Raw genomic sequence first — 144,179 nt, forward strand, 5'->3', positions numbered from 1 at the left:
ACTTCACTATAACCAATACAGTATAGTGTATTCACTTCACTTCACTACAATACAGTATAGTGTATTCACTTTACTTCACTATAACCAATACAGTATAGTGTATTCACTTCACTTCACTACAATACAGTATAGTGTATTCACTTCACTTCACTACAATACAGTATAGTGTATTCAGTTCACTTCACTATAACCAATACAGTATAGTGTATTCACTTCACTTCACTACAATACAGTATAGTGTATTCACTTCACTTCACTATAACCAATACAGTATAGTGTATTCACTTCACTTCACTACAATACAGTATAGTGTATTCACTTCACTATAACCAATACAGTATAGTGTATTCACTTCACTACAATACAGTATAGTGTATTCACTTCACTATAACCAATACAGTATAGTGTATTCACTTCACTTCACTACAATACAGTATAGTGTATTCACTTTACTTCACTATAACCAATACAGTATAGTGTATTCACTTCACTTCACTACAATACAGTATAGTGTATTCACTTCACTTCACTACAATACAGTATAGTGTATTCACTTCACTTCACTATAACCAATACAGTATAGTGTATTCACTTCACTTCACTACAATACAGTATAGTGTATTCACTTCACTTCACTACAATACAGTATAGTGTATTCACTTCACTTCACTATAACCAATACAGTATAGTGTATTCACTTCACTTCACTACAATACAGTATAGTGTATTCACTTCACTTCACTATAACCAATACAGTATAGTGTATTCACTTCACTTCACTACAATACAGTATAGTGTATTCACTTCACTTCACTACAATACAGTATAGTGTATTCACTTCACTTCACTTCACTTCACTATAACCAATACAGTATAGTGTATTCACTTCACTTCACTACAATACAGTATAGTGTATTCACTTCACTTCACTATAACCAATACAGTATAGTGTATTCACTTCACTTCACTACAATACAGTATAGTGTATTCACTTCACTATAACCAATACAGTATAGTGTATTCACTTCACTTCACTACAATACAGTATAGTGTATTCACTTCACTTCACTATAACCAATACAGTATAGTGTATTCACTTCACTTCACTACAATACAGTATAGTGTATTCACTTCACTATAACCAATACAGTATAGTGTATTCACTTCACTTCACTATAACCAATACAGTATAGTGTATTCACTTCACTTCACTACAATACAGTATAGTGTATTCACTTCACTTCACTACAATACAGTATAGTGTATTCACTTCACTTCACTATAACCAATACAGTATAGTGTATTCACTTCACTTCACTACAATACAGTATAGTGTATTCACTTCACTTCACTATAACCAATACAGTATAGTGTATTCACTTCACTTCACTACAATACAGTATAGTGTATTCACTTCACTTCACTACAATACAGTATAGTGTATTCACTTCACTTCACTATAACCAATACAGTATAGTGTATTCACTTCACTTCACTACAATACAGTATAGTGTATTCACTTCACTTCACTACAATACAGTATAGTGTATTCACTTCACTTCACTATAACCAATACAGTATAGTGTATTCACTTCACTTCACTACAATACAGTATAGTGTATTCACTTCACTTCACTATAACCAATACAGTATAGTGTATTCACTTCACTTCACTACAATACAGTATAGTGTATTCACTTCACTTCACTTCACTTCACTATAACCAATACAGTATAGTGTATTCACTTCACTTCACTACAATACAGTATAGTGTATTCACTTCACTTCACTACAATACAGTATAGTGTATTCACTTCACTTCACTATAACCAATACAGTATAGTGTATTCACTTCACTTCACTACAATACAGTATAGTGTATTCACTTCACTATAACCAATACAGTATAGTGTATTCACTTCACTTCACTACAATACAGTATAGTGAATTCACTTCACTATAACCAATACAGTATAGTGTATTCACTTCACTTCACTACAATACAGTATAGTGTATTCACTTCACTTCACTATAACCAATACAGTATAGTGTATTCACTTCACTTCACTATAACCAATACAGTATAGTGTATTCACTTCACTATAACCAATATAGTATAGTGTATTCACTTCACTTCACTACAATACAGTATAGTGTATTCACTTCACTTCACTATAACCAATACAGTATAGTGTATTCACTTCACTTCACTACAATACAGTATAGTGTATTCACTTCACTTCACTATAACCAATACAGTATAGTGTATTCACTTCGCTTCACTATAACCAATACAGTATAGTGTATTCACTTCACTTCACTACAATACAGTATAGTGTATTCACTTCACTATAACCAATACAGTATAGTGTATTCACTTCACTTCACTACAATACAGTATAGTGTATTCACTTTACTTCACTATAACCAATACAGTATAGTGTATTCACTTCACTTCACTACAATACAGTATAGTGTATTCACTTCACTTCACTACAATACAGTATAGTGTATTCAGTTCACTTCACTATAACCAATACAGTATAGTGTATTCACTTCACTTCACTACAATACAGTATAGTGTATTCACTTCACTTCACTATAACCAATACAGTATAGTGTATTCACTTCACTTCACTACAATACAGTATAGTGTATTCACTTCACTATAACCAATACAGTATAGTGTATTCACTTCACTACAATACAGTATAGTGTATTCACTTCACTATAACCAATACAGTATAGTGTTTTCACTTCACTTCACTACAATACAGTATAGTGTATTCACTTTACTTCACTATAACCAATACAGTATACTGTATTCACTTCACTTCACTACAATACAGTATAGTGTATTCACTTCACTTCACTACAATACAGTATAGTGTATTCACCTCACTTCACTATAACCAATACAGTATAGTCTATTCACTTCACTTCACTAAAATACAGTATAGTGTATTCACTTCACTATAACCAATACAGTATAGTGTATTCACTTCACTTCACTACAATACAGTATAGTGTATTCACATCACTATAACCAATACAGTATAGTGTATTCACTTCACTTCACTACAATACAGTATAGTGTATTCACTTCACTTCACTATAACCAATACAGTATAGTGTATTCACTTCACTTCACTACAATACAGTATAGTGTATTCACTTCACTATAACCAATACAGTATAGTGTATTCACTTCACTTCACTACAATACAGTATAGTGTATTCACTTCACTATAACCAATACAGTATAGTGTATTCACTTCACTTCACTACAATACAGTATAGTGTATTCACTTCACTTCACTATAACCAATACAGTATAGTGTATTCACTTCACTTCACTATAACCAATACAGTATAGTGTATTCACTTCACTTCACTACAATACAGTATAGTGTATTCACTTCACTTCACTATAACCAATACAGTATAGTGTATTCACTTCACTTCACTACAATACAGTATAGTGTATTCACTTCACTTCACTATAACCAATACAGTATAGTGTATTCACTTCACTTCACTACAATACAGTATAGTGTATTCACTTCACTTCACTATAACCAATACAGTATAGTGTATTCACTTCACTATAACCAATACAGTATAGTGTATTCACTTCACTTCACTACAATACAGTATAGTGTATTCACTTCACTTCACTATAACCAATACAGTATAGTGTATTCACTTCACTTCACTACAATACAGTATAGTGTATTCACTTCACTTCACTACAAGACAGTATAGTGTATTCACTTCACTATAACCAATACAGTATAGTGTATTCACTTCACTTCACTACAATACAGTATAGTGTATTCACTTCACTTCACTACAAGACAGTATAGTGTATTCACTTCACTATAACCAATACAGTATAGTGTATTCACTTCACTTCATTACAATACAGTATAGTGTATTCACTTTACTTCACTATAACCAATACAGTATAGTGTATTCACTTCACTTCACTACAATACAGTATAGTGTATTCACTTCACTTCACTACAATACAGTATAGTGTATTCACTTCACTTCACTATAACCAATACAGTATAGTGTATTCACTTCACTTCACTACAATACAGTATAGTGTATTCACTTCACTTCACTACAATACAGTATAGTGTATTCACTTCACTTCACTTCACTATAACCAATACAGTATAGTGTATTCACTTCACTTCACTACAATACAGTATAGTGTATTCACTTCACTTCACTATAACCAATACAGTATAGTGTATTCACTTCACTTCACTACAATACAGTATAGTGTTTTCACTTCACTATAACCAATACAGTCTAGTGTATTCACTTCACTTCACTACAATACAGTATAGTGTATTCACTTCACTATAACCAATACAGTATAGTGTATTCACTTCACTTCACTACAATACAGTATAGTGTATTCACTTCACTTCACTATAACCAATACAGTATAGTGTATTCACTTCACTTCACTACAATACAGTATAGTGTATTCACTTCACTTCACTATAACCAATACAGTATAGTGTATTCACTTCACTTCACTACAATACAGTATAGTGTATTCACTTCACTTCACTATAACCAATACAGTATAGTGTATTCACTTCACTTCACTACAATACAGTATAGTGTATTCACTTCACTATAACCAATACAGTATAGTGTATTCACTTCACTTCACTACAATACAGTATAGTGTATTCACTTCACTTCACTACAATACAGTATAGTGTATTCACTTCACTTCACTATAACCAATACAGTATAGTGTATTCACTTCACTTCACTACAATACTGTATAGTGTATTCACTTCACTTCACTATAACCAATACAGTATAGTGTATTCACTTCACTTCACTACAATACAGTATAGTGTATTCACTTCACTTCACTTCACTATAACCAATACAGCATAGTGTATTCACTTCACTTCACTACAATACAGTATAGTGTATTCACTTCACTTCACTATAACCAATACAGTATAGTGTATTCACTTCACTTCACTACAATACAGTATAGTGTATTCACTTCACTATAACCAATACAGTATAGTGTATTCACTTCACTTCACTACAATACAGTATAGTGTATTCACTTTACTTCACTATAACCAATACAGTATAGTGTATTCACTTCACTTCACTACAATACAGTATAGTGTATTCACTTCACTTCACTACAATACAGTATAGTGTATTCACTTCACTTCACTATAACCAATACAGTATAGTGTATTCACTTCACTTCACTACAATACAGTATAGTGTATTCACTTCACTTCACTATAACCAATACAGTATAGTGTATTCACTTCACTTCACTACAATACAGTATAGTGTATTCACTTCACTTCACTATAACCAATACAGTATAGTGTATTCACTTCACTTCACTACAATACAGTATAGTGTATTCACTTCACTTCACTATAACCAATACAGTATAGTGTATTCACTTCACTTCACTACAATACAGTATAGTGTATTCACTTCACTTCACTACAATACAGTATAGTGTATTCACTTCACTTCACTTCACTTCACTATAACCAATACAGTATAGTGTATTCACTTCACTTCACTACAATACAGTATAGTGTATTCACTTCACTTCACTATAACCAATACAGTATAGTGTATTCACTTCACTTCACTACAATACAGTATAGTGTATTCACTTCACTATAACCAATACAGTATAGTGTATTCACTTCACTTCACTACAATACAGTATAGTGTATTCACTTCACTATAACCAATACAGTATAGTGTATTCACTTCACTTCACTACAATACAGTATAGTGTATTCACTTCACTTCACTATAACCAATACAGTATAGTGTATTCACTTCACTTCACTACAATACAGTATAGTGTATTCACTTCACTTCACTATAACCAATACAGTATAGTGTATTCACTTCACTTCACTATAACCAATACAGTATAGTGTATTCACTTCACTTCACTACACTACAATACAGTATAGTGTATTCACTTCACTTCACTATAACCAATACAGTATAGTGTATTCACTTCACTTCACTACATTACAGTATAGTGTATTCACTTCACTTCACTACAATACAGTATAGTGTATTCACTTCACTTCACTATAACCAATACAGTATAGTGTATTCACTTCACTTCACTACAATACAGTATAGTGTATTCACTTCACTATAACCAATACAGTATAGTGTATTCACTTCACTTCACTACAATACAGTATAGTGTATTCACTTCACTTCACTATAACCAATACAGTATAGTGTATTCACTTCACTTCACTACAATACTGTATAGTGTATTCACTTCACTTCACTATAACCAATACAGTATAGTGTATTCACTTCACTTCACTATAACCAATACAGTATAGTGTATTCACTTCACTTCACTACAATACAGTATAGTGTATTCACTTCACTTCACTTCACTATAACCAATACAGCATAGTGTATTCACTTCACTTCACTACAATACAGTATAGTGTATTCACTTCACTTCACTATAACCAATACAGTATAGTGTATTCACTTCACTTCACTACAATACAGTATAGTGTATTCACTTCACTATAACCAATACAGTATAGTGTATTCACTTCACTTAACTACAATACAGTATAGTGTATTCACTTCACTATAACCAATACAGTATAGTGTATTCACTTCACTTCACTACAATACAGTATAGTGTATTCACTTCACTTCACTATAACCAATACAGTATAGTGTATTCACTTCACTTCACTACAATACAGTATAGTGTATTCACTTCACTATAACCAATACAGTATAGTGTATTCACTTCACTTCACTACAATACAGTATAGTGTATTCACTTTACTTCACTATAACCAATACAGTATAGTGTATTCACTTCACTTCACTACAATACAGTATAGTGTATTCACTTCACTTCACTATAACCAATACAGTATAGTGTATTCACTTCACTTCACTACAATACAGTATAGTGTATTCACTTCACTATAACCAATACAGTATAGTGTATTCACTTCACTTCACTACAATACAGTATAGTGTATTCACTTCACTATAACCAATACAGTATAGTGTATTCACTTCACTTCACTACAATACAGTATAGTGTATTCACTTCACTTCACTATAACCAATACAGTATAGTGTATTCACTTCACTTCACTATAACCAATACAGTATAGTGTATTCACTTCACTTCACTACAGTACAGTATAGTGTATTCACTTCACTTCACTACAATACAGTATAGTGTATTCACTTCACTTCACTATAACCAATACAGTATAGTGTATTCACTTCACTTCACTACAATACAGTATAGTGTATTCACTTCACTATAACCAATACAGTATAGTGTATTCACTTCACTTCACTACAATACAGTATAGTGTATTCACTTCACTATAACCAATACAGTATAGTGTATTCACTTCACTTCACTACAATACAGTATAGTGTATTCACTTCACTTCACTATAACCAATACAGTATAGTGTATTCACTTCACTTCACTATAACCAATACAGTATAGTGTATTCACTTCACTTCACTACAATACAGTATAGTGTATTCACTTCACTTCACTATAACCAATACAGTATAGTGTATTCACTTCACTTCACTACAATACAGTATAGTGTATTCACTTCACTTCACTATAACCAATACAGTATAGTGTATTCACTTCACTTCACTACAATACAGTATAGTGTATTCACTTCACTTCACTATAACCAATACAGTATAGTGTATTCACTTCACTATAACCAATACAGTATAGTGTATTCACTTCACTTCACTACAATACAGTATAGTGTATTCACTTCACTTCACTATAACCAATACAGTATAGTGTATTCACTTCACTTCACTACAATACAGTATAGTGTATTCACTTCACTTCACTACAATACAGTATAGTGTATTCACTTCACTATAACCAATACAGTATAGTGTATTCACTTCACTTCACTACAATACAGTATAGTGTATTCACTTTACTTCACTATAACCAATACAGTATAGTGTATTCACTTCACTTCACTACAATACAGTATAGTGTATTCACTTCACTTCACTACAATACAGTATAGTGTATTCACTTCACTTCACTATAACCAATACAGTATAGTGTATTCACTTCACTTCACTACAATACAGTATAGTGTATTCACTTCACTTCACTACAATACAGTATAGTGTATTCACTTCACTTCACTTCACTATAACCAATACAGTATAGTGTATTCACTTCACTTCACTACAATACAGTATAGTGTATTCACTTCACTTCACTATAACCAATACAGTATAGTGTATTCACTTCACTTCACTACAATACAGTATAGTGTATTCACTTCACTATAACCAATACAGTATAGTGTATTCACTTCACTTCACTACAATACAGTATAGTGTATTCACTTCACTATAACCAATACAGTATAGTGTATTCACTTCACTTCACTACAATACAGTATAGTGTATTCACTTCACTTCACTATAACCAATACAGTATAGTGTATTCACTTCACTTCACTACAATACAGTATAGTGTATTCACTTCACTTCACTATAACCAATACAGTATAGTGTATTCACTTCACTTCACTACAATACAGTATAGTGTATTCACTTCACTTCACTATAACCAATACAGTATAGTGTATTCACTTCACTTCACTACAATACAGTATAGTGTATTCACTTCACTATAACCAATACAGTATAGTGTATTCACTTCACTTCACTACAATACAGTATAGTGTATTCACTTCACTTCACTACAATACAGTATAGTGTATTCACTTCACTTCACTATAACCAATACAGTATAGTGTATTCACTTCACTTCACTACAATACTGTATAGTGTATTCACTTCACTTCACTATAACCAATACAGTATAGTGTATTCACTTCACTTCACTATAACCAATACAGTATAGTGTATTCACTTCACTTCACTACAATACAGTATAGTGTATTCACTTCACTTCACTTCACTATAACCAATACAGCATAGTGTATTCACTTCACTTCACTACAATACAGTATAGTGTATTCACTTCACTTCACTATAACCAATACAGTATAGTGTATTCACTTCACTTCACTACAATACAGTATAGTGTATTCACTTCACTATAACCAATACAGTATAGTGTATTCACTTCACTTCACTACAATACAGTATAGTGTATTCACTTTACTTCACTATAACCAATACAGTATAGTGTATTCACTTCACTTCACTACAATACAGTATAGTGTATTCACTTCACTTCACTACAATACAGTATAGTGTATTCACTTCACTTCACTATAACCAATACAGTATAGTGTATTCACTTCACTTCACTACAATACAGTATAGTGTATTCACTTCACTTCACTATAACCAATACAGTATAGTGTATTCACTTCACTTCACTACAATACAGTATAGTGTATTCACTTCACTTCACTATAACCAATACAGTATAGTGTATTCACTTCACTTCACTACAATACAGTATAGTGTATTCACTTCACTTCACTACAATACAGTATAGTGTATTCACTTCACTTCACTTCACTTCACTATAACCAATACAGTATAGTGTATTCACTTCACTTCACTACAATACAGTATAGTGTATTCACTTCACTTCACTATAACCAATACAGTATAGTGTATTCACTTCACTTCACTACAATACAGTATAGTGTATTCACTTCACTATAACCAATACAGTATAGTGTATTCACTTCACTTCACTACAATACAGTATAGTGTATTCACTTCACTATAACCAATACAGTATAGTGTATTCACTTCACTTCACTACAATACAGTATAGTGTATTCACTTCACTTCACTATAACCAATACAGTATAGTGTATTCACTTCACTTCACTACAATACAGTATAGTGTATTCACTTCACTTCACTATAACCAATACAGTATAGTGTATTCACTTCACTTCACTATAACCAATACAGTATAGTGTATTCACTTCACTTCACTACACTACAATACAGTATAGTGTATTCACTTCACTTCACTATAACCAATACAGTATAGTGTATTCACTTCACTTCACTACAATACAGTATAGTGTATTCACTTCACTTCACTATAACCAATACAGTATAGTGTATTCACTTCACTTCACTACAATACTGTATAGTGTATTCACTTCACTTCACTATAACCAATACAGTATAGTGTATTCACTTCACTTCACTATAACCAATACAGTATAGTGTATTCACTTCACTTCACTACAATACAGTATAGTGTATTCACTTCACTTCACTTCACTATAACCAATACAGCATAGTGTATTCACTTCACTTCACTACAATACAGTATAGTGTATTCACTTCACTTCACTATAACCAATACAGTATAGTGTATTCACTTCACTTCACTACAATACAGTATAGTGTATTCACTTCACTATAACCAATACAGTATAGTGTATTCACTTCACTTCACTACAATACAGTATAGTGTATTCACTTCACTATAACCAATACAGTATAGTGTATTCACTTCACTTCACTACAATACAGTATAGTGTATTCACTTCACTTCACTATAACCAATACAGTATAGTGTATTCACTTCACTTCACTATAACCAATACAGTATAGTGTATTCACTTCACTTCACTACAATACAGTATAGTGTATTCACTTCACTTCACTATAACCAATACAGTATAGTGTATTCACTTCACTTCACTACAATACAGTATAGTGTATTCACTTCACTATAACCAATACAGTATAGTGTATTCACTTCACTTCACTACAATACAGTATAGTGTATTCACTTCACTATAACCAATACAGTATAGTGTATTCACTTCACTTCACTATAACCAATACAGTATAGTGTATTCACTTCACTTCACTATAACCAATACAGTATAATGTATTCACTTCACTTCACTACAATACAGTATAGTGTATTCACTTCACTTCACTACAATACAATACAGTATAGCGTGTATCAGTGCAGAACCGATGTTCCTCTATCCCACTCGCAGCTCCTGTCCTCTCTCACCAAGCGACTCACAACGTGCGGACCCCTTCTCTGCTGCCCATGGAGTGCGAGCGAAGGCCTTCGTCTCTTCCCGAGTCTCATTAGCCATGTTCTCTGCAACTAGCGGTCCAAGGGTCCCTAAAATGACAAGGGACTGGTCACGATGGGGGTGAGGGAGGGCACCACAGAGGAGGGAAACACTTGGACCATTTACGTTTTATATGTGGAGGGAGCTGAGGTGCGAATGATAGTGCACTGCCTTCACTAACGTTCATCCTGAGCCTGTGGTTGCCTACACCTTCATTTCAGGGACCTTTGTCAAGGAAACAGTGTGCCCACTGACACACACTGAGTAATCCACCCCCAAAAGCCAGACTTTCACCGTCCAGAGTGTGTGGTTTTTCGACCACACTACTGGTGGGGGGCAGCTGCAGTAGTGATTTTAGACTGCTCCGCTGGGATAGGAGGGCAGAGGAGGAGAGGATCACTGTGTGTGCTCCTGAATGTACAAAGTCCCTCGCCACACCTGCACCAGCTGCAAGTGTGCGTGACTAAGTGTGTGGCTGCCGTGGCCTGGCATCGGTTTATTGCTGCCTCTTGTACCGAGATTCAGCAGGAAGATGCATCCCGCGTCATACATCTTTACACTGAAGTGAGGAAAAAGGAAAACAGAACACAGAAGGGAGTGCCGCAGCTACAGAGGAAGTGCAGTACAGGTAGGAAAATATGGCGCAGGAGTCACAAGGGTGGTGATTTAGAGGTCAGGTTTCATCCTTCAGCATACGAGAGGTCCATTCAAGAGTTTATATCTTGTAGGTTGGCCATTGGTATAATGATTTACAGTGCCAGTGATCGAGGCTCAGCTCCCGCTGTTGTCGGTAGGGTGTTTCGAAGTTCTCCCAGTGACTGTGTATGTTTCCAGCGGAGGCTCCAGCTTCCTACCACGTTCCAAAGCAGAGCATGCCGATGCACACTATGGTTAGTGTTGGCATCGGAAGTGTGGAGACACCTACGATCTGCCCAGCACAGTCCTCACTGGTTTGATTTGATGCAAACAAGGCAGCCCTGCTGAAGGGCCTCGGCCCGATGCACGGACTGTTTACTCTTTTCCATAGATGCTGCCTGGCCTGCTGAGTTCTTCCAGATTTTGTGCGTGTTGCATTTCACTGTATGTTTTGATGTACTTGACAAGTAAAACTAATCCTTTTCTTTATCGTTTTCACCTTCATAACAGCATGGCAGAAGTTGCCTTGAGCCTGGAGGCTTATACTCTTAGGGTTGTGTATCCTCTGCCTGGGTCAGGTGGCAGGGTAACTGGGGTTGGAGGGGACCTCGATTGTGTTGGCTGCTTTCCTGAGGCACTGAGAAGTACAGGTGGAGTCAAAGGAGAGAAGATTGTTTTGTGTGATTGACTGGGCTGTGTCTACAGATCCCCGTGGTTTCTTATGGACTTTGGCAGAGCAGTTGCCATACAAAGCTGTGGAGGATCTGGCTAGGATAGGTTCTGTGGTGCATCTGGAAACAGCTTGGTGAGCATCAGTGGAGACAGACCAAGTTTCTTTAGCCTTGTGAGGAAGTAGAGCTGCTGGACCGCTCTTTCCTGTCTGCAGTGTCCGAGTGGCTGAGGATACCTACTCTGTGGAACTCAAAGCTCTCATGGTCAGAAGCTGGTTGCTTTATTGTTCCAGCCACTGAGACTGACTGCGTGACTGACAACAATGCACCCTGCACAATCGACCGGACTGCATCATCTCCTTCCACTGCCAGCTCATTGTACTCCTGACTGGCTTCTTAGAATCCCAATGGCCTAGGACTATGCAGCACCAGTAGGGATGTCCAGGTCAGTGTCTCAGGAGTGGGCTGCCCTTTCCTTTGCCTGTCCCTCCTCTTGATGCTCCCCGTGCAATGACTTCATGCTGTTGCTTCCCCCCCCCCCACCCCCGTGCTTCTCCGAGGATCATCACCTTGTCGTGGTGGGGAGGCTTGTGAGCTCCTGAGATCCCGACGTCAATAACAGTGGAGTTTAGCTCCTGGTAGGGTCACCCATGGTGGTAAAGTCAAGTGGGAGGTTCCAGACAAACAGCGATCCAACCAAGACCTCAACAGTGGAGCTGGTGGAAGATGACGACACATCACAATACCAGTGAAGGTGGAGGGAGGCTGCAGCAGTGAAGGGTGTCCAGTCATCTTGCATTTCATGCCACTGGACCCTGACCCTGATCTGTCCAGGATTGTGTGGTGGCTGCCTCCCCCGATAAACAAAGTCACACCCAGAATTTCTTCGTTGAGGGTATCTATCCTGACATAACCCCTCAGAAGAACATCATACCCAACTCGAGTGATTTCACTACTTGTAAGAGGGACAACCATGAGTGGGAATGGCATTAATGCGAGGAGGGCTGCAATTGATCACATTTAAACAATCCATTGCACACATGGTGTGCGTGAAATCTTTAGTGAGAGCATCACCAGGTCAATGTAGTGAAGATCACCCGTTCTTTATCTCTTTTGATCCATGTTTCTATACAGGATTGAATTACTACTGTAATAATCTAAACCTATCAGAATGAAAAATGTAATCTGCAGGTGTGGGTGATTCTGTTTGAGATTCATTGAACAATAAGATTTAGAAAGTGAAATACAGAAAAGGGCAGAGGACCATCTGAGGGAGGGAACTAATTTGTTCACTAAACAAGCAAAGTGTTTGGGACGTGTGCCTGTTTGTCCTGTTGACCTATGTGCTTAAATAGTTCCAATCACACCCTTGTCTGCGGAGGTCTGATGGTATCAGGCCAGTCCCTCCCAAAGGGAGAAGTTCACAGCCTTAATCCATTGTCAAGAAGGAAATATTGATGGCAAGGACAGATCGGTGGTGGGGAATGTGATGGGAAGTTTTCCCATTTATGGCTTACCAACCTGCACACTCTGGTTGAAGAAGTGGGCAACAGGAAAGAGGTCCTGGGGAAATCAAGAGTCCAGGAGAGAGGAGAAGAGGCAGCAATAGTGGGATGGGGCTTGGATTCTGACATGGAAATAAAAAAGGCAGGAAGAAAAACAAACGCTTTGTTTCCATTTTTAAAATTTCTTCTCAATACCCAAAACCTGAAGCATGACCCTTCTTGGTGATGAATGGTCTATACATTCAGTCGTGTTAATTTTTCATTTAAATCAGTGGTTCTCAACTGTTTTTCTGCTTGTGGCCTACTTGTCACTTTCATTTACCTCTGTGGCCCCCACCCTTCATAGTCCCTGTTAGATGCTAAAGCTTTTTTGATCAATTGTACTAACTCTTCTAATATGCAGTCAATATTTATGTTTTACATGGGTATTACATATTAAATATAATGTTACAGTTGAATTTGAAAAATAAAACTATTTCAAAGCTCTGAATAGGATACTTTATTTAAAATACATATAGACAATATTCTTTCAATCACCATTAAAAATCACTTAATCTTGTTATTTTAGGTGTTAGTGAGACCCTTGCGGCTGATGCAAACAAGTGAGTTTCTGAATATTTGGTTAAAGATGATTGAACACCACCTCTTTTCACAAAATCAAGACAGTTACGAGCTGGTGAAGAACTAAAACCACATTCAGCTGGATAACAGGCGGCAAAATCCAATTTAAAACAGGTTGTCTTTCTCCCAAAGCTGTGGAAACTTACTTTGAACAGCACGAGTTATCCAGAAATTTTGCCTACCGCGGTTGAATTTTGCTTGGGCTGTCGTATCACTCTGCAGCTCAATAAGACCTTCAGGTAATTTGGTGTCAATGTCATTCACCTTCACCCCAAATGGTTTGACCACCCAGTCTGGAATATACATTTCCAGCAGGTCTCTGAGCTGAAATTCCATATCAGTGCGTGGATCTTTCAAATGATCAAGATGTACAATCAGATCATCATCCTGCAATTCTATTTTAAGAGTGGCCTGTGAGGGAATTCCATAAATTCACAACGTCCAATATTGCTCCAAACTTTGAGTTTTCCAAGGAAAGCAGTAATAGCCTTTTTGCATGATATGAGATTTCAGGTTTTTTCCTTGTAACTGTTTGTCTAATAAATGCAAATACATCTGACGGGTGAGGTATGTCAGACTTAGCAGTGACAATTTGTTCTCCAAGCTGCTTATTTTCCTATGCATTTCATTCAGGGTTCCAATAATAAATTACATTTATTCATGTAATTTTTAGATTTATGTACTTTAGTAATATTTCATTAAAACAGAAAACTTATCATGGCCCTTTCAGAAACTCCTGTGACACACGCCCCCAGTTTCTTGTTTTTTGCTTGTGGTCCCTATGAAATTTGGCATGGTGCCCTGGGGAGGTCGTATGGCCCATGTTGAGAACTACTGGTTTAAACCATTGGACCATTGCCTCTCCTATGGCCCCTGGGGTAATGTTTGAGGAGTTCCCCAGGTAACTCAGCCCCTCTCTCTGCAATAGCAGAAGGAGGTTAGGCATCCCCTCAGAGCCTCTGCATTAGCCGCCCTGAGCTGAGCTTCAGTGCCCCTAATGGAACGTGCCCGTCTGCAGCATTCCCTCACAGACACCCAGCTGTGCTGGAAGGCCAATTATTTTCGGGCAGACCAAATAGTGTCTCTCACCGAGCTGATGATCATCCACTAGCACATCTATTTAAAAATAGACATTGTTCAGAACACCACTTTCTGGGTGAAATACCAAAAACATCCTAGCTTAAGGCGCAGTGAAGACCCCTTCATTATCTATATTTAACTATGAATGACTTGTTTGAAGGTAAGTAGTAATTGTCTCTCTGACACACGATCCCAGCCAGTAAGTCACTGAGGAATGTGGAATGTAATCAGATATCTGTATGTCCCACCGCTTACAGTACTTCCTTCCTCAACGACTTGCAAAGCATTCTTTGTACCAGATATGCATACAGTATTACATCCTCATACTTCTCCGTGTCACACAAGGAGGGGTTTGCCTTTCAGCAGAAGTTCACTCCCCTCACCTCCAAGCTGCTCCTGCATTGTTTATAACTTCCCAGACATATTGGTCTAACTTTCAGATTCATCTGAAGCCATTTTGCAATACAACGTCCCAAACATTGTGGAGCAGTACAGGCTGGTTAGTGGAGCATTGCGGCTAGTATAACGTTATTACAGTGCCTGGGGTCTCCCCTAGGATTTTGATTCCTGATACTGCCTGAGAGGAGTTTGGTAGTTCTCCTTGTGTTTCCTCCCGGCGCTCCAGATGTCTCCCACTTTCCAAAGATGTACCTGTTAGGGTTAGAGAGTTGCGGGCATGCTACGTCGGTGCTGGAAGTGTGGTGACACATGCAGGTGCTCTGCACAATCCTCGCTGATTTGATGCAAATGATGCACTTCACTGTAAGTTTTGCTACACTTGTGAAAAAAAAAGCTAATCTTAAAAATATCTCAACATCTTGTGTGCTATGAATGCCCAAGATTGCAATGAGCTGGAAGTTATGTAATGCTTCGTGTATCTGAGCTTGCTTGATATGGGATCTGCAGTGGAGACCACACCGTTATAACATGAGTATATAAGGATTAAGGCCACATATATTTAATAGTTTTGCTCCACTACAACTTACAAATCAAGTTTATCACAAGTGGAGATATGCAGAAGCAAAAAGAAATTAGCTGAACTTAAAATGCAGGATTTCAGATTCGAATACAGATTAGTTTCTTGTCATATACACAAGGGTGCAATGAAATTCCTTTCTTGCAAGAAGCTTGCAGAGCAAATAGCATGCATGGTAGTAATAAATACAGCGAACAATGCAAGAATACACAATGGGGCCAAGTTCAATAGTGCAGCCTGAGGTGGTGCAAAAAAATGAAGTGACAATAATGGAGAGAGGTAGAATTAAGAGTCCAGGAATGTCTCAGAACGGGGTGTGAAAGAGAGGAGCAGTCTGTTGGAGGTGAGGAAAAAGACTGATTAGCTGGGCTTTCAAGCTCTTGTTTTTTTCCCCAGAAGGTAGAGGAGAGGAAAGGGAATGATCAGGGTGACAGGCGTCCCTGACGACACTACTAGCCTTGTGAAGCAAGGCACCATGACGGCAGACAGGACGGAAGGAAGTGATGAGACAGTGAAGGAGTGGCCACATCACATCATCTACCGAAACAAAGTGTCACACAGCTCGGAAGTTGTCCTTCCCACCCACCACATCCATGCTGAACATATGTAAACAGATTAGTCCAATTTATCTGCAATCAGTTGTAGCTTTCTTTGCCTTGCAGTTCACAGTGCTTTTTACATGTCACAAGAGACCTTTCTCTGCCTCGGGAGGCTTATTCTACATTCCGATCAGTTTCTGAGTAAACAAAAACTCTCTCAGATCTCATCTTTTCCAGATGCCTCTTGTTTTAGATCCTCCCATCATAGGAAAAAAGTTTGTACCCTTTACCCTATCTATACCCCTCATAATTTTATCTTTGCTGTCATGATCCCCCTCATCCTCCTCTGCTTGAGGTATCCAAAAAACTGTAAATCCCTTCATTACTTTAGAGGATGAAAAGCTACTGTGAAAAGAATCTAACTGGACACTGGTTAATTTGACTGCGTGATTGAAGGGGATACTAATGCTTTATGTTCTGTATTTCTTTCATTTCCAAACTGGAGTAAGATAAATCTATCCTCTATGCTTAATAAAAAGACTGCCCCTTTCAGAGTTGCTTGGGGCAGGGAAGGAAGAGATAGGCAAAGACTGCAGACATCAACTACGCCAATAAACGACTGAAAGACTTGGCTCAATTACATTCAAATCCCAGACAGAAATTCATGCCCTCTAAAATTATAACTCAGAAAACAATCTTTACATAGTTAATCGGTACATTTAAGATTCATAGTAATAGCTCATGCCAATGTTTTAGATGTTTCCCCAGGTAAGACAAAACTACTTTCAGTCCCAGTAATTGTGCCTTTGCCCTTCCAGTATCTTGGCTACGGTGAAAGGTATTACTATTGTCCAGGCGACGTAAGGCTGGGTAGAGAGCTAGTGCATTGCATCTGCTGTAAACCTGTTGTGGCTTCGGCAGGAATTGGTTCTAGTCACTGCACTGTAAGTAGGAGGTGATGGTGCGGGAGAGGTTCAGAGGGGATTCACCAGGATGTTGTCTGGGATGGAGCAGTTCAGATCCGAGGAGAAACTGGGGAAGGTATGACTGTTCTCCCTGGAGTGATGGAGGTTAAAGGGGTCATGAGTTATGAGAGGTACGGATAGAGTATACCACAGAAAATTTTCCCACATAGATAAACCAAGGACAGCTATTCACTAAAATTGTCTTTTGTTCAAATTGCGTTTAATTACTGTTTACTTTGTTTTTTCCCTGTGAGTGCTGCTTCTTTGATGCTGTGTGCCTGCTATGCTGCTACAATAAAGTTTTTAATTGCATCTGCGCAAACATGTCGTTGTGCATATGACAATGACCTTGACTTTGACTTTAAAGGGTAAGAGATTTAGAGAGAGTCAAGGTAAATTTATTAGTGAGGAACCTTTGGTATATTGATGAACTGCTATAGGAAAGATGTCATTAAGTTGGAAAGAGTGCAGAGGAGATTTACAAGATTGGTGACAGATCCTGAGGGACTGAATTATGGAGAGAGGCTGGGCAGATTGGGGCATTTTCATTGAAGGAGGGATGATCTCATGGAGGTATATAAAATCATGAGGGGCATAGATACAGCCACTGCATACAGTCTTTTCCTTGGGGGTTGGAGAATCAAGAACTAGGCTAGAGGACATAAAAATTAAAAGTGAGTGGGGAGATATTTAATAGGAAACTGAGAGGCAACTCTTTCACCAGATGGTGAACTGCCAGAGGAAGTGGTTAAAGCGAGTAAATTAACACTTAAAAGGAAAAGGCTTTGGGACGAGTCCAGGTCATGGATAGGAAAGGGAGGTGGACCAAACACAGGAAGATTGGATGAGTTTAGATGGAAATCTTGGTCAGCATGGATGAGGTGGGTTGACAAGCCTGTTTCCAATCTGTCTCACTTTAATTAAGATTCAAGATCCTCTCATGTCATTTCTAGTACACGTGTAAAGAGAATTATATCATTGTTACTCTGGATCCAACGCAGCAAAAAAACCCCACAATAAACATAAATACATAGAACATAGAAATCTACAGCACATTACAGGCCCTTTGGCCCACAATGTTGTGCCGACCATGTAACCTACTCTAGAATTACCCTAGTGCATAGCTCTCTATTTTTCTAAGCTCCATGTACCTATCCAAGAGGCTCTTAAAAGACCCTATCGAATGAACTTCCACCGCCGCCACTGGCAGCCCATTCCACACACCCAGCACTCTCTGTGTGTAAAACTTACCCCTGACATCCCCTTGGTACCTATTTCCAAGCGTCTTAAAACTATGCCCCCTCATGTTAGCCATTTCAGCCCTGGGAAAAAGCATCAGACTATCCACATGATCAATGCCTCTCATCATCTTATACACCCCTATCAGATCACCTCTCATCCTCCGTCACTCCAAGGAGAAAAGACCGAGTTCACTCAACCTATTCTCATAACATAACTTACAAACGTAGATTGACTGTATGCCCATAAAGTGGCGCTAACAACATTAAGGTCTCTACACAACTGACTGACAGGAAATGATAAAGCAGTGATGGGTGGGGGTGTGGTGTAGTGGGTGGAGGCGTTAATCAGCCTTACTGCATGCGGAAAGTAATTGTTCTTGAGTCTGGTGGTCCTGTGTGGATGCCATGTAGTCTCCTCCCTGATGGGAGTGGGACAAACAGCCCATGAGCAGGGCGGGTGTGATTCTTCAAGAAGTTACTGCTGGTGATGCATTGGGAAGTCTTGTTTACCTGTTGTAGAGCCTTCCTGTCTGCCACATGGCAGCTGTGGCACCACACAGCGATGCAGTTGGTTACGATGCACTCTACTGCACATCTGTAGAATAATCTAAGTATAGGTGTGCATAGTTCAGCTCTCTTCAGCCTCCTCAGAAAGTAGAGGCAGTGGTGAGCTTTCCTGATTGTGAGGAATGTGTTCTGGGACAATGAGAGGTTGTGCAAGATGTGTATTCCTAGGAGTTTGAAACGTCTCGCAGTTTCCATTGCTGTGCTGTTGATGTGAAGAGGGGTGCGAGTGGTGTGAGCTCTCCTGAAGGCGATAGCCATCTTCTTTGTCTTCTTGACATTAAGGAAGAGACTATTTGCCTGGCACCAGTACTCAAGCTCTTCCACCTCCACTGCAGGCCCCATGTCGTCAGCGAAATTGACAATGTAATTACTCGGGTGTTTGGCTGTGTAGTCGTGTCTGAGCAGACTGTACAGCAATGGCTAATACTCTACGTTCAATAAAAGGTGTGACACAATCTCCATCCAGTCTCCATTTGAGCATGCTTCCCTTTATTACTGACCCATGCACGAGCAAATCAGCGCCTTCAGATTCAGAATCAGAATCAGGTTTATTATTATAGGATGTGAAATTTGTCAAATTGCAGCAGCAGTACAGCACAAAGACATAAAATTACTATCAATTTCAAAGAAAATAAATAGTGCCAAAATAAAGAAATGATGAGGGTTCATGGATTCATGGACCATTCATAAATCTGACAGCAGAGGGAAGAAGCTGTTTCTGAAACAACTGTGATTCTATGGCAGGGTTTCCCAACCCAGAGGCCACGGACCCCCCGGTTAATAGTAGGGGTCCATGGCGTAACGAAGGTTGGGAACCCCATTGAGCACATCTACATGAAACACTGTTGTAGGAAAGTAGCATCCATCATCAGAGATCCTCACCACCTAGGCCAGGCTCTTTTCTTGCTGCTGTCATCGGAAAGAAGGTTCAGGAGCCTCAGGACTCACAGCAGCAGGTTCAAGAACAGCTACTACCCCTCAACCGTTAGGCTCTTGCACAAAAGGGGATGACTACATTTATTTGTCTACCCATTGAAAAATTCCCACAACTAATGATCTCACTCTAAAGACTCTTGATCTTGTTATTTCAAGTTCTCGTTACTTATTGCTATTTATTTATATTTGCACTTGCAGAGTTTGTTGTCTTCTGCACTCTGGTTGATCTTTCACTGATCCTGTTATAGATACTATTCTATAGATTTGCTGAGTATGCCCGCAGAAAAATGAATCTCACGGTTGTATATGGTGGCATATATGTACTCTGAAACAATAATAAAACTTACTTTCAACTTTGAACTGTGCCTGCTCCCTGATGGTAGTAATGAGAAAAGGGTGAAGATGGTGAAGGCCAGGTGGGTGCCAGTTTCTTGAGGCATTGCTTCTTGGAGATAGGAAGGGTTGTGGTTGTGATGGAGTTGGTTGACACGACAACCTTCTGCAGCCTCTTGCGACCCTCCATACCAGGCAGTGAGGCAACCAATCAGCATGCTCTCCCCAATACACCTATACAGATCTGCAAGAAGTGCAGCAGTCAACGCATCACTTTGACAGTGCCAACTGTAAGATCGTGTGTCAATTCCCACCGCTGTCTGTAAGGAGTTTGTCTGTTCTCCCTGTTTCCTCCCACATTACAAAGACGTATGGTTAAGGTTAGTGAGTTGTGGGCATGCTACATTGCCACTGGAAGCAAGCGAACACTTGTGGACTGCTCAGTACTATCCTCACTAACTTGATTCGATGCAGACAATGCACTTCACTAATGTTTCAAATAAAGCTAATCCTTAATCTCGCTTTAAAATGTCTTTTGGTGACGCACCACATCTCCTCAAGCTCCTAACAAGTTGCTGGCCTGCCTTCTTCATCATTGCATCAATGTTTTGGGTCAAGGAGAGACCTGAATCAGAATCAGGTTTATTATCACCAGCATGTGAGGTGAAGTTTGTTAACTGATTCTGATTCTGAAGTGTTGGGTCTAGGAGAGATCTTTGAAGCTGTTTGTTTATTGAGATACAGTGTGGGATAGGCCCCTCCGGCCCTTTGAGCTGCGTTGCCCAGCAACCCCTAACTTTACTCTAGCCTATCATGGGACAGTTTATGATGAGCAATTAACCTATCAACTGGTATGTCTTTGGACTGTAGGAGGAAACCAGAGCACCTGGAGGAAACCAAATGAGGTGAAGGGGAGAACGCACTACTTCCTTACAGACAGCAGTGGGAACACCCAGGAACTTCTCATCTTCTGATCCATTCTAGGAAAATCCCACATCTCCCACAACTTTCCTTACTGTACGATAAACTCTGCTACACAATTTACTCCCCAGTAGGAAGTCCATTATTCCCATCACCCTTCCAGTAAGTTTGCACTTTTTTACAATTTATATCGGTGACTTGGATGAAGGCCCCAAAGTTATGTTTGCTAAATGTGCTGAATGCACAAAGGTGAGGATCTGAGAGGAACTGGTTCACCCAGAGGGTGATGGAGTCTAGAACACACTACCCTGAGAAGGTGGCGGAGGCAGGTGCTCTCACAACATTCAGATGCGCAGTTGAATTGCAAGGCCAATTGCTACTTGGCACCCAGCATTGACATGTAGGGCTGAAGGGCCTGTTTCTGTGCTGTATGAATCAGAATCATACTGCTTAATCACAAACAAAAGGAAATCTGCAGATGCTGGAAATCTGAGCAACACACAAAATGCTGGAGGAACTCAGCAGGTCAGGCAGCATCTATGGAAAAGAGTACAGTCAACGTTTTGGCCCGAAACATTGACTGTACACTTTCCCTAGATGCTGCCTGGCCTGCTGAGTTCCTCCAGCATTTTGTGTGCTTTGCTCAGACTGCTTAATGCTGACTTGGATGAAGCTGTGTTATTTTGCAGCAACGGCACAGCGGGAAGACATAAAATGACTACAAATTACAAAATAAGTAAATAGTGCCAAATAAAGGAATAAAAAGGTAGTTTGTGGATTATTCAGAAACTTGATGGCAGTGGGGAAGAAGCTGTTTCTAAAATATTGAGTGTGGGTCTTCAGACTCCTGTACCTTCCTCTGATGGTAGTAATGAGAAATGGGTGTTCCTGATGGCAAGGGGCCTGAGCGATGGATGCCGCCTTCTTGATGCATGTCCTCGGTAGGGAGGAAGGTCGTGTCCGTGATGGAGCTGGCTAAGTCTACAACCCTCTGCATTTAGTTTCCATGCGCCATTGATCAGCAACCCTTTATCGTGTTAGGGTGACACTCATGTTCAGTGCCAAATCAGAAGGAACTTTACACAAATTTGAGCTCAATGTGTGCTTTGCTCTGGCAGCCAGATATCCTATCAGAAGCTTGTTTGATCTGTCCATTCCCGGCTCCCGGAATTGTCTGTACTGTTCCTCTTGCAAAAATGGCAGAAAGATTGCCCGGGGGTGGGCATGGGGGTGCTCCCTGTCAATAATTCTCCAGACAATCAGAGCAAAATATGCAGATACGGCTCACTGGATGAATGGATCACTGGGAAATTACTCACTATCCATTGAAATTCCCAACAGCGTGGCTGAATACACAATGCTCAGATGCATTGCAATCCTGGATAATGACAAACAATTTTCTCTTTGTCATCGATGGTGAATGAAAGAGGCAATTTAGAACGTGTGAGAAAGTGTGATTGAACCTTGAAGATAGAGACTGCTCATTATCATTGAGAAAGGGAAGCTTTAAATTTCCACTCCATTCATCAACTGTAAATGGTTATTTGTGTCTGTAAGTAGTAATCAGAACTGAGGAAAGAAATTAGGCTGCACACTGTAGTGGAAAACCTACAAATCTGAACAGGCACTGATACATAGCTAGAATGTTTGTTGATGGTAAATAAAACTTTGTTAATCTGCCACCCAACCATTTGGAAATTATAATGATTCAGCAACTGGTTGGGGCCTAAATTCCTGCACACTCATCCACTAACCGGGGCCCCCCATACCCCAACCCTCCTGACTCAGGGCCCTGCTTTTGTGCCTCCTTTCACTTACTAGGGTCCCATTTTCTACATTCCCTTCCGATTCCCACACTCATTTCTGACCCAACGTGGGTCCAGTTTCCCACGCACCATTCCCGCTCACTTGGCTTACTTCCACACTTACTTTCAATTTACCAGATTCATTGGGAAATTCTACCATACTGCATCTAAAAAAAGAAAATTAATAGTGTGTTGGTGTATGTGTGGAAGCAATTATTCTGATCAACCATTGTAGCTAGTTCTCACCCACTCTCCCCCTCCCTGTCTATTATCTCAGTTACTGCTCTGCACTGTAAACACTTCGAACCACTTTTTATAATGCTGTTTATATTGTAAATACATGCTGGTATTTAAGTACTTAAGCGCATTTTATTCCATTCCATAATTTTAATTTTATTTTCATATAATACTTTATTCTTTATCAAATGTTGTTATGTTGCTTGCCGTGTCAACACACCACAGCAAATTCCTAACACATGTAAACATATATGGTGATTAAAGTTGATCCTTGATATTTGATCCTAATGGAATAAATTAAATAGTCTGGAAAATCTGCTTGTTAGCTACCACCGAAGTATCTGACATGTTGACTTAGAATTGTGTGGAACTGGCTCAAACAGTCCCAGAGAGCTGCCCCCTTGTACGGTGTTGAGGGAGTGTCACACTCTCAGGCTGAGGATATGGGAATAGAAACAAGAGTTAATGTTTCAGGTTGAAAACCATCTGTTGAAATTCAAGTGTAATGCCCTGGTTCATATTCTTTCCTGTTATGCTGTATGTATTGCATTTTTTGCTGTTCTGTGAGAGCTGCTTGTTTTCAGCTTGTTTGGGCTATTGTTGAAGATAAGAGAGGGGAGAAATGTGTGCCAAACAATTAGGATGGTCGGATTAAGGGGAGGTTTCTCTGGTGAGGGACACTAAGGTTGGGCTTGGCGCGGTTGTTCGACAGGAGATGAAGAGTGAAGACCAGTCGTAACATACGATCCGGTGGGGGGACCCGTTTGTTCGAGATGGTTTGCGAGCGACGTTCGGAAGGTGGTGTGTGCTTTCACGTCGACCGAGGACCCAGCGTGTCAGTGACAGAGAAGTTCAAGATGAGCTCCAACGCGTGCACATTTGACTGTTTAATTAGAATGGGCCCTTTTCTTTTTGTTATTCATTACTAACCCTTTAGTTAAGATTCATAAATATAATTCCTACAATCATACGCAGTGTACTGTCTGTTATTTTGCGGCATTAATTTGTAACAGGGTAGCAAATGACACAGCATCCACACAAACCCGGGTTTGGGGTGGGATCGAGTGCACCTCAACCTCATGACTTTGGTGGGACCAGAGATTGTCTTCCCTAGACTCACGCAGCCAAGGAAACCAGGGCGTTTCATTGTGGTGATTCATCTGGGATCGATTTCTTTGGATGCTGTGTGATTGCCCTGAGCATTGATCCAGTGGGTTGTGTGTTTAAGTCTGTGCTAAACTATTGTTCGGTAAAGTGATTACGATACATGGTTATGGATGATGCAGGGGTGGAACAGAGGTTTGGTAAAATAGCAGGCAAATACTTTGTTCTAGTCCAGACTAGCACTGATGTAACGGCAATGGAACTGCCTGGTACTATTGGAGGCCCCGGGAGACGGGGGGCAGTGGTCTGTCCATACTTCCCGGGAGGAGGGGAGCGAAGTCAAGTGTGTCGAATTGAAAGCCAAGTTTCCCATAGCTGGGGGCAGACTTTAAAGAAAGGTTGCTCTCGATTCTGCGGAGTGAGGGGAAGGAGTGGTCTGATGTGGAAGGTCTAATGAGTCCTCCAGCGAGGGCTGAGCATTCTGAGTTGGTAGAGGTCCTTATCTCCCTGGCAAATAAGTCCCAGCTATCGTAGACTCAGCTTGTTCTCAGGAACGAAGCCCACCCCTAGAGGGGAGGAGGGGTATGAGACTTGGGCAGAGCAGGCCTCTCAGTTGCTGGAAGAGTGGCAGTGCTCTGATGATGAAAAAAGACAATGATTGGTTGAAAGTTTGAAGGGGCCCGCTGCTGACATAGTGAGATCCGTAAAGACCCATTGCTACCTCTGTGGCCTACCTGCAAGCACTAGAAAAGCATGATGAGAAGCCCATTGGGGCTTATGACGGGGTTTCAGAACGTGTTTCAGGAGGAGGGGAACAAGCTTTCGGCCTACATTTTTCGGCTAGAGAGGCATCTAAGCTTGGGGCGTAGAGGGGCCATTCGAAAGGCTGAGATGAATTAGTTAAGAATGGACCAAGTGGCAAAAGGCACCCATTTGCCGAACCTGATCACTCGGGGTCTCTGAATGTCTCGTAAGGCACACCCCCTCCCTCATTTGTTGAGCTGATCGGAGAAATAAGAGAGGTGGAGAATGTGATGGAGATGTGGGAGGCCTCTGTTCACAGGGTACAGTCCTCGGTAGTGTTCCCCTTGGCTGAAGTGACCTCTGATAACTTACCACAGGGAGTGGTGAAGGAGCCTGTGGCAGAGTTTAGGACTGAGATGTCCTGGTGGTTATCAGTGGGTGTGCCCTCGCTGTACGATAGAGCTGATAGGGAGGTGGACCTCCTAAGGGGACGGATTACGCAGGGGGCTGCTAGTGGCTGGGGTCCCATGAGAAGTGGAGCGGCCGGTATTGTCTGTTATAACTGTGGTGAAGAGGGACACTTCAGGCGGGAGTGTGAACGACAGGAAACCCCTCGGAGAGTGAGCCCCCAGGTACCTAGACAGAGAGACCCAGTGAGGGAACAGCCTGGCATCTCAGGAGGAACGCGGTCCCAGCTATATATCAAGGAACACCCTAACGCAAAAAAACCTAATCCTGAAGACACAGTGAGGCCAAGCTCCAGTGTATCGCTACGGATTGAGGGTATTTGTTCTAGAGCCATACTTGACACAGGCTGTCAAGTTACTCTGCAGTATTGTTCGTTTTACAACCGTAGCTGGCGCATTTACCATTGACGACACTCAGTGCACTAGAGATCTGGGGTCTTAGTACGGATGGTTTGTTTGGACCTGGTCGAGAGGGACGAAGCTTCAATTCTCATGGGGATGAATACTCCTATAGTGAGGAGGCTAGTGGGAGCCTGCAAGGAGAGAGTTGGAGAGAGCTTTCTGAAAACAGTGTCCATTCACCCTGTGTTCCGAGCTGCTTTTGAGGAGGTGTGTGGCCTCACTGGGCTGGATGATGAGCGTAAACGAGGGACTGTGTGGTTCAGCCATTCAAAACCAGTCATGTTACAGCCTGGGGAAGTAGCAAGAGTGATGGGAAACCCCAAAATTCCTGGAATACCTGAGGCTGAGGACCTCTTGGTGGATGCTCTGGAAGACTACAAAAAGGAGTCAGGCTTATCGACTGTGGTACAGGTGAGGCCCGAACTACAGAAGCCCTCAGTTGTATGGGTGAACAAGGCGACAGTGAGTTCCAGGAACACGTTGGTCACCCTCAGATGAGGGATGCCAAAGGCACACCTCTTCCCGGTAAAGTTTAGTGTCCCTGTGAGACGAGTTGAGCAGTAACTCTCTCCGAAAAGAGGAAAGATGACTGCTGAGTCATTCAACTTTGGGGACTCCCTGATACCTAGAGGTTGGAAGAAGATGTTGATAGAGAAGATGTTGAAGCTGGACGATGTCTTTTCTACTGATGAGTTTGACGTGGGTTGTTCCAAGAGCAATCGCCACACCATCCGGGTAACAGAGGACACCCCGTTCAGAGAAAGGTTGCAGTGACTGGAGCCTGCAGAGATGGAGGACGTTTGGCAGCATCTGCGGAAGTTGAAGGAAGCTGGGATCATCACTGAGTCCAGAAGCCCTTATACATCTCCAACAGTAGTGTCCAGGAAGAAGAATGGGAAGGTACGGATGCGTGTGGACTATTGGACCCTGAACAGGCGTACAGTCCCCGACCAGTATACAGTCCCAAGAATTGAGGACACATTGGCCTGCCTGAATGGTGCGACGTGGTTCAGTGTGCTGAGCTTGAGGAGTGGGTATTACCAGATACCCATGAGTGAGGCTGATAAAGAGAAGACTTATCTGAAGTATGAGGAGGGAGCTGAAAAGGCTGATGAATTAGCTGACTCTTGGCTGCCAAGCAGGATCAAGGAAATAAGAGAAGGTATGATCAAAAAGTTTGGTTCTCCCAACTCATGCCTGGAGACCAAATCCTCATAAAGAATTTGGGGCTACCTGGGAAGCACAACTTGGCTGACCACTGGGTTGCTATGCCCTATGTAGTGGAAAGCCAGATGCTAAATGTACCAGTTTTTCAGGTGAAACCAGAGGATGGGAATGGGCTGGTAGGGATTCTCCATCAGAACCACCTTCTGCCTCTGGGACAAGAGGTGTGTGTTGACCTAGCGCCCGACCTGGACCCTACACCTGGTAAGAGCACTCTGCTGTGACATGGAGAGATTTAAGGACCAGCAGCAGGAAAGATTAAATCGGCTCCCGCCCCTGAATGGGCTACAGATCTGGAGGATGAGGAACTGAGGGTGTGGTATATGCTGCCTTTTGCTCACTCCCCACTGATTGAGGAAGAGATTCCCAACTCCGGGGGTGGGGGGGGAGGTATCTGTGGACAGGCAGGTTTGCAGCTGGACCATGATGGGGGAGGGAGGTGCTGGGCTCGAAAGTAACTGGGAGTGAAGCTGAGCTCAGCCAAGTGGCAGAGGGACGTGAGATGCCGGAAGGCATGAGTAATAGACAGGGGGAGACCTCACCATGTAGACCAGAAGTATCCCAAGGAGTGTCTGAAACTGAAGACTTAAAAGATGGGGTACAGAGGTCTCAAAGAGTCAGGAGACTCCCAGTTAGGCTGGCCTATGTAGCACGGTGGGTGGGGAGCAGAGTGTGGCGACTATCCCCCTAAAGAGACATATCACTACTCCTTACAAATGGACTGGAGGTTCTGACATCACAAAATTCCTTTGAAAACTGTGTTATTAATGATGGGATGACAAATGATTTCAAAGTCATGAGAATATGACTGTTTTGGTGGGGGGAAGTGTAATGCCCTGGTTCGTATTTTTTACTGTTATCTGTATATATTTCATTTTGTGTTGTTCTGTGAGAGCTGCTTGTTTTCAGCTTATGTTTGGGTTATTGTTGAAGATAAGAGAGAAGAGAAATGTGTGCTATCCAATTAGGATGGTTCTAACGGCAACTCCTTTGCCTGCATCTTCAGAAACAGCTCCATTTCCGTCTTTAATATCTATTTTTCCCTCTCAGGGTTATTTTGAAGACCCTGACCTGGAATCACATGCTGACCTGCTCTCGGGGTCTCATGACTGGCCATTATTCAATATACCAAGGACGCGGCCTAGTAGATTAGCTTTGGTGTTTCGGGATTCTGTGGCTCTGGAGGCAGGCGTACTCGAGGTCGGTGCCTCCGCAGGAAATTGGTGTGTTGTAGGAGATGGAAGATCTCTGGCTGCGTGCACAGAGACCTGAGTTCTTCGGACACAGAGTCAGGAAAAGCGACATAACAGACTTTTAACATCGTAAATCAGCAAATTGTTTGTTATGTCTCCCCTCTTGCTGTGAAATGGAGACCTCTTTTTCCCTTATTAGGGAGAGAGGGAACCTGTGGTATGTCAAATTACCGGGTGAACGAGTAGTCTTTGGGGTACTGCAGTCATTGTCTTTACTGAGGCTTTGCTACACACCGGGGGGTGGGGTTTGAGGTTCTAACATTTAACTGTCATTCATTCTTTGGGGCACTCCTCTGTTTTCGTGGATGGTTGCGAGGATAAAGAATTTCTGGATGTATATTGTATACATTTCTCTGACATTAAATGTAGCTTTGAAACCTTTAAGGGGAGGTTTCTCTGGTGAGGGACTCTAATGTTGGGCTTGGAGCTTTTGTTCAAGAGGAGATGAAGAGGGAAGACACCGGGGAGAACCGGTCATAGTAGACGACCCGGTGGGGGACCCGTTTGTTCGAGATGGATTGCAAGCGACGTTCAGAAGGTGGTGTGTGCTTTCACGTTGACCGAGGGCCCGGCGCATGAGTGACAGAGAAGTTCAAGATGAGCTCCAACTTGTGCACATTTGACTGTTTAATTAGAATGGACCCTTTTCTTTTTGTTATTCTTTACTAACCCTTTAGTTAAGATTCATAAATATAATTCTTTTAATTGTGTGGGGTGTACTGTCTGTTATTTTGCGGCATTAATTTGTAACAGGGTAGCAAATGACACAGCATCCACACAAACCGGGGTTTGGGGTGGGATCGAGTGTGTCTCAATCTCACGAGTTTGGCGGAACCGGAGCCTGTCTTCCCTAGACTCACGCAGCCAAGGAAACCAGGGTGTTACACAAAAAAAACCCTCAACTTGACATTTTAACTGTGTTTCTCTTCCCACATCTGCTGAGTACTTGCAGCATTTTCTGTTTTTATTTCTGTTTGAATCACTTGGGTTTACTATTTCTCTTTGTACTAGCATTCTGCAAAATGAGATGTCTTTGCTCATTCAAGGAAATTCTCGTAGGGAGATTCATCAGTTTTATAAAAAGCAGCCAAAGGGAAGTGGTCACCAGAAGGAATTAGACACTGTTCAAGCTTTACTTCAATCTTCATTTTCTTTGTGCATTCACAAGCTCCTTTTGTTCCTTTCCACACATATTTTTACACTTCTGAACTTTCTCAGCACCCTCGCACCACGGTCTGGTATGTCTGTCACTCAAATCTGACTGTTCAATGGTCTAAACCAGCATTTTGAATGCTGCACGCCAAAAAAGAACAAAAATGTAAATCTTATATGGTTAACAATATTGTACACTAAGTGGCCATTTTATTTAGTACATCTGCCTGTTAATGTAAATATCTAATCAGCCAATCATATGACAACAACCGGAAGCATAAAAGCATGCAGAGGTGGCCAAGAGGTTTGGTTGCTGTTCAGACCAACATCAGAATGGGGAAGAAATGCGATCTAAGTGACTTTGATTGTGGAATGATCATTGGTGCCAGACGGGGTGGTTTGAGTATCTCAGAGACTGCTGGTCTCCTGGGATTTTCATGCCCAGTCTCTGGAGTTTACAGAGAATGGTGTGAAAAACAAAAAAAAAAACATGCAATGAGTACCACTTCTGTGGACAAAAATGCCTTGTTAATGAGAGAGATCAGAAGAGACTGGATCATGCTGACAGGAAGGTGACAGTAACTCAAGTTAATTCCAACAGCGATGTGCAGAAGAGCGTCTCTGAAAGCAAAACACGTCAAACCTTGAACTAGATAGGCTACAGCAACAGAAGACCACATAAAGCAGAAGGCCACTTTACTAGAGCACACCCATACCGAATGAAGTTGCCTCTGAGTGTATATTGGCCATAAAGAATTTGTCAAAAAGATAATTTTACAGATAGGCCTTTGGAGAAATTTCCTTGTTAAAGATTAAAAATAGTAAAGATTAGTTTTATTAGTCACATGTACATTGCAACAAATAGCAAACTATGTCATTTGTGTCCAATCAAATCAGTGAGGATTGAGCTGGGCAGCCCGCAAGCATCATCGTGCTTTTGGCGACAAAATAATATGCCCAATTCTTACTAATACTAACCGGTACATCTTTGGAATGTGGGAGGAAACACATGCAGTCATTGGGAGAATGTGCAAACTCTTTACAGATAGCACTGGGAATCAATCCCTGATGTTACAGCTAGTGCTATAATAGTGTTATGCTACTTTCAGCATCTGGACAGTAAAGACACCTGCATTAAGCTATTATTTATTGACTACAGCTCTGCCTTCAATGCTATAAGTCCAAGGAAATTCATCTCCAAACTCCTCGGCCTGGGACTCAATACCTCGACTTGAACTGGATCATTGACTTCCAGACCAACAGAGTGCAATCAAGTAAGGGGAGACAGGAATACCTCTGCAATGATTATTCGAGCACTGGTGCTCCACAAGGTTTTGCTTTCCCAAAGCAGCTCGGAGTAGACCTGAAGCCTTGGTATTCAGTTCATCACACTAGCAGGGCAAATCGCTGCAGAGCTCACAGACACGAAGCATAGCAGCCCGGGACAGTCTCACAGTCTCAGAGAGAGGAGTCCCCAGACTAACCCGCATTTAATATAAGGTCCATTGTAACATGCAAGAGAGAGTGTGAAGAATCAGAGCTACTTTAAGGCTACATCACCCTGGAGTTTGATTCACATGACTAACCACTCTGTGCACTGTTGCCAAAATGTTCATTGGAGAAGACCTGTGATCTTGACTGCCTCTGTGACTAAAGCCATTGTAAGGGATATCTCTCACCCTGTACTCTTTCCTTCTATCCACAAAGGCATTACCAGCCTTTCTCCTGTATTTTAGAGGGAGTTACAATGACAATTACATCCTTTTATTTTTGAAGCCTTTGTTTAGATCAGATTGGTTCTTTTTTTCCTTCCCTTTAATCTCTTTTTGGTTCTTTTGTCTGGATTCTAAATGCCCTCCCCAGCTTCCAAGCTCAACTAAAACAATGCCATGCCTCAAGATCCATCGTCACACAGCTGCTGGCTCTGAAATCTGTCGGCTAGCCCTATAACTGCTTGTTTTGATTGATTCCAATCTTTGTGGCCAGGAGTTCCTTTCATACTCAGCCAGGTGCCCCTTCTGGGCCGGATGGTTTCCGTGGGTTCACCCTCTTGAAGGACGATCTCACATTGGCCTCAGAGACTGAGCTCATGTTGGCCTCAGTGGAGAGAGTCAGCAGCTTCAACTTAACTTATTGGATGATCTCTCCTGGGCCCAGCACATAGAGGCAATCAAAAGGAAGACATGACAGCAAGTTCATTGACTCTCTTAGGAGGTGAAGCTTATCACTGAACTCTCAGTTCTCTAAGTGGCTCTGCTGAAAGTATCCTGACTGGCTACGTCACAGTCTGTAATGGCAATTTGAACGCACAGGAATGTAGAAGCTGCAGAGAGCCATGGACTCTGCCAAATACATCATGGGTACATCCCTCTCCATCACAAGAGGCACTGCCTCGAGAAGGCAGATCCCCACCATCTTCTTGCAGCTCCCATCAGCCAGGAGGTACGAAAGCTTGAAACCCCACACCACCAGGCACATTGCTCATTTGATGCTACGTGCCCATGATGCTGTGTCGGTAGGTTTCCACTGCACCCTTTGTACACGTACATATGATTAGTAACTTTGATTTCAATGCATGACGAATGGGCCTTAAGTGGCCTCCTGTCTCCAGCCTTTGATGGTCTTTTGATTGCTCACAGCCACTAAAGGGTATTGAATTCATTGTGTCACAGAGTTGTACACCATGGGAACAGGCATTCGGCCCATCACGTCCAAACTGGCTACGTGGGTTTCCACTCTGTGCTCCAGTCTCCTTTTGGCCCTTGTAAATTATCTGTAGAATGCATGTAGCCAGGAGTTAGAATAAGGAGGAATTAGATGGAAATATGTGAAGAGTTTAAAGTGGGATTAATATAAGATGAGTGTAAATGAGTGGTTGATGGTCGGCATATACTCAGTGGGCCAAATGGCCTGTTTCTTTGCCGTAATTTTCTATGATAAATTGCTGAAAAATATTAATATTACATAAGCTAACGTGAAACAGGACAAAGGGTTGCCTCGCTCCTTCTTTTGAAAGAATGAGATCACAGTCTATACACTATAAGGGGCAAGATGTCCCTCAGCTCAACTAGCTCTGTCTCTGTCCTCAGTACAAGTGATAAGAGTTATACAGCATGGAGGCAGGTCCTTCTGCCCCATGCCCATGCTGACCAAGGTGTCTATCTTTTGTCTGCGTTTGGCCTCTATCCCTCTTGGTTTTTTCCCTCCATGTTCCTGCCCTTGTACCTGCCTCTACCACTTGCTCCAGCTGCTTCTTCCACATATGCACCACCCTCTGTGTGAAAAACTTGCCTTCCAAAACTCTTTTGCATTTGTGTGCGTTGCTCTGGATTTCCAGCATCTGCAAAATCTCTTGCGTTTATGACCTGCTGAGCTCCTCCACCACTTTGTGCGTGTTTCTCTCCTTTACGTCTTCCCCTTTTCACCCTAAACTTACACGCCCTGGTTTTGGACTCCCCTACCCTGGGAAAAAGACTGTGACCATCCACCTTATCTCGGCCCCCATGATTTTATGCACCTCTGTGAGGTCACCCTTCAGTCTACTATGTTGCAGGTTAAAAAGTTCCAACCTCTCTTTTAACTCAAGCCCTCTTCCAGTAACATATTTGTGAATCTTTTCTGCACTCCTTCCAACTTTGTTTTCTTTTCATAGCTGGGCGACCAGGACCACGTGCGACAGTCCAACAGTGAAGCAGGAATGTCAGACCCACCAGCATCTGAGCCCCAGTGTGTCCTTGACGCTCATGTTGCGGCGTGCGACCACAGAGTCGAGAGCATGCTGACCACGTTTGTCGGCTCTTGGACTGGATTCATTAAAGTATAGAAGAATGAGAGGGAATCTCATAGAAACATTTTGAATGTTGAAGGGTTGGACAGAGTAGATGTGGAAAGGCTGTTTCCCTTGGTGGGTGAGTCCAGGACAAGAAGTCACAGTCTTAGAATTAGAGGGTACCCATTTGAAACGGAGATGAGGAGAATTTTTTTTGAGCCAGAGGGTCGTGGATTTATGAAATTCGTTGCCACATACAGCTGTGGAGGCCCAATCATTGAGGGTGTTTAAGGAGGAGATTGATAGGTATCTAATTAGTCAGGGTATGAAGGGATATGGGGGAAAAGCCGGAAATTGGAACTAGATGGGAGAATAGTTCAGCTCATGGTGGAGTGGCAGAGCAGACTCGATGGGCCGAATGGCCTACTTCTGCTCCTTTGTCTTGTGATCTTGTGACCTGCATGTCACTAGCAGCTGACTATATTTGCCAGTACTACCGGCTGTATGATCCGGAGCTGTTCATGCAAACCTCGGCTCTCGGAAGTGGCTGTTACAACTATTTGCAGGTAGCCTAGAGATCAGGGGGACAGCACGCCCCACCCCATCCCCACTCCCCCCCTCACCCACAAGTCAGGTTCAAGGTTCCTGCATCCATCACCATCTCTAGGTCTCTGTTGCTTTGCCAGCTTCCAATCCTCTTGAGCGGAATTGCCATCAATTCGGTGATCCTTAATCTTCTTTAAAACCTTTAGAATTGGAACTTTGTCAAATCAAAGTAAATTATATCTATCGGATTGCCTTGCTTCACTAATGCAATTACTCACTCAATAAATTACGGTAGATTAGTGAGGGATGGCTGATTTCTAAATCCATGCTGTGTCATTTCGGCTCATTTCCCAGCACACTGGTGGAGGGGAAATGACCCTAGTGACCACACTGTCCAATTAGAGGGTGATGGGTTAATCTAGACATAGAGTGAGCTTCTTCACTCAGAAGAAAACACAAAACAATCTGAAAATACATTGAATTTTATTTCAACACCAAAAATACATCATCAGCTCCTGTGGAATTAATTATATTGGTGATTAGAAGATTTTTATATGAGAAGACTTTTACATTATTATATAGAATGCACAGCGACAGGCTGTTTGTTTCATTTATGAAACATTTTTGTTGGCTCCTGATGCTCTTACAGGCTTCCCTGCATCTCCACTCCACCCTACTCTGCCAGATTTGCATCCAGCCTTCCCGAACTGCATTCCCGCCATTGATCGTCACTGATGTCTGCTGTAGTAAGTTCCACTCTCGAAGTATTTTCATTTTGGATATTTTGGCCATAGCACTGGCTTGTGTCACCTAGCAGGCAGAACTATCATTGCTATGGTTACCTTTACCTTAGACAATAGAGAAGTGGCCTTGTAGACTTCCACCGTGGTATCATCCTATATCATGTCACATGCTCAGACGAACAGTGCTGAACGCCATATAAAGTTATAGAGAGGTACAGCCTGGAGACCGGATCTGCTCTGACCATCAGCCACCCATTTACACCAATCCTCCACTAATCCCTTTTCCTCAGTCTCCCCACTTTCTCATCAATTGCTTCCATATTCTGCTCACCTGTACATTAAGGGTAATTTACAATGGCTAACTGACACACCAGTCTGCACATCTTTGGGGTGTGAGATGAAACCCATGCAGTGAAAGGGAGAACAAGCAAATTCTACACAGATGACATGAGAGGAAATACTGAACCTGGGTCTCTAGTGGTGTGAGGCAGTGGTCCAACAAGGTGCACACCACTGGTACCATCGGGCAGGGGGTAGAGGGGCCTCAGCTCCCACACCACTAGTTTCAGGAACAACTATTACCCCACACCAAAGGGCTCCTGAACCAGCATGAAATAAATTCACACTCTACAACTCTGAACTGGTTCCACAACCTACACACTCACTTTCAAAGACTCTACAATTCACATTCTTAATATTAGTTACTTATTTTACGCATTGATTGTTTGTCAGTCTTTATTTATGATTCGTTTTTTCATAAATTCTATTGCATTTCCTTATTTTTCTTCAAGAAAAATTACGCAGGTGTTTCCAACGAGTGGACAGTCGCAAGGCTGCGGGACTGGACGGCATCCCAGGGCGGGTACTCAGAGTGTGCACAGCACAACTGGCAGGTGTGTTTGCAGACATTTTTAATCTCTCGCTCTCCCAGAGTAGAGTGCCCTCCTCCTTCAAAACACCCACCATTATCCCCGTACCGAAAAAGACCCAGGTAACATGTCTGAACGACTGACATCCTATCACACTCATCTCAATAACAAGCAAATGCTTTGAGAGGCTGGTCGAGGACTACATCTGTAGCTTGCTACCACCCACACTGGACTCCCTACAATTCTCTTACCGACACAACCAATCGACAGATGACGCAATAGCCACAGCTCTACACACTCTACATAGAGGGATGCTTATCTGAGAATGCTGTTCTTGGACTATAGTTCAGCATTCAACACCATAATTCCCTCCAGGCTCAACAAGAAGCTCAGAGACCTCGGCCTTCACCCTGCTTTGTGCAGCTGGGAATATCGAGGAGCAGATAGGAAAACAGATCCTGGAAAGGTGTAATAATAACAGAGTTCTCATAATGGGAGATTTTAATTTCCCAAATATCAATTGGCATCTCCCTAGAGCAAGGGGTTTAGATGGAGTGCCGTCTGTTAGGTGTGTTCAGGAAGGTTTCTTGACATAATATGTAGATAAACCTACAAGAGGAGACTGTACTTGATTTGGTATTGGGAAATGAACCTTGTCAGGTGTCAGATCTCACAGTTGAAGAGCATTTTGGAGATAGTGATCATAATTCTATCTCCTTTACAATAACATTGGAGAGAGATAGGAATAGACAAGTTAGAAAAGTGTTTAATTGGAGTAAGGGGAATTATGAGGCTATCAGGCAGGAAACTGGAAGATTAACTTGGAAACAGATGTTCTCAGGGAAAAGTACAGAAGAAATGTGGCAAATGTTCAGGGGATATTTGTGTGGAGTTCTGCATAGGTATGTTCCAATGAGACAGGGAAGTTATGGTAGGGTACAGGAACCGTGGTGTACAAAGTCTGTAATAAATCTAGTCAAGAAGAAAAGAAAAGCTTACAAAAGGTTCAGAGAGTTAGGTTATGTTAGGGATCTAGAAGGTTATAAGGCTATCAGGAAGGAGCTTAAGTAGGAAATTAGGAGAGCCAGAAGGGGCGATGAGAAGGCCTTGATGGGCAGGATTAAGGAAAACCCCAAGGCATTCTACAAGTATGTGAAGAGCAAGAGGATAAGACGTGAGAGAAGAGGACCAATCAAGTGTAACAGTGTGTATGGAACTGGAGGAAATAGCAGAGGTATTTAATGAATACTTTACTTCAGTATTCACTATGGAAAAGGATCTTAGTGATTATAGTGCAGACTTGCTGCAGACTGAAAAGCTTGAGCATGTAGATATTAAGAAAGAGGATGTGCTGGAGCTTTTGGAAAGCATCAAGTTGGAATAAGTCTCTGGGACCGGATGAGATTTACCCCAGGCTACTGTGGGAGGCGAGGGAGGAGATTGTTGTGCCTCTGGTGATGATCTTTGAATCATCAATGTGTCATTGTCTGTGTTCCGGTTCATGGTCTGGCCTGTGTACTCCGGACTCCAGGTCTTTTGGCTGTCCCTTGTTTCAGTTGGGCTTTATCATACGCACTTGATGTTCGTCTTGAGGCTGGGGATATAGGTGTCCCTGGGTTCGAGTGTAGGTGCTGGTCTGTCTTGTCAGTATCCTGTCCTTGCCTCTGTGGGGTAAATCAGTCTGTCTTTGCTGTTACCCTATGGTTGTAATGCCTGCACTGTTTAGTGCACTTAATGCAGTCCTGGGTAGTTCTGTAGTCTAATGTATTTTTTTTGTGTTTTTTTTTACATAGTTCAGTCTAGTTTTTGCACTGTTTCATGTAACACCATGGTCCTGAAAAACGTTGTCTCGTTTTTACTGTGTACTGTACCAGCAGTTATGGTTGAAATGACATAAAAAGTGACTTGATTTGATTTAGATGATGTAACGTAAAGATTTTTACTCCTCATATATATGAAGGATGTAAGTAATAGTCAATTCAATTCAAGAAAATGAATCTCAAGGTAGTATATAGTGACATATACATACTTTGATAATAATTTTACTATGACTACTTTGATTTTGAAACTGTGACACTATTATAAATCTCTTTCATTAAGAGATTTATTGTTGTGCGGTTATGATGCACTTGGTGGCTACATTTCAGAAATTACTACACAATTCCAAGGAAAACAGAAAATAAAATAAAGTCCCTTTCACATTCCTATGATTTCCAAGCTGAATTTATTATCGAATAAATTAACCAACAATTTGAAGGAGATATGAAACAGTGGTTCTATAACACTGAAGACTTGAAACACAATGTAAAAGACAACAGTCATAAAAGTGCTGGCGACACAACCTCCAGGTGAAGTTTGAAGCTTCGGTAGGCACCACAGAGAATGGAGGACTCGAGCTCTGACCTTGAAGGGGGTTAGAACAGAACTTGTCCATTGCTTTCCCCTCGGAAGTGGCCTAGACTTGTAGGAGCAGCCATCGTAGCCTGTCTGATGGCTGACATCCCAGTGCCTGTAGCAACACCAGAAGGCAGCCCATGTCTGAATACTGCAGTAAGCTCTCACGGCCCACTAAGAGTCCTTCACTGAACCACACTCTAGTTAGCGGGAACATTCTAGCCAATAAAAATACTTGAAAGACAAACACTATGGGAGCACACAAAGGTGAACGTACATTGCCCGATTGCAAATCAACATACCATAGTTTACTTTGACATGTTAATTTTCTGTCTTTTTTTAATTTGTTATGAAGGTCAGGTATGCTGCTTGGTCCTGCATGCTGATCAGATCCGTGAGTATTAGAACATAGAACAGGCTCTTCAGCCCATGATCTTGTACTGATCTTTTAACCTACTCCAAGATCAACTTAACCCTTCCCTTCCACATAGCCCTCCATTTTTCTTTCATCCATATGCCTGCTTCAGAGTCTCTTGAATGTGCCTAATGTATCTGCCTCTACCCCCACTCCTGGCAGTGCATTCCACGCACCTACCCCTCTGTGTAAAAAGCTTGCCTCTGAAATCCCCCTCTATACTTTCTTCCAATCACTTCAACATTATATTTTTCATGCTAGCCATTTCTGCTCTAGGAAAAAGTCTGGCTATCCACTCAAATCTATGCCTCTTATCTTGCACAACCCTACCAAGGGACCTCTCATCCTTCTCTCCAATGAGCCTTAGCTCACTCAAACTATCCACATAAGACAGGCAGCAGCCCAGTAAATCTCTTCTGCACAATCTCTGAAGCTTTGTTAGGTTTGGGGGGGGGGAATATGTCACACGTACATCAAAACATACAGTGAAGTATGTCATTTTGGTAAATCAATCAGCGAGGGTGAAGGGTGAAGGGTGAAGGGTTGCATTTTGGATGTCAAATGTAAGGGAAAGTTAATAGTAGGACCCTTATTAGCATTGATGTGCAGAGGGATCTTGGAGTTTGAGTCCATAGCTCCCTGGAAGTGGCCAGGCAAGTAGATAAGGTGGTAAAAGAGGCGAATGGCATGCTTGCCTTCTTTGGTCAGGGTAAGGAAGTAATATTGCAGTATATAAAAATTTGATTAGGCCACACTTGGAATATTGTGTGTTCTGGTCAACCCATTACAGGGAGCATGTGGAGGATCTGGAGGGGGTACAGAAGAGGTTTAAAAGGATATTGCCTGGATTAGATGGAATGAACTATAAGAAGAGGTTGGGGACCCCATTACAGGGAGCATGTGGAGGATCTGGAGAGAGCACAAAATAGGTTTAAAAAGATGTTGCCTGGATTAGACTGTCTGAACTATAAGAAGAGGTTGGACAAGCTGGTATTGTTTCCTCTGAAGCATAGCAGGCTGAGGGGAGACCTGTAGGAAGTTATAAGAGGTGTGGATAGTGTAATCATTCAGAATCTTTTTTCCCAGGGTAGAAATGGGAAGCAGGATATATATTGAAGGTGAGCTGTTGAGTTCAAACGAGATGTGATGGGTAAGTTTTTTTACAGAGAGTGGTGGGGGTCTGGAACAGATTGTCTGTGGTGGTGGTGGAAGCAGATACAATTGTGATGCTTAAAAGGCTTTTATCTAGGAACGCGTGAATGTGGATCATGTACAGGCAGAAGATATTTAGTTAATCTGGTGGATGTCAGGATCTGTAGTAGAAGTGTGGGAGGTGAAATAGGTGCTGATGCTGCCATTGTACACAGGGCGGACAGTTCAATGTTTTGTTGTTGAAAATAGTCATTGGCTGATAGATATGCTGGACAGATTGTTATTTAGTATGGATCACCCTGGCCTTAAAATAGTCCAGGACCTGTTGCTTCTGGGCGTGGGCTACATCCTTAACTGAGGAATTGTAAATGGAACAATATATCATGCAGTGATCATGGAGTGTCACTGATGATGTGGACTGGAGAGGTAATACAGGTTCATGCCAACTGGTTCTGACAATATACGTCTTCGGGTGAATTGGATAGAGTGCCAAACTAGCTGAAGTTGTTGAACTGGACTGTAGGTACCTCAGCAATCAATCCAGAGGCACAAGTACAAATTTCTTTGCAGGATTGAAGAATTTAAGTTCAGGTAATTAAACAAAATTTAAAAACTAGCCTCAGTAAAAGTGTCCGCCAGACTGTAAAAGCTCATTTGGTTTACTAATCACATGCAAGCGTGGAGTTCTGCCCTCATCACCTGGCTCTGCCTCAAGATCCTCCTCTGGGTGTTCCGGTTTCCTACCATGTTCCAAAGATGAATGATTCGGGTTAGTGAATTGTGGGTGTATTACATTGGTGCTGGAAGCGGGTTACCCAGAGCAATCCTCACTGCTTGATTTGACACAAAATGACACATTTCACTGTTTTGACGTACATGTGACATGTAAAGCTATTTTTTAATTGAGACACAAGAGGCTGCCAACTCTGGAATCTGCATCAAAAGCAAACTGCTGGAGGAAATCAGTGGGTCGAACAATATCTGTGGAGGCAAAGGGATGAGCAATATTAATGCTGGAATACTGAGCAATGGTGGTGACATGTCAAGGGTCAGTGATCTGTCACTTGATGGCGATGGTCATCGCCTAGCACAGATAGTAATACGTGCTATGTATCAGCCATTGACTGTCTCATTTGCCGAGGAGATGCAAGTGGAATTGAACTGTGCAATCTCAAACAAATGCTCATCCTGACTTCGTGATGGAAGGAAGATTGTTGTAAGGACCAACTGTAGATAGTGGGCCTCTTATATCACCTTAATGGAGTCCTGCACTGATGTCCTAAAGTTGGGATACATAACCTCCAACAACCATAACTATGTTTCCTGTGAGCTATGACTCAACAATAGGAGTATTTTTCCCTTTACACCCACATATTCAGTTTGACCAGCATGCCTTGATATGGCTCTCAATCAGGTGGCAGCTTGGCAGCAAGGCAACCACTCTCACCTACCCTAAGGAATTCAGCTCTTTGGTCCACACTCAGTCTGATCCTATCACAACTCAGGCTGGTCACGGGAAGAGTAAATGGTGCTTAACTGTGTGTTAACATGGGCTGGGGAAGGTAGAGCATGAATTCATTGTTAGCCTGGACAACTAAAAGGTTCCAGTAAAAAAAATCTGTCAAAGACTCCCATTGAAGTAATGACCGTTTTTATAAACTATGTGATCAGATTAGTGCGTGGGGATGAGGAATTCAATATTGTTTTAATTATCAGCAGGCGGCCGCATTGATTAACTCCTGAAAAATTCCAAAGCATCAGTCCTGCAGCACAGATGGGGCAATAATGGTGAAGCAACTTCGGTATATAAAGAAGTCTCTCAGCCCTGCCTTTAGTTCGAGGGCCACTTAAAAAAATTACATTGTCTTTATTTACCTCCTTTTTTTAAAAGAGACTGCCTGACTTGTCGCCTAGTTTCCTATTTTAGAAACCGTTTGTGGGACAAGGTTGCAGAAGTTACTACTACACATCCCCACGACACGCTAACCATCTCTCTCTGGTCATCTGAACCCTGTTGCGGCTTTTATATAGTGCTCTAAAAATAACTTCCCTTGCAATACCAAATAAGAGAGCAGGGAGCCCCACCGACAGCCAATCAGCAGGCGCGTTCGCGTCGTCGCTGCGCCCCGGGAGGGAGAAGGTGATGACTCACTCCCTCTGCGGCTCTCCCATTGGTCGGCAGTGACATCAGCGCACGTTGCCCTTTTACGGAGCAGGCCTCCGCTTTGATTGACAGGCGTTGCCTACTATTCTCTCAGCTGGCTGTTAACTGTGTTTTTCCCCCCTTGCCTGTCTCCCCCTTTGCGTTGCAGTCCAGTGGTGCGCTCTGCTAAAGAGGCAGAGAAAGAGAGAGAGAGAAAATAAAGCAAGGATTGCTGAGAAGCATCGCCAATGCGGAAATACATGGACATCACATGTCCCTCTGAGTTCATTTTTGTCCAAAGATCTGGAAGCATCGGAGGCTGCAGAAAGATTGCAATCAAAGACATTGACTTTCCAATCTATTCTTTTTAGAGAGGTTTGCTTTGCATTGCTTGGATAAACAAAGACTGGCTGCCTTTTGGGTGCTAATTGCAGAGGGATCCGATCTGCTCTTCATTGTCATCAATAATCACCCCCTTATCTCTCCCTTCCCCCTCCCACCCCTTTCTCTTTCCCTTTCCCTTTCCTTTCTCTCCCCCCTCCCCTAGACCCCTCCCCTCCCCATCTCTCCATCATCATGGATGTTCTGGCGAATTACAGTATATTCCAGGAGCTGCAACTTGTCCACGATACTGGTTATTTCTCTTCGCAGCCTTCTTTAGAAGAAAACTGGCAGCAGGTGAATGTTTTAAAATATTATTATACAGGCTCCGGGGAAGGGGAGGGGGACGCCATCTGGCAAGGCACAGCTTTTAAGGTGATGTGTCTCTTCGTTGTGGAGAGCGAGAAGAAATATTACTGACTCCCCAAATGAAAGAATAAAGGCAATTGTCATTAAGACGACCCTTTCTCTTCTGATGGAGTTGTAAGGCAGATTTTAAATGTAAGAACACCTTACTTGGAAATCAATTGAATGTACTGCGTATGCAACTCCGGCAGCCCTGTGCATTTTATTACAGATAAGTCATTGGCTGAGCAACATTAATGCAAAATGGGATCATTTGTTGTTTTTTTCTCTCTCTTTGAAGAAATGCGACGTGTTTTCATCCCTTCTGCAGACAACGGAGTAAAATAACAATAGGGAAGCCCTTCAGTTTTTCTGTGATAGTAATTTAAAATCTGCAAGTGTACTTTCCCCGTCTGATTTTTTTTTTATTTGGTGACCTCGTGAGCTATCCTTAACTGCCCTCATACAAAGCATTTCTAATCGTTGATGCTAGTTAGGCAGCAACTCATTTCTTTATCACTAATAGCTATTTTCAGTCAGTCACCCCTCCCCCGCGTTGATTCGGGGACGTTCTTTTTCCTTCTCTCCCTCTGAGATATTGATGAAACTGGCCAGAGTTCCCACATCATTGAAATAGGGGAGAATTTCACGGCAGCCTTATTGACCTCAGTGAAGATAAATAACAATACCTGATTAAGTGGCAAATTTGTAACGTTTTCTGCTTCACCTGTTAATGGCCGAGGCAATACAATGCAGTGCTGATTAATGAAATGCGAGATACCGGTGGTTAATGTAATAAGATTCTATCTAATAAACGCGTGCTGTAGGCTTAATGATCAGTTTGACGTTACTAAAAAGGGATTCTATCTGTTAGTCATTTATAACCTCGGCGCTACACAATGGAGTTTCTTGCGTTGCTACGATGTCCATTTACTCTGCTGGGTTTTTTACCTGTCCGGTTTTGAGTGCGATATCACACAGCATCTCTCGGCCGTGTTGCAACCAATTTCCGATCTTTTTTTTGTCATTGCAACATTTTAGAACAGCGTTCTACGGCAGGGCCACCTAGAGTCACAGGGACGTCGATTTCGGGAGGTTGCTGGGGTTTTTTTTTGTTTGAGGGCTCGCGTAAGCAAATTTTCAAGGAATGAATGTGGCGTTTTGACTTTTTAAGGAGCCTCGTGGCATGTACGGTTTCGGCAAGTCTCTGTCCGTATGCCGCATCGTTTTGATAACTGGTTGTCGTTTTTAATCTATAGATTTTAACTGCTTAGGTTTGAGATGAAAAAAAAAGGGACGTAATGTTATATATATTTTGGATTGGATTAAATCTAAAACGGGGGTTAAATTGCAGGGTCTGTTCCTCAGATTAATTGGGATGATCTAAATGAGGTCCTTGAAATGATAAATAAGAGTAGGATGGAGACTCTTTCCTCTGAGGTGGTGGTGGGGGGGGGGGGGGTGCGCAATGCTTTGAAGAAGCCATTCCAGAATTAAATTAAGCAGTACGGAAAAATACTGGAAATCGGGGATTATTCTCCGATGTGGGGCATTTGGAAATTATTGGAAGGCGAAATGATTTTCATTAGGTCTAATAGCTCGAAGAAATAGCGGGTAAGTGGCATTAAGGTGCAGAATTATAGAAGACTTGATTGAATGGTCTTTGGTGTTCCAATTTTGTGTTTGCCCAGCGACTTGTTACTCATTTTTAGCCTTGATTTGGAGAGGCTCGCAATGAAAAATGTCGCTCTCGCTCCCTCTCTGTCTCCATGCTATTTTTTCCCATTTTGCTCTCACTTTCCTGCCCATTCCATGCAGGACGAATATCTCTCTCATTCAACTGGAACTTGACCTTTCAGCCCATGAGGATGAGGAATTTAAGATGAGCCAACAATTTTTTTTCAACTCCCAACACGGAACCAACTCGTGAAGTGTTTTGCTTCCAATACTCATTAACCTCATTCTAGTTGTCAGTCGTGGTCGGTCGTACTGCCGGGTAAATGGCCTTTCAGCCCTCTTGGTCTTCATTGACCATTAAGTGCAATAATCCCATTTTTCTTCCCTCCCCGCCCCCCCCGCAATCCCGTCAAATTCCAACACCCCCTGCCATTCCCACCCAACTCGCCCTCAGACCAGGGGGCAACTTGGAGCTGCCAACAAGCCGCCCAGCCTGCACATCTGTGGGACGTGGGAGGGAACCCACCCAGTCACGGGAATAATGAGCGAAGTCCACTCAAGTCCGGCCTTGGGATTGAGCCTGGGTCACTGGGTCGCTCCATCGTGCACGCTCCAGAGAGTAAATTCCAAGCGGCAGTGCTGACCTGTAAGACGAAAAGACACAGGCCATTCGGCCCGTTGAGTCTTTTCCACCCATCGATCATGGCTGATTTATTATCCTTCTCAACCCTCCATTCCCCAATGTACTTGCTAATCAAGAATTTATCAGCTTCTGCTTTAAATATTCCCAATTTCCTGGCCGTCAGAGCTCTCCATGGCAGTGAATCCCACAGATTCGCCACTCTCTGGCTAAAGAAATTCCTCCTCGTCTCTGTTCAAAAGGGACTCTGAGGCTGTGCTCTCTCTCACTATTAGAAACATTCTCTCCATGTCCATTCCAGCTGTAGTTGTTTGAGTCTGTAGCCTGTCTGAATTCCCGCACACCTTTCATAACCTTCCCAAACACTTTGGGGTCAAACAAGTATTTTTTTTTGAAGCATAGTTACTATTATATGTTAGGATCTGAAGCTGCCAGTTTATGCACAATGGTCTCCCACAACCAATCATGTGGACATTAATCTGTCTTAGTGATGTTGGTCCAGGGATGAATATTGACTATCAGGAAGAGATTTCCTGTTCTTCCTCAGAACACTCTGAGAGCCTTGTGTTTGCAGGGAGACAGAGGGGTTAATATCCGATCTGAAAGATGGGAAGCCTGTCAGTGGAGGCCCCTTGCTGAGCTAGCTGGCTGGTCCTGATTTTGTGCATGCATATTCCAAGTTTAAATGTGTTGGGAGATAGGGAGGTAGAGGAGGGGCTCCCTTGTGGCTTTTTAACTGTAGTCACTTAGTGAGGATCCCTGGACAAGATGGACTGGTGGATTGTTCTTCAAAGGGTCATCAACCAACCTGATGAGATCCTCTGGAGCGTGGTGATTCCTTTTGTTGTCGAGGGTGTGTTTGTTATGAGCTCTGCATGGTAACGGGATGAACTTCTCCAGCAGCAGCATTAATTAGCTATCCCGATCGTAATAAATGAATAGGGCCAGTCACCTAATTGAAGAACTAAATACATTTTTGGCACCAGTGTAGCCACAACTGCCACTGATCTGGACCCATGCCACTTGGCTGTATCTTCCTGCTGTTTTGTCTGTGTTGTGTTTAACTGGGAGATCGAGAATCAGTCAGTCAAATAGCGATTTGGGTATTTATCTTTTGATTTTTTTCCTTCTCTTCCCTCCCACCCCCCAGAAGGAAGCTCATTAGCTTAAATGGAACGAGAGCAGGTTGGATATTTCTCTCATGAGTCCTGCTCTGGCATGCACAGCTGGTGGATGTGGGGAGGGAAACGAGTCAGAGGTGGCAGCAGAGTGTGGGAGGGTGGCAGAACACCTCCAGAGACAGCATGGCAGCGGCTAACAGCTGCCTTCTGCCCTTGCCGGTTCGGTACTCCTCTTTGTCTTCTTCTAGTGCTGTGGCTGGGCCGTGCTGTCTGATTTCACTCCCGGTCTGTGCCGGTGACCCTGATGCTGGTCTTGACTCCTCTAGTTAAGCACGGGCAAAAATTAGGGGCAGCCTAGGGTAGTGGTAGGGGTTGGGAAGTCATCAGCTTGCCATCTCCAACACAAGAGATCCTGCAGATGCTGGAAACACACGCAAAATGCTGGAGGAGCTCAGCAGGTCAGGCAGCGTCTACAGAGAGAAATAAACAGTCGACGTTTTGGCCAAGATCCTTTATTGGCACTGACCTGATGAATGCTGAGTAACTTGTTGGGTTCCTTCGGCATTTTGTGTGTGTCAGCCTGGCTTCTTTTTGACTGGTCGCTGTGCAGGGTTTAAGTTGGGGAGGAGTTTCACACATGTCCTGTATTTTCATCCAGTTCAAACTGGGGAAGGAGCTTGTGCAGTCTGACGTGGCAGCCTATGTAACTGTTTGGCCGACTAAATGACATTGATGGAATAATCTGTTGTAGCCATGATTGTTGGAAGTTAAAGTTGGCTGGTGATGTATTGTTTTTCTTTAAAAAAAAGCTTGTATTTACATAACATCTTTCACCACCTGAATGTGTTCCACCAAATGAAGGATGTTGAAGTGTAGTAACCATGGCAACCATTTTACACTCAAAGTTATAATAAGCAGCAATGTGATAATGATTAGTGCACATTACTATTATTTGGAAAACAGTTATTAGCCAAAATGTGGGGAAGACATTTTCCAACTCTTTGAGGTAATGTGGCAGACTTGGTCATGTCCATCCAAAAGTTCAGGCCTTGATTTAACTTCTCATTGGAAGTAGGGGAGGATTTTAAAAAACATACGCAGATTATGAAACTCGGAAGTGAAATCAGAGAACAGTGGAGATGCTGAGCAGGTCAGGCAGCTTCTAAGGAGAGAGAACTAGGGTTAGTGTGTCATGTCTGACCATTTGTCAGATCTGGGGAAATGAGAAAGCATGCTTTAAGTTGTAGAGAGAGCAACGGAAATATGTTTATTAGTGGGAACCAGGTTCTTCCAGGTGACATAGTCGGTGCTGTCCGAGAGAGATGATCTGTCTGTGGGAGGGAAGCTGAATGAATGAAGTTGGAAGAAAATGTGAAAGCCGTGCTAAAATTGTGAGATAGAGAACGCAGTAAGTGCAGGAACTTTTGGGGAGAAAGAAAGAGGATGATGGAAATTCTCATTGACAGCCAGTTCTGAGACAAACTGGTTTGGCAAGTTATGTGATTTGTTAAATTTGGCAGGGAGTACAAGGGTTGCAGTGCATCTTGGTACTGTTGCCCACTGAGTTTACCTCGACTCTCATGATGTATTTCGAGTGCTGAAAGCAGGGATGGGAATTGACGCTGGCCCACTGACTTGGAGAAGAGTGGGAGAAGACTGCTCCCCATGCAGCCGCAGCTGAAGCAGGATCATCTGCTGGGCCGGGTGCCAAGTCCCAATGTGAAACTTGTTTTCCTCTGCATCTGATTGGCTGTGTGGACGGTGCAATTTAAAAATGGATGTTTTTAATGCTTTAATCTCTGTGGACCCTGAACTAGATGACAAGGTATTGAGCGCTGAGCTGTCAGTTAGATTCTGGCAGCGTTGAGCAGTGACTGGGTGTTTTTCTTTAATCTGTCCTCTCATCAACGGGGGTGGGGGGGTGGGGGATGCTAACAGAACCATTATGCTTGGTGCAGGCATGCCTTCTGTAAGGCAGGTCTAGACACAATTGCAGCAGATCTCTTGCAACTGGGTACAACACCGGCGTGTGTAGGTCTGTCTCTGGGCTGTGCTAACAATAGGAAGAGATTAGACTGATTTTACAGTATGCTGGCACAACATCATGGGCCGAAGGGCCTATACTCTGCTGTAACGTTCTAAGTTCTCTCCGATCTGTCCTGCCCTGTCCTGACAGGGAGGGAAACTGCTTCGATGCCGTTACTGAAATAAATCCTAGTAAATGCTGGCATGTAGTGTTCAATTGACCAGTAGTTTCTGGGGGAGGGATGCAGCTTTTGTCCCCCACAGTAGGGGAAAATGTGCTTCCTGCCATTCCCTTTGGAGGTCCTGGCTCTGTTGACAAATCTGTTAGAAATCTTTGAGGAAGTAACAGGCAGGATAGACTAAAGGAGAGTCAGTTTACTTTGATTTTCAGAAGGCCTTTGACAAGGTGCCACGTGAGGCTGCTAAACAAGATAAGAGCCCATGGCATTTTCAGGAAAGACACTAGTATGGATCGAATATTGGCTGACTGGCAGAAGGCAAAGAGTGGGAATAAAGGGAGCCTATTCTGGTTGGCTGCCTGTGACTAGTGGTGTTCTACAGGGGTCGCTGTTGGGTCCACTGTTTTCACGTTATGCGATTGTCAAAGCTCAGAATGACAGAACTGTTTGTTTTGTGGCCTGGGGCCAGGTTTGTGGATGACACCAAGAAAGGTGAAGAGGCAGGTAGTGTGCATGGATGCAGGCAGTGTGCAGAAAGATTTGGAGAATGGGCAAAGAGGTGGCAGGTGGAATACAGTGTAAGAAAGTGTTTGCTTGTGCATGTGGTAGAAGGAATAGAGGCATAGACTATTTTCTGATCAGACAGTAAATTCAGAAATTGGAAGTACAGAGGGACTTGGGAGTCCTAGTGCAGGATTCCCAAAGGTTAACTTGCCCATCCAGTCATTGGTAACGAAGGCAGGTGCAATGTTTCAAGAAGACTATAATTTAAAAGCAAGGCTGTAACATTGAAGTGTTATACAGCATTGGTTTGACACAATTTGGTGTATTATGAGAGATTTGGGCCCTGATTCTAAGAAAGGTTGTTTTGGCACTGGAAGGGGTTCAGATGAAGTTTACAAAAATGATCCTGGCAATGAAATGAATGAGGTACTTCATTAGAAAGGGTGACAAAGGCTATGGGGAGAAGGCAGGAGAACAGGGTTGAGAGGGAAAATAAATCAGCCATGATCGGATAGCAGAGCGTAGATGGGTTGAACCGGAGCATCCATGCGATACCCACATGGTTACAGGGAGAGCGTGCAAACCCCACCCACTCAGATTGGGATCAGACTCAGCTCACTGGCATCTTGGGGCAGTGTCTTTACTAGTTGTCCCACTCTGCTGGCCTTTTGTTAACAGCATCTTGCTGTGGCATTTTGTCAAATGACTTCTGAAAGCCAACGTGATGAAAGACCCCTCCGAGCCTGGCCACGTCTCCTTCCTGCGACTGTGCAGTAGGTAGAAAAACCTGAAAGCGTGTGCTGCCAGGGTCAAGGTCAGCTTCTACCCCACTGTTATAAGACTATTGAATGGTTTCCTAGTACAATAAGATTGGCTCTTGACTTCATAATCTACCTCATCATGGGCCTTGAACCGTATGTTATTCTCTGCCTTCACTGCACTTTCTCTAAGTGTAACACTGTGTTCTTCATTCTGTTGTTTTACCCTTGTCCTACCTCAGGACACTGATGTGATGAAATGCTCTGTATGGGTGGCTTGCAAAACCAAGTATTTTACTGTAACACAGCACATGTGACGATAGCAACAATTACCAATTAAATTAAATTCTTAAACCAGATCTACCATGTTTGTCACTGCCCTTTTTATTGCCTCTGGCTTGTTCTGATTTGTCTGTCTGCCCTTAATAACAGATTCAACGAGATTCTTTGTAACTGATTTTTAGACTAATGGCCCTATCTTCCCTCGTTTCTCACAACTCTCCTTGAACATTAAAGCGACATTTGTATTACTGCAAACAAGGGGGATGATTCTTGAATTGAGAATGATAGACACATCATGAATATGGCATTAACAATTTCTCACTATTTGAAAAAAATCCCCGAGGGGTGAAACTGTCATGTCCGGGAAGATTGTCTATATTTAATGCGGTTAGCTTCTCAATTATCTTTTCTAATCTTTTGAATCCAATTAGTTCCTCCTCTTGATTTATTATTTTCCTTTGTAGCTCTGGTACTTTACCGCCAGACTTTCATGTGCTCCTTAATAAAGTGACATATCCAGGTTACAGTTCCACTGTCCCCTCTGACTGTCATCTGAATGCCCTTGGTACACTTGGCCACTATCTTCCTCATAAGCCTTATATAACAGGGAAGGGAGCCATTTGGCCCGTCATGTCTATACTGGTCCCCAACCATTTCCATTAAGTCCATTACTCCACATTTCCCTCTAAACTATTTCCTCTCCCATTCCCATCAGCTCCCTCTTGGTTTCTACTGCTCACCTCCATGCATTAGGACCACGCCCCTGGGATGCAGGAGGAAGTTGGAGCATCTGGGGAAAAAAGAACGCATGCGAACACAGGGGAACGTGCAGACTCTGCGCAGACAGCACCGGGAAGAGCCCAGGTTGCTGGAGCTGTGAGGCAGCAAGCAGGTCTGTTAGTTGTGCACATGGGGGGGGGGGGGTTTGCGATCGTCACGGTCACAGGGAGATTCCACACATGGAGGTCAGGATGCTCATGACGTGACCTAGCAGTACTACCAGCTGCACCACTGTGCCCCCTATTTTGTGCTCTTAATACAGTCTGCAAGATCCTGCTGCCATCCCCTTTCGCTAGTCTTATGCATAGTTTTGTAACTTTTATTTCTAAGCCAATATGTGGGGTATCTCCCAATCTGTTTTTGCTTTCACCCTGCCTCTCGCCTTCATTATACACCAAGAGTGTTTAATCTCGTACACACACACACACACACACACACACACACACACACACACACACACACACACACACACACACACACACACACACACACACACACACACACACACACACACACCTTATCATTTCAGGAGACAAGGTCTTGATCCCTTGTTTGTAGTTGTATCAAATCTCTTGTGGTCAATTCCTGCTCCCTTTTGCCACTCTCTCAACCTGTTATCCAGGATGGAAACCTTAGTTGGTGATAATTTTTCTCTTTCTTAAAGTTTAATATCAGATTATTACACTGTGATGTAGGGCAGCCAAGCATTTTCTTAACATGAGTTTATTTCAAAGATTGCAAAGATTTGTCAGTTGGAACATAGTGAACTGCTTTGTTTGTGTTATTGAGGGAATGCTGTGGGGCAGCCTGCCTGTGTGGCCGTGCTTCTAGTGCCAATTTAGCATGCCCTCAACTCACTGACCCACACGTGTTTGGAATGTGGGAGGAACTGGTTGTTTGTCCAATTTTGTGTGTAGATTTTCCATACTTCTATTGTGCCTCTCGTATCCAATATGAATGCCGGCAAGGAAAAGAATCTCAGGGTAGTATACGGTGATATATACATTGATAATTTATTTTGAAGTTTAAAGTTTGAAACCAGAGTATCTGTAGGAAACTCACGTGGTCACAAGGAGGATGTACAAACTCCTTACAGGCAGCGGCAGGAATTGAACCGGGATTGCTGGCACTGTAATGTGTTATGCTAGCCACTATGCTGCTGTACTGTCTTTGTCGCAGTGCTCATCACTGAACAAAATGCTGGGAAGACTCAGCACGTCGGGCAGCAACCGTGGTGCCATAAGAGATTGGATACAAATGTAAACAACAGACATACCCAGTTATCAAGACCTGTATCCCTTAAAGGGTAGTGGCTGTTTGTGTGTTGGAGAGAAGTGGAACTGATGGTTCAGGTGAAGGACTTTCCATTGGAACTGGTGAAGATTAGAAGTGAGACAAGTTATAATGGGCAGAGGAAATGTCAAGGGCTGTGGAAGGCCAAAGGAAATGTCTACACTGGAGTGAAGACTAGGAAATGTCAAGTTACACAGGAGATGGTGGTGTTGGCTGAAAGAGGGTAATTCTGGGGCAGTGTAGTTAGATGGTGTGAATGGTATCTGAAACTGCAGAGAGAGAAAACGGAACTGAATTCTAGAAATGTGAGACAAAATAAAAAGTGAAGAAGGAGTGATGAGAGGTGTCTTGCTAGGGGTGTATAAGATGATAAGAGGCATAGAGTAGACAGCCAGTGACTTTTTCCCAGAGTAGAGATAGTTATTATGAGAGGGCATAATTTTAAGGTGATTGGAGGAAAGCAGAGGGCTAGGTTTTTTATGCAGGGAGTTAGTTGGTGGAGCATGCAGCCAGAGGTGATGCTGAGGCAGGTACATTAGGGACATTTCAGAAAGGCACATGGATGAAAGACGAATGGATTGACATGTGGGAGGGAAGGATTAGATTGATCTTGGGGTAGGTTAAAAGGTTGGCACATCATTGAGAACTGAAGGGCCTGTACTGTGCTGTACGTTCCAAGGTTGTTGACTAACTCTGCAGAATATAGGTCACCGGGGAAGTCGGGTAGACCTTTGGCAAGTGGAACTTAATCCTGACAAGCAAAGTGGTACATTTGGGAAGTCAAATAGAGATAGGATATACACTGTTAATGATAGGGCCCTGAAGAGACATTGAACAGAGTAACATTGGGCCACTCTAAAAGTAGCAGCGTGGGTAGATGGGATGGAGGAGGAATATGATACATGAGAGGAAACGAATGTTACAACTTCACCAAATGTTTGTCATGCTCCGCTTGGAGCATTGTATGTCATTCTGGCGCTCACAGCACCACAGAAAGGACCTGATTGTGCCAGCGGCGATTCACCAGAGCGTTGGCCTGGATTGGAGGTTCTGACAGAGGCGTGTAAAATTCTGAGAGCCTCAAGTACAGTAGATAATCTTTCTCCTGTGATCGGGGTGTCTGAAATAAGAATGCACGAGTTGAAGGTGAAAGGAAGGAATTTTAAAGAGAATTTAATGGGCAAGTGTTACGCACAGACTGGAATTGGAACAAACCATGAGAGGAATCAGTGTTTAAGAGGGAATTGCCAAGACCCATAATGTCCAAAGAGGGTCGGTGTAGACAAGGACGTGATGTCATGGACCAAGTGTCCTGTCTTGTGAATTGCACTCAGTTGGACAGCAGGGTGTTGCTCCTCATGCTTATGCCGAGCAATTTTCAGTGACCAGTTAACCGATTTGCTTCATCCCACATCTCTGGAGGAGCCAAAGGAAACTCATCAGTTCACGGGGAGCGTGTGCAAGCTCTGTGCAGAAAGCCGTGCAGAGCAGGATTGGAGAGTGTGGTGGTAGAATCGGAGCAGTGTTGGAGGGTGCAGGTGTAGTATTGGAGAGGTAGGGACTGTCTCTGTATAGCATGTACAGTATTGGTGAGTGCTGATCTATCACTGTACATGCAGTATTGGACGTAGCAATTTGTCAGTGTACATAGTGGGTGCAGAATTGGGTGTCCTTGGAGAGGGACCATGTGATATCTACAGTTCAACAGGGGATTTCTGAGAAATTGGACCTCTCAGGGGCTCAAATGTGTTGTTGATAATAATAATCGTTCTTTAATTTGAGCCTGTAGTTTATGAAACCCTGACTATTATATAGTGTTTTGTTGGTGAATGAACGGTTATAAAAGAATATAGAATTGGGGAGATGGTGCCTATCACTGACAAATGGGTAAAGTACTGGATAACTGGTGCAGTATTGGTGAGTTCAGGTCTGTCACTGTATAATGGATGCAGTGCTGCAGAATACAGGACTTTCACTGTAGGTAATGGGCAGTACTGGGGGGGTACATGACAAATGGGTGAGCTTGGTAAGTTTAGGTTTATGACTGCATACGGGTGCAGTACTGGAGCACTCAATACTGTCACTGTATGTAACAGGCATTGTTGGAGAGTGAGTGTTACTGAATTGTGGGTGCAGTAATTTTTTTAAATGAGCTTTATTTGCCACATGTACAGTACATTGAAAAGTGAAGTAAAATGCATCGTTTTCATCAAATCAAATCAGTGAGGATTGTGCTGGGCAGCCTGCAAATATTGCCATGCTTTCAGCACCAATAAAGCACACTCACTAACCTTAACCCAGACGTCTTCGGAAACCAGAGCACCCGGAGGAAACCATCACGGTCGTGGGAGAACATACAAGCTGCTTACAGATGGTGGGGAGTCAAACCTAGATCTTACAGCTGGCGACAGAATATGAAGAGAGCAAGATGGGTACAGTCTGGGAGAGAATGGGTCTGTTCCTGGGCAGCATTGGAGACAGCAGGTCTGTCACTGGTAACAGGTACAGTAGTGGGAAGTGCTGACAAACTGGATGAAGTACTGGAGAGGCTGGGTCAGTCATGGAAAGAATGGCGGTGTGAGGGTCAGCCACAACATGTCAGTGATAGTAAACCTGATTCTGATTCACAGGAGTAGTGTTAGTAAGCACGGGCCAGTCGTGTAATTGTTGCAGTACTGGACGGTGTGCGTAAAGCAATGGAGAGTGTGCACGTGTCCCTCTACATTATCGGTGCAGAATTAGAGGAGCAACATGCAAAATGCAGGTCAGGCAGCATCTATGGAGGGGAATAAACAATGCTTCAGGGCAAAACGTCATTTCTCTCCAGAGACTCTACCTGACCTGCTGAGTTTCTCCAGCACTTCATGTATGTTTCTCTGGAATCCCAGCAACGGCAGAATCTCTTGTGTTTATTAGATGATATGGGTCTGTCACTGTATAATAGGCTGAGTGTTAGAGAGAGCAGGTACTGCAGTACTGTAGTATACAGTATCAGAGACTCTGTTATGGAATAATGGGCGAAGTATTGGAGAGTTTGGGTTTATTGTTATATAATGGTGCAGTCGTAGAGAGTGGGACTGTCACTGTATATAATCAGTGCTGTTTTGAAGCGCACGTCTGTCAGTGTTCAGTGTTGTAGTGAGCAGGTCTGTCAATGAATAATGGATTTGGTATGGGTGAGAACTGGTATGGCACAGCAGAGTTTGGAAGTGTGTGTCTGCCACTGACAAAATGGGTGAAATGTTGGATCATTACAGTATAAATGGGTGCAGTATTTGAGAATGCATGCTTGATTCTATGTAATAATTGGGGGGGGGGGGTCACAGTAGCATAGCAGTTAGTGAGATGCTGATACAGCTTGGGGGTCAGAGGTCAGTTCTGATGTCATCTGTTTGCCCTCCCTGTTGGATGCATGGATTTCCCAGAGTGCTGCGGTTCCCTTCCACAGTCCAAAGACCCACCGGTTAGTGGGTTAATTGTTCATTGTAAATTGTCCCAGGATTAGGCTGGGGTTAAATCGGGGGTTGCTGGGCGGAGAGGCTCAGAGGGCTGGAAGGGCACTTTCTGCATTTTATCTCAATAAATGAGTGAATAGGTGCAGTATTGGAGCTTGCCGGGCTGTTCAGTGTAATGGATGTAATGTGGAAGAATCTGGGCTCTTGTCGTTGAGGCTGAGTCTCTGACTTTATAACGGATGCACCATTTGGAGTGTGTATCTGTGATTGAGTAGTGGGTGCATCGTTGGGCAATACAGGTCCCCCACTGTATCAAGAATGTAGAATTGGACTGAGTGGGTAACAGCTCCCAAGAAGTGCTGAATTGGAGGGGTCCGGTCTGTCACTGTAAAGTGAATGTAGTTTTGGAGAATGTTACTGTATAACTGATGCAGAATTGGAGTAAGCTATCATGGTATAACACATGCAGTGATTGGGGGCACTGGTCTGTTGCTGGGTAGCAGGTGCTGCATTGGAGGGGACAAGCCTCTTTTTATAATGGGTGCGCTAAAGGTCACTGCAAGACTGTCGTAGTATAACAGTAACTTCTCTCCATTTCTGTACAGTCGCAGAATCCATGGAAGCTCATCAATCCTGTATTTTGCACTATCATTTATCCTGTAGTTTACATCAACTCTGTGTCTTTGTACCATACTGTTGTTACAAAACAACACTGGGGAGTGCGGGATCTATCTTGGATGCTTTATTCATGAGTGCACGTCCTTCGCTATAAAATAGGTGCAGTACTGGGGGTGCGGACCTGCCACTGAATTGTAGGCACAGTCTTGCAGCATGTAGTCTGTATAATGAGTGCGATATTGAAGAGCCTGGTTCTCTCTCTCTATTGTCTGGGTCTCTCCCTATATTATGGGTGCAACATTAGCAACAGTGGGACTGTCACTGTATAACTGGTACAGTATTGACATCAGAATCACTGAAAAGCAAGTGCTTTGGTGGAGAGTCCAGGTGTGTGTCTCCCTAACAGGAGCAACACTGGCGTATGCAGGTTTGCCGCTGTATAATGGCTCAAGAATTGGTGAGTGCAGGGACATCACTGTATAACAGATGCAGTAGTGGAGGCTGTAGCTTTGCCAATGTTTAATGGGTGCAATATGTGTCGCTGTGCAGTAGGTACCATTTTGGAGTGGGGGTACCTGTTGGTGTGAAATGGGTACAGTATTAGAATGGGGGCATCTGGCATTGTGAAATGGGTACCATATTGGAGTGAGGGCGCCTATCATTGACTCTATTATTGGATGACAGCTACAGCGTTAGAGGGTATGCCAGTGACTGTAATGGATAAAGTGTTGTTTGTCTATTATGAGTCAGTATTGGACAGTGCATCTCTCACTGAGGTGTGCTGTATGTGTGTGTCTGTTTTAGTCTCTAATGTGTACACTGTAGGTAATAAAGATTTATCAAAGTACAGCAGTTACAGTATTAGAGACTGCTGATCTCTTTTAACATAGTGCATGTTATAGTGTAATGGGTGTGGTATTGAAGAATCCATATCTCTTGCTATGTAATGGGTACGGCAATGGAGAATGTATGTCCGTCACTGTGTAATGGGTGCAGTAATGGAGAGTAGCTGCCCGTCACTGTGTAATGAGTATTGAATTGGAGAATGTGCATCTGTCGCTGTGTAATGGGTATGGTAATGGAGAGTATAATGGGCATGATAATGGCAAGTGAACTCCTGTTGCTGTGAAATGGGAACTGTTTTGGGGAGTGGGTGCCTATCACTGTGAAATGGGTACTATATTGGGGTGGGGGCACCTGTTGCTGTGAAATGGGAACTGTTTTGGGGAGTGGGTGCCTATCACTGTGAAATGGGTACTATATTGGGGTGGGGGCACCTGTTGCTGTGAAATGGGAACTGTTTTGGGGAGTGGGTGCCTATCACTGTGAAATGGTTACTATATTGGGGTGGGGGCACCTGTTGCTGTGAAATGGGAACTGTTTTGGGGGAGTGGGTGCCTATCACTGTGAAATGGGTACTATATTGGGGTGGGGGCACCTGTTGCTGTGAAATGGGAACTGTTTTGGGGAGTGGGTGCCTATCACTGTGAAATGGGTACTATATTGGGGTGGGGGCACCTGTTGCTGTGAAATGGGAACTGTTTTGGGGAGTGGGTGCCTATCACTGTGAAATGGGTACTATATTGGGGTGGGGGCACCTGTTGCTGTGAAATGGGAACTGTTTTGGGGAGTGGGTGCCTATCACTGTGAAATGGTACTATATTGGGGTGGGGGCACCTGTTGCTGTGAAATGGGAACTGTTTTGGGGAGTGGGTGCCTATCACTGTGAAATGGGTACTATATTGGGGTGGGGGCACCTGTTGCTGTGAAATGGGAACTGTTTTGGGGTGTGGGTGCCTATCACTGTGAAATGGGTACTATATTGGGGAGGGGGCACCTATTGCTGTGAAATATGTACTGTATTGGGGTGAGGGCACCTGTTGGTGTGAAATAGGCACTGTATTAGAATGGGGGCATCCATCATTCTGAAATGGGTATCATATTGGGGAATGGGGGCACCTGTCATTGTGAAATGAATGCAGGTGCCCCCCCTTTACAAAGGTAGAGTGTTCCTATGAAATCTTAAGCCAAAATGGCGTAAAGCGAAGAACCGTTAAGTTATATAGGAAAAATTTTCCTAAAAGCGAAAATTCTCTTTGTAATGCAAAAACAGGTTACTAATGTAGGTCTTTTGTAAAAGCGGAATGGCGTAAAGCGAACATTCGTAAAGTGGGGGACACCTGTACTGTATTGAGAGTGGGGGCGGGCGCCTATCATTGTGAAATGGGTACTGTATTGGAGTGGGAGTGTCTGTCATTGTGAAATTGGTACTGTATTTGACTGGGGGTGTCTGTCACTGTGAAATGGGTACCGTATTGGGGTGGGGGGTGCCTATCATTGTGAAATGAGTACCGTATTGGAGTGGGGGCTCCCATTGCTGTGAAATGTGTATGGTAAATGTGGAGAAAATTCAGAAATCTGTGCTGCAATAGGTCTTGTGCTGGTACAGATTTTTCTGAAGGTTAACTTGCAGGTTGAGTTGGTGATAAGGAAGGCAAATGCAATGTTAGCATTCATTTTGAGAGGACCAGAATATAAAAGCAAGGATGCAATGCTGAGACTATGCGAGATATTGGTCAGACCACATTTGGAGCATTGGGAGCAGTTTTGGGCCCCCTGTGTGCTGGCACTGGAGCAGGCCCTGAGGAGGTTCATCAGAATGATTCCAGGAATGAAAGGGTTAACCTTTGAGGAGCATTTATGGTTCTGGGCCTGTACTCACTGGAGTTTAGAAGAATGAAGAGGGATCTTACTGAAACCTATTGAATCTTGAAAGACCTAGATAGAGTGGACGTGGAGAGGATGTTTCCCAAAGTGGGGGAGTCTTAGGACCAGAGGGCATAGCTTCAGAATAGAAGGATTTCCGTTTAGAGCAGAAGTGATGAGGAATTTCTTTAGCCAGATGGTGGTGAATCTATGGAATTCTTTGCCACAGACTGCTTTGGAGGACAAATCGTTGGGTGTATTTAAAGCAGAGATTGATAGGCTCTTGAGTAGACAGTGTGCCAAAGGTGAGAAGGCGGGGAATAGGATTGAGAGGCATAACAGTACAGCCATGATGGAATAGCCAGTGGGCTGAATGGCCTAATTCTGCTTGTGTCTTGTGGTCTTCTGGTATTAGAGATTGCATGTTGCTCTAACAGGGATAATACTGAAGCGGTCAGTAGGACTGCCACGGTGTAATTGGTATAGTATTGGAGGCTGTGGGTCTGTCAGTGTAAAACGGGTACAGTATTCGAGTGTCTGGTGTCTCTTTACAATGAGCATAGGATTAGAGATTCTAGGTCTGTCACTGAATAAGGGTGCAGTACGCTGGCCTGTCTTTGCATGGCTGGTATAGTGTGGGTGTGACGGAGAGAGTGGTTTGTGTGGGTAAAGTGTCTGAGAGCACTTATGAGTATTTGATGGTACTTTTTATTCACTTTGTAACAGGTATCTCAGTAGTTTGATGTTTTTGCTCCAGGTTCCAGCATCTGCAGCCTCGTGTGTCTCTGGCTTCTGGTCACCTGCCCTAGTGAGTCTTTCCACGGCTCAGTGTGACAACGCTCTTGGGAAGCGCTTCTGCTTCTGGGCGTATAGTTACCTCGCCTACACGCCGGGTCTCTGTGTCTGGCCCTGGGTGGTGAGAGTCAGCAGGTTCGTGGAAGGCATGTGCAAAGTCCACTCCTGCTCTTGTCTTACTGCCTGTGTTTTCCAACAAAGGGTTGCTAAACAGTGTGTGAGGCCCTTAAGTAAACCAAGTTCAATGTGGATGAAAGAAATGGGGGAAAGAAGCATTAGATTGATCTTGGAGTAGTTGAAAAGGTTAGCACTAAATCATAGACCGAAGGCCCCGTGCTGTGCAGTAGAGATGCATGTTTGGACAGTGCACATCAGGGTTACTGGCATTGGAGAGCACTTGTCTCTCATTACAGTACAAGCGGTATCTGGCGAATCTGTCTGTGTAAATCGGGAGCAGTATTGGAGAATGTGGGCCTGTCACTGTTTAAGGGGCTCACTATTGGAGAGAACGTGTTGATAATTTTATAGTTTCAGTATTGGAAGATCCTGTATTTCACCGTGTAGTATTGGAAACTACCGGCTTGCCATTGGAAGTGTTGATAATACTGAGGAATACAGGCTCGTCACTGTGTAAGGGCAGAATATCGGAACGAGGGGCTTTGTTACTGTGTGGCCACTGCAGAATTGTATAGAGTGGATTGGAGAGCATGTGACTATTGGCGAATGTGGGTCCATGACGGTGTAACAGGTGCAGTATTGGAGAGCAAGTCGGCCGCTGGCATGGCTGTGACTGGAGAGAGTCCACGTCCATCAGTGTGACAAGGTGCAGGAGTGAAGCTGCTCTGGTGAATGTGGGCTGTTTGGTAAGTACAGCTGGGTTTTCATCAGCAAGAATGATTTTAGTTGTCACGTGTACAGTGAATCAAAACATACAGCAAAATGCATCCTTGGCATCAAATCCGTCACGATTCTGCTGGGTACCTGGACGTGGGTGTAAACAGAGCACCTAGAGGGAACCCTCATGGTCACAGGGAGAACGTCACAGTCAGCCGTGGATTGAACCCTAATTACTGACACTGTTGTAGAGTTCTGCTAACCACTACGCTACATTGCTGCCCCCCTCCCCGCCTTGTGTAACGGGTACAGTTGTGGAGATTCCAGCACTCTATCTGTATTATGACAGGGAATTGGTGAGTGTGGGTCTGTCACTGTTACAGGTACAGTGTCTGAGTGTGGGTCTGTCACTGTTACAGGTACAGTGTCTGAGTGTGGGTCTGTCACTATTACAGGTAGTGTCTGAGAGTGTGGGTCTGTCACTGTATTACAGGTAGTGTCTGAGAGTGTGGGTCTGTCACTGTTACAGGTACAGTGTCTGAGTGTGTGTGTGTCACTGTTACAGGTACAGTGTCTGAGTGTGGGTCTGTCACTGTATTACAGGTACAGTGTCTGAGTGTGGGTCTGTCACTATTACAGGTACAGTGTCTGAGTGTGGGCCTGTCACTATTACAGGTACAGTGTCTGAGTGTGGGTCTGTCACTGTATTACAGGTAGTGTCTGAGAGTGTGGGTCTGTCACTGTATTACAGGTAGTGTCTGAGAGTGTGGGTCTGTCACTGTATTACAGGTAGTGTCTGAGAGTGTGGGTCTGTCACTGTATCACAGGTAGTGTCTGAGTGTGGGTCTGTCACTATTACAGGTACAGTGTCTGAGTGTGGGTCTGTCATTTTATTACAGGTAGTGTCTGAGAGTGTGGGTCTGTCACTGTATTACAGGTAGTGTCTGAGAGTGTGGGTCTGTCACTGTATTACAGGTACAGTGTCTGAGAGTGTGGGTCTGTCACGGTATTACAGGTACAGTGTCTGAGTGTGGGTCTGTCACTATTACAGGTACAGTGTCTGAGTGTGGGTCTGTCACGGTATTACAGGTACAGTGTCTGAGAGTGTGGGTCTGTCACTGTATTACAGGTAGGTCTGAGAGTGTGGGTCTGTCACTATTACAGGTAGGTCTGAGAGTGTGGGTCTGTCACTGTATCACAGGTACAGTGTCTGAGTGTGGGTCTGTCACTGTATCGCAGGTAGTGTTTGAGTGTGGGTCTGTCACTATTACAGGTACAGTGTCTGAGTGTGGGTCTGTCACTGTTACAGGTACAGTGTCTGAGTGTGGGTCTGTCACTGTATTACAGGTAGTGTCTGAGAGTGTGGGTCTGTCACTGTTACAGACAGTGTCTGAGTGTGGGTCTGTCACTGTATTACAGGTACAGTGTCTGAGAGTGTGGGTCTGTCACGGTATTACAGGTACAGTGTCTGAGAGTGTGGGTCTGTCACTCGACTATGTGTGCTGTATCATGTGTTTGGTATTTAACTGAGCAAGTCTACTCCCTATAATGTGTTCAGTGTTGAACAGTGTGTATCTATTGTAGAGTAATGGGTGCTATATTGTACGGTATTGAATGCTTGCTTGCCACAGTATAACTGCTTTAGTATTGGAGATAGTGAGTCTGGGTGCAGCAATATAGAGTATTTGATCTTTTTAAAGTGTTGAAAAATGCTCTTTTATTGTATAATGTTCGTGTACTAGAGAACTCTGCTTTGTCTATGTTTAACTGTTGTGTATTGGAGCGTGTGTGTCTTGTCATTTAATAATGGTTACAGTTTCGGAGATTGTCAGTAACTAACAGGTGCTGCACTGTGGAGTGTAAGAGTCTGACTGTGAGACTATGTTGATTATTGAATAATGGGAGTTGTATTGAAAAGTGTGGATCCATCGCTATCTAATGCGTACTATATTGGACTGAGTCTGTTACAAGAATGAGAGTGTGGGACTGACATTGTTTCTTGTCACTTTGTGTAGGTGCAGTATTGGATAAACTGTCTTGACACTGTACAGCCGGTTGAGTATTGGAGAATGCGTGCCTGTCAGTGATAACTGGTGCAGTGTTAGGAAGGGTCTGTCGACATATGACAGGTGCTGAATTGTAGAGTGTGATTCCCCGTCTGGATTCTGCATGCAGTGTTGGGCAGTCTGTCACTGCTGACTGGTACAATACTGGAGATTGGCTCTGCCAGTTGGGCAGTGAGAGCCTGCTAGTCTATATCATAATATTGGAGTATGCAGGTTAGCCACTGTCACTGTATAATGGGTGCTGGATTGTCAGACCTGGGTCTGTTACTTTACGCTGGTCTAGTATTAGACAGACTGGAATTTTCTCTGCCGGTCAGGTTCAGTGTAATAGAGTTTGGGTCTGTCACAGTATAACTGTTCAAAGAAAATGTATTATCCAAGTACATATCACACTGAGATTCATTTTCTTGCAGGAATTCTCAGTAGAACAAAGAAATACACACAAAGACTGAAAAGCAACCAATTTGCAAAAGCAGACAAACTGTGCAAATACAACCCTCCCAGTAATACTAATAAATAAATAAAACTTAGAACGTGAATTGCAGAGCCTTTGAAAGTGAGAGCATAGATTGTGATTGTGTTGAGGTGTGTGAAGTTATCCGCTCTGGTTCAGGAGTTTGATATTTGCAGGGTAGTGACTGTTCCTGAACCTGGTGGTGTGGGACTTAAGGCTCCTGCTCCTGCCTCGTGGTAGTAGTGAGAAGAGAGTATGGCCCGAATGGTTGGAGTCCTTGGGTGATGCTTTCTCGTGGCAGCACTCTTTATGGGTAAGCTCGGTGGAGGGGAGGGCTTTTCCTGTGGTGGGCTGGGCTGTGTCCAACACTTTCTGTAGGCTTCTCCATCCTTGGGCTTTGGTGCAACTGGCCATGATGCAACTCCACTTGGCATCTATAGGAGTTCGTCAAAGTTTTAGATGACATGCCGAGTCTGTGCAAACAATTGCGCCATTGCAGTTTATCAGGGGTTTTGAATTGGAGACTCTGTGTCTGTCACGGTTAAATGTGAGCAGAATTGGAGATTGCTGGCTGGTCACGATGGTACTGGTGAGTGCCGGCCTGTTACTGAATCACTGCAATATGGAAGGAATAAAGAAATGGGAAAGTGCTGAGGTTGGTTGTCTTGATGCCAATCCGTTTTCATTTGAGACCCTTTTAAATACTTATATATTTATTGTTTTGGAGATTTTTATAATCTCGAAAGGTTTGCTGAGGGGGGTGGAATTTCACAATTCCACTGCCCTTTAACAAAGACCTTCTGTGGGCTCAGGGCTCTGGCCAGGAAACTGTGGAGAAAAGTTTGGCTAACGTGCTGTGCGTTACTGAAGTCCGCGGTGCTGTCTTTCAGAGGGTGGCCTGTTGTCACTCCGTGGGCCGATAACACTCTGAAGAGCAGTGATACCTTTCCATATCCTGGCCAGCCCCTCTTGCTTGCTAATGTGCTGACAACAGACACTGGTCACTACCGCGTTAGGGAGTGGGGGAGTTTGACCCCTGTGCGTGCACCCATTGCCCAGCTGTGGGTGCTTGACGAGCTTATGGAAGACACTGCACAAATTAAACACACTTCTTTCCAATTGCTAATTATACAATTAATAAGATCAAAGCAGCTTCCTGCGTTGCCTTCTGTTTTTCCAGTCAGATCCAGTCATCTGAGATGTTTATGAAGTGCACGTGATTGTCACAACAAAGTCACGCATGTATACACTACCCTGTACGCCTGACTGATGAATGTGAAAATCGGTTCAGACTGGATTGAGCATGTGAAAAAAACAACAGCAAGGCTCCGTACTCTTAAATAACAAGGTCTCGTCTCTGTTGGAGAGGTGGCAGAGGGCTCTGCTTGGCTCAAAGTGATGTGTGTAATTGTCATTGTCAATGTGAATCTGTTTTCATTAACTGGCCTACCATTTAGTTTTTTAGGTTATGGGTCTTAAAGCCTCTTGTGTTCCTCACACTGTCCAGAGTTTAAATTATTGCTTGTTTTATGAATTAATCAGCAATATATTCAGCCAGCCATGAAGCTGTGGTGGGATTTCTACATTGCCTCTTAAAGGAGATGCATCTCTTGTTCTTTTAGGAACTGTTTGGCTGAAATAAACAGCCATGTTTTCCCCTTAAACTATCAGAGGACGTTGTGAGTGGGATCAAGCCAAAAGTGACATAGTGTTGGAGTTCGGGGACACCCATATCACTAAAAGTTGTCATGGAGATGTATCTAGAAATGGAAACTGGTCTGTTGACCTTCAGGAGTATTTGTCCCTCTAGTACAGGTCCAGGGTGAGCATTATATGTTTCCTTATGATGAGCAGTTTAGTTGAAGTCCTGAAGAAGGGTCTCGGCCTGAAGCGTAGATTATCTGTTCATTTCCATAGACGCTGCCTGACCTGCTGAGTTCCACCAGCATTTTGTCTGTTGCTTCAGTACCAAGGTACATTTATGTCACCATATACAATTTGACATTCCTTTTCTGCAGGAAAATAAAGGAACACAATGGAGTTGATGGGAAAACCAGACATAAATAATGAAACCAAAGTACAAAAGAAGACAAATTGTGCAAATAAAAATATTATCCAGTGACTTGCCCACCTGCACCAGTACTGTACCCCAGTGTACAGTGACAGACCCACCAACACCAGTACTGTACCCCAGTGTACAGTGACAGACCCACCAACACCTGTACTGTACCCCAGTGTTACACAACACCAGTCCCATTTTCACTAGTGCTGTCCCCCCAGTATTATGCAGTGACAACCCCATGCCTGGTGTTTATGCAGGGAGAGGTTGAACAAAGATCCGGTCTACCTAAGTTTCCTTGGAACCAGAGCGAATGATCAATATGGGAATTGATCATACCAGCTCGTCTCCAGTTACAGTGCTAGGAATACTTGGCTGGTCAGGCAGCATCTGTTCAGAAAGGCTCAATGTGTCATGGTTAGTGCCCCTTCATTGGAAACACTGACTGTGCTTCTTTCTCTTTGGCCGCTGCCTGACCTGCAGAGAGTTTGTGGCCATTTATTTTGCTTGGGGCTTGCTGTTTCTTTGCACTGAGTTGGTCTCCAGTGATCCGGGGCAGCGTCAGACACCAGCCCCACCAGCTCCCACGGGCAGTCAGTACCTGGCACCGGACGGGTGGGCAGGCCCCTCCTCGGGAGCACCTGGTTTCAGTTGGACAGGGTAGGGAGGATAAACTGTAGTGCTTCACACGTATTCCTGGAGCCACATTGGCTCAGCAGCCCAAGTTGACAGGCCTTTGCATTCCTGTCCCTAATCGTACTGCGCTCTGATCTGGGATCCGATGCCAGACTGGTTGCCTGGGTTGTCTGTGAACTGCCTGCACCCTGCAGAGCTGCAGTTACTACAGGGCACTGCTGGCCTGTCCGACAAGAACAATGGGCTCACTTTATTCCTCTGCCCTGGAGCTTTCAGTTCACTGTTGTGTGCCAAGACCGTGTTGATTTTGTGCCTACTCTCTGCTCTCTGATTCACTCAATTTCTCACATTCAATCTTTCTCCCTTTCTCTACCTGGTGGGCAACTTGGCTGGGGGAAGGGTGCCTCGAGAATTCATTCAAGAAGTATTTGGGGGTGATGTCAGAATGTCTAGGAGATAAAATAGTGGTAAGTTTATAAGCTGCCAAATGTATTCATCCTCTTCAATACCATATGGGGTAAAGTGGGCCAATGTGGCAATATCGGAATGTAAAGGTTAATATAAGAGAACACCAGTGATTCTGCAGACGCTGGAAATCCAGAGCAACTTCCAAATGCTGGAAGAACTCGGCAGGTCAGGCAGCAGCTAGGGAGGCGAATGAACTGATGATGGTTTGGGCCAAGACTTTCAAATGAAGGTGTTGCCAATGCTGTGAATGTTTGGAGGGTATTGCTATTCACAGATTTACTGAGAAAATGGAACACCATATTATTTATACAGGAAACACCGAATTGACTGAGGGAATTGAAGGTTCTGAGAAGGTGCAGGGATCTGCGGAAGATTGGATCTGCCCTTTTCCTGTTGAACGTTAGAGCTCGACGAGCTGTGCTGTTCCTGTTTCTTACAGATGTAAGAGCTTCCACACATCTGTGGCAGGGAAGGGAAGGGTGAAAGTGAGGCTATGCCCTTGGGCACTGGCACCAGGATGTGTAACCTAACGAGTGACGGTGAGTGAAGGGGTGTTGATCAGGTGCTGGCTCCATGCTGCTTGGTGGGCATTGACCCCAAATCACAGCCACCAGAATATAAATGTCAGACATCTGGGAAGTTGTGACCGTAAGAGGAGACGTCCTGTATTCAGGTGAGCACTGCCTGTGGAGTATGAGAGAGCGTGAGAGGTCTAATTGTGGGCCGTGTGGCAGCCACAGATACGAGGAAGGGGTTGGACTTGAAAGAAAAACTGGGAAGGAGAGATGGATACCTAGATTTCCCAGAATATGGAATATGCTGACTGCACCCTCTATCATGGATGGTACCGAAGGAGCCCCACCCCAAAGTGCTCATTCCCTCCACCGGCAGCACACTTAGTTCCAGCAATGTGATCCACCCACAGGATGGAGGAGTAACCGAGTAACAAGATGGCACTGGGCTTCGATGTTTTTCAAATTCATCGGACTGATCTTGGGGACTGAGAAGGGAGCTAAGCATCAGATTATTGTTTAGAGACATGGATATGGAGGAATTATGATGTCAGACCAGAGTCTAGGCCTCTGCTCCGTGTTCAAAATCTAGCAAGGTGAACTGGCGATGAAGGGCATCTGAAATCCAGGCCTCCGCTCTACACTTGAAGACAGGTGACAAAGGATGTCTGGAATCTAGGCCTCCTCCCTGCGTACAAAAGCCAGCAAGGTGGCCTGTCCTGGAGTGGGAGGACTGTCTGTGTGTGTGGCGTTGGGTGGGAGGGAGGAAAGGGGCGCGTTTTGTTGTTTGGTTGTCCTGCCGAGCAGTGTGGCCACGCTCTGTTGGCAGCAAGAAGTGCGGCAGCATTCGTGGCCTGCATCTTTGGATGCTTCGGTTGTTAGTGCAAGCGACGCATTTCACTGTTTGTTTATTATGTTTAGAGGTACAACACAGGAAAAGCCCTTCCGGCCACACCACATTGCCTAGCAACCCTCCTAATCACAGGACAATTTACCAATTGACCTAGCAACCCATAGATCTTTGTACTGGAGCCGTTAACAGGAGGTAACCCACATGCCCGGGAAGAATTCTTGCAGAGGAGACGGGAACTGAACTCTGAACTCCGACGTCCCGAGCTGTAATAGAGTCATGCTAACCACTATGCTACCGTGGCGCTATTGATATGTGTGCGATCAACAAATGTGAATGCGTTCAGAATGTACTCTGTTATCCCACCTGCCACCTCAAAGATCCGAGTAGTAGGTGGCTGGGGGTGCCACCACCCACGGGCTCCCCTCCTAATCACCCTCTGTCCTGACACGGAAACACATCGGTGCTCCTTCATCCTGTGACTGTCTCACTGGAAGGACTGTGGAGCTCCAAGGGGAGGCTAGGCACTGGCAATGAATGCTGACCCTGCCATCTTCACCCAGGCCCCCAAATGAAAGAAACGCAAACACAAACTGGGGGTCGAGTCTTCCCAATCGTGGGACCACTTTACGTCACAGACGATTCACGGCTTCCTGCATGATTTAACTGGGAGTTAGAATCGAAGTTTGTGGATAAAGGCCTTTTGGTTGGGGTTGAACTGGTCAGTTTCCAGTGAGCACTGGGCACACTGATGACATCACCAGGCCTGTGAAACCGAGGAGGAAAAACCGAGAGTGAACTGTGACACAAAACAGACTGCCAGATATGTGCACAATCACCTCCAGAACAGGTGACAATCCCTTTTCGGGCATGGGATTAAAACTGAGCTTAGAAGTTTAATGTAAGAACAAGATTTGGGATCAGGAGTAAGCTGGTTGGTCCCGAGACATGGGGCACCTGTCAGTGGGATCTGACCTGTCCCAGTCGTGGGAGTCGGCACCACTTTCCGGCACCCTTCTGAAACCCCATGACTCCCCTCTGCTTCAAATGTCTGTCAGTCGGCCTTGAACGTGTCCTGTATGCAATGGCACAGCCGGCAGAGTTGCTGCCTCTCAGCGCCCGAGACCCAGGTTCAGTCCTGGCCTTTGGTTCGCTCTGTGTGGTGTGTTCACATTCCCTGTTTTACGGATCAGTTTTGTTTCTCACGGGTACATCGAAACATACGGTGAAATATGTAGCGAGTGTCAAATCAAATTGGTGAGGATTGTGGTGGACACCTCACTCCCAGTGCAAACATAGCAGGACCATTGCTGACTAATACTAAAGCACTTTTCTAGAATGTGGGAGGAAATTGGAGCATCCGGAGGAAATCCTTACAGTCGCAGGGAAAATGTACAGACCGTAGCGAGAATTGAACCTCAATCGATGATCATTGGTTCTATAATAGTGTTAAACAAACTGCTGTGCTGCTCGTCCCCCCCCGCCGGTTTCCACCAGGCCCTGTAGATCTACAACCCCACATTCTGGGGACGTGCGGGTTTGCGAGGTTAATTGGCTGCTGTGAATCGAATCTGTGAAAGGCTGATGGGAATAAAGTGGGTTTTCTGTCAGGGTCGCGTCAATGGGTGGGTGAAGGTCAGCGTGGATTCAGTGGGCTTAAGGCCTATTTTCGTGATGCATTTCTCTATAGCTGGGCTGCCACGGTAGCATGGTGGTTAGCGCTTTGCGAATTTCTGCTTGGAGCTGGGAGTTCCGTTCCTGCTCTGCCTGTAAGGAGTTTGTACGTTCGCCCCATGATGACGTGGGTTTCCTCTGGGTGCTCCGATTTCCTCTCACAGCCCTAAGGTGTACTGTTTTGTGGGTTAGTTGGTTTAGGCTGGGGTTAAATCGGTGGGTTGCTGGGCAGCGCAGATAGTTGGGCTAGAAGGGTTTGTTCTGTGCTGTATCTCGAAACAAACTCCACCTCCACAGCTCTCTGGGAAAGTAACTTACAAAGATTCACCGTCTAGTGAGAGCAGATGTTCTTTCTCATCTCCCTTTGCATTGGGTAAGCTGCTGTTCTGAAACTATGTCCTTCTGTTCTGGATACCCTAATTTCTCTCAGAAACATCCTCCTGCCACCCCAGGGCCTAACATGTTTCAGTCAGGTTGCCTCTCGTTCTCCTGAACTCCAATAAGCACAGGCTCAGCCTGTTTAATCTCTATCCATCCAGTAATCCCTTCATCTTGAACATAGAGAATCATCTCTACATTTCTCTAACTTCTGGTAATCCCCCCCGCCCTTCTCTCTGTTTCCATTCCTCATTCTAGCTTCCCACTTCCTCCTCCTCTTCTCACCTGCCCACCACCTTCCTCTGATTCTCTCACATTCCCTTTCTCCCACAGTCCACTCTCATCTCCTATCAGCCCATTGCCCTTTCCACCTGGGAGCTCTTAGCCTCTTACTTCATCTGCCCATGCCACCTACCCATCTTCCCCCTCACCTGGCTTCACTTATCACCTGCCTGCTTGTACTCCTTCCCTTTCCCACTATCTTATTGTGGTTTGCCTATTTCCTCTTCATCCAGATGAAGGGTCTCGGCCCGCAACATCGACTGTTTATTCCCTTCCATATGTGCTGCCTGACCTGATGAACTCCTCCAGGAGAGAGAGGGAGAGAGAGAGAGAGAGAGAGAGAGAGAGAGAGAGAGAGAGAGAGAGAGTGTGTGTGTGTGTGTGTGAGAGTGTGTGTGTGTGAGTGTGTGTGTGTGTGTGTGTGTTTGTGTTTTGCTGTGATCCTTCTCTGCAGTGCCTCTGGTGCAAGTATCCGCTTAAAATTTGAAGAGTCAAGTTGTGCGCTGTACTGAGGATGCAGTCTCTCCTGTGTCCTGTGGCAAATGTTTTCCCAGTCCAGTTTTTTTTTAGGTGTACTGCTCATGAAGTAATCCAGATGATGGGTGATTTAAGAGTCTAGAATGAATGAAGAATCTGGAACTGGGATTGGCAAAGGGGACTGGGATTGGCAAAGGGGACTGGGATTGGCAAAGGGGACTGGGATTGGCAAAGGGGACTGGGATTGGCAAAGGGGACTGGGATTAACAAAGGGGACTGGGATTAACAAAGGGGACTGGGATTGGCAAAGGGGACTGGGATTGGCAAAGGGGACTGGGATTGGCAAAGGGGACTGGGATTGGCAAAGGGGACTGGGATTAACAAAGGGGACTGGGATTAACACTGGGATTGGCAAAGGGGACTGGGATTGGCAAAGGGGACTGGGATTAACAAAGGGGACTGGGATTGGCAAAGGGGACTGGGATTGGCAAAGGGGACTGGGATTGGCAAAGGGGACTGGGATTGGCAAAGGGGACTGGGATTGGCAAAGGGGACTGGGATTAGCAAAGGGGACTGGGATTAGCAAAGGGGACTGGGATTGGCAAAGGGGACTGGGATTGGCAAAGGGGACTGGGATTGGCAAAGGGGACTGGGATTAACAAAGGGGACTGGGATTAGCAAAGGGGACTGGGATTAACAAAGGGGACTGGGATTGGCAAAGGGGACTGGGATTGGCAAAGGGGACTGGGATTGGCAAAGGGGACTGGGTTTGGCAAAGGGGACTGGGATTAACAAAGGGGACTGTGATTGGCAAAGGGGACTGGGATTGGCAAAGGGGACTGGGATTAGCAAAGGGGACTGGGATTGGCAAAGGGGACTGGGATTGGCAAAGGGGACTGGGATTGGCAAAGGGGACTGTGTTTGGCAAAGGGGACTGGGATTGGCAAAGGGGACTGTGTTTGGCAAAGGGGACTGGGATTGGCAAAGGGGACTGGGATTGGCAAAGGGGACTGGGATTAACAAAGGGGACTGGGATTAGCAAAGGGGACTGGGATTAACAAAGGGGACTGGGATTAACAAAGGGGACTGGGATTGGCAAAGGGGACTGGGATTGGCAAAGGGGACTGGGATTGGCAAAGGGGACTGGGATTGGCAAAGGGGTCTGGGATTGGCAAAGGGGACTGGGATTGGCAAAGGGGACTGGGATTGGCAAAGGGGACTGGGATTAACAAAGGGGACTGGGATTGGCAAAGGGGACTGGGTTTGGCAAAGGGGACTGGGTTTGGCAAAGGGGACTGGGATTGGCAAAGGGGACTGGGTTTGGCAAAGGGGACTGGGATTGGCAAAGGGGACTGGGATTGGCAAAGGGGACTGGGATTAACAAAGGGGACTGGGATTGGCAAAGGGGACTGGGATTGGCAAAGGGGACTGGGATTGGCAAAGGGGACTGGGATTAACAAAGGGGACTGGGATTAACAAAGGGGACTGGGATTGGCAAAGGGGACTGGGATTGGCAAAGGGGACTGGGATTAACAAAGGGGACTGGGATTGGCAAAGGGGACTTGGATTGGCAAAGGGGACTGGGTTTGGCAAAGGGGACTGTGATTGGCAAAGGGGACTGTGATTGGCAAAGGGGACGGGGATTGGCAAAGGGGACGGGGATTGGCAAAGGGGACTGGGATTGGCAAAGGGGACTGGGATTGGCAAAGGGGACTGGGATTGGCAAAGGGGACTGGGATTAACAAAGGGGACTGGGTTTGGCAAAGGGGACTGTGATTGGCAAAGGGGACTGTGATTGGCAAAGGGGACTGTGATTGGCAAAGGGGACTGTGATTGGCAAAGGGGACTGGGATTGGCAAAGGGGACTGGGATTGGCAAAGGGGACTGGGTTTGGCAAAGGGAACTGGGATTGGCAAAGGGGACTGTGATTGGCAAAGGGGACTGTGATTGGCAAAGGGGACTGTGATTGGCAAAGGGGACTGTGATTGGCAAAGGGGACTGTGATTGGCAAAGGGGACTGGGTTTGGCAAAGGGGACTGGGATTAACAAAGGGGACTGGGATTGGCAAAGGGGACTGGGATTGGCAAAGGGGACTGGGATTGGCAAAGGGAACTGGGATTAACAAAGGGGACTGGGATTGGCAAAGGGGACTGGGTTTGGCAAAGGGGACTGGGATTAACAAAGGGGACTGTGATTGGCAAAGGGGACTGTGATTGGCAAAGGGGACTGTGATTAACAAAGGGGACTGGGATTGGCAAAGGGGACTGGGATTGGCAAAGGGGACTGGGTTTAACAAAGGGACTGGGATTGGCAAAGGGGACTGGGATTGGCAAAAGGGACTGGGATTAACAAAGGGGACTGTGATTGGCAAAGGGGACTGTGATTGGCAAAGGGGACTGTGATTGGCAAAGGGGACTGTGATTGGCAAAGGGGACTGGGTTTGGCAAAGGGGACTGGGATTGGCAAAGGGGACTGGGATTGGCAAAGGGGACTGGGATTGGCAAAGGGGACTGGGATTGGCAAAGGGGACTGGGATTAACAAAGGGGACTGGGATTGGCAAAGGGGACTGTGATTGGCAAAGGGGACTGGGATTGGCAAAGGGGACTGGGATTGGCAAAGGGGACTGGGATTGGCAAAGGGGACTGGGTTTGGCAAAGGGAACTGGGATTGGCAAAGGGGACTGGGATTGGCAAAGGGGACTGTGATTGGCAAAGGGGACTGTGATTGGCAAAGGGGACTGGGATTAGCAAAGGGGACTGGGATTGGCAAAGGGGACTGGGATTGGCAAAGGGGACTGGGATTGGCAAAGGGGACTGGGATTAACAAAGGGGACTGGGATTGGCAAAGGGAACTGGGATTAACAAAGGGGACTGGGATTGGCAAAGGGGACTGGGTTTGGCAAAGGGGACTGGGATTAACAAAGGGGACTGTGATTGGCAAAGGGGACTGGGATTAACAAAGGGGACTGGGATTGGCAAAGGGAACTGGGATTAACAAAGGGGACTGGGATTGGCAAAGGGGACTGGGTTTAACAAAGGGACTGGGATTGGCAAAGGGGACTGGGATTGGCAAAAGGGACTGGGATTAACAAAGGGGACTGTGATTGGCAAAGGGGACTGTGATTGGCAAAGGGGACTGTGATTGGCAAAGGGGACTGGGATTGGCAAAGGGGACTGTGATTGGCAAAGGGGACTGGGTTTGGCAAAGGGGACTGGGTTTGGCAAAGGGGACTGGGATTAGCAAAGGGGACTGGGATTGGCAAAGGGGACTGGGATTGGCAAAGGGGACTGGGATTGGCAAAGGGGACTGGGATTGGCAAAGGGGACTGGGATTGGCAAAGGGGACTGGGATTAACAAAGGGGACTGGGATTAGCAAAAGAAAAGCGTGGAGGAAATAAGCAGGAAGCAAACCACGATGGCATAGTAGTAAGTTAGTGTAGATGGTAAATGTATTGTTTTTGTCTTGATCTGCTTGCTTTCCATCAGCCTTATAATGATTCGGTGCATTTGAAGTAGCTAAACGGGTGGCCACCATTTGAATGTGGTGTGAAAAGAGTCAGTGTGGACCATGCAGTAAACAAGTCACTGCCATATCACCGAACCCTTTACAAACCGCCTCTCCCCGAGGTTGCAAACAAATTGTTGACAGGGAAAAGTTCAGATTAATTTATCGCGTGTTGAATTTAGACCTGCAGTGAAATGTGTTGTTTGTGTTTAACAGCCAACACAGCCTAAGAGCAGCTCACAAGAGTCACCACACATTCTGGTGCCGATAATACCATGCCCACAGAGCTTGCCAGAAAAACATGGAATACAACAATGGTAAAATGAGCCCCTTTCCTACCACCCACCTACACACACGGACACTGGAGCAAATGCTTTTCAAACGAAAATCATTGGACGATAAAGTGAGGTTGCTACTTCAGGTTAGGGCTTGTATTGTAACAAGTAATATATTAGCTCTGAACAAGGATTGGTTAGCATATTAAAAAGAGAGCAGGGATTGCGGAATTATTTTTAGGTTAGAAGTCTGTAATACAGGCTTCAAGGAATGATGTGAAGATCTGGGCTGTGTACACCCTCGTGCAGTGATTTGGATGAAGGACTGATTATAATTACCCAGGTTTGTTGCTGGTGTGGATCTAGGTGGGAGGTAAACTGTGAGGACAGAGTGCTTTGTGTGCAGAGACTGCAGACTGACAGATGGGCTTAGTGATCGGGCAAGATTGTGGTAGATGAAATACATTTACCCTGAAGTCAGCCGCTTTGGTGGGAAAGGGAGAATGTGAGACGAGGAGATGACAGCATTCAGAGAGACCTCGATAGACTTGTTTGCCAATTATAGATTGCTGGTGTATGGGTAATGAAATCAGTAGAGAAGGAAATATTAAAGAGGCTTCTAATCCAAAGTGCTTTGAATAATAAAAGTAATGTTTTAATGCTTCTATACATTGGTAATTGGAGTTGGTAATGGTTCACATGTAGTATTGTGAACTTAACATGTACGAACAACACAAGAGATTCTGCAGATGCTGGAAATCCAGAGCAACACACACACAATGCCGGAGGAACACAGCAGGTCAGACAGCATGTATGGAAATGTATAAGCAGTCTTTGAGTTGAGACACCTTCATCAGGACACTCCCACGCCCCCAACTCCTCATTCTGACTTCTTCCTCCTTTCTTTCCAGTCCCAATGAAGTGTCTTGGCCTAAAGAGTCAATTGTTTATTCCTTTCTGTAGATACTACCTGAGTTCCTCCAGCATTTTGTGCGCGCGCGTGTGTGTGTGCGCGCATTACAAATATCCTTACCCAGGGAAGGATATAGTTATTTTTGAGAGTATAATTTATTGTGTGTTTTTCTTGGTTCTGCTGCTTATATGATGCTGCCAGTAAGTTTTCCATGGCATGTGTGTAGATATATTTGTGCCTATGACAATAAACTCGATTTTGACTTGGCCTTTGACTGAAGGTTGACTAGACTGGTTTCCAGAACGGGGTATTGTCCTGCCAGAAGAGGATGAGTACATTGGGCAAACTTATTTCAGAGTTTAGAGAAGTAAGAGATCACTGTGATACTGTTTATGGACTCTGTGGTACTGCTGGGGATAGCTGGACAAAGAGTGTCAGGAGATCAGAAACAAAGGCTGGAGATGAGAATTTTCTCCATTCAAGATCATGAATCTTTGGAATTCTCCTGAGTATGGAATGAATTCAGGGATCTGTGTACTCGTAGGTTCTGGAGGAGTGGAAGCCTTTGGGATTTGGGCAGAAGAACAAAAACGAGAGATCCAATGTGATGTCGAATTGCAGGACAGCGCTGGGGGAACACTCTGCTCTTATAATTTGTTTGCCTCTCTTCTGGCTTAAGGGTGCAAATGTACGAGGGGTGATTGATAAGTTTGTGGAGGTAAGTTATACAGCTCTCGTTACATGCACATGCAGTTCAACTGTTCGCGTGATTATGCAGAAAATTTGAAGTTAACTCATCTCCTTCTACCTTAGGCCATGAACTTATCAATCACCCCATGCTATGGACCACTTCTGGAGGTCCATGACGCTGACTTCGACAAAGAAGGGATCCGTATGCTTCACGACCACTGGACTAAGTGTGTAAATGTAGGAGGGGACTATGTTGAAAGATATATGTGCTAGGTTTTCTAAAATAGACTCCTCCTACCTTAGGCCACAAACTTATCAATCACCACTCATATACTTGGATGCTGGGTGAAACTGCCGTATGTTTCAGAAACTCAGTCCCATTCTGTTCAGTGGGATAGATCCAGATCCACTATCACATGCAACTCCTCTGCCTTTCTTTCTCAGTTACTCTGCCCCTCTGAGTCTCTCACTGAGAACAGAGTTGTGTTTATTGACTTAGAAACTTACAGCAGAATGGTACCATATAACAACTACAGCACGGAAACAGGCCATCTCGGCCCATCTAGTCCGTGCCGAACGCTTACTCTCACCGAGTCCCACTGGCCTACACTCAGCCCATAACCCTCCATTCCTTTCCTGTCCATATACCTATCCAATTTTACTTTAAATGACAATACCGAACCTGCCTCCACCACTTCTACTGGAAGCTTGTTCCACACAGCTACCACTCTCTGAGTAAAGAAATTCCCCCTTGTGTTACCCTTAATCTTTTGCCCCCTAAATCTCAACCCGTGTCCTCTTGTTTGAATCTCAATGGAAAAGCCTATCCACATGAACTCTATCTATCCCCTCGTAATTTTAAATATCTCTATCGTCCCCCCTCAACCTTCTACGCTCCAAAGAATAAAGACCTAACTTGTTCAACCTTTCCCTTTAACTTAGGTGCTGAAACCCAGGTAACATCCTAGTAAATCTTCTCTGTACTCTCTGTATTTCTCTCTGTACTCTGCCCCAGCTTACTGATGGGAATTACCCTGTAATTTATGATATGAGGCCGTTGAGTTGTTGGAAATAAAATGGACGGCAGTGACTGGTACTGCTACCTCACCGCTCCAGTAACGCAGGTTCAGTCCCAACCTCCAGTGCTGCTTCCTTGTGGCGCTGTGAGTTTCTTCTGGCTGAACCATTTCCCCCTCATTCCAAAGTCGCACCAGTAAGGTGGTCGGCCACCGTGAGCTGCCTCGAGTGTGCGGGTGCGCGGCAGAGGAATGTAATGGGTGCTGATGGACGTGTGCTGGGAATGTCGCAGGGAAGCTGGCATGGACCCAGTGGGCCGAAAGGCCTCCCAAGTTGTAGAAGGCAAGAAGGAGCAGCCAACCTAGCCTGGTTGTATTATAACCGGGAGATTGGCCGTGGACTCCGATCTGCATTTAGTCTGGTTCGGTGGAAGACGAATTGTTGTTCTTTAGTGGTGGCACAGTGGCGTAGTGGTTACGCTAAGAATATTTCATGTCCAGCCACCCGTGTTCAATTCTGCAGCTGTCTGTGCAGAGTTTGTACCTTCTCCCTGTGACTCTGTGAGTTTCCTCCAGATGCTCCGGTTTCCTCCCACATTACAAGGACGTATAGGTTCGTAGGTCAATTGGCCACATGGGTGTAATTGGGGAGTGCATGAGCGCGTTGGCCCAGACAGGCCTGTTACAGTGCTGTGTCTCTAAATAAAACTTACAAAAATAGAATAATAAGTTAGAGTGAGGCCAAGTTATTGTAAGAAGTGTGTACACTCCCTAGCATTGGCTGGAGGCTCCTTGCCCTCTCGAAAGTCTTGGATCTGGAAATGCTTGAGGAACTAGCCTTTAGCTGGCTCCACAGACTGGTGGAGAGGTGTGACTCGAGCTCAACCTGTCACCTGCTGGAGACATGTCGGTGGCCCGAAATACCTTCACTGTGCGTCGTGATAAGCTATCTGTGCCCGGCCTAAATCTCGTGTTTCGGAGTTTGTGCATCATTCCCTTGTGGATTGTGGGAGGTGACAGTAGAGAAGTGGAGTGTATTGATGAATACAAAAGGAACGTTGTCAGCCGTAAATGTGTGTCCGTGATTTGAGAAATTTACTGGAAGTGGAGTCTTTCTAATATGGCAGCTTCTTTGTCCCATGAGTTCAGAGATAGTCTGGAGATAGCAGTATTGGACTTTGAGGTGAACCCCTTTCATTGTCCTTACATAGGACAGCTTACTGTTTTTCAGATGAACCCCACCCCCCAGCAGTGCTGCATTTTCTCAGTATTGCGTTGGACATAAACCCACAACCTGGTGAGTGAGGCACCTGATTTCCACAATACCTCTTGGTCTCAGTATGAGACCAATGTGAGAGGCTTTGGCAAGAAAATTGGACTGTGCGGAAGCTGGCAAATGAAGTCTTTACCATATTTGGAATTAATTTCTTTCACCATGTATTTTGAGCCAGTTTATGCTACTTGGTAAGCTATCAGACAGGAGGGAATAAAAGTATGAAGTACTGGACGCTGGGATTTGAACCAGCTCCATTTGAGACCTGTCAGAGGTTTCATGTTAAGAGGAATTTAATCATTTTCCAGCACTGCCATTTTGCCTGTGGTCTGTGAGCGAGGTTTACAGGCAAGACAAAGCCTTTACAAGGATAATGTTGGTTGCGTGCCCAGTGACGAGTGTGAATGAAGGCAGTTACTGTTGTTTAAAAGCAGAACGCTCAGAGGCACACAACAGGTCAAGCAACATCTGCGGACCAGTGGTCCTCCATATGTTAACCACATGTGGATCATTGGCAATCCAGATGTGACTCTGAGCAATAAGCCCTCTTATTGGCTCTTCAGATTTCGGTGCTCACATTTTGCAGCTAGACTTAATTTGTGCTTGCTGGCAGATTTACTTTCTGATGAAAAAGAATAGACCGTGTCCTTGCAGTGAGCACAGGGGTGGCAGGTTTGGTTAAAAGCTGTAACCTTGGGTTCACTGATGGTGAGCAGCAATTTCTGTTGGAAATTACGTTCTATGGCACTGAACATCTTGTGTGGTTATTTGAATTGCTCCTCCACCTTTTTATTCTGGCACCTTCCCCCTTCCTTTCCAGTACTGGTAAGGGTTCTGGGCCGAAATACTGACCATTTCCATAGACGCTGCCTGTCTTGCCGAGTTCCTCCAGCGTTTTGTGTGTGTTGCTCTGGATTTCAGGCATTGCAGAATCTCTTGTGTTTATGCATTCCTACTGGACAATGTGCTGCTTGGTGGAAACCTGTCAGCAAAGGTGTTGGGCCCTGATTTACCTGTTGGGACTGGTTTTCCTTTTGTCCTGAGCTGGTTTGGAATTCGTCAGTGTCAAAGTCAAAGACAAGTTGACTGTTATACCTACAGGTATGCACAGGTGCAGCATCATAGGGGGAGAGCATCAGATAATTGGCATGTAAGTGTGTGGTTGATGGTCGGTGAACTCGATGGGCTGAAGGGCCTTTTCTGTCCTGTGTTTATCTATGCTCACAGTATATCGGTAGGTAAATGTTTCCTATCAACTTTAGTTCCAAATCCTTATCTACCCTTAACCAGCAAGAGTCTGTACCAGCCATCAGCCTCCCATTTCCACCCAGCAAGTTGGGCTCAGAGTTTTATTTGACCTTGTAGCTTGAGGGAATCACCACTCCTCATTGAGTGAAGAGGCTGCTTCTTCACATCAGCTATGAATTATCTGACTTTTGGTTTGGAAGTTACTTTGGCTTGTTCTGGATTTTCACTTTGGAGAAGTTTCTTACTAGACCATGCCATATACTTCCAAGTGCTTCAGTAGTTTGTGCTTAATCTTCTACACCTCAGGCCCTACCACCTGTAGAATGCTCCTCTGTCACTCATGTCACAGGCACTGAGATTCCAACGATCTCCAGGTCAGAAGTCGGTGAGTCACGGATTGGGAGTGTGTATGGGTGGTAGTCACGACTCCCACAGGTCACTGGGGTCAGAGGTTTGTGCAAGTCCAGAAGTAGAGGCCCGAAAGTCAAGCCTGACGAAGTGTGACCGCACGTAGAGGCCTGAAGGAGTCACGAGAGCTCAGGTTACCTGAAGCAGAGTACAGAGGTGAAGCTGGAAGGTCAAACCCATGATTGGCATCCTGGGGAGAAGTTGGAAGTCGGAGACCTGATGTCTGCCAAGTCTGAGGGCTTGGGGACAAGGTTTGGAGACCCAGAAGTGGTTAATTTGGGTGGGTACGAGGAATAAAAAAGGGGCTTGTTTTGCTGTTGGTGTCTTGTTTTCTTTTTCCAGCATTTGTAGTTTTGTGAAACTTTGTGGGTGTGCTATGTTGGCAGTGGAATATGTGGCTGCACTTGCAGGCTGACCTCAGTACATCCCTGGATGTGATGGTGGTTAATGTAAGTGATGCAGTTCACTGTATGTTTTAACGTACGCATGATAAATGAATCCGAATCTGTGCAGATCTCCAAAAGCAGCGATAACCCCGTGATGTGCAGGGTCCGGATAACCTCAGCCAAAACTTGCTCAATGCTCTTGGATGTCATCTGCTCAACAGTGAGTGGGTGGCTCCTGCACTGGGATTGGCCATTAGCCCCTGTCACTGTGTACCTGACCAACCCATTGTGGAGGGTATGAGGGCAGGAGAGGGGTGTGGGGTGAATGGACTTGGGGTGAATGGACTTCCTGATTCCCATTCTTCATGGCTTTGGGTGGTGAAGCCTGATTCTTCCCAGGGCCCACAATCCAATATAAAAATAGGGAGCACGATCTGGTGGTGGTGGGGTTGAGTTAGTCTGTCAGTGTCAAATGCTCTCTGTCTAGTACTGAAATCGGCCTTTTGTTTGAGAGCATCTTCATCACTGCCTGATATTGATGACTACAAAAGTTATTGGAAAAGAGTGAGAGATTAAAGATTAGCTTTATTTGTCACATATACATTGAAACATTGAAGCACACAGTGAAATGCATCATTTACATCAGTGGCCATCACAATCCGATCTCTGTCTGGTATTGAAATTGGCCTTTTATTTGAGAGCATCTTCATCACTGCCCGATATTGATGACTACAAAAGTTATTGGGAAAGAGTAAGAGATTAAAGATTAGCTTTATTTGTCACATATACATTGAAACACACAGTGAAATGCATCATTTACATCAGCGGCCATCACAATCCGAATGCGTGCTGGGGTAGTCCGCGAGTGTTACCTTGTGTCCAGCACCAACGCAACATGCCCACAAGTACTAACCCTTACTAGCCCGTAGGTCTTTGAAATGTGGGAGGAAACCAGAATAGTCAGAGGAAACTCGTACGATCACAGGGACACTCGACAAATTCCTTACAGGCAGTGGTGGGAACTGAACCGTTGCCTGCAAGTTTGCACCATTTGCAAATAGTGTGCTTTGTCGGCACTTAGAAGCTGTTGACAGGTTAGAATTGCAGCAACCTATTATGCTGTCAGATAGCTGATGATCTGTTTCAGAGAGGCTGATGGGAAGACCTTCCTTCTAAGTGGTCACCCTGATGTTATTATATGGGAAAGTATTATGAATTTAATACTTGGGTACTATTGTTTGAATAAGCATTCTTGTTCATTTAAATAGTTCATTACAGGTTATACGTAGAAAAAATAAGTGTATTCGTTACATCATGACGTTACCATGTGATAAGTGTGTACCTCGCTTAAAGTAAAAGATAAACTGAGGCCTGCATCTATTGGTCCCTTGGTTTCCTTTCGATTAGTTTTTATATTTTGGAGTTACAAAACATAACGGTGGTGGCAAGGTATTTTTAAAACAATCCTGAGATGACTGCTACATGTTGAAGCACAGTGAGAAGTTCAAGTTTAAAAAAACAGTGAGAAACAGTTGAGTTAAAAAAATAGCATTTTTTTCCCCCTTTGGAGCAGCATGTTTTCTTTGCAAAAGGAAAGATGATCGAATTTTTTTAAAAAAAGGATAGAATTTGTAAGAACTTACACATTCATTAATTAAGTACTGGGTGATAAACATTAAAAAAAAAGCAGAAATGGCTGGCTACATTGGAAAGATAGACATTATCGATTGCACTAGATATCTGGAATATATATACTGAGCTAATTGAACAGTATTTTAAAGCAAATGAATAGCTAATGAGAAACAAGTGCCATTTTTGCTAAGTGCATTGGGTTTAAAGGCTTACAGTTTACCTGAAGTGTGAGTGCTTCATCCTAACCAGCTGAAATGAGCTTTGCTGAATTCGTGAAAATAATGCAGGAACATTTAAAACCAAAGATATTTTTGATTGCAGAATGCTTTAGGTTTCATAAGTGGAATCAAAAAGAAGGGGAGTAAATTTCAGCATATGCGGCTGAATTGAAAAAGTTGAGCATTGTCAGCTCAGTAATGTGATCAATGATGCACTGAGAAATTGTTTAATTTGTGGAAACTTACAAGAAAGCATTCAAAAATGGCCGCTAACTGAAGCACAATTTACATTTAAAAAAGCAGTTGAAATAGGTGTATCAATAGAAACTGCAGCCAGAGATGCAATTGAGTTGCAGTCAGGAATGAAACATGATTAAAATTATAATGTTCAAACAAAAACTAGTCTGGCCAAAACAAATTGTGTTACCATTGTGCCAGTGGCTCACGTATATCAGACCAATGAAGATTTAAAGGTGAAATTTGCTGAAAACACAATAAAATAGGACACATACAAAGAGCATGTCAGGTAGACAAAAATAAATGGCCTGCACAGGGAAAGGATAAATCTAAAAAAGTCAAGTTGCTGTTTCAAAAAGGGCACTAATCCACATGTTGTTGATGAAAAATCTTATTATTTTGAGAGTGACACAGGACACAGTGGGCAAACTATGTGGCTTACACTAGAAGTGAACAGCAGATTAATTAAAATGGAATTGGACACTGGCTCAGCTGTTTTGGTCATTCCAAAAAATGAGTTTGGATGGCATTTCCAAGATACTGAACTGAAACCTGCAGGTATCCAACTTAGAATTCATGATGGAGAAAAGATAACTCCCATTGGAATGACATTCACATTGGTTCTGTAGTTTATTTAAGGTTTCAAAGGTACACTTAATGTCAGAGAAATGTATATAATATACATCCTGAAATAGTTTTTCTTTGCAACCATCCACAAAAACAGGAGTGCCCCCAAAGAATGAATGACAGTTAAATGTTGGAACCGCAAACCCACCCCCCCCAGCTCTCTGGTCCCAAGCATAAGCAGCAGGAAAGCAACAATACCCCCTACCCATGAGCAAAAAAAGAACATCGGCACCCACTACCAAGCACTCAAGCAAGCAGCAAAGCATCAGCAAAGACACAGATTTGCAACCCACCTGGTATTTAACACAGCACAGGCTCTCTGTCTCTCTCTCTTTCTCTCCCTCTCTCTCTCCCCCTCTCTCTCTCCCCCTCTCTCTCTCCCCCTCTCTCTCTCCCCCTCTCTCTCTCCCCCTCTCTCTCTCCCCCTCTCTCTCTCCCCCTCTCTCTCTCCCCCTCTCTCTCTCCCCCTCTCTCTCTCCCCCTCTCTCTCTCCCCCTCTCTCTCCCCCTCTCTCTCCCCCTCTCTCTCCCCCTCTCTCTCCCCCTCTCTCTCCCCCTCTCTCTCCCCCCCTCTCTCCCCCCCTCTCTCTCCCCCCCTCTCTCCCCCCCTCTCTCTCCCCCCTCTCTCTCCCCCCCTCTCTCTCCCCCTCTCTCTCTCCCCCTCTCTCTCTCCCCCTCTCTCTCTCCCCCTCTCTCTCTCCCCCTCTCTCTCTCCCCCTCTCTCTCTCCCCCTCTCTCTCTCCCCCTCTCTCTCTCCCCCTCTCTCTCCCCCTCTCTCTCCCCCTCTCTCTCCCCCTCTCTCTCCCCCTCTCTCTCTCCCCCTCTCTCTCTCCCCCTCTCTCTCTCCCCCTCTCTCTCTCCCCCTCTCTCTCTCCCCCTCTCTCTCTCCCCTCTCTCTCTCCCCTCTCTCTCTCCCCTCTCTCTCTCCCCTCTCTCTCCCCCTCTCTCTCCCCCCCTCTCTCTCTCCCCCTCTCTCTCTCCCCCTCTCTCTCTCCCCCTCTCTCTCTCCCCCTCTCTCTCTCCCCCTCTCTCTCTCCCCCTCTCTCTCTCCCCCTCTCTCTCTCCCCCTCTCTCTCTCCCCCTCTCTCTCCCCCTCTCTCTCCCCCTCTCTCTCCCCCTCTCTCTCCCCCTCTCTCTCCCCTCTCTCCCCCTCTCTCTCCCCCTCTCTCTCTCCCCCTCTCTCTCTCCCCCTCTCTCTCTCCCCCTCTCTCTCCCCCTCTCTCTCCCCCTCTCTCTCCCCCTCTCTCTCTCCCCCTCTCTCTCCCCCTCTCTCTCCCCCTCTCTCTCCCCCTCTCTCTCCCCCTCTCTCTCCCCCTCTCTCTCCCCCTCTCTCTCCCCCTCTCTCTCTCCCCCTCTCTCTCTCCCCCTCTCTCTCTCCCCCTCTCTCTCTCCCCCTCTCTCTCTCCCCCTCTCTCTCTCCCCCTCTCTCTCTCCCCCTCTCTCTCTCCCCCTCTCTCTCTCCCCCTCTCTCTCTCCCCCTCTCTCTCTCCCCCTCTCTCTCTCCCCCTCTCTCTCTCCCCCTCTCTCTCCCCCCCCCCTCTCCCCCCTCTCCTCTCCCCCCCTCTCCCCCCCTCTCCCCTCTCCCCCTCCCCCCTCTCCCCCCCTCTCCCCCCTCTCCCCCTCCCCCCTCTCCCCCCCTCTCCCCCTCTCCCCCCCTCTCCCCCCCTCCCCCCCTCCCCCCCTCTCCCCCCTCTCTCTCCCCCCCTCTCCCCCCTCTCCCCCCTCTCCCCCTCTCTCTCCCCCTCTCTCTCCCCCTCTCTCTCCCCCTCTCTCTCCCCCTCTCTCTCCCCCTCTCTCTCCCCCTCTCTCCCTCCCTCTCCCCCCCCCTCCCTCCCTCTCCCCCCCCTCTCCCCTCCCTAATAAGGGAAAAAGAGGTGTCTCCATTTCACAGCGAGAGGGGAGACAGAACAAACAACTCACTGATTTCTGATCTTATTTACTTCTAAGAGATACAGGACAGTAACAGGCCCTTTGGGCCCAATGAGCCCACACTACTCAATTACACCCAGTCGCCTCATTAACCTATTAATCTGCGCATCTTTGGAATGTGGGAGGAAGCCAGAGCATCTGGAGCAAACACACATGGTCACAGTGAGAACGTACAAACTCCTTACAGTAGCAGAATTACCTTTAAACCATCAGGCTCCTAAAGCAATGAAGAAAACTTCACTCAACACTGAATTGATTGCACAACCTTAAGGACTCACTTTCAAGGAACCTACAATGCATGTCCCCAGTGATGTTTGTTTGTTTGTTTGTTTTTGTTTTGTATTTGCACAGTTTGTCTTCATTTGAACATTGGTTGCTTGTCAGTCATTGGTGCTATTGAAAGAAAGTGAAACTCAAGGTAGTGTATGGTGACATTACGAGTACTTTGATAATAATTTTTTTTTAAAACATCGAAACTGATAAATAAATAAGATGCCTTGAAGGGAAGAATTTGCAGTCTTACTCCAGAGCATCTCTCCACAGCCAGTGTCTGGAGGCTGAACTTGGAGTGCAACAGGGAATAGTTGCCATTGATTGGAAAATTGACCTGAATAATCTGTAACCTAAACTCCTCAGCATCAGTGGCCATCTAAGTTAATAGGTTTTCAACTGAATGCCTTCTTTTAAACTTTTGTTTTTTTTTAAATGAAAGTTTTCCAATCTTATTTGAGCCAAGATAATCCTTATGGAAGAAATTAATGGAATAAAGTTGGGCTGAGATTCAAGGGAGATTGAGATTTGTTGCCTTATTAGCTAATGTGCTGTTCCCCCCCCCCCCACTCCCCAAGTCTAATCCTATTAGCAACAAAATGCCAGTGATGGATTGTGTCTGGCTGAGCCGCACATTGCGCAGATCTGGATGTAAATGGGTCTTGCAGTGAATGATCTCCAGCAAAACAATTTTTTTTATAAACAATAAATAGCTCCCCACATCTTCATCAACATCTCTTAGGCTTCCACTGACTCCTTTTTGAGCCAAGGTGGTGCTCAAAATTTGTATCTTTATAGTGGTGTGTTCTTTGAGTTCAGATATAATTTGGAGTTAAGTCATCACAGCTCCTCCCCATGATTTCAATATGCTTTATTATCTGCACTTTTCTGTGGTTGCTGCAGACAGGGGAGCAAGGATGCTGAATTTGCCCTCACAGGAGGCTGATGAATTCTCTAAACCTGCCTTGTCCATCAGTTAGACCTCAATGATTGGTGGTGGACCTTAGGAATTCTCTACCCCTAAGGGTGGATTTAAGGAGGTGGTAGTTACGTCTTTGAAGGATCGGGGAATTGAAGCTTTGGGGAACTGGCACAGAAGATGAGAGAATGGGACAGGCTTGAGGAGCTGAGTGGCTAAAAGCTCCCCCTGTTTTACTGTGCTGGTCTATATCTTCACTCTGCCTTTGGTTAGAAGAGCTAGCCTACCAAAAGAACCCTTAGGACAGAAACCGTGAGTACCCTCCAGTTGACCTGGTCTTTGGTTGGAGGCCTTGTTGTGATTCATTTTCACTGATGCCTTGCAGTACCGGTGAATGAGGTCTTTATCCCCGCAATGATTTATGGTCTTACTGATATTAACTCAGGCCACTCATGGGCAGTTCACTGACTCCCAACTTCAGTGAATCATAGCTGAGCCTGTGTTGGGTCTGCATCTTCTCCCTGTGGCCATGTGGGTTTCTCTTCCTCCCACAGCCCTAACCCATGGGTTGCTCTAAATTGTCCTGAGTGGGTAGGTGAATAAGAGAAACTTGGGGGGGGGGGGGTTGGAGAGGAAATGTTGATTAGAATGTAGGAGGTGGGGTGGGCAGATAAAATGGATCAGGGTAGGAAGAGACTAGAAACAGCACGGGCTTGGTGGACTGAAGGGTCTTCTGTTACACAGCATGTTTCCTTGACTAGGGACCTAGGAGTGCACGTTGCAAAGTTCATTGACAGTAGGATCACATTGAGGGTGGTGAAACAAGCATCATCAGTCAGCGCACAGATCGTAGGAGCTGGGACGTTATGTTGCAGTTGTATGTATCATTGATGAGGTCGCACTTGGAGTACTCTGTGCAGTTTTGGTCACCTTGTTAGATGAAAGAGGTAGTTAAACTGGAAAGAGTTCAGAAAAGATTTGAGGATGTTGTCAGGATTAGAGGGCCTGAGTTATAGGAAGAGGTTAGCCAGGTTTTGGAAAATAGAATGAGTCAAGTCATCAAGTCACTTTTTATTATCATTTCGATCATAACTGCTGGTACAGTACACAGTAAAAATGAGACAACTTTTTTCGGGACTGTGGTGCTACATGAAACAATACAAAAACTACACTAGACTGCAGACCTACACAGGACTGCATAAAGTGCACAAAACAGGCAATACAATAAAGACAATAGGCACAGTAGAGGGCAGTAGGTTGGTGTCAGTCTAGGCTCTGGGTATTGAGGAGTCTGATGGCTTGGGGGAAGAAACTGTTACATAGTCTGGTCGTGAGAGCCTGAATGCTTTGGTGCCTTTTGCCAGATGGCAAGAGGGAGAAGAGCTTGTATGAGGGGTGCGTGGGGTCCTTCATAATGCTGTTTGCTTTGCGGATGCAGCGTGTAGTGTAAACGTCTGTAATGGCGGGAAGAGAAACCCCAATGATCTTCTCAGCTAATCTCACTATCCGCTGCAGGGTCTTGCGATCCGAGATGGTGCAATTTCTGAACCAGGCAGTGATGCAGCTGCTCAGGATGCTTTCAATACAACCCCTGTGGAATGTGATGAGGATGGGGTTGGTGAGAGATGGACTTTCCTCTGGGCTTTCTTTGCTATGGAGCTGGTGTTGAGGGACCAGGTGAGATTTTCTGCCAGGTGAACACCAAGAAATTTGGCGCTCTTCATGATTTCTACCAAAGAGCCGTCGATGTTCATTGGAGAGTGGTCGCTCCGTGCCCTCCTGAAGTCAGCAACCATCTCTTTTGTTTTGAGGGGTGATTATAAAGAAATGTTTAAAATTATGAGGGCCATTAATAAAGTGAATGGTTATGGTCTTTCCCCCAGGGTAGGGAGTCCAAACCAAAGCACACAGCTTTTGGATGAGAGGGGTAGTGAGTGTATAGAATGAGCTGCCAGAGGCAGTGGTTGAGGCAGGGACAGTTATAAGAAGCATCTGTTGCAGTACATAGAGGGTTGTGGCTTGGAGGGATATGGACTGAAGACAGGAAATTGGGACCAGAAGCGTGGTTGCCATGGTGAGCGTGGAATCTTTGTGCTGAAGGGCTGTATCTGTGCTGCAATGCTCTGACAGTAACCCCTAGTTCATGTTGCATGCCAGAAGCAGGTGGGTGGGAAGGATATTCCATCCCACTTCTCAGAATCTCACACGCAATGCCCCCTCTAATTTGTAATGACCAGTGTGCGTAAAAATCTTGTGCTGAGCAATTATTTTTGCCCGGTGACAACAGCATGTGCGCTCCGAATAAGTTCTTCAGTAAAAACAGTGCAAATAAGCCAATGATAAAATATGCAGAAAAATCAGCGCAGGCTCCACGATGTCAACACCATCGCATCAGAAAGCGGAAAAGAAAATGTGATCGTGTACAATCATGAAATATATTAAACATGCCGACGGGGTAGAGGGTGACAACCTTTTGTGTGTGCAGTTTAAATTCCTTTGGAAAAGGTGCATGTATTTGCGCATGCGTGCACACATGCTATTCAGCATTCAGTTGTAAACTTGGAAATGTGAGAGTGAGTTTGCATTGACCAAGCCCCTCTGTTATACTACTCGATCGTTCTCTTTCTTGCTGATGCTGGCTGAGGGTTGGCAGTTGCACTGGCGGAGATTTGTTCTGCTCTGCCTGCTGAGAGGGTTCACGCCTCAGCAAAGGGCTGCATCTCTGCCAATGCAGCCCTAGTCCTGATTCCAGAGTGGCACTTCAGTGTTCAGACCCACACCGTTCTCACTATCAGGCTAGCTTGTGAAGAGCGGGATGTTCATGGCTCGAAGCAGTGGGTGCTTCGGCTTTGGAAAACGGGGCCAATGCGAAGCAGAATGTGCCTGGTTTTGAACAGCCATGTGATTGTTTTGTCACACTACATGTTTCAGGTGTGGTGATGTCGAAAAGAACCTGGCAAGTGCTTCTCTGGCAGATTGAGATTGTCAAATTCCAAACTTTAAAGAAATTGCAGCATCTGCAGCTGGAAATCAGGACAGGTGTCTGTAGGTACAGCTAAACAGCTGAGAATGGTCATGAAAATCAAAGGGATTAACCAGAGCCGTTTAGGGACAGGCCTATTCCATCACTGCTCGGTCTTAAAGTGAAGGTATTATCAAAGTACGTATATGTCACCATATACCTTGAGATTCATTTTCTTGCAGGCATTTACAGGCAAATAAAGAAATACAAAGGATTTATGAGAAAGGACCAATATACAGAAGAAGATGATTGTGCAAATAAAATAGAATTAGTTGTGAGTCTGCAGGTTGTGGAATCAGTTGAGAGTGATGGGTGTAGGAGTGATAACTTTCTGAACCTGGTCGTGAGGGACCTAAGTTATTGAGTGACTGGTCTCAAAATTGCAGGTTGCTGGTCCAGCTCTAGAGGTGGTGAGATGGGGAGTTAGGGACAGGAGATCCTTCTGAGTGAGAATCATTGTCTAACAAGCGTTTCACAGAAGTGATATTTCAGACAGTTTAGTTAGGAGATGGTGGAACTACTTATTAAATGTTCCCAATATCATGTGCCTCAAATAGCCTCTGACAATCGAGTCCAGCTCCTGGCCTTCCCGTGTGGCTTGGCTATTAAGCCTGGAGGAACCATTTCTACTGATAGGAGAAGGGTAAAGGTGAGTTAAAACCAGTCACTTTGGCCAGATGGGGCTCGTTGGCTGCAGTTGTCAGCTCATCTAGGAGAGGGAAAACTCTGATCTCAAATCTCTGCTGCCTTCTAGCTATACCCACTCATGGGGAAGGCTTCGGGAGTAAACCCCTGAGGGAAAAATCTGGAGTTGGAGTCCTTAAGGCACTGCTACATTGAGTTCAGTGTTGACTGGCAACTCTTGCACCGCTGCTGGTGCCAAACTGTATCGGTCTCTGTCGTTCCTTTGTGTTCTGCAGATGCATGGAGAGGGGGAGCTTGCTACATGGGCAACAGCTTGCCTTCCATATCGTACTGCCCTGGCGTGCGTATCTAAATAGCTAGGGCGAAATATCCATGGTCAACTCTGAGTAACAGAGGCCTCAGCAGTGGGACTTTTGACTGAACTTGGCTGGAATCACAACCAAGTTAATTATCACTGACATACGTTGTGAAATTTGTTGTTTTGTGGTAGCAGTACATAGTGTAAGTTATAAAAGGAGGATTTTAAATACCCTCTTAGATGGAGGACCTGGAGGGAGGGCAAAGTGGCAGAGGTGCTGCTGACATTCCTCAGCAGTAGACACCGTGGTGGTTTTTGGTGGAGTTATTCTGGAATTAGAGGGAAGTTACAAAGCAGGGGAGGGCTGTGTGATTAGATGTCCCCCTGCTGTATCACACCCTTCAGGATCTCTCGTCTTTCCAGTTGCAGTGTAATTAAAGCTCTTTAATTTTCTTCACTAGGCTTCGGTGGAGTCACATTGCATTGGCTGCCTGCAGCTGCTGTTTCTCTCTGCACCTCTCCTGCTGGGAGGGATCCCGTCTCCCTGCCTGCACTCTTGGCCCATTCAGCCGGCTGGGTAGACCGCATGGTGACTTAGACAAGGGCAATTCATGCTCTTCCCTCTCAGGTGCAGGGGCAAATGCCAGTAGATTTGTGGAAGGGTGGTGTATTTGATTAGAGATTAGTGACCCTCCCTTTCATAGAACCTGGAATGGTATCACACAATATGGGCCCTTTGGCCCACAATGTTGTACCTATCTCTACAAACCTTCTCCTTAATTAATCTAATCCTTCCCTCTAAGCATTCACAGCCAACAACCCTCCATTTTGTAAAAATCATATGTGCCTATCTAAGAGTCTCTTCAATGCCTTAATATATCAACCTCTACCACTGGCCTGCCAGAGAGTTCTGTACAAAATGAAAACAACTATTTCTGACACCTCTAAATTTTCCTCCACTCACCTTCAATGAATGTCTTCTGGTATCAGCCAGTCATCCTGGGGTAAGGGTGCTGACTGTCCAATCTATCTTCCTCTCTCAAGTTGCATCTCATCCTCTGTCACTCCAAAGAGAAAAGCCCCAGCTTGTTCAATCTTTCTACGTTCTATAATCCATACAGCATTCTCTCTTGCCAAAGCTTCCACATCCTTCCAATAATGAGGCGACCAGAAATGAACACAATACTCCTTGTGATCTAATCTGAGTTTTATAGAGCTGCAGCATTACCATAAGACCATAGGATGTGGGAGCAGGATTAGGCCATTTTGGCTCATCGAGTCTGCTCCACCATTTTATCATGGCTGATATAATTTTCCTCTTACCTTCAATATCCTGCCTTCTCCCCATATCACTTCATGCCCTGACCATCAAGAATCTATCAAATGCTCGGCTTCCACAGCAAAGAATTCCACAGATTCACCACTCTCTGGCTGAAGAAATTCTTCCTCATCACCATTCTAAAAGGATGTCCCTCTATTTTGAGACTGTGTCCTCTAGTCTTGGACTGTCCCATCATAGAAAACATCCTCTCCATATGCACTCTATCAAGGCCTTTCACCATTCGACAGGTTTCAGTGAGGTCACTCCTCAGTCCTCTGAATTTTAGTGAATACAGGCCCCGAGAGGTTAAATGCTCTTCATATGATAAGCCATTCAATCCTGGAAACATTTTCGTGAACCTCCTTTGAACCCTCTCCAGTTTCAGCACATCCTTTCTAAGATAAGGGGCCCAAAACTGATCATAATGTTCTAAGTGAGGCCTTACTAGTGCTTTATGAAGTCTCAACATTACATTCTTGCTTTTATTACCTCAGAACCCAGTCCGAAAGACTTAAGTTATGTCGCCAAGTTGCTGCACTCCCAATGGGTGTGTTATTGTTTATAGGGTTGTTCGCCAAGCCTGGAGACTAGGCCGCAAACATTTCATCACCAGTCGAGATGACATCATCAGTGCGCAATTGAGTGTGTTTCTGCTGAGTGCTTGTGTTTATTTTGTTGTTCTCTTTGATGTTACCTCGATGTTCTCTTCGATGTTACTGGTGATGAAATGTTTGTTGCCTAACCTCAACCTGGGCTGCCAATCTCCTCTTTTGCTCTGGCCACATTGCCAGCACATTGGCATAGAAATGGAGGGGGGGGGGGAGAGAGAGAGAGAGAGAGAGAGAGAGACACACACACACCCCCCCCAAGCAGGGGCATTTTCTTTTTTTTTAATTAAGTTTGGGTCCTGCAAGTTTATGAACACCCAACGCGTGTATGTGATTAAGCAGCAGGAAGGATTTGCCATCTGCTGCAGGGCTGCCATGTGGGAACTCTGTCTGCAGCCGCATTTCTGACTTGTGAACTGTTCAGATTGCAAGCAGTCCTCGGGAATGGAACCCTGTTTGAACTTGTCTAAGTAAGCTGCCATGCTCCTGTGCTCTGATAGAGTAGAAGGTTTTTAAATATTCGTTCAAGGGAGGTGGACAGAACAGGCTTGGCCAGCATTTAATTGCCCATCCCTGGTTGCCCTGGAGAAGGTGGTGACAAGCTGCCTTGAATTGCTGTACCCCTCGAAGTGTGGGCACACCCACAATACTGCTGGGGAGAAGGTTTTGACCCAGTGATGGTGAAGGAATGTCAATTATAGTTACCAATTCAGGGTGCCGTGTGGCTTGGAGGGCAAGTTTCAGGAGGTTGTGCTTTTGCTCCCAGCTGGCAGAGGCAGTGAATTTGGAAGGTGCTGTGTAAGAAGAGTTAGCAAGCTGGTACAGTGCATCGTGTGGATGGTGCACACTGCTGCCACCGTGTATTAGTGCTGGAGCGAGGGAACGGGGTGGATGGGGTACCTATCAAGTGGGCTGCTGTGTTCTGTATGGCATGGAATTTGATGTTGAAGATCCAGGGAAGTGGAGATGGTTCCATCACATTCTCAACTTAAGCCTTGCAGGCGGTGGAGAAGCTTTGGCGAACTGGAGGTGAGTTTGTCCCTGCAGCTTCTGACCTGTTGTAGCCACTCTGGTTACTCCACAGCAACAAGCACAAAATGCTGGAGGAACCCGGCAGGTCAGGCAGCATCTGTGTCAAAGTTTTGTTCATGTTTCGGACCACTGCATCAGGACCAAGCTGACTCCTCGGTTCACCCCCAGGGTATAGATAGTGGAGGATTCAGTGATGGTAATGCCTTTGAATATCAGGAGGTGATGGCTGGAATCTCTAGTTCGACATCGTTATTGACCAGCATTTGAGTGGTGCATACGTTACTTGTTACGTAGCAGCCCCAGGGCTGGATGTTGTTTGGGACTTGCTGCGTTTGGTTGTGGATTGAGCTTGCGAAAGCTGCTGAACATTGTGCAGTCGTCAGCAAACATCTCTACATCTAACCTTAGGTGTGTAGAAAGGTCATTGAAGCAGAATTAGGCAGGCAGTCATTTAAACTGAAATGTGTAGGAATCTCTTGCAGGGGACAGTGAATTTTATTTAATAGTTCTAGGCTGTCTTATTGGCATAATATTTCAACATTGTATCTTCTAATTAATTTAACCTCTTGCTGAGCAAAGTCTGGAAAGTGTGGGCCTAGTGCAAGCAAATAAGATTTAGGCAGCATCTGCAGAGATATTCCCTGCTACCAGAAAACTAATCAGTTTTGACCAATGGTCTCCAATCTCAAACGTTGGCTCTGTCTTTTTCCCCAGAGGTATGTTGAGTGTTTTCTGTTTCTACCACTCCCCCACTCCCCACCCCTACCCCTCTCTGTCCCTCTCCCCAGATGCTGCCTGGCCCACTGCGTATATCCCAGCAGTTTCTGGTTTTATTTTGGTGCTGCAGCATCTGCAGGTTTTTGTGACCTCCATTCTCTCCTCTGGATTCCTTCCCATTTGCATCCGACCCTACACTCTGTCACGTACTACCGCAACCCTCTGCTCCAAGGTCACTAGATGGAGAGGGTGGGTGTCAATGATAGCCCCTCCCTTTCCCCATGCAGACAATGCATCTTAAAGGCCAGACCCTTGTCTGGGAGTAGCAAGACCAAGGCTGGTCTTCAACCCGAAGATCCGAGGGGTGAGGCAGATTAATAGGAAAGGACTGCTAGTGGAAGAGGTTGAAGTATTTGGCAGGCACTTGAACAGAATGGACATTTGGAGATACAGTGTGGTAACAGGGCTTTCTGGTCCAATGACATCCAATTACACCCATGTGACCAATTAACCTACTAGCCCCTTCGCCTTTGCGTTGTCGGAGGAAACTGGCGCATCCAAAGGAAAGCTGTGTGGTCACGGAGAGAACGTACAAACTCCTTACAGGCAGTGGCGGAAATAAACCCGGGCAGCTGGTGCTATAAAACTACACTAACCCCATGCTGCTGTGAGGGGTCTGGGCCTAACGCGGGCAAATGGGATTAGCCTGATGGTTGGCATGGAGGAGCTGAGCCAAAAGGGGCCATTCTGTGTGGAATAGTCCTAAGGAATCCGGGTAATTTTCGCATCAATTAGTGAGGAGGTTGGTGATTAAGCCACCGTGTGTGTGAGTGAGTGTTTTGGACTGCTGCCTTTCTCTCCCGCATTTCCATGGCTGCTCTGAGGAGAGTTGGGGACCGCACGGTGGTGCAGTTGGATAGCACTGCTGCCTCATGGTTCTGGTGGCCCAGGTTCGATCCTGACCGCGGGGGCTCTCTGCGCGGAGTTTGCACGTTCCCCCCTGAGACCACACGGGCTTCCTTCCAAACGGTTTCCTGTTCAGGGTGTGGTGCAGCAGAGGAAGAGTCCACATAAAGATTCAGGGTGGCGTGAAGGAGGGTCTCCCTTGTTACACGACAGGAGGCTGGAATCATGAATGTAGGCAGTCTCCAGAGAAGGGGGAGAGTGGTCGGAGCTAGTGAAGGCTAGGCTGATGGTGACTGTCCTGGGCACCGTGGGTCAAATGAGTTGTAATATGCCCCAGCCGCTCGGATTCCTGTGACAACTCCCTTGGCTATTTCTACCTTAGTAAGTTCCCCCTGGTGCCTCTGGAGTGCAAGTCCTGTGTGCGTCAGCAGATGGGATGAGCAGTGAGGTGTTCCTTCCGCCAGTTGCGTTTCTGAAAAGAAGCAGAGTTAGAAATGCCTAAGACATCACAGCACAGAAATGAGCCCTTCAGCCCAATTGAGTCTACCAATCCTATTCATTCTTCCCCAGGTCTGACAAAGGTCCCTCATCTGAGATGTTACCTGTTCCTCTCTCCTCAGATGCTGCCTGACCCACCCCCAACACTTCTCATTTTCGTATCACATTGGGTCAGTTCTATCTTTCCTTTGTCGGTGTGGCTTGTCGGACAGGTACCACAGCCTTACCAGTTCGAATGTATTACAAGGTCCCAGAAGCTTAGTGGGTTGAAAAATTTAAAGATGTCTTGAAAATACTCAGCAGGTCAGGCAGCATCTGTGAGAGGAGAAAGAGGGTTAATGTTTCAGTTCAAAGAACCTTTGTCAACTCAATATGTTGATAACTGCCTTATTGAGCCATGGCAATTTATGCTATGGTGGACATTCACAACATCTGCTACTGGAAATCCACATGCATCTCTCTCTTTGTCTGTTCGGACGCAAGGTCGTAGAACTGAAATCGACTGTTTCTTTCCCCAGTGCTGATGCCTAATCTACTTAATGTTTCCAGCATTTGCTGTTTTTGTTCTGTGTTTCCAACACGCGGTGTTTGCTTGATTCTAAATTTGGCAAGTTGGTTTATTGTTGTCACATGTACAGAGGCACAGCGAAAAACTTAATGTTGCATTGCCGTTCATACAGATTATTTCAACACATCCAGGTAGTGCAAGCGAAAAGCAGAATTAAGTGCTACAGTCACAGAATGCAACGCAGGCAGGTAATAAGGTGGAAAACCACGGCAAGGTGGGATTGTCAGGTCAAAAGTTCTTCTCATTGTGTGGGAGGTCTGCTTAGCAGCTTTGTAACAGTGGGATGGAAGCTGTCCTTGAACCTGTTGATACGTGCTTTCAGGCTGTTGTATCTTCTGCCTGGTAGAGGGGAGAAGAGAGGATGGGGTGGGCGGGCTCTTTGATCATGCTGGCTGCGCTACCGAGGCAGCGAGAAGTGTAGACAGAGTCCACGGAGAGGAGAGATGTGGGATTCTGTAGATGCTGTAAGTCTTGGAACAACACACACACAAATGCTGGAGGAACTCAGCAGGTCTTGAGCCGAAATGTAGACTGTTCCTTTCCCTCTTTAGATGCTGCCTGACCTGCTGAGTCCCTACAGCATTTTGTGTGCGTTGCCACGGAGGGAAGGCTAGTTTCCCTGATGTACTGAGCCATGTCCACAACTCTGCATTTTCCTGCCGTCCCGGCCAGGGCAGTTGCCATAGAAACCATGATGCATCCGGTGAGGATTCCCATTTAGCAGCACCTTTGCGATTTAGATGCTCGTCTAGGTTACCACTCGACTGTCATGTGAGTCTCATGCGTCTGTTTATGCTTCTTTGCCCCACAGACATGCCTGGAGTTGGAGCGGTACCTCCAGACGGAACCCAAGAAGCTTTCGGACCCCTTGCTGGAGTGCGTGCTAAGCGCTACCTCTGCGGTCAGTGGCGAGGGGGACCTACCGGACTCTCTCCAACCCCTCGTGCTGAGGAAGCAATTGGACAAAAGTCACCTGCCTTCCACCCCCACCTCTCCGCACAAGCTCCCACCGGAGGCGCCCTTCGCCCTGCAGACAACCGTGGAGCTGCTCACTGAGTCGCCGGCGCTGGTCAACCCGGCCCAGCTCAACGCCGTGACGTCACTGACGCCCCCCTCCTCGCCCGAGCTGGGCAGGCACCTGACCAAGCCACCTCACCCCACGGCCGGCGCCGATGACGCCCCGGTGGTGAAGGTGGTCCCGCGGAAGGCGGGCCTCGGCCTGGTCAAGGCCTTGGCCAAGAGTGGACAGGGTGACCTGGAGGTGTCCGGCGACAACAAGAAGAGGGTTCACCGCTGCCAGTTTAACGACTGTCGGAAAGTTTACACCAAGAGCTCTCACTTGAAGGCCCACCAGAGGACGCACACAGGTAGGGCATCCAAATCGGGACATGCGCTGGCAGGAATATAGATACCAATGACTGCCTCCACATTGCCCCATACACCGCAGCAATGCTCCCTTTAACTTGTAATGGCCAGTGTGCACAAGAATCTTGTGCTGTGCAATTTTTGCCCGATGACAACATGTGTGCACTGAACAATTTCTTCAATAAAAACAGTCTAAATAAGCCAGTTCTAAAATCTGCAGACAAATTATCACAAACTTCACGTTGTCAACACCGTCTGCATCAGAAACTGGAAAAGGAAATGTGATTGTGTGCGATCATGAAATATACTTAACGAGTAGCGGTTGACAAACTCCTATGCACGTTTAAATTCCTTTGAGTGCTAGTAGCGCTCACACACCCTAGAAGGAACATTGCACCTCAGTCAGTGCCCTTTCATGGCATTTCAGCACATTCTCTTAGAACGTGCCAAGTCCCCTCCAGTTTCCTCCTCAAGCACACTGCTCCCATGAAGTGTTTGAGAGGATGTTGCACGACACCCTGCCCCTCAGGAGTCCAGTAGCAGCAGGAATTTAGATTGTGGTCCTTGCCTGCAGAGCCTTTTGTGCCGGCTACACCGGGGCTTCTGTGCATCCTTCGACGTGTACTCCTGCTGCCAGTCGGCAGAATTCCCTGAGGTGCATGTGGCTCTGCTGGAAGACCAGCAACTTCTGAGCAGACCGACATGCTCCTGAGACTGAGTTTGTGATCTTCTGGCAGCAGACTTTGTCCTGGTTTGTGTCTCAGAATCGGCTCTGCCTTTGGTAGGAGGAGAGATTAGCAAGTGTGCAGAACATCTGAGAACTTGGCTTTGACTTGACTTTATTACTTCATATACACGAGGAGTAAAAATCTTTGTTACGTCTATGTCTAAATATGCAATTATAGTCATTTATAATAAATATTACATACAACAAGCTAGTCAATATAACATAGAAATACAGTTGTGTCAGCATGAATTAATCAGTCTGATGGCCTGGTGGAAGAGGCTGTCCTGGAGCCTGTTGGTCCTGACTTTTACGCTGTGGTACTATTTCCTGGATGGTAGCAGCTGGAACAGTTTGTAGTTGGGGTGACTCGGGTCCTCAATGATCCTACGGGCCCTTTTTATACACCTGTCCTTGTAAATATCCTGAATCATGGGAAGTTCATAACTACAGATGTGCTGGGCTGTCCGCACCACTCTCTGCAGAATCCTGCGATTGAGGGAGTACAGCTCCCACACCAGGCAGTGATGCAGCCAGTCAGGATCCTCTTGATTCTCTCATCCTGAAGGATATATAAACTTTCATTCTGATGCCATTGTCTCAGATTTACATTTTAGAGCAAACCCCCATCCATCCCTCTTGGGAAGTTGTCACACTTAGTGCGATCGTGGGTGATTGTTTACTTCAACACCATTTTCTTTCAATTCACTTCATTCCTTTAGTGTCCCGATATCTAGCGATCCCTGTACTCTGGTAAAGATGACTTTGTCCTGCAAGCTTTCTCACATTTGCACCTTGCAGAGGTTTCAGATGATCAGTGGATTGTTGGTGGTCTGGGAGATGTGGGTGGCTCCTCCTGGTATTACTGACCAGTGTTGTGGAATTCACAGCACAGGCAGAGACGAGGAGCGATATCCCATCAAAACAGGGCCTTTAGCTCTCAAGCTCTCCACCAACTTCCATGTCTACTGCTCCGACCCTCTTCCAGTTAATTTCTCCCTGTGTTCCCATCAGCTTCTCCCATTTTCTACCATTCATCTACACGGATGTGAGAGGAACCCCTTGCATCGACAGGGACGATTGTACAAACTCTGCACTGCAGTCAAGATTGAAGCAGATCACTGAACCGTGAGAACATAGAACAGTACAGTGTAGGAAAAGGGCATTCCACAATGCTGATTGGGCTAATCCTGTCACACACAAAGTGCCAGAGGAATCAGCTCGGGCAACATCTATGAAAGAGAATAAGCAGACGATATTTCTGTCCAACCTCTGCTCATAGCTAATGCTCTCTAATCCAGGCAACATCCTGTTGAACCTCTTCTGCCCCCTTTCCAAAGCCTGCATAGTGTTGCAGTAGAATGGTGATCAGCAATGTACACAGTACTCCAGATGTGGCCTGACTAAAGTTTAATACAGCTGCACCATGACTTCCTGGCTTTTACACTCACTGCCCTGAGTGATAAAGCCATCACTGCCGTATGCCTCCATCTGTGCTGGTCCTTGTGTTGCCACTTTTTGGGAGCTCTGGACATGGGTCCCTCTGTACCTAAAGGTGCATTTCCCCTTGCATTTGACCTTCTGAAATGCCACACCTCACACTTCTCCAGGTTAAAATTCTGTCTGCCAATATTTCCAGCTGCATTATATCCTGCTGCATCATTTAGCGAACTTCCTAATCATCTGTATGTCTCCCAAACTTTTTTGTCGTTGACTGCAAACTCACTAATTAGACAGTATTTATTTTATATCCAGATCATTATTATTTATATATATATATAATCTGTATCTCTATATCACAAACAACAGAGGTTCCAGCATTTTTCCTTGCAGAAGGCCACTGGTCACGGGCCTCCAGTCAGACCGGGCTACTGTGAGGGTCCTGCACCAGAACCCATGCAGACTGCCCTGCCCTCATCCAGCATCTACACCTCTTCAAAGGAAGCCCAAATGAGGTTGTGAGACAGGTCCTCCTCCACCAGCTGTGCCACCTTGCTGCCCGACCTGTCACACCGCTCCCAGTGTGTGGCGTCTTTATTGGGAGCTCTTCAGTCGTAGTGGGACTACAGAGAAAATCATTGGAGCTTGGACTGTGGCCATACATTACCATCTCAGACAAGATGCTGGAAATCCAAGCACCACACACACACAAAGTGCTGGAGGAACTCAACAGGCCAGCAGCACCTATGGAAAAGAGTACAGTAGATGTTTTGGGCAGAGACCCTTTGGCAGGACTGGAGGAAAAAATGCTGAGGGGTAGATTTAAAAGGTGGGGGAGGAGAGAGAGAAACTCCAGGTGATAGGTGATACTTGGAAGGGGAGGGATGAGTAAAGAGCTGGGAAGTTGATTGGTGAAAGAGACAGAAGGCCACAGATGAAAGAAAAAGGGGGAGGAGCACCAGAGGGAGGCGATGGGTGGGAACGGAGATAAGGGGATGGGAAATGGCAAGGGGAAATGGTGACCAATCTCGGTTAGATCGATTGTTTGGAAAATCAGGGGGGCGAAGGTTTAATCACTTTGTCGGACCAAATGCCAAATGTTTAACCTTTAACGCACTGGTGCGGGATTAATAGAGGTAGCCTGCTTCAGGTGAATTCAGTAGGGGTCTAGTTTTTGGTAGAGACAAAATATCCCACGCAAAAGTGGAGCGGGGATGTTTTCCCTGCTAATATCCATCCCCCTGATCAATATTCCCTGCTAATATCCATCCCCCTGATCAATATTCCCTGCTAATATCCATCCCCCTGATCAATATTCCTTGCTAATATCCATACCCTGATCAATATTCCCTGGAATAGATCACTGACCTTTGCTATGGTTGGGACTAGATGAAGACCACACAGGCAGAAAGAGGGGAAGAGGAGCTCTCTGCAATGAACAATCTTTTCCTCAGAGCCCTGGCCGGGTTTGTGTCAGTCCTGTTGTTCACTTGCCTTCAGCACAATGATTAGATGTTTGCTCGAAGGGTGTTCCTTTCCAAGAAGCGTGACATCTGACACCCTCTTATCTAATGGTTTTTGGATTCATTTATTTTTCAAAGGCTGCAAGAGCCCGAGGAACAATTTTGCTCCCTGGCTCCGTTCCCCAATTTCCGGCGCAAGTTTAAATGCTGTAAACCAAATTACAGTGCGGCACAGAAAACCCATTTTTCCTCACTCCGCCCCGATCCGCAGGGAATTGTCTGATGACAGGAGCTTGAAGCAATGCAGTGAGAAGCAGGCCGTTAATTAGTGCGAGCAGCAGCCGGCGGGTGGGGAGGGTGGGCAGACGGGCGTTGCTAGGCAACTGCATCAGCACCATGCACGCTGCAGTAATTGGCTAGGCTGCCACGCCGGCTGTGTGTTGGGACCTGCTTCAGCCTGCCTCGTCCGTGGGGGGTGTGGGTGGTTGCAAAGCCCCTCTATTAAATCGGTGCTCAGTCTGGTGCCCCTCCATGCTGACTGACGGCCGTGGACGCTGACCCAACGAACGCCCGGTGTCATCGCTAGGCTTCGGGAGACATTCACTTGAGTTGGGCTGTGGGGTGACGAGTCTGCCCCTTTCCTTCCTTCTGTCTCTGCCTCTGCCGGCTTGATCCTTTTCTCCCATCTTTCTCCCTCTGTAGCTGCTACTGGAATTTCCACACACCAGCTGTCTGTCTCTGTGCCTGCCTCCCCCTCTCTGCCCCCCTCCTCCACCTCGTGCTGTCTCCCTCTCCCACTGGGCAACAGATACACACCCTGAAAGTGCATACCATCAGGCTCAAGGACAGCTTTACCCTGCTGTTATAAGATGATTGAATGGTTTCCAAGTATGATAAAATGGATTCCTGACCTTAAAATCTACCTTGCTATGACCTTGCTCCTTATAGTCTGTATCTTCACTGCATATACTACCTCAGTGCACAGTTGTAATGAATTGATCTGTACAAACGATATAAAAGAGCTTTTACACTGCACCTCAGTCATCTTCATTACATGCTGTGTCTGTGACATAGAACCATAGAACATTACAGCACAGAAACAGGCCTTTTGGCTCTTCTTGGCTGTGCCTAACCATTTTTCTGCCTAGTCCCATGTCCATGATTATACTTGTCAAGTTTTTCTCCAGAAGTGGTTGCCTTTGCCTGGTTCTGGGAAGTAGCTTTACGAGGTGGGTGACCCCAGCCATTATCAATACTCTTTAGAGATTGGCTGCCTGCTGTCAGTGGTCGCATAACCAGGACTTGTGATTGGCACCAGCTACTCATACAACCATCTACCACCTTCTCCCATGGCTTCATGTGACCCAGATTGGGGGGGCTAAGCAGGTGCCACACCTTGCCCAAGGGTGACCCACAGCCTAGTGGAGGGAAGGAGCACCACCCCGCCACACCGTTCCTCAGTATCTGACAATAATAAATTAATATGTATGTTCTGCAACGCAGCGAAAAGCTTTTGTTTGAATGCCATGCAGACGGAGACTGTGCACGAGTACAGAACACTGAAGAAAACTAGAATGCAAGAGATATGACGAGGTAGATTGGAGAGCAAGAGTTCATCCTTTAGAGTATGAGCGGTCCATTCCAGAGTCTCACAGCACAAGATGGAAGTGTAGCTTGGGTCTGGTGGCCGGAGCTCTCGGGCTTTGTGCTGCATGACGGAAGGGGCTAAGAAGTGGGAATGACTGGAATGGGAGAGGTTCTTCGTTATGCTTGCTGTTTTCCCAGGCAGCTGGCAACATTGGAGTCCATAAGGTATAGGAACAGAATTAGGCCGTTTAGCCCATTGAGTCTGCTCCATCGTTTCAACTTGGCTGATCCATTTCCCCCTCAGTCCTGATCTCCTGCCTTCTCCCTGAATCCCTTCACGCCCAGACTAATCGAGCACCCATCAATCTCTGCCTTCAGTATACCCAATTTCATAACCTCCACAGCCGCCGGTGGCAACGAATTCCACAGAGTTGCTGGAGGGGAGGCTAGTTTTCAAGGTGGGCTGTGTTGCTTTGTGGAGCTCTCCCCAGCTTTGCATGGTCTTGAATGAAGTAGTTGTCATACCAAGCCGTGATGGACGCTTTCTTTAATGCATCTTTAAAAGTTGGTGTGTGCTCAGGGATGTGCTGAATTACCTCAGGATGTTGATAACAAAATGGCAATGCATCGAATATTGAATGCACGTGACTAATCCCTGCCTGGCACTTGTGGTGCCTGAGCCCGAGTGTTGTCTCTGTCTCGCTGCATGGAACTGCTTCATTTGTTAATGAGCTGTGAACAGGCCTGAACACTGCATTCGCCATCAGTGAGGCAGCTGAGGATGACTGGTCCCAGGACGTAGGCCTGAGGACCTCCTACAGAGCTGTCCTGTGACTCAGACTTGTGAACTCTATCTCTTTTCCGCTCAGTCAGTAACAAGAGGGTGTTTAAATTCCTGGGCCCTGCACTGGCATCAGTGGGGCTTCTGATGCTTGCCCAGAAAGCTAGGAGCCACCCCTGGGAGTCAGTGCAGGCTCACGTGACAGGGAAATAATGCTTGTCCCAGTCTCCAGTTGGAGCCAGGCCATCTTCTATTCTCAGCACTGCTGCCATCGGGAAGGAGATGCAGGAACCTTGGGTTCCATGCTCCCAGGTTCAGGAACAGTTATTACCCTTCATATCAGGCTCCTGAACCAGCGTGGATAACTTCACTCTCCTCAACACTGAATTGACTCCGCAACCTATGGATTCACTGTCAAAGGACTGCAACTCAGTATTTTTTATATACTTTTTTTATTATTTGGATGATTTTTCTTCTTTTGCACATTGGATGTTTGTCAGTTTTTGTTATTTTTTTCATAAACTCTACTTATTTCTTTATTTTCCTGTGAATTCCTGCAAGGAAATGAATCTGGAGGTAGTATATGGTGGCATATACTGTACGTGCTTTGATAGCAAATTTCCTTTGAGATTTGAAACGCTGGAATGCGTTCCACAGGAAGGAAAGCTGGGAAAGTGTTGTGAAATCTGGCAGATCAAGTGTAACTTCCGTTGGGATGTTACCACAAGTGGGTGGTGGGTTTATGCAGCGAGTTAGCAGAAGAAGGAGGAGAGGCGGGAACAAATGCAATGATTAAAAGGCATTTGGATAGGTGTATGGTTACGAAAGGTACGCGGGCCAAATGCAGGGAAATGAGATTAGCTCCGTCAGGCATGCTTGTTAGGCAGAAGATGCTGCTTCCATGATGCAAGAGTCTAAATGCCAATGCTGCCTGCTTTAGGCCCAGACCTGTATTCTCGTACAGTGCACTGCAGCGCTAGGTCTGTATTCTAGTACAATGCATTGTAGCACTTGCACTCTGTTCTAGAGCACAGTATTGTAGACCTGGGACTGTATTCTGCTTCAGTTTAGACTCTGTTCAACTGCAGTACAAGCCAAGGTCTGCATTCTGGTACAGTGTACTGTACACTTGATATTGCACTTTGGTGCGGTGCACTGTACGCCCAGTACTATGCTCCATTTGTTAAGCAATGCACTCCGGTGGTGTGTACGGTCGACCTGGGTCTGCGCTCGGGTGGTGTGTACGGTCGACCTGGGTCTGCACTCTGGTGGTGTGTACGGTCGACCTGGGTCTGCACTCTGGTGGTGTGTACGGTCGACCTGGGTCTGCGCTCTGGTGGTGTGTATGGTCGACCTGGGTCTGCACTCCGGTGGTGTGTACGGTCGACCTGGGTCTGCGCTCGGGTGCTGTGTATGGTCGACCTGGGTCTGCACTCTGGTGGTGTGTACGGTCGACCTGGGTCTGCGCTCGGGTGTTGTGTACGGTCGACCTGGGTCTGCGCTCGGGTGTTGTGTACGGTCGACCTGGGTCTGCGCTCGGGTGCTGTGTACGGTCGACCTGGGTCTGCGCTCTGGTGGTGTGTACGGTCGACCTGGGTCTGCATTCTGGTGGTGTGTACGGTCGACCTGGGTCTGCACTCCGGTGGTGTGTACGGTCGACCTGGGTCTGCGCTCCGGTGGTGTGTATGGTCGACCTGGGTCTGCGCTCCGGTGGTGTGTACGGTCGACCTGGGTCTGCATTCTGGTGGTGTGTACGGTCGACCTGGGTCTGCGCTCGGGTGGTGTGTACGGTCGACCTGGGTCTGCACTCCGGTGGTGTGTACGGTCGACCTGGGTCTGCACTCTGGTGGTGTGTACGGTCGACCTGGGTCTGCACTCCGGTGGTGTGTACGGTCGACCTGGGTCTGCGCTCGGGTGTTGTGTACGGTCGACCTGGGTCTGCGCTCGGGTGCTGTGTACGGTCGACCTGGGTCTGCACTCTGGAGGTGTGTACTGTCGACCTGGGTCTGCACTCCGGTGGTGTGTACGGTCGACCTGGGTCTGCGCTCCGGTGGTGTGTATGGTCGACCTGGGTCTGCACTCGGGTGGTGTGTACGGTCGACCTGGGTCTGCGCTCTGGTGGTGTGTATGGTCGACCTGGGTCTGCACTCTGGTGGTGTGTACGGTCGACCTGGGTCTGCGCTCCGGTGTTGTGTACGGTCGACCTGGGTCTGCGCTCCGGTGGTGTGTACGGTCGACCTGGGTCTGCGCTCGGGTGCTGTGTACGGTCGACCTGGGTCTGCGCTCTGGTGGTGTGTATGGTCGACCTGGGTCTGCACTCTGGTGGTGTGTATGGTCGACCTGGGTCTGCACTCCGGTGGTGTGTATGGTCGAACTGGGTCTGCGCTCCGGTGTTGTGTACGGTCGACCTGGGTCTGCACTCGGGTGCTGTGTACGGTCGACCTGGGTCTGCGCTCTGGTGGTGTGTACGGTCGACCTGGGTCTGCGCTCTGGTGGTGTGTACGGTCGACCTGGGTCTGTGCTCCGGTGGTGTGTACTGTCGACCTGGGTCTGCACTCGGGTGCTGTGTACGGTCGACCTGGGTCTGCGCTCTGGTGGTGTGTACGGTCGACCTGGGTCTGCGCTCCGGTGGTGTGTACGGTCGACCTGGGTCTGCACTCTGGTGGTGTGTACGGTCGACCTGGGTCTGCACTCGGGTGTTGTGTATGGTCGACCTGGGTCTGCACTCCGGAGGTGTGTACGGTCGACCTGGGTCTGCGCTCTGGTGGTGTGTACGGTCGACCTGGGTCTGCACTCCGGTGCTGTGTACGGTCGACCTGGGTCTGCGCTCCGGAGGTGTGTATGGTCGACCTGGGTCTGCGCTCTGGTGCTGTGTACGGTCGACCTGGGTCTGCGCTCCGGAGGTGTGTACGGTCGACCTGGGTCTGCGCTCTGGTGGTGTGTATGGTCGACCTGGGTCTGCACTCCGGTGCTGTGTACGGTCGACCTGGGTCTGCGCTCCGGAGGTGTGTACGGTCGACCTGGGTCTGCGCTCCGGTGGTGTGTACGGTCGACCTGGGTCTGCGCTCCGGTGGTGTGTACGGTCGACCTGGGTCTGCGCTCCGGTGGTGTGTACGGTCGACCTGGGTCTGCGCTCCGGAGGTGTGTACGGTCGACCTGGATCTGCACTCGGGTGCTGTGTACTGTCGACCTGGGTCTGCACTCCGGTGGTGTGTACGGTCGACCTGGGTCTGCGCTCGGGTGCTGTGTACTGTCGACCTGGGTCTGCGCTCTGGTGCTGTGTACGGTCGACCTGGGTCTGCGCTCGGGTGCTGTGTACGGTCGACCTGGGTCTGCACTCGGGTGTTGTGTACGGTCGACCTGGGTCTGCGCTCTGGTGGTGTGTACGGTTGACCTGGGTCTGCGCTCTGGTGGTGTGTACGGTCGACCTGGGTCTGCGCTCGGGTGCTGTGTACGGTCGACCTGGGTCTGCGCTCTGGTGGTGTGTACGGTCGACCTGGGTCTGCACTCCGGTGGTGTGTACGGTCGACCTGGGTCTGCACTCCGGAGGTGTGTACGGTCGACCTGGGTCTGCACTCCGGAGGTGTGTACGGTCGACCTGGGTCTGCACTCTGGTGGTGTGTACTGTCGACCTGGGTCTGCACTCCGGAGGTGTGTACGGTCGACCTGGGTCTGCGCTCGGGTGCTGTGTACGGTCGACCTGGGTCTGCGCTCCGGTGGTGTGTACGGTCGACCTGGGTCTGCGCTCCGGTGGTGTGTACGGTCGACCTGGGTCTGCGCTCGGGTGCTGTGTACGGTCGACCTGGGTCTGCGCTCCGGTGGTGTGTATGGTCGACCTGGGTCTGCGCTCCGGAGGTGTGTATGGTCGACCTGGGTCTGCACTCCGGTGGTGTGTACGGTCGACCTGGGTCTGCGCTCCGGTGGTGTGTATGATCGACCTGGGTCTGCGCTCTGGTGGTGTGTACGGTCGACCTGGGTCTGCACTCCGGAGGTGTGTACGGTCGACCTGGGTCTGCACTCGGGTGCTGTGTACGGTCGACCTGGGTCTGCGCTCCGGAGGTGTGTACGGTCGACCTGGGTCTGCGCTCTGGTGGTGTGTATGGTCGACCTGGGTCTGCACTCCGGTGCTGTGTACGGTCGACCTGGGTCTGCGCTCCGGAGGTGTGTACGGTCGACCTGGGTCTGCGCTCCGGTGGTGTGTACGGTCGACCTGGGTCTGCGCTCCGGTGGTGTGTACGGTCGACCTGGGTCTGCGCTCCGGAGGTGTGTACGGTCGACCTGGATCTGCACTCGGGTGCTGTGTACTGTCGACCTGGGTCTGCACTCCGGTGGTGTGTACGGTCGACCTGGGTCTGCGCTCGGGTGCTGTGTACTGTCGACCTGGGTCTGCGCTCTGGTGCTGTGTACGGTCGACCTGGGTCTGCGCTCGGGTGCTGTGTACGGTCGACCTGGGTCTGCACTCGGGTGTTGTGTACGGTCGACCTGGGTCTGCGCTCTGGTGGTGTGTACGGTTGACCTGGGTCTGCGCTCTGGTGGTGTGTACGGTCGACCTGGGTCTGCGCTCGGGTGCTGTGTACGGTCGACCTGGGTCTGCGCTCTGGTGGTGTGTACGGTCGACCTGGGTCTGCACTCCGGTGGTGTGTACGGTCGACCTGGGTCTGCACTCCGGAGGTGTGTACGGTCGACCTGGGTCTGCACTCCGGAGGTGTGTACGGTCGACCTGGGTCTGCACTCTGGTGGTGTGTACTGTCGACCTGGGTCTGCACTCCGGAGGTGTGTACGGTCGACCTGGGTCTGCGCTCGGGTGCTGTGTACGGTCGACCTGGGTCTGCGCTCCGGTGGTGTGTACGGTCGACCTGGGTCTGCGCTCCGGTGGTGTGTACGGTCGACCTGGGTCTGCGCTCGGGTGCTGTGTACGGTCGACCTGGGTCTGCGCTCCGGTGGTGTGTATGGTCGACCTGGGTCTGCGCTCCGGAGGTGTGTATGGTCGACCTGGGTCTGCACTCCGGTGGTGTGTACGGTCGACCTGGGTCTGCGCTCCGGTGGTGTGTATGGTCGACCTGGGTCTGCGCTCTGGTGGTGTGTACGGTCGACCTGGGTCTGCGCTCCGGTGGTGTGTACAGCAGACCTGGCACTGCGCTCTCTTGTGCCACGTACAGTCAGTTTAGGGGTTGCGGTGTTACAGTGGGAGTGCACTTGTCACACTGTTACATACAATTGGTGAGACAGCACCTGTGTATTTTTGTTGTTGCAGCTGAGATTGCTGCCTGGGGTGTAGTGTTTCTGTTACAAGGAGAGCCTGGGCAGGCTCGGCCTGCTTTGCAAGGAGGAAGATCTGAGGGGGAACGTGACAGAGGTGTACGAAGCCACATTCAGGGTATGTGGTAAGACCACTTGCCTCGTGGTGGAGTGCACAAGTTGAGAGGGCACAGGCTTATTTTACACCTAAAGGGTGTTGGGGGAGAACACTGTTTGAGGTGCTGGTGGAGACAGGAACCCTTGAGGTGTCTGAATCATCGAGTTGTAGAAGTAATGTGGGTGAGGAGGATTGTTTAGATGACCACATGGAGATGGTGGAGCCAAGGGCCTGTTCCTGTGCCCTGTAACTCTACCGCCATATTCTGACGCTGGGATATCGACCCATGACTGTATTCTGGAGCGGTGAAGGGTATGGTGGGGACTGCATAAGGGGCAGTGCGCTGCACCCCCAGGACTGTGTACGGTGCCATGCTCTCTCAATGCTGCGTTCAGCCACCTGGATCCATGGCAGATGTGTGCCCTGCTCTCCCCCTCCCCCCACCCAAATAAACCCCTGTCCCGGTCTGCCTCCTCTGCAGGTGAGAAGCCCTACAAGTGCTCTTGGGAAGGCTGTGAGTGGAGGTTTGCACGCAGCGATGAGCTGACCCGACACTATCGGAAGCACACGGGAGCCAAGCCCTTCAAATGCAACCACTGCGACAGGTGAGGTGTGGTGCTTGCAGGATGCCTGTCCGCACGTGAGGCCGGCCGGCCCATCTTCCATGTCCCCTTCACTCCCTGCCTGCTGCTGGCTCCCATCTGTGTGCGTGCTTGGGGGTTCAATTTCCATCATGCACCCTTCTGAAGACCCCAGACTCCTTTACAACCTTGTTCTTACCTTCACTGTCTTCCCCCCTCCCTCCCTCCCATCCGCTGTGCTACTCACTGCCATGCCCCTCCCCCAACTCTCATCTGCACAGCAGGAACACACTCCTGATACCTGCATCACACACACACGCGCACACACACTCACACACTCTCACACTCTCACACTCTCACACTCTCACACTCTCACACTCTCACACTCTCAAACACACAAACGCGCGCGCGCTCTCTCTCTCTCTCTCTGTCTTGCATGCCCTCTCTCGCCCTCTCTCGCGCGCTCTCACACTCACTCTCTCTCTGACCAGATCTCTCTGTGTCCCCACCTCACGGATGAATGCTCACCCCAATACACTTCTACCTCTCTGCCCCTCTGCCAGCTTCTCTACCCCCTGATGCTGTGTATATTACTGCAAGGTCATATTGGAAGTTCAGTGCAGATGGAGAGCAGAGGTGTACAAATGATGTTAAAGCTTTACTTTAATGGTCCAGTAACTTCATGCGCAAAACTGAATGTTTGTTAGTGCTTGGAAACTCCAAAACAATGTGGAGCGTTCCGAGTCAGACAGGTATACACAGGTGGATCATTCCTGGTCAGACGGGTGTACACAGGTGGATCATTCCCAGTGAGACAGGTGTACACAGGTGGATCATTCCCGGTGAGACGGGTGTACACAGGTGGATCATTCCCAGCGAGACGGGTGAACACAGGTGGATCATTCCCGGTAAGATGGGTGTACACAGGTGGATCATTCCTAGTGAGACGGGTGTACACAGGTGGATCATTCCCGGTCAGACGGGTGTACACAGGTGGATCATTCCCGGTCAGACGGGTGTACACAGGTGGATCATTCCCAGTGAGACAGGTGTACACAGGTGGATCATTCCCGGTCAGTCGGGTGTACACAGGTGGATCATTCCCGGTCAGACGGGTGTTCACAGGTGGATCATTCCCGGTCAGACGGGTGTACACAGGTGGATCGTCCCCAGTGAGACGGGTGTACACAGGTGGATCGTTCCTAGTGAGACGGATGTACACAGGTGGATCATTCCCGGTCAGACGGGTGTACACAGGTGGATCATTCCCGGTCAGACAGGTGTACACAGGTGGATCATTCCCGGTCAGACGGGTGTACACAGGTGGATCATTCCTAGTGAGATGGGTGTACACAGGTGGATCATTCCCGGTCAGATGGGTGTACACAGGTGGATCATTCCCAGTGAGACGGGTGTACACAGGTGGATCATTCCCTGTCAGACAGGTGAACACAGGTGGATCATTCCCGGTGAGACGGGTGTACACAGGTGGATCATTCCCAGTCAGACAGGTGAACACAGGTGGATCATTCCCGGTCAGACAGGTGTACACAGGTGGATCATTCCCAGTGAGACGGGTGTACACAGGTGGATCATTCCCAGTCAGACAGGTGTACGCAGGTGGATCATTCCCGGTCAGACGGGTGTACACAGGTGGATCATTCCCGGTCAGACGGGTGTTCACAGGTGGATCATTCCTAGTGAGATGGGTGTACACAGGTGGATCATTCCCGGTCAGATGGGTGTACACAGGTGGATCATTCCCGGTCAGACGGGTGTACACAGGTGGATCGTCCCCAGTGAGACGGGTGTACACAAGTAATATACTCCATTCACTGTCTTCAGACATCTCTTCCCATTGGTGGAATTCTGGGATGAACTCCTGAGTGAGATGAAAGTTGCCATCACTGGCTGTGGATGAGCCTGGGGGTCAGGAGGGTGTGGGGGAAGCTTGCTGTAGAGCACGTGTTTTGATTCCACTGGCTTTTTCCTTCCTCAGGTGCTTCTCCCGATCGGATCACCTGGCCCTTCACATGAAGCGACATGTCTGAGCGGCAGGAGCCCACAGGATACCATGGCATGACTGTTAGCGGGGGAAGGACCTCTTTGTGAAGAGCACAGACATGTGGTTGCCTTATTGCCATGTTACCATGAGCATGTGCGCGTATGCACGCTCTTTAATCTCCAGATGCAAACAACATGCACTCTCTATTTCTTGGCCTTGCCTTACCCAGTCGATTAGACACTGCCAAACAACCGCTGACTTAATTGCATTTGGATTTCTGTTGCCATGGAAACCAAAGGGGATTACAAACTTGACACCACTTTCCAAGCCTTTGCAGTGCGAGCGTGTATATCACCCGGCCTTCTGTTGATTCCATCACATCCCGTTCTGCTCCAGATACAAATCAAAACAATGGCAGGCCTCTGAAGACTGATTAGCAGGCATTTCAGGAGGAATCGGTGATTTGGGGGGGGGGGGGAGGGTGGGGGGGGGATCAGCATCATGTGACCATGGTGCCGACTGGACGCCAGGCTCTTGTGGATGAATCAATACCCGTCGGAACCAGGATGGAATGGGACTCTGGAGACTATTCACCCGCACCCCCATAGGGAGAGCGACATTTTCACGGTGAAATTTGGATGTGGTGACCAAAGGTGGTTGCTGGGCCTTGCCCTCTCTTTCCTGCCCCTCTTTTACCCCACTGGGCCAGCCACGCCTTCCCAAGTGCACCTTCTCAAAGCCTCGGCTATACTAGCCTGGATGGATGAGTTGACGGATGGCTGGCTTGGGCCAATCTGATGGATGGTGGCAAGAGGAGGGTTTGCTGAAGCACTCGTGGCAATGCTTGGTTGACCTTGTGGATTTGGGGGCATGTTGTCATGGTAACAAAAAAAAGTTATTGCCCCTATCTCCCCATACCCACTCCCCGCTCCCTTCCCTTTAAGTAGCCTACTAACACTCCTTCCCCTGTAATGCTCCAGGTCTTGGTTAAAGTGTCAACCAGTCTCCCTCCTCTGTCCTCTTTGCCCTTTCTGGGAGGAAGCGCGGTTGCTGACTCAGTTGCCAATGGCAACCTCCCTGGTACCTCACATTCAACTGCCTGCCTCGCCAATTTTTGGTGCACAGTTCGAGGTCACCCAGGCAAACCAAAGATTGGGGTAGCCATTCAGCACTGAAGAGCACCAGCCCTTTATCCCAACCAAACCCATCTCCAATGGCCTCCCCAATTCATTTACTGATCTAACTACTGAGTATTGTGGCATTGCTGGAACAAGGGGCACAGTGACTCCCAGCATGCTTCTGGGTCTAGGCACCAGCTCAAACCTTTCCACCGTTTGGCTTCCAATGACCTTAGTTAGAAGCCACCTGGCAATGGTATGGCCTTATTGGAATTGAGGTTGGTGGGGGTGGGGGGGGGAAATAGCGTGTGGCGATCCACAGTGTCTAGCAGGGGCATGGGATAGGGACGGGAACAACCTAGCACTGAGCTCAAAATTCCAGCCTACAGCAAGGAAGGTATTGCCCAGTGGCTTGTCTGAACCTTTCATAAGCTCTTGGTTAGTCCAGCCCAACTTGCCCAACCCCTGCCGCAGGTGGAGGACAGAATTCCTAATGGGCCAGAATTGTGCCACTGCCCCATGTTAGCTAGGAGAGAGAGTGTGTGGAGCTCTGGAACAAGAGAAGGATTGTTGGGGATGTGTATCAAACTTGTGCAATGTAACAGGAAAACCTTTTCTATCCTTGGCTCTCTCTGGCCTCCTACATCCGGGCTTCCAGAGAAAATTCTTGTTGACTGCTGTGTCCTTCATTTAAAGCTCCTGAAAGTAAGCCAGTAGACTAGAGCAACACCATGGGGTATGGGCACTTTACCACAGCGGGATTCCCCTCTACTCCGCTTGGTCACGGTATTGAAAGCCCGCAGTGGCCACGACTCACTGGGCTTTGTGCCTTACCTAGCTCCTGGCCCCAGGCTGCTGCCTCTCATCCGTGTAGGTGCTAAGCTGCCCCAACACAAGGCCTTAGTTTGATCCCCTTGCTGCTGTTCGGTCAGGGACGCACACCTTGAAAATGCAAGCCTGATCTACCCCTCACTGATCTTTCTTAACCTGCCCCCTTCACAGTGGTCTGGGAGGGGTGGAGGACTCTTTCAATGTCCACTGAGGGGAAGGGAGAAACAAACAAACAACACAAGCAACGTCTTATTTTAGTTTACACTTTATTCGCCCTTTGGAGGCCTGGAGCATGCTGAATAAACCCAAACAGGTCAGTTTAATTTGGTTTGAAGTGATCACAGAACAAGGATTCCTGGATATTTTCAAGCAGCCTAAAAATCTAAACTCCAGTGTTTATTATATTGTATGGATTGAATATTTATTGATTGATGTCTCTCCCTCAATTAGTCTATAAGACTTGTTCTCTTTCCTTTCCCTCTGTACTCTGTTCTGCCGAAATGTTACCCAAGATGTGTCTTGCACGGGGTGGAAGTTGGCCTTGCGCTGACCGCTAGGCTGTTGTTGGAGGTGGTCTACAGCCATGCAAGGTTGGAACTGGCGGGCCTGCTATACACCCCTCAATCCCAGCCCACTCAAGCCCTCTCCCTCTTGCACCAGGGTGCGAGCCATTTTTTTTTTCACCCCTTTTGGACGTCAACTCATCCCATGGATAGGATGAATTGGCAAACTATTAATTCAAGATTTTGATTGGAGATCTTTGATATCCAACAGTCATTCCAAATGGACAGAGCTGCAGCTTTACAATGCCCGATTGGAGCAATCTGGTTACAGTTGCTTTGATAACCAGCCTAAGTGGTGATTGGTGATGTTCCTTTTCCGTGCGTTGCCAGTCACCCATATTTACATAAATTCTGACCACATTGCTCAGTGTCTCTGCATCAACTAATATCTTGCTAAAAGAAGTGGGGATGTGGAGCTGGTGCGGGGAGGCCTGGCGCACTCCAAGCTGAGTGGTACTCCCAGGGCCTCGTCCATCGGTGAACTGCATCTCAATTTTTGCAGCAGCTTTTTGTTCCTCGGGGCGAGAGACAGTCAGGGCCGTTATGTGCTGTTATATCGTCTTGGCTTTCCTGGTTCCAAAAATGTCAATTGTGCCAGAACATTCTCCACCTTGTTTCAAGCTGTCTGTTACTGCCAGAACTTCCCTCTCCTTCAGTCAATGGCTGCCAAATGCTGTTGCTTGGCTGTTGATAATACCTAACCTTGCAGCGAAGCCAAGTATCAACCTAGCAAGGTTGGAGAAGGGGATTGGTTCAACCCATTGATCCCCCTTCACCTCCCCCACCCCACCCAGCCCCTCCCGAGGGCACTTGGGCTACGGCCTGTCCTCTATTGCAGCCTACGGAAAAATGCAGCAGTGTTTTTTCAAGGCCCTGCAGCATTTGACCTGCCAGTCCCAGTTACAAAAAGTTCTGCCCTTGACAATTCTTCACGACACATTCCAGCCCCTGGAGCAAGCTGTTGGCTCACAAGCCAGTTTACCTGCCGGTAGCCCTCTGTGAGCAGCGACGGATGCTGGCCGTGCAGAAGTCCCCAGGTGCCAGAATGCCCTCTGCTGTATCACCATTGCTGGCATGTTCCCCTCCCATCCCCGCCTCCATTACTTGGCATCGCAGCAGGAACTCACCTCCGGGTGGGGCCCTGGGCGGTAAAGCTATGAGGCAGGCGCGATCTAGCCCGCTGATCCCGAGGGCTATCGTGCTCCTGGTGACTGGCTTCCAGAAAACAAGGTGGAGCTTGGCCATTCATGCTGACCGCTGGCCCCCATCTGGGGTCAGGTGACCACCAAACGTGCCGCTTCTGCCATTGGTCGACTGACTGGCCCATCCTTACTGTGCTGGCTAGTTAGTAGATGGGCACTGGTTTCTAGAACGGGCTGGGCTATCCCTTGCCTCTGTTGAGTATCCTAGCCAGCTCTCATTTATTAACCAATATCGTGCAATGAAGAGTTCCAAAGAGTTACGTTTTTTTAATACCCCTATGACTTTTCTCCCAGATATTTGCATGCAACAGCTTCTTTTTCCTGTGGACTTCTCCCAGGGCAAGGCTCCAGTTCCAGTAGTGGGGAAGGGCACCTCCTCCCTCGTATTGGAGGTCAGGGTGGGCGGCGAGTGGCAAGCGAGGGAATTGCCCTCCTATTTTCTTTCCCCTCCGAGTCCCGGTAGCCCAGCCCACCTGCAGTGTAACACAAAGATGGGAGAGTGTCCTACATCAGATGCTGGCCCGGGGCAAGTGTAAACCTTGATTAAGTATAATGTTCAAAATAGCAAGCTTGTTAATTGAGAGCAACTATTATATTCATGTGTAAACACTGATCTACACCTCGTGTCTCTGCACTCTCAAGTTTCCTGCCTTTCAACTATAACAACAAAGCCTAGTATGTACTCTGTTGTAACCAAGGAGACCTTATTGGAGTTGTCAACCAAGCTTCAGATGAAAACGTGTCTCCTGTGTTTTGGTGCATAATCCCTGAAGGCCAATATAAGGTTCTGTGTTATCATTGAGGGATCAAATATAACCATGTCTTTCAGCTGTTTGATTGTGTTTTTATTATTGGTATAGGATTAGGGTCAGTTCTATACAGGGTACATACTCCACTCTGACTCCTGCTCCTCTATGCTGTCTGTTTCTCTGTCCTCTTACTTTGATTTAGGTTATTTATTTTTGTTCTGTGCGTGTATGTGCTTGCATCAGAAGGTTGGGGCATTAGTTTGGAGATCTAGTCACCTGCAAATTTGGCGAAAAGGCTTCATCGTGGAGCAAATCTGCCTTCGGAAGCATGGCTGAGTGTGGACGTGTGTGTAGAGTACGGTTTTTTTCCTGTGTGCTGCTCGCACTAGCACTCGAGGGGGTTAATCTTCAGTTCCTGGAAGATCTAGGGCAGTGCCAGAGGATTGGTAATTCAGAGGAAATTGGAGGTGTAGAGCTCTTCGTATGTCTACCATGCCTGCCCCCAGCTGTTTCCTTGGTAACCATATCACACTCTCCACATACAGCAGCTGAAATACTTAGGAAGGCCGTTCGTCAGGGGTAGGGTGCTGGTGGGTGTGGAGAGGCGGGGGTGTTACAATATTCACTGTCTGGGATTCTCCTAATGACAGGGGATCCGGTACCATTCCAGGAGACTTCTCAAGTGCCAGCACACAATTGCTAAATCCACCCTCCTTCACATCCACCCACCACACCCAACATGGTATTATGTTTTTGGATATGTGCGTATTCAGTGGTGACATACTGGACCTCAAATGTAAAAGAGCTAAGTGTAAAAATACTCTTGTTAGGACAAGGTGATGTGTAGAGTGGATTAAAGGGGACGTATATTTGGGAATCCATGTCGAAATCGAGAGGGTGTAAACGATTGGATATTGAATGAGGAAGATGCCATTACTCAGGCCATCTCAGAGTTCCACATACCCGCCCCTGAAGATTTTCTTTTCTGTTTAATTTCTTTTTGTTCCTTCTCTTCTTTGATTTCTTTTTGTTTTGTTCTTTTCTGTTCCACTGTTTGTCAGTTTTACTGTACAAAGAGTCTTACGAAAAAATATTCTTTGTATTATATGATGGTAGTACGTTAATGTTACAAAATTATTAACAGAAGAAAAATTTATTTTTGTTACTGGTCTGTTTCCTAATTCTTTTTTAAATTGGTATTGTAAGATATCTATGCAAAATTTGTTATGTGGAGCATTTTTATTTAAGAATGTAATATGTGTAGAATACAGTAGAATATGCTCGGCCTGAAATATATGGCTTGTGTCCTTTTTTTATTTTGATGTGTGCAATTTATGAACACGTAATTAAAAAAATGCAAACAATATGCAATGTCTGGTTCTTTCCCTGACTTTGTTTTGCACTATTATAATTTAACTATTTAATATATATATATATACATACTTACTGTAATTGATTTATTTTTTTCTATATTATCATATATTGCATTGTACTGCTGCTGCTAAGTTTAACAAATTTCACGACATATGCTGGTGATAATAAACCTGATTCTGATTCTGATTCTGCTGGTATAGGGTTCCTTGACATTTAGGTAACATGGTGAAAAAGTTGACATTAAGAATGCCTAACTAATAAAACCAGTTTGATCATCTGAAATAATTTTGGGTAATACCTTCTCCAATCTAGATGCCAGTAACTTGGAAAAAATCTTGGAGTCTACATTCAATAAAGATATAGGTCTATAAGAAGCACAGTTAGTAGGGTCTTTATCTTTCTTCAATATTAAAGAAATGGAAGCTCTATAAAAAGATTGTGGCAAATTCCCCAATCTAATGGCTTCCTCAAAAACCTTACCTAACCAAGGGGAAAGAGTAGCGGAAAAATTTTTTAAAAATTCAACTGTATAACCATCTGGACCCGGTGCTTTCCCAGAATTCATTGAGGAAATAGCCCCCTTAATTTCTACATCCGTAATAGGAGTATCCAATATCAAAAGATCATCAGATGATAATCTTGGAAAATTTAATTTCCCAAGAAAATCAGACATGGTATTATGATCTTGAGGAAATTCAGATTCATACAGGGAGGTATAGAAGTCTTGAAATGCCTTATTTATCTCATCATGATTAACTGTCAGATTCCCATTCTGCTGACCAATCTTAGTGATTTGACGTTTAACCAAAGCATTCTTCAATTGACTAGCTAACAGTTTACCAGATTTATCACTATGTATGTAAAAATCAGATTTAGAATTCATTAATTGATTTTCAATCAAGGATGTAAGTAATAAACTATGTTCCATTTGAAGTTCAACCCTTTGTTTGTAAAGCTCCTTACTAGGAGCAATCGAATATTTCTTAACAATCTCTTTAATTTTATCAACCAATAAGGGAGTTTCCATCTTAGTACGTTTCCTCAAACCAACAGAATAAGAAATAATCTGTCCACGTATATACGCTTTAAAAGTGTCCCAAAGTGTTCCGCAGGAAATATCATCTGTAGAATTAGTTGAAAAGAAGTCGATCTGCTCCTCCATAAATATTATAAAGTCAGAGTCTTGCAACAAGGTAGAGTCAAATCGTCATTGTCTAGCATTAGAATCGTTATTCTTTTTTTAACATTAGGAGATTGTTGAATATTGTTTATACTCCCTCACATGACACTTCAGAATGTGTGATTTCATTAGATGCGGAGAAAGTATTTGATAGAGTTGAATGGCCTTACTTATTTAATGTGTTGGAGAAGTTTAATTTTAGTCCGATATTTATATCATGGATTAAATTGATTTATCATACTCCAGTAGCCTCAGTGTTTACCAATAATCAAAGATCTCCCTTTTTTCGCTTATTTCGGGGCACTAGACAAGGATGTCTTCTTAGTCCATTACTATTTAACATTGCCTTAGAACCTTTGGCAATTGCCATCAGACAATCACAGGATATTTTGGGTATTAATCGTGGGACAGATATTCATAAGTTATCTTTGTATGCAGATGATTTATTACTATTCATTTCTAACCCGGAGAAATCCATTCCAGCAGTTTTATCATTATTGGCTCAATTTAGTGAGTTTTCTGGGTATGTTAAATCTTAATAAAAGTGAATTGTTTCCTTTGAATAAACGGGTCCCAATTTATGGAAATTTACCTTTTAAATTAGTTAATGACTCTTTTACTTATTTAGGGATCAAAATCACAAAAAACCATAAAGATTTATTTAGATTTAATTTTTTACCCTTAATTGATCAGATTAAAGATTTGTTTACTAAGTGGTCACCTTTATCTTTATCCCTAATAGGTAGGATTAATGCTATTAAGATGGTTATTTTACCTAAGTTTTTATATATTTTTCAAGCGGTACCAATTTTTATCCCAAAATCTTTTTTTTACTAATGTTGACTCTAAAATTTCTTCATATATATGGCAGTATAAAAATCCCAGGTTAGGTAAAACATATTTACAGAAGACAAAAAAGGAAGGCGGGTTAGCATTACCTAATTTCAGATTTTACTATTGGGCAGTTAATATTAGATATTTGTTATGTTGGTTGAAAGATGGGGGTGGATCTTTTGGCCCTTGTTGGGTGAGTTTAGAAACTAAATCGGTATCAGCTTATGCTCTGGGTTCTATTTTAGGGACTTCTCTCCCTTTAGCTCTTTCTAAATTGTCGAAACGAATTGACAACCCGATAGTTAAACATACTTTGCGTATATGGTTTCAATTTCAGAGATTTTTTGGGTTGACTCAATTCGTTTTAAATAGTCCTATTGTATCTAATTGTTTTTTTTTCCACCCTTCCATTATAGATCAAGCTTATTCGGCTTGGAAAACTAAGGGATTACTAAGATTTTCTGATTTATTTTTAGATAATTGTTTCATGTCTTTTGAGCAATTATCCAACAAATATAACTTGCCTAGATTTCATTTTTTTAGATATTTACAGATTAGACATTTTTTAAGTTCTGTACTCTCTACGTTTCCAAATTTTGTGCCTTCAGATATTTTGGAGAGTTTATTTGAATTAGACCCTTTTCAAAAAGGGCTTATTTCAAAACTTTATAATATAATTATGAAGATACGTTCAGAGCCTCTTTATAAGACTAAAAAGGATTGGGAAAGAGAGCTTAGTCTTAGTATTTCTAGTGAGAATTGGGATAGAATTAGTTAATACATCATCGTTATGTGCCAAACATTTGTATTCTGTCCATATTACTAATATTAATAAAAAGATAAAGAAAGAAAGAATGCCTAACTAAAAATATTCCACGTAAAGGCAGGAGATGGTCAATCGGATGCTTACCCTATTTCACCACTCAGGCTTACAGTAATTAACGTTCACTGTAGTTCTGTATGTCACTGCTGTTTTGTAGTGGATGTTAACTTCGGAAATGCACCTGTTACCCATGTAACTGACATAAGGGAGAGGAAATTGTCCTGAGACTGCAAAATGATAGGGTGGGGAAGAGTGGTCACCATATTGTGGGTGGGAAAGAATGATCACCGTAATGCAGACATTGGGTACAGCCATTTGGAGTCGACACCCACGAGAGTTCCCAATGAGCTCAGTAAACTCTGCTCTTGTATGTGAGAAGGGGAAATGAAGTCTTTGCGCTAATTGTCTTTTCATGAGACCTCAACAAAAATAAAGTTGCTCCTGTGGTTTTCTCAGTAATGGAGGACAGTGCAGAGGTACACGCACAGAGCACCCGGTGAAACACAGACAACCGTAGTACATTGTGTTACTCTAATGATATCCCCAAATGTTAAGTTTCTGAGCTGAGCCAGGGTGTGTGGTGTACTGTACGTAGCTGGATACATTCCCTAACTCAATCAGAACACTTGCCTCAGATTCTTTTTCTGTCCCCAGTAAGTGACAGGCTACGGTGTGAATGGAAAGGGACTTGGTGGTCATTAGTAAAATGGTCGAGAATTGCCGCGCAGACAGAGACCCATCTCCAACAAGAGAGAGAGCTATCCACATCCTTTTAGTATTCAATGGCATTGCCACCATTTGCAGGCTGCTTAGCACAATCTTCGCTAACTTGATTCGATACAAAGGTGCGTTTCACTGTATATTTCTGAGTGACTAATAAAGCTAATCTTTATCTTCCTAAGGTTGCCATTGATCAGAAGCTCAAATGCACCAGGCTGATAAATGTTGCGCCCACCAGAGTAGATCAGAGGATGGGGATATTGTGATGAGTGCTTTGCCTCCTGATTTCCCCGAGCCAGCCACCACCTCACACGGCCTGTTAGGGATGTGGTTACTCTCAATTTACACAGATGAATGTAGCTTTAACAAGCTTATTACCAAACAAGATGAAGCTGTATTCCAGCCAAACGCTCGAAAATGTTTATTCCCTCCATCACCAGCAAATAGTGGCTGCTGTTACTTCCACCATCTTCTTCCAACCCACCACCTCTAACACCCAAGAAGGGCAAGGGCATCTGGATGTACCCCCCCCCCCCCCACGAGCAGGTTTCCCTCCAAGTCACACATCCTGATTTGGGGGAGAAAAATCCATCAGTATTACTTTTTGGGCACCGGGTCTAAATCCCAGGATAACCCCCTCTCCCAACAGTTCTAAGGGAGAATGACCAACAGCAGCACCGCATGGGGCCAAGGCAGCTCAGTGAGGGCAGTTAGACGCAGCCTAATTGCCGGATCACAGAAGCAGGGTTTCAATAAAGATTTTCATTATTTGTCTAACGTACATCATCGAAACACACAGTGAAATACATCATTTGCTTAAAATCAAATCAGGATTGTGCTGAGGGCAGCCTGCAAGTGTCACCACACTTCTTGCACTGAAATAGTACGCCCACATCTTACTAACCCTAATGCTTGCGTCTTCTGGAGTGTGGGAGGGAACCGGAACACTCGGAGGAAATCCATACATTCACCGGGAGAAGGTACAAATTCCTTACAGTCAGCAATGGGATTCGAACTCCAATCTCACAGCTGTAAAGTGATGTGCTAACTGCTGTAGGGGGTGGTACATCAGGAGGATTGCAGGTGGGAAGTGGCCACACGAAAGGTTGAAGATCGAAAGGAGGAACAATATTTTAGTGTCTTAGCTGGTGTTTCTGCCTCGGGTAGATCCCTTTGTGTTCACTTGTAATCATTGCCTAACTCCCTTTAGCTGGAAGTACTCTTACTGATATGTTGTTTGTGCCCCTTCTGCCGCAGGTCACGCCCGGGCACTCAGCCTGCACACTGGAGATGAGTGTTTGTCATTCCTGGCACTCACGGCTCCTTTAGAACTGGTGTCTAGACAGAAAGATTTAATTACCATTCTTATTCCTGAGTCTCATCCCTGTGTATCCAGTGTGTTTTACTGGAAACGGCCCTGTTCAGTGAAGGCTGGGCAGGAATGGAAAGATTGGGACATCAGCCTGCCAATTCGCATCTTGCTACCCTGAAGTGTGAATGGGACGTCACAAGACACAACGTGCAACTTTATCATTCTTTGGAAAGTTATAACTTTCTAATATATCCCCAGATTCATCCAACCCCAATTCTAAATCTTCACCTGGTATGTGACACAAGGCAGTGAGAGGGATTGAGTGGGAAATTCACCATGGGTGGTGTTTACTAGCTGGGCACTGACTGTTTCTCCTGCCCTCTCCAGCTTTGGACTGGGGGAGAAGGACCTCAAGAGAAATTGGAGTCTCTGAAAAGGGCAGAGTTCCAGTCCAGTGCTGGATACCTTTGGAGAGACAGAGGGCTGGGGTAACTCCTGGAAGGCAGGGTCACTGGTAGATTTGGGGCCAAATCTTCTGTGGGTGGTGAGGGTTCGTGATGGAAGGCAGATGAGGGTGCTCAAACAGAGCCACATGAAATGGTGAAATTGGCCTAAGGGACAGGCAGCCTACTCCCATCTGGGTCCCTTCTGGAGATTTCACCCCAAGGTCCAGTCATGGCCTGTGCTGCCCTGGGAACAGGAGTGTTCTAGAAGCCACCAATGTTCTTCAGTCTTCTACAGAGGCTGGACTGCCTGACTTCAGCTCATGAGGTCTACCATCCCTGTCAACTCACCCTGACAGATCATTTAGGTACTCAGACAGGTGGATGAATTGTACAGAAGTATCTCAGATTAAAGGATCAGTCAAAATAGGGGAAGGATTGGATGGGACTGTGAGGGTGGATCGGACTGAGATAGATTAGCTGGTGTGGATTGGAATGGGAAGGAAATTGGACTGGGATAGATTGGACATGGTTGAGAGTCAGACTGTGGGGTGGAATGGAATGGGAGGTAAATTGGACTGAGATAGATTGGACATGGTTGATCAGACTGTGGGGTGCAATGGAATGGGAGGTAAATTGGTCTGAGATAGATTGGACATGGTTGATCAGACTGTGGGGTGGAATGGAATGGGAGGGAAATTGGACTGAGATAGAATGGACATGGTTGTGAGACAGACTGTGGGGTGGAATGGAATGGGAGGTAAATTGGATTGAGATAGATTGGACATGGTTGTGAGACAGACTGTGGGGTGGAATGGAATGGGAGGGAAATTGGACTGAGATAGATTGGACATGGTTGTGAGTCAGACTGTGGGATGAAATGGAATGGGAGGGAAATTAGACTGAGATAGATTGGACATGGTTGTGAGACAGACTGTGGGGTGGAATGGAATGGGAGGTAAATTGGACTGAGATAGATTGGACATGGTTGATCAGACTGTGGGGTGGAATGGAATGGGAGGGAAATTGGACTGAGATAGATTGGACATGGTTGATCAGACTGTGGGGTGGAATGGAATGGAATGGGAGGGAAATTGGACTGAGATAGATTGGACATGGTTGATCAGACTGTGGGGTGGAATGGAATGGGAGGGAAATTGGACTGAGATAGATTGGACATGGTTGATCAGACTGTGGGGTGGAATGGAATGGGAGGTAAATTGGACTGAGATAGATTGGACATGGTTGATCAGACTGTGGGGTGGAATGGAATGGGAGGTAAATTGGACTGAGATAGATTGGACATGGTTGATCAGACTGTGGGGTGGAATGGAATGGGAGGTAAATTGGTCTGAGATAGATTGAAAATGGTTGATCAGACTGTGGGGTGGAATGGAATGGGAGGTAAATTGGACTGAGATAGATTGGACATGGTTGATCAGACTGTGGGGTGGAATGGAATGGGAGGTAAATTGGACTGAGATAGATTGAACATGGTTGATCAGACTGTGGGGTGGAATGGAATGGGAGGTAAATTGGACTGAGATAGATTGGACATGGTTGATCAGACTGTGGGGTGGAATGGAATGGGAGGGAAATTGGACTGAGATAGATTGGACATGGTTGATCAGACTGTGGGGTGGAATGGAATGGAATGGGAGGGAAATTGGACTGAGATAGATTGGACATGGTTGATCAGACTGTGGGGTGGAATGGAATGGGAGGGAAATTGGACTGAGATAGATTGGACATGGTTGATCAGACTGTGGGGTGGAATGGAATGGGAGGTAAATTGGACTGAGATAGATTGGACATGGTTGTGAGACAGTCTGTGGGGTGGAATGGAATGGGAGGTAAATTGGACTGAGATAGATTGGACATGGTTGATCAGACTGTGGGGTGGAATGGAATGGGAGGGAAATTGGACTGAGATAGATTGGACATGGTTGATCAGACTGTGGGGTGGAATGGAATGGGAGGTAAATTGGACTGAGATAGATTGGACATGGTTGATCAGACTGTGGGGTGGAATGGAATGGGAGGTAAATTGGACAGAGATAGATTGAACATGGTTGATCAGACTGTGGGGTGGAATGGAATGGGAGGTAAATTGGACTGAGATAGATTGGACATGGTTGATCAGACTGTGGGGTGGAATGGAATGGGAGGGAAATTGGACTGAGATAGATTGGACATGGTTGATCAGACTGTGGGGTGGAATGGAATGGAATGGGAGGGAAATTGGACTGAGATAGATTGGACATGGTTGATCAGACTGTGGGGTGGAATGGAATGGGAGGGAAATTGGACTGAGATAGATTGGACATGGTTGATCAGACTGTGGGGTGGAATGGAATGGGAGGTAAATTGGACTGAGATAGATTGGACATGGTTGATCAGACTGTGGGGTGGAATGGAATGGGAGGTAAATTGGACTGAGATAGATTGGACATGGTTGATCAGACTGTGGGGTGGAATGGAATGGGAGGTAAATTGGTCTGAGATAGATTGGACATGGTTGATCAGACTGTGGGGTGGAATGGAATGGAATGGGAGGGAAATTGGACTGAGATAGATTGGACATGGTTGATCAGACTGTGGGGTGGAATGGAATGGGAGGGAAATTGGACTGAGATAGATTGGACATGGTTGTGAGACAGACTGTGGGGTGGAATGGAATGGGAGGTAAATTGGATTGAGATAGATTGGACATAGTTGTGAGACAGACTGTGGGGTGGGGTGGAATGGAATGGGAGGGAAATTGGACTGAGATAGATTGGACATGGTTGTGAGACAGACTGTGGGATGGAATGGAATGGGAGGTAAATTGGACTGAGATAGATTGGACATGGTTGATCAGACTGTGGGGTGGAATGGAATGGGAGGTAAATTGGACTGAGATAGATTGGACATGGTTGATCAGACTGTGGGGTGGAATGGAATGGGAGGTAAATTGGATTGAGATAGATTGGACATGGTTGTGAGACAGACTGTGGGGTGGAATGGAATGGGAGGTAAATTGGACTGAGATAGATTGGACATGGTTGATCAGACTGTGGGGTGGAATGGAATGGGAGGGACATTGGACTGAGATAGATTGGACATGGTTGATCAGACTGTGGGGTGGAATGGAATGGGAGGGAAATTGGACTGAGATAGATTGGACATGGTTGATCAGACTGTGGGTTGGAATGGAATGTGAGGGAAATTGGTCTGAGATAGATTGGACATCGTTGATCAGACTGTGGGGTGGAATGGAATGGGAGGGACATTGGACTGAGATAGATTGGACAAGGTTGATCAGACTGTGGGGTGGAATGGAATGGGAGGTAAATTGGACTGAGATAGATTGGACATGGTTGATCAGACTGTGGGGTGGAATGGAATGGGAGGTAAATTGGACTGAGATAGATTGGACATGGTTGATCAGACTGTGGGGTGGAATGGAATGGGAGGTAAACTGGTCTGAGATAGATTGGACATGGTTGATCAGACTGTGGGGTGGAATGGAATGGGAGGGACATTGGACTGAGATAGATTGGACATGGTTGATCAGACTGTGGGGTGGAATGGAATGGGAGGTAAATTGGATTGAGATAGATTGGACATGGTTGTGAGACAGACTGTGGGGTGGAATGGAATGGGACGGAAATTGGACTGAGATAGATTGGACATGGTTGTGAGTCAGACTGTGGGGTGGAATGGAATGGGAGGTAAATTGGACTGAGATAGATTGGACATGGTTGTGAGACAGACTGTGGGGTGGAATGGAATGGGAGGTAAATTGGTCTGAGATAGATTGGACATGGTTGATCAGACTGTGGGGTGGAATGGAATGGGAGGTAAATTGGACAGAGATAGATTGGACATGGTTGATCAGACTGTGGGGTGGAATGGAATGGGAGGTAAATTGGTCTGAGATAGATTGGATATGGTTGATCAGACTGTGGGGTGCAATGGAATGGGAGGTAAATTGGACTGAGATAGATTGGACATGGTTGATCAGACTGTGGGGTGCAATGGAATGGGAGGTAAATTGGACTGAGATAGATTGGACATGGTTGATCAGACTGTGGGGTGGAATGGAATGGGAGGGAAATTGGACTGAGATAGATTGGACATGGTTGATCAGACTGTGGGGTGGAATGGAATGGGAGGGACATTGGACTGAGATAGATTGGACATGGTTGATCAGACTGTGGGGTGGAATGGAATGGGAGGGAAATTGGACTGAGATAGATTGGACATGGTTGATCAGACTGTGGTGTGGAATGGAATGGGAGGGACATTGGACTGAGATAGATTGGACATGGTTGTGAGTCAGACTGTGGGGTGGATTGGAATGGGAATGAAATTGGACTGGGATAGATTGGACATGGTTGTGAGTCAGACTGTGGGGTGCAATGGAATGGGAGGGAAATTGGACAGAGATAGATTGGAGATGCTTGATCAGACTGTGGGGTGGAATGGAATGGGAGGTAAATTGGTCTGAGATAGATTGGACATGGTTGATCAGACTGTGGGGTGGAATGGAATGGGAGGTAAATTGGACTGAGATAGATTGGACATGGTTGATCAGACTGTGGGGTGGAATGGAATGGGAGGTAAATTGGTCTGAGATAGATTGGACATGGTTGATCAGTCTGTGGGGTGGAATGGAATGGGAGGGACATTGGACTGAGATAGATTGGACATGGTTGATCAGACTGTGGGGTGGAATGGAATGGGAGGTAAATTGGTCTGAGATAGATTGGACATGGTTGATCAGACTGTGGGGTGGAATGGAATGGGAGGTAAATTGGTCTGAGATAGATTGGACATGGTTGATCAGACTGTGGGGTGGAATGGAATGGGAGGGACATTGGACTGAGACAGATTGGACATGGTTGATCAGACTGTGGGGTGGAATGGAATGGGAGGTAAATTGGTCTGAGATAGATTGGACATGGTTGATCAGACTGTGGGGTGGAATGGAATGGAAGGGACATTGGACTGAGATAGATTGGACATGGTTGATCAGACTGTGGGGTGGAATGGAATGGGAGGGAAATTGGTCTGAGATAGATTGGACATAGTTGTGAGACAGACTGTGGGGTGGAATGGAATGGTAGGTAAATTGGACTGAGATAGATTGGACATGGTTGATCAGACTGTGGGGTGGAATGGAATGGGAGGTAAATTGGACTGAGATAGATTGGACATGGTTGATCAGACTGTGGGGTGGAATGGAATGGGAGGGAAATTGGACTGAGATAGATTGGACATGGTTGATCAGACTGTGGGGTGGAATGGAATGGGAGGTAAATTGGACTGAGATAGATTGGACATGGTTGATCAGACTGTGGGGTGGAATGGAATGGGAGGGAAATTGGACTGAGATAGATTGGACATGGTTGATCAGACTGTGGGGTGGAATGGAATGGGAGGGACATTGGACTGAGATAGATTGGACATGGTTGATCAGACTGTGGGGTGGAATGGAATGGGAGGTAAATTGGACTGAGATAGATTGGACATGGTTGATCAGACTGTGGGGTGGAATGGAATGGGAGGTAAATTGGACTGAGATAGATTGGACATGGTTGATCAGACTGTGGGGTGGAATGGAATGGGAGGTAAATTGGTCTGAGATAGATTGGACATGGTTGATCAGACTGTGGGGTGGAATGGAATGGAATGGGAGGGAAATTGGACTGAGATAGATTGGACATGGTTGATCAGACTGTGGGGTGGAATGGAATGGGAGGGACATTGGACTGAGATAGATTGGACATGGTTGTGAGTCAGACTGTGGGGTGGAATGGAATGGGAGGGAAATTGGACTGAGATAGATTGGACATGGTTGATCAGACTGTGGGGTGGAATGGAATGGGAGGGAAATTGGACTGAGATAGATTGGACATGGTTGTGAGACAGACTGTGGGGTGGAATGGAATGGGAGGTAAATTGGATTGAGATAGATTGGACATAGTTGTGAGACAGACTCTGGGGTGCAATGGAATGGGAGGGAAATTGGACTGAGATAGATTGGACATGGTTGATCAGACTGTGGGGTGGAATGGAATGGGAGGTAAATTGGACTGAGATAGATTGGACATGGTTGATCAGACTGTGGGGTGGAATGGAATGGGAGGGACATTGGACTGAGATAGATTGGACATGGTTGATCAGACTGTGGGGTGGAATGGAATGGGAGGGAAATTGGACTGAGATAGATTGGACATGGTTGATCAGACTGTGGGTTGGAATGGAATGTGAGGGAAATTGGTCTGAGATAGATTGGACATCGTTGATCAGACTGTGGGGCGGAATGGAATGGGAGGGACATTGGACTGAGATAGATTGGACATGGTTGATCAGACTGTGGGGTGGAATGGAATAGGAGGTAAATTGGACTGAGATAGATTGGACATGGTTGATCAGACTGTGGGGTGGAATGGAATGGGAGGTAAATTGGACTGAGATAGATTGGACATGGTTGATCAGACTGTGGGGTGGAATGGAATGGGAGGTAAATTGGTCTGAGATAGATTGGACATGGTTGATCAGACTGTGGGGTGGAATGGAATGGGAGGGACATTGGACTGTGATAGATTGGACATAGTTGATCAGACTGTGGGGTGGAATGGAATGGGAGGTAAATTGGATTGAGATAGATTGGACATGGTTGTGAGACAGACTGTGGGGTGGAATGGAATGGGAGGGAAATTGGACTGAGATAGATTGGACATGGTTGTGAGTCAGACTGTGGGGTGGAATGGAATGGGAGGTAAATTGGACTGAGATAGATTGGACATGGTTGTGAGACAGACTGTGGGGTGGAATGGAATGGGAGGTAAATTGGATTGAGATAGATTGGACATAGTTGTGAGACAGACTGTGGGGTGGAATGGAATGGGAGGGAAATTGGACTGAGATAGATTGGACATGGTTGTGAGACAGACTGTGGGATGGAATGGAATGGGAGGTAAATTGGACTGAGATAGATTGGACATGGTTGATCAGACTGTGGGGTGGAATGGAATGGGAGGTAAATTGGACTGAGATAGATTGGACATGGTTGATCAGACTGTGGGGTGGAATGGAATGGGAGGTAAATTGGATTGAGATAGATTGGACATGGTTGTGAGACAGACTGTGGGGTGGAATGGAATGGGAGGTAAATTGGACTGAGATAGATTGGACATGGTTGATCAGACTGTGGGGTGGAATGGAATGGGAGGTAAATTGGACTGAGATAGATTGGACATGGTTGATCAGACTGTGGGGTGGAATGGAATGGGAGGGACATTGGACTGAGATAGATTGGACATGGTTGATCAGACTGTGGGGTGGAATGGAATGGGAGGGAAATTGGACTGAGATAGATTGGACATGGTTGATCAGACTGTGGGTTGGAATGGAATGTGAGGGAAATTGGTCTGAGATAGATTGGACATCGTTGATCAGACTGTGGGGTGGAATGGAATGGGAGGGACATTGGACTGAGATAGATTGGACATGGTTGATCAGACTGTGGGGTGGAATGGAATGGGAGGTAAATTGGACTGAGATAGATTGGACATGGTTGATCAGACTGTGGGGTGGAATGGAATGGGAGGTAAATTGGACTGAGTTAGATTGGACCTGGTTGATCAGACTGTGGGGTGGCATGGAATGGGAGGTAAACTGGTCTGAGATAGATTGGACATGGTTGATCAGACTGTGGGGTGGAATGGAATGGGAGGGACATTGGACTGAGATAGATTGGACATGGTTGATCTGACTGTGGGGTGGAATGGAATGGGAGGTAAATTGGATTGAGATAGATTGGACATGGTTGTGAGACAGACTGTGGGGTGGAATGGAATGGGACGGAAATTGGACTGAGATAGATTGGACATGGTTGTGAGTCAGACCTGTGGGGTGGAATGGAATGGGAGGTAAATTGGACTGAGATAGATTGGACATGGTTGTGAGACAGACTGTGGGGTGGAATGGAATGGGAGGTAAATTGGACTGAGATAGATTGGACATGGTTGTGAGACAGACTGTGGGGTGGAATGGAATGGGAGGTAAATTGGTCTGAGATAGATTGGACATGGTTGATCAGACTGTGGGGTGGAATGGAATGGGAGGTAAATTGGACTGAGATAGATTGGACATGGTTGATCAGACTGTGGGGTGGAATGGAATGGGAGGTAAATTGGTCTGAGATAGATTGGATATGGTTGATCAGACTGTGAATGGAATGGTAGGTAAATTGGACTGAGATAGATTGGACATGGTTGATCAGACTGTGGGGTGCAATGGAATGGGAGGTAAATTGGATTGAGATAGATTGGACATGGTTGATCAGACTGTGGGGTGGAATGGAATGGGAGGGAAATTGGACTGAGATAGATTGGACATGGTTGATCAGACTGTGGGGTGGAATGGAATGGGAGGGACATTGGACTGAGATAGATTGGACATGGTTGATCAGACTGTGGGGTGGAATGGAATGGGAGGGACATTGGACTGAGATAGATTGGACATGGTTGTGAGTCAGACTGTGGGGTGGATTGGAATGGGAATGAAATTGGACTGGGATAGATTGGACATGGTTGTGAGTCAGACTGTGGGGTGGAATGGAATGGGAGGGAAATTGGACTGAGATAGATTGGACATGCTTGATCAGACTGTGGGGTGGAATGGAATGGGAGGTAAATTGGACTGAGATAGATTGGACATGGTTGATCAGACTGTGGGGTGGAATGGAATGGGAGGTAAATTGGACTGAGATAGATTGGACATGGTTGATCAGACTGTGGGGTGGAATGGAATGGGAGGTAAATTGGTCTGAGATAGATTGGACATGGTTGATCAGACTGTGGGGTGGAATGGAATGGGAGGGAAATTGGACTGAGATAGATTGGACATGGTTGTGAGTCAGACTGTGGGGTGGAATGGAATGGGAGGTAAATTGGTCTGAGATAGATTGGACATGGTTGATCAGACTGTGGGGTGGAATGGAATGGGAGGTAAATTGGTCTGAGATAGATTGGACATGGTTGATCAGACTGTGGGGTGGAATGGAATGGGAGGTAAATTGGACTGAGATAGATTGGACATGGTTGATCAGACTGTGGGGTGGAATGGAATGGGAGGTAAATTGGACTGAGATAGATTGGACATGGTTGATCAGACTGTGGGGTGGAATGGAATGGGAGGTAAATTGGTCTGAGATAGATTGGACATGGTTGATCAGACTGTGGGGTGGAATGGAATGGGAGGGACATTGGACTGTGATAGATTGGACATAGTTGATCAGACTGTGGGGTGGAATGGAATGGGAGGTTAATTGGATTGAGATAGATTGGACATGGTTGTGAGACAGACTGTGGGGTGGAATGGAATGGGAGGGAAATTGGACTGAGATAGATTGGACATGGTTGTGAGTCAGACTGTGGGGTGGAATGGAATGGGAGGTAAATTGGACTGAGATAGATTGGACATGGTTGTGAGACAGACTGTGGGGTGGAATGGAATGGGAGGTAAATTGGTTTGAGATAGATTGGACATAGTTGTGAGACAGACTGTGGGGTGGAATGGAATGGGAGGGAAATTGGACTGAGATAGATTGGACATGGTTGTGAGACAGACTGTGGGATGGAATGGAATGGGAGGTAAATTGGACTGAGATAGATTGGACATGGTTGATCAGACTGTGGGGTGGAATGGAATGGGAGGTAAATTGGACTGAGATAGATTGGACATGGTTGATCAGACTGTGGGGTGGAATGGAATGGGAGGTAAATTGGATTGAGATAGATTGGACATGGTTGTGAGACAGACTGTGGGGTGGAATGGAATGGGAGGTAAATTGGACTGAGATAGATTGGACATGGTTGATCAGACTGTGGGGTGGAATGGAATGGGAGGTAAATTGGACTGAGATAGATTGGACATGGTTGATCAGACTGTGGGGTGGAATGGAATGGGAGGGACATTGGACTGAGATAGATTGGACATGGTTGATCAGACTGTGGGGTGGAATGGAATGGGAGGGAAATTGGACTGAGATAGATTGGACATGGTTGATCAGACTGTGGGTTGGAATGGAATGTGAGGGAAATTGGTCTGAGATAGATTGGACATCGTTGATCAGACTGTGGGGTGGAATGGAATGGGAGGGACATTGGACTGAGATAGATTGGACATGGTTGATCAGACTGTGGGGTGGAATGGAATGGGAGGTAAATTGGACTGAGATAGATTGGACATGGTTGATCAGACTGTGGGGTGGAATGGAATGGGAGGTAAATTGGACTGAGTTAGATTGGACCTGGTTGATCAGACTGTGGGGTGGCATGGAATGGGAGGTAAACTGGTCTGAGATAGATTGGACATGGTTGATCAGACTGTGGGGTGGAATGGAATGGGAGGGACATTGGACTGAGATAGATTGGACATGGTTGATCTGACTGTGGGGTGGAATGGAATGGGAGGTAAATTGGATTGAGATAGATTGGACATGGTTGTGAGACAGACTGTGGGGTGGAATGGAATGGGACGGAAATTGGACTGAGATAGATTGGACATGGTTGTGAGTCAGACCTGTGGGGTGGAATGGAATGGGAGGTAAATTGGACTGAGATAGATTGGACATGGTTGTGAGACAGACTGTGGGGTGGAATGGAATGGGAGGTAAATTGGACTGAGGTAGATTGGACATGGTTGTGAGACAGACTGTGGGGTGGAATGGAATGGGAGGTAAATTGGTCTGAGATAGATTGGACATGGTTGATCAGACTGTGGGGTGGAATGGAATGGGAGGTAAATTGGACTGAGATAGATTGGACATGGTTGATCAGACTGTGGGGTGGAATGGAATGGGAGGTAAATTGGTCTGAGATAGATTGGATATGGTTGATCAGACTGTGAGTGGAATGGAATGGTAGGTAAATTGGACTGAGATAGATTGGACATGGTTGATCAGACTGTGGGGTGCAATGGAATGGGAGGTAAATTGGACTGAGATAGATTGGACATGGTTGATCAGACTGTGGGGTGGAATGGAATGGGAGGGAAATTGGACTGAGATAGATTGGACATGGTTGATCAGACTGTGGGGTGGAATGGAATGGGAGGGACATTGGACTGAGATAGATTGGACATGGTTGATCAGACTGTGGGGTGGAATGGAATGGGAGGGACATTGGACTGAGATAGATTGGACATGGTTGTGAGTCAGACTGTGGGGTGGATTGGAATGGGAATGAAATTGGACTGGGATAGATTGGACATGGTTGTGAGTCAGACTGTGGGGTGGAATGGAATGGGAGGGAAATTGGACTGAGATAGATTGGACATGCTTGATCAGACTGTGGGGTGGAATGGAATGGGAGGTAAATTGGTCTGAGATAGATTGGACATGGTTGATCAGACTGTGGGGTGGAATGGAATGGGAGGGAAATTGGACTGAGATAGATTGGACATGGTTGTGAGTCAGACTGTGGGGTGGAATGGAATGGGAGGTAAATTGGTCTGAGATAGATTGGACATGGTTGATCAGACTGTGGGGTGGAATGGAATGGGAGGTAAATTGGTCTGAGATAGATTGGACATGGTTGATCAGACTGTGGGGTGGAATGGAATGGGAGGGACATTGGACTGAGATAGATTGGACATGGTTGATCAGACTGTGGGGTGGAATGGAATGGGAGGTAAATTGGTCTGAGATAGATTGGACATGGTTGATCAGACTGTGGGGTGGAATGGAATGGGAGGGACATTGGACTGAGATAGATTGGACATGGTTGATCAGACTGTGGGGTGCAATGGAATGGGAGGTAAATTGGACTGAGATAGATTGGACATGGTTGATCAGACTGTGGGGTGGAATGGAATGGGAGGTAAATTGGACTGAGATAGATTGGACATGGTTGATCAGACTGTGGGGTGGAATGGAATGGGAGGTAAATTGGTCTGAGATAGATTGGACATGGTTGATCAGACTGTGGGGTGGAATGGAATGGGAGGGACATTGGACTGTGATAGATTGGACATAGTTGATCAGACTGTGGGGTGGAATGGAATGGGAGGTAAATTGGATTGAGATAGATTGGACATGGTTGTGAGACAGACTGTGGGGTGGAATGGAATGGGAGGGAAATTGGACTGAGATAGATTGGACATGGTTGTGAGTCAGACTGTGGGGTGGAATGGAATGGGAGGTAAATTGGATTGAGATAGATTGGACATGGTTGTGAGACAGACTGTGGGGTGGAATGGAATGGGAGGTAAATTGGATTGAGATAGATTGGACATAGTTGTGAGACAGACTGTGGGGTGGAATGGAATGGGAGGGAAATTGGACTGAGATAGATTGGACATGGTTGTGAGACAGACTGTGGGATGGAATGGAATGGGAGGTAAATTGGACTGAGATAGATTGGACATGGTTGATCAGACTGTGGGGTGGAATGGAATGGGAGGTAAATTGGACTGAGATAGATTGGACATGGTTGATCAGACTGTGGGGTGGAATGGAATGGGAGGTAAATTGGATTGAGATAGATTGGACATGGTTGTGAGACAGACTGTGGGGTGGAATGGAATGGGAGGTAAATTGGACTGAGATAGATTGGACATGGTTGATCAGACTGTGGGGTGGAATGGAATGGGAGGTAAATTGGACTGAGATAGATTGGACATGGTTGATCAGACTGTGGGGTGGAATGGAATGGGAGGGACATTGGACTGAGATAGATTGGACATGGTTGATCAGACTGTGGGGTGGAATGGAATGGGAGGGAAATTGGACTGAGATAGATTGGACATGGTTGATCAGACTGTGGGTTGGAATGGAATGTGAGGGAAATTGGTCTGAGATAGATTGGACATCGTTGATCAGACTGTGGGGTGGAATGGAATGGGAGGGACATTGGACTGAGATAGATTGGACATGGTTGATCAGACTGTGGGGTGGAATGGAATGGGAGGTAAATTGGACTGAGATAGATTGGACATGGTTGATCAGACTGTGGGGTGGAATGGAATGGGAGGTAAATTGGACTGAGTTAGATTGGACATGGTTGATCAGACTGTGGGGTGGCATGGAATGGGAGGTAAACTGGTCTGAGATAGATTGGACATGGTTGATCAGACTGTGGGGTGGAATGGAATGGGAGGGACATTGGACTGAGATAGATTGGACATGGTTGATCTGACTGTGGGGTGGAATGGAATGGGAGGTAAATTGGATTGAGATAGATTGGACATGGTTGTGAGACAGACTGTGGGGTGGAATGGAATGGGACGGAAATTGGACTGAGATAGATTGGACATGGTTGTGAGTCAGACCTGTGGGGTGGAATGGAATGGGAGGTAAACTGGACTGAGATAGATTGGACATGTTTGTGAGACAGACTGTGGGGTGGAATGGAATGGGAGGTAAATTGGACTGAGATAGATTGGACATGGTTGTGAGACAGACTGTGGGGTGGAATGGGATGGGAGGTAAATTGGTCTGAGATAGATTGGACATGGTTGATCAGACTGTGGGGTGGAATGGAATGGGAGGTAAATTGGACTGAGATAGATTGGACATGGTTGATCAGACTGTGGGGTGGAATGGAATGGGAGGTAAATTGGTCTGAGATAGATTGGATATGGTTGATCAGACTGTGAGTGGAATGGAATGGTAGGTAAATTGGACTGAGATAGATTGGACATGGTTGATCAGACTGTGGGGTGCAATGGAATGGGAGGTAAATTGGACTGAGATAGATTGGACATGGTTGATCAGACTGTGGGGTGGAATGGAATGGGAGGGAAATTGGACTGAGATAGATTGGACATGGTTGATCAGACTGTGGGGTGGAATGGAATGGGAGGGACATTGGACTGAGATAGATTGGACATGGTTGATCAGACTGTGGGGTGGAATGGAATGGGAGGGACATTGGACTGAGATAGATTGGACATGGTTGTGAGTCAGACTGTGGGGTGGATTGGAATGGGAATGAAATTGGACTGGGATAGAATGGACATGGTTGTGAGTCAGACTGTGGGGTGGAATGGAATGGGAGGGAAATTGGACTGAGATAGATTGGACATGCTTGATCAGACTGTGGGGTGGAATGGAATGGGAGGTAAATTGGTCTGAGATAGATTGGACATGGTTGATCAGACTGTGGGGTGGAATGGAATGGGAGGTAAATAGGACTGAGATAGATTGGACATGGTTGATCAGACTGTGGGGTGGAATGGAATGGGAGGTAAATTGGTCTGAGATAGATTGGACATGGTTGATCAGACTGTGGGGTGGAATGGAATGGGAGGGAAATTGGACTGAGATAGATTGGACATGGTTGTGAGTCAGACTGTGGGGTGGAATGGAATGGGAGGTAAATTGGTCTGAGATAGATTGGACATGGTTGATCAGACTGTGGGGTGGAATGGAATGGGAGGTAAATTGGTCTGAGATAGATTGGACATGGTTGATCAGACTGTGGGGTGGAATGGAATGGGAGGGACATTGGACTGAGATAGATTGGACATGGTTGATCAGACTGTGGGGTGGAATGGAATGGGAGGTAAATTGGTCTGAGATAGATTGGACATGGTTGATCAGACTGTGGGGTGGAATGGAATGGGAGGGATATTGGACTGAGATAGATTGGACATGGTTGATCAGACTGTGGGGTGCAATGGAATGGGAGGTAAATTGGACTGAGATAGATCGGACATGGTTGATCAGACTGTGGGGTGGAATGGAATGGGAGGTAAATTGGTCTGAGATAGATTGGACATGGTTGATCAGACTGTGGGGTGGAATGGAATGGAATGGGAGGGAAATTGGACTGAGATAGATTGGACATGGTTGATCAGACTGTGGGGTGGAATGGAATGGGAGGGACATTGGACTGAGATAGATTGGACATGGTTGTGAGTCAGACTGTGGGGTGGAATGGAATGGGAGGGAAATTGGACTGAGATAGATTGGACATGGTTGATCAGACTGTGTGGTGGAATGGAATGGGAGGGAAATTGGACTGAGATAGATTGGACATGGTTGTGAGACAGACTGTGGGGTGGAATGGAATGGGAGGTAAATTGGATTGAGATAGATTAGACATAGTTGTGAGACAGACTGTGGGGTGGAATGGAATGGGAGGGAAATTGGACTGAGATAGATTGTACATGGTTGTGAGACAGACTGTGGGATGGAATGGAATGGGAGGTAAATTGGTCTGAGATAGATTGGACATGGTTGATCAGACTGTGGGGTGGAATGGAATGGGAGGTAAATTGGACTGAGATAGATTGGACATGGTTGATCAGACTGTGGGGTGGAATGGAATGGGAGGTAAATTGGATTGAGATAGATTGGACATGGTTGTGAGACAGACTGTGGGGTGGAATGGAATGGGAGGTAAATTGGACTGAGATAGATTGGACATGGTTGATCAGACTGTGGGGTGGAATGGAATGGTAGGTAAATTGGACTGAGATAGATTGGACATGGTTGATCAGACTGTGGGGTGCAATGGAATGGGAGGTAAATTGGACTGAGATAGATTGGACATGGTTGATCAGACTGTGGGGTGGAATGGAATGGGAGGGAAATTGGACTGAGATAGATTGGACATGGTTGATCAGACTGTGGGGTGGAATGGAATGGGAGGGACATTGGACTGAGATAGATTGGACATGGTTGATCAGACTGTGGGGTGGAATGGAATGGGAGGGACATTGGACTGAGATAGATTGGACATGGTTGTGAGTCAGACTGTGGGGTGGATTGGAATGGGAATGATATTGGACTGGGATAGATTGGACATGGTTGTGAGTCAGACTGTGGGGTGGAATGGAATGGGAGGGAAATTGGACTGAGATAGATTGGACATGCTTGATCAGACTGTGGGGTGGAATGGAATGGGAGGTAAATTGGTCTGAGATAGATTGGACATGGTTGATCAGACTGTGGGGTGGAATGGAATGGGAGGTAAATTGGACTGAGATAGATTGGACATGGTTGATCAGACTGTGGGGTGGAATGGAATGGGAGGTAAATTGGTCTGAGATAGATTGGACATGGTTGATCAGACTGTGGGGTGGAATGGAATGGGATGGAAATTGGACTGAGATAGATTGGACATGGTTGTGAGTCAGACTGTGGGGTGGAATGGAATGGGAGGTAAATTGGTCTGAGATAGATTGGACATGGTTGATCAGACTGTGGGGTGGAATGGAATGGGAGGTAAATTGGTCTGAGATAGATTGGACATGGTTGACAGACTGTGGGGTGGAATGGAATGGGAGGGACATTGGACTGAGATAGATTGGACATGGTTGATCAGACTGTGGGGTGGAATGGAATGGGAGGTAAATTGGTCTGAGATAGATTGGACATGGTTGATCAGACTGTGGGGTGGAATGGAATGGGAGATAAATTGGTCTGAGATAGATTGGACATGGTTGATCAGACTGTGGGGTGCAATGGAATGGGAGGTAAATTGGACTGAGATAGATTGGACATGGTTGATCAGACTGTGGGGTGGAATGGAATGGGAGGTAAATTGGTCTGAGATAGATTGGACATGGTTGATCAGACTGTGGGGTGGAATGGAATGGAATGGGAGGGAAATTGGACTGAGATAGATTGGACATGGTTGATCAGACTGTGGGGTGGAATGGAATGGGAGGGACATTGGACTGAGATAGATTGGACATGGTTGTGAGTCAGACTGTGGGGTGGAATGGAATGGGAGGGAAATTGGACTGAGATAGATTGGACATGGTTGATCAAACTGTGTGGTGGAATGGAATGGGAGGGAAATTGGACTGAGATAGATTGGACATGGTTGTGAGACAGACTGTGGGGTGGAATGGAATGGGAGGTAAATTGGATTGAGATAGATTAGACATAGTTGTGAGACAGACTGTGGGGTGGAATGGAATGGGAGGGAAATTGGACTGAGATAGATTGGACATGGTTGTGAGACAGACTGTGGGATGGAATGGAATGGGAGGTAAATTGGTCTGAGATAGATTGGACATGGTTGATCAGTCTGTGGGGTGGAATGGAATGGGAGGTAAATTGGACTGAGATAGATTGGACATGGTTGATCAGACTGTGGGGTGGAATGGAATGGGAGGTAAATTGGATTGAGATAGATTGGACATGGTTGTGAGACAGACTGTGTGGTGGAATGGAATGGGAGGTAAATTGGACTGAGATAGATTGGACATCGTTGATCAGACTGTGGGGTGGAATGGAATGGGAGGTAAATTGGACTGAGATAGATTGGACATGGTTGATCAGACTGTGGGGTGGAATGGAATGGGAGGGACATTGGACTGAGATAGATTGGACATGGTTGATCAGACTGTGGGGTGGAATGGAATGGGAGGGAAATTGGACTGAGATAGATTGGACATGGTTGATCAGACTGTGGGTTGGAATGGAATGTGAGGGAAATTGGTCTGAGATAGATTGGACATCGTTGATCAGACTGTGGGGTGGAATGGAATGGGAGGGACATTGGCCTGAGATAGATTGGACATGGTTGATCAGACTGTGGGGTGGAATGGAATGGGAGGTAAATTGGACTGAGATAGATTGGACATGGTTGATCAGACTGTGGGGTGGAATGGAATGGGAGGTAAATTGGACTGAGATAGATTGGACATGGTTGATCAGACTGTGGGGTGGAATGGAATGGGAGGTAAATTGGTCTGAGATAGATTGGACATGGTTGATCAGACTGTGGGGTGGAATGGAATGGGAGGGACATTGGACTGAGATAGATTGGACATGGTTGATCAGACTGTGGGGTGGAATGGAATGGGAGGTAAATTGGATTGAGATAGATTGGACAAGGTTGTGAGACAGACTGTGGGGTGGAATGGAATGGGAGGTAAATTGGACTGAGATAGATTGGACATGGTTGTGAGACAGACTGTGGGGTGGAATGGAATGGGAGGTAAATTGGTCTGAGATAGATTGGACATGGTTGATCAGACTGTGGGGTGGAATGGAATGGGAGGTAAATTGGACTGAGATAGATTGGACATGGTTGATCAGACTGTGGGGTGGAATGGAATGGGAGGTAAATTGGTCTGAGATAGATTGGATATGGTGGATCAGACTGTGGGGTGGAATGGAATGGTAGGTAAATTGGACTGAGATAGATTGGACGTGGTTGATCAGACTGTGGGGTGCAATGGAATGGGAGGTAAATTGGACTGAGATAGATTGGACATGGTTGATCAGACTGTGGGGTGGAATGGAATGGGAGGGAAATTGGACTGAGATAGATTGGACATGGTTGATCAGACTGTGGGGTGGAATGGAATGGGAGGGACATTGGACTGAGATAGATTGGACATGGTTGATCAGACTGTGGGGTGGAATGGAATGGGAGGGACATTGGACTGAGATAGATTGGACATGGTTGTCAGTCAGACTGTGGGGAGGATTGGAATGGGAATGAAATTGGACTGGGATAGATTGGACATGGTTGTGAGTCAGACTGTGGGGTGGAATGGAATGGAATGGGAGGGAAATTGGACTGAGATAGATTGGACATGGTTGATCAGACTGTGGGGTGGAATGGAATGTGAGGGAAATTGGACTGAGATAGATTGGACATGGTTGATCAGACTGTGGGGTGGAATGGAATGGGAGGTAAATTGGACTGAGATAGATTGGACATGGTTGTGAGACAGTCTGTGGGGTGGAATGGAATGGGAGGTAAATTGGACTGAGATAGATTGGACATGGTTGATCAGACTGTGGGGTGGAATGGAATGGGAGTGAAATTGGACTGAGATAGATTGGACATGGTTGATCAGACTGTGGGGTGGAATGGAATGGGAGGTAAATTGGACTGAGATAGATTGGACATGGTTGATCAGACTGTGGGGGGGAATGGAATGGGAGGTAAATTGGACAGAGATAGATTGAACATGGTTGATCAGACTGTGGGGTGGAATGGAATGGGAGGTAAATTGGACTGAGATAGATTGGACATGGTTGATCAGACTGTGGGGTGGAATGGAATGGGAGGGAAATTGGACTGAGATAGATTGGACATGGTTGATCAGACTGTGGGGTGGAATGGAATGGAATGGGAGGGAAATTGGACTGAGATAGATTGGACATGGTTGATCAGACTGTGGGGTGGAATTGAATGGGAGGGAAATTGGACTGGGATAGATTGGACATGGTTGATCAGACTGTGGGGTGGAATGGAATGGGAGGTAAATTGGACTGAGATAGATTGGACATGGTTGATCAGACTGTGGGGTGGAATGGAATGGGAGGTAAATTGGACTGAGATAGATTGGACATGGTTGATCAGACTGTGGGGTGGAATGGAATGGGAGGTAAATTGGTCTGAGATAGATTGGACATGGTTGATCAGACTTTGGGGTGGAATGGAATGGAATGGGAGGGAAATTGGACTGAGATAAATTGGACATGGTTGATCAGACTGTGGGGTGGAATGGAATGGGAGGGACATTGGACTGAGATAGATTGGACATGGTTGTGAGTCAGACTGTGGGGTGGAATGGAATGTGAGGGAAATTGGACTGAGATAGATTGGACATGGTTGATCAGACTGTGGGGTGGAATGGAATGGGAGGGAAATTGGACTGAGATAGATTGGACATGGTTGATCAGACTGTGGGGTGGAATGGAATGGGAGGTAAATTGGACTGAGATAGATTGGACATGGTTGATCAGACTGTGGGGTGGAATGGAATGGGAGGTAAATTGGTCTGAGATAGATTGGACATGGTTGATCAGACTGTGGGGTGGAATGGAATGGAATGGGAGGGAAATTGGACTGAGATAGATTGGACATGGTTGATCAGACTGTGGGGTGGAATGGAATGGGAGGGACATTGGACTGAGATAGATTGGACATGGTTGTGAGTCAGACTGTGGGGTGGAATGGAATGGGAGGGAAATTGGACTGAGATAGATTGGACATGGTTGATCAGACTGTGGGGTGGAATGGAATGGGAGGGAAATTGGACTGAGATAGATTGGACATGGTTGTGAGACAGACTGTGGGGTGGAATGGAATGGGAGGTAAATTGGATTGAGATAGATTGGACATAGTTGTGAGACAGACTGTGGGGTGGGGTGGAATGGAATGGGAGGGAAATTGGACTGAGATAGATTGGACATGGTTGTGAGACAGACTGTGGGATGGAATGGAATGGGAGGTAAATTGGACTGAGATAGATTGGACATGGTTGATCAGACTGTGGGGTGGAATGGAATGGGAGGTAAATTGGACTGAGATAGATTGGACATGGTTGATCAGACTGTGGGGTGGAATGGAATGGGAGGTAAATTGGATTGAGATAGATTGGACATGGTTGTGAGACAGACTGTGGGGTGGAATGGAATGGGAGGTAAATTGGACTGAGATAGATTGGACATGGTTGATCAGACTGTGGGGTGGAATGGAATGGGAGGGACATTGGACTGAGATAGATTGGACATGGTTGATCAGACTGTGGGGTGGAATGGAATGGGAGGGAAATTGGACTGAGATAGATTGGACATGGTTGATCAGACTGTGGGTTGGAATGGAATGTGAGGGAAATTGGTCTGAGATAGATTGGACATCGTTGATCAGACTGTGGGGTGGAATGGAATGGGAGGGACATTGGATTGAGATAGATTGGACAAGGTTGATCAGACTGTGGGGTGGAATGGAATGGGAGGTAAATTGGACTGAGATAGATTGGACATGGTTGATCAGACTGTGGGGTGGAATGGAATGGGAGGTAAATTGGACTGAGATAGATTGGACATGGTTGATCAGACTGTGGGGTGGAATGGAATGGGAGGTAAACTGGTCTGAGATAGATTGGACATGGTTGATCAGACTGTGGGGTGGAATGGAATGGGAGGGACATTGGACTGAGATAGATTGGACATGGTTGATCAGACTGTGGGGTGGAATGGAATGGGAGGTAAATTGGATTGAGATAGATTGGACATGGTTGTGAGACAGACTGTGGGGTGGAATGGAATGGGACGGAAATTGGACTGAGATAGATTGGACATGGTTGTGAGTCAGACTGTGGGGTGGAATGGAATGGGAGGTAAATTGGACTGAGATAGATTGGAATGGTTGTGAGACAGAGTGTGGGGTGGAATGGAATGGGAGGTAAATTGGTCTGAGATAGATTGGACATGGTTGATCAGACTGTGGGGTGGAATGGAATGGGAGGTAAATTGGACAGAGATAGATTGGACATGGTTGATCAGACTGTGGGGTGGAATGGAATGGGAGGTAAATTGGTCTGAGATAGATTGGATATGGTTGATCAGACTGTGGGGTGCAATGGAATGGGAGGTAAATTGGACTGAGATAGATTGGACATGGTTGATCAGACTGTGGGGTGCAATGGAATGGGAGGTAAATTGGACTGAGATAGATTGGACATGGTTGATCAGACTGTGGGGTGGAATGGAATGGGAGGGAAATTGGACTGAGATAGATTGGACATGGTTGATCAGACTGTGGGGTGGAATGGAATGGGAGGGACATTGGACTGAGATAGATTGGACATGGTTGATCAGACTGTGGGGTGGAATGGAATGGGAGGGACATTGGACTGAGATAGATTGGACATGGTTGTGAGTCAGACTGTGGGGTGGATTGGAATGGGAATGAAATTGGACTGGGATAGATTGGACATGGTTGTGAGTCAGACTGTGGGGTGCAATGGAATGGGAGGGAAATTGGACAGAGATA

At 45.8% G+C, this 144,179-nt stretch overlaps 1 protein-coding gene and 1 long non-coding RNA gene across 3 annotated transcripts; both read left to right on the plus strand.

The window, feature by feature from the left end:
• The first annotated feature begins 42,662 nt into the window (after positions 1 to 42,662).
• LOC132392851 (Krueppel-like factor 7) lies at positions 42,663 to 111,730 on the plus strand. Of its 2 annotated transcripts, none has more exons than XM_059967340.1 (4): positions 42,663 to 43,241; positions 96,785 to 97,340; positions 109,171 to 109,294; positions 111,270 to 111,730. In XM_059967340.1, the coding sequence occupies exons 1-4, from the start codon at positions 43,140 to 43,142 to the stop codon at positions 111,319 to 111,321; spliced, it is 834 nt and encodes a 277-aa protein (XP_059823323.1). In that variant the 5' UTR covers positions 42,663 to 43,139; the 3' UTR covers positions 111,322 to 111,730. The 2 variants fall into 2 exon arrangements, with proteins under 2 accessions (XP_059823323.1, XP_059823324.1); XM_059967341.1 differs by lacking the exon at positions 42,663 to 43,241 and adding an exon at positions 92,793 to 93,281.
• Positions 58,517 to 63,171, plus strand: LOC132392853 (uncharacterized). The gene is made up of 3 exons (XR_009511676.1): positions 58,517 to 61,411; positions 61,486 to 62,303; positions 62,376 to 63,171. It is a non-coding gene; the product is annotated as an uncharacterized LOC132392853 (long non-coding RNA).
• Positions 111,731 to 144,179: the final 32,449 nt, after the last annotated feature.

This window comes from Hypanus sabinus, chromosome 4 (assembly GCF_030144855.1).
Source record: "Hypanus sabinus isolate sHypSab1 chromosome 4, sHypSab1.hap1, whole genome shotgun sequence".
NCBI lineage: Eukaryota > Metazoa > Chordata > Chondrichthyes > Myliobatiformes > Dasyatidae > Hypanus > Hypanus sabinus.

Excerpts from the sequence above, each read along its gene's own strand:
- LOC132392851 (XM_059967340.1), top strand. The coding sequence starts at position 43,140 with ATGGATGTTCTGGCGAATTACAGTATATTCCAGGAGCTGCAACTTGTC. Across the intron at positions 43,242-96,784 it reads TAGAAGAAAACTGGCAGCAG|ACATGCCTGGAGTTGGAGCG; the intron begins GTGAATGTTTTA and ends TTTGCCCCACAG. Across the intron at positions 109,295-111,269 it reads AAATGCAACCACTGCGACAG|GTGCTTCTCCCGATCGGATC; the intron begins GTGAGGTGTGGT and ends TTCCTTCCTCAG.